Here is a 138,295-nt window from a genome sequence, read left to right on the forward strand (position 1 = left end):
CTAAGGATCTCCTCTTTTCCCAACCCTCTTCCTCTGGGATGAGAGATGGCAGGTGCAGGAGAGCAGCCCACATCCACAAGCACAGCTTGCCCTTGCATGGACACAGGGATGTCCTGCAGGTCCTGCCCTGGCCAGGGCTGCCTCTTTCCACCCCTGGGGCAAACCCAGCTCTTGACATGAGCCCCCGGGGAGCAGTTTGAGGCCCACAGGGCTTGCAAGGAGGAAAAACCCAACCGGGACCGTGCTTGGGGGCAAACAGGACCCTGGGGTGGCACATGGAGCCGGTGGCGGGTCTGGGGGAGAGGAGCTCCCAGCAGACATCAAAAGATCAGTTCTGAGCCCTGCAAACAATCCCGGCAGCTTTCAGGCTCTTCAGCGGCATTCCAGTCTAACCGGGGCTGCCTTGCATGATAATCAGGCTTAATTACTGCTTTATCGCTTGATTGCTGTGCTGGGCCCTTGAAGCTGCAGTGTTGCTTTCGCAGTTTACTTTTTGTATTTCCTCCCCCTCGCCTTCCCCGCCAGCACAATTAGCAAATAGGTGAAGATGGGGAGGGCCAGGGCAATACCCAGCGGGGAGAGAGGGGCGATTTGCCGCCCTGGAGCCCCCGGGGTGGAGGGTTTAAAATTCAGGTTTCCACAGATGTCCCGAAACAAAACAGCAAGGTCAACGCCAAGCCGGGAGCACAACCCCGTGTCAGCCCCACGAGCATCCCCCGGCGGAGGGGACCCGGCCGGAGGAGGGAGGGGACGATGCGGGGCCATTAACGCCGTGACACAGGAGGGCTGTGGTTTTCCACCGCGAGCTTTGAGTCACTGCGTGACCTTGGCTGAGTCCGCCCGTGGCTCCCTGGGCTCGGGCTCGGTCGCCCGCGGAACCGGCTGGCCCAGGGCGTGGGGCGAAGCAGGGAAAAGCCGGGAAAGCCTGAAACCGTCCTCACCTCTCCCTGATGCTCAGGCAGGCACCCGGCCCGCTCCACCTCCCCCTGCTTCCTGCCAGAGCCTGGAAAAAGGGATTTGAGGCATCCCAGCAATGCCCCACTCTCCCGTGAAGAGAGGGCTAAGCCCTTTGCCCACCCAGGGCATGTCCTAACCTGGCAGTGAGAACCCGGAGGAGGGAGGGGTGAGGACAGTCGGGAAGCACGGATGCTCCCACCTACACCCAGTGAGCAATCCCTGGCTGGCCCGGCCAGGAGGTGGGAGCTGTCCTCAGCCAGGCAGTGGGTGCCGTGGTTGGGACACCTCCAATGTGCCATCACCCTCTCAAAGTCACCTCTACGACCACAAAATGTGCCCCCTGGGGTCTCACCAGTGACTTTGGAAATGCAAGAAAATGTGTTCCCCGGCGTTCTGGAGGGGCAGGTGATGGGTATCCCTGCAGGATGTGGCCGGTCCTGGGGTGCATGGAAGCCCCAAGGGGGACTGAGGGCGTGCTGGGCTCTCCCTGCAGAGACAGGAGGGTTGGGATCTTGTGGCTGGGGTCATGGGTGCTGGGAGGCAGTGCAGCCACAGGGTGCTGGCTGGGTGCTGCTTGCTGGGTGCTGCTTCCCCTCCCCTCCTCGTCCTTGGGGTCCCTCCAGACCCAGCTGCGACCCCAACACTGCGGTGACAGCTTGGGAACCACATGCTCCGTCCTGGGGCTGGAATCACCCGAGGACAGGGAGGAGAAAGGTCCTGGCTGGAGTGCTGGAGCACCCCAAAACCTCTCCAAACTATCACCCAGTCCTGGCCCTTTGGGTGCCAATTCTCACCAGCTTGGGAGGGCGATGGGACCTGCGAGTGGGGCAAGAGATGCAGAGACCCATCCTGCTCCCCGGGAGGAGCCGCCGCGGGGATTTCTTCTTATTAATAGTTTTTTTTTTTTTTTTTGTATGGTGGCTTTTTCGCGGGCTTTTCAGGGCGAGGTGTGCGGGGAGGCGGCAGCATGGCTAATCTGCTTTGTGAATGGAGCCTCACGGGGGGCGGCGGAGGGGGCCGGGGAGGTGGAAGGAGCCACATATTTGGGATTCCATCATCTGGGTGGGCTCCTTCTCCCCAGACTCTCAGGATGTGGGAAATGGAAGATGAAAGGAGCTGCATTTCCAGCCTCTCGGGTTACAATGTCTAAAGCAGAAAAGGGTGGTTGGGGAAAAGAAAAAAAAAAAAAGAAGGGGAGGGGGGAACGGGATGCTACAGGGAAACCTGGGTTGGGAAATGGCCCGGGTAGGTTGGGGCAGGGAAGGGGGCGGCAGGGGCCGAGCCGCTCGTGTTTCACATCACGTCAGGGCTGAGGAATTTCCTCTGCTCTGGGGGTGCCTCGCAGAGAAAAAGGGGGAGGCTTTAAGGTTAGCTGGGGATGAATAATAGCCAAGAGGAGAGGGATTAGAAGTGTTACCCAGCGGCTGCTGTTTACAAGCAAACCCTCTTATCGAGCAAGAGGGGAAAGCGGGATGCTTGGGGGTGACAGAGGGGACCCCGGGACGTGTGTCACCACATCCCTTCCCTGGAGAGCACAGCGGGGAGATCACCCCCAGCCCCTGAGCTCCTTCCTCCCCGACATCAGCAAGGTCCCAGCAGCTGGTCCCCTGCACACGTGGCGTGTCCTGGGGTGCCCGGCCTGGCTTCCCTGCTGTGTCCTCCCGTGGCCCCAGGAGGTTTCCCATCCTGTCCCCGTGAGTTGCAGACACCCAGATCATCCCTGTGCACAGGCAGGAAAATCTGCCTGTCCCAGAGGGCTTGTGTCACCCACTGAGTGCTCCAGAGGAGGGCAGGGAGAGGGGGCACGAGGAGTGGGGAGGGGGCATGGAGACACAGGGCTCTGTGCAGGGGCACCATCTGGGTGTACGAGGCTTGTGCCCTGCTGGGTGATGGGAGCAGCCCCCAGACATGGGCATCACCTCCATTGTCCTGCCACCTCCTGCGGTGGGGCCCAGGTTTTGTCCCAAAACCACTTCATTTCTGTTTCCCCTTTACTGCTGCTTTGGGTGATGCAAGGTCAAGGTGGGGAGGAGCAAAGGGAAACACATTTCTTCTCTGTTATTCCATGTTATCCTCCATCTCTGTTGGGACAGCTGGGAAGGGACTGCTGCAGGGTGGAAGTGCAGTCCCCAGGCTGGGCCCAGGGAAGCTGCAGGATCCAACCTGGCTGCCCACCCTGGGTTGATGGCAGAGACACTGGCACGTGAGCTGTGGGCAACTGGGCTCCTCTTCCAGGGGAGTGTGCTAGGGACAAGCTGTTCTCCCTGATTTAGCCCAGGAAACTGAGGCACAGGGGGGCCACAGAGCCCCTGTGGAGCTGGAGGGGGAAAATGGGTTTATTTCACACCAAAATGGGGATTAAAGGGCAAAAAATGGTCTTTGAGTCAGGGAAGATGTGGCTGGAATCAGCTTGAGTGCTGTTTAGAGGAGGCTGAGCGGGTGCACCTGCACTGTTGGCTACTCTGGGGAGACCCCAGGCCCAGGGTAGACCCCTGACCATGCCTGGGGACTCGGAATCTGCCCTGGTGACCAGCACCATGGGCTGGTACCACTTGAGGGACACGGAAAAAAAAACTATGCCTGAGGCTCAGGCTGAGTCCAGACCCCCACCTGCCCTGGCTTAACAGGTTTCTTCCTGCAGAGCATTTGCACAAGAAAAACACCTTTTAAAGGTTATAAAAAGGATTTTGGTGGCTGACTGGGGACAAGAAGGTGCTCGGCTCTCCTATTTCCCCTTTGCCCTGCAAAACCCTGCCTATTCCCAGGTACATTCCTGGCATTGCTCCGTCCTGGAGTGCAGGAGGTGCTGACCCCCTGAGCATGGGAAAAATGCCTGTCTGCGTGCGGGAAAGGAGGTGCAAATAGTGCGGGGTGAGGAGGTCAGCCGGGAAATCCCTTTCATCTCTTCCCGGGGCTTTGCCGACCCGCGGCCGGGAGCGCGTGGGGCGAGCGGGGAAGGGTTTTGTCTGCGGCTGGAAAAGAGGAGGCTCCCGGGAGGCTCCCGCGGGGACGGATGCTGTTTCCAAGCTGGAGGAGGCTGAATTGCCACGTGGGGTGGACGGTGTGGAGATGTCACAGGACAGGTCACAGCCGTGAGCCCCGGGATGGGCGATGGGCAATTAGGTTTGTCCTTTGCCCCCTTGTGCAGCTCAGCGGGGCGCTGGGACCCCCCACACCTGAGGGCGGTGGGGCAGAGGGGCACCCCCACACCCCACAGTGTCCATGAGACACAGGTGTTGTTTCTTAGTGCTGGTGGCTCAGCCCAGTTGGGGACATAAAGGTTCCTGGGTACCACTCACTGTCCCAGCATCACCTCAGAGAGCTCTGGGTGCTGGACAGACCAGGGCTGGGTGGTGTCCCCAACCTGGAGAGATCCTGGTGCAAACCCATCCCCATCCCCATGAGACCTGCTCCTACTGCAACGGCTGGGCCTGCCCCAGGCTGCTGGGGCAGGAGAAAATCTCTTGGCAAGAGCATAATAAAAGGTAGATCTCACTCTCCCTGCTTGGCAAAAAACTCTCCAGTGGAAGAGATGGGGGAGCCCCTGAGGAGCCCAGGAGATGTGCCACAGACTCCCTGCATGCCCTCAGTCTTATCTCTCTATCTCTTTATCCCAGCTGGACTATAATAAACCTCTCCCTGTGGTTTGAACTGTCATTTCCCTCCCAGCAGCCCCCCGGGGCCATCGTCGTCACCGCTGTCGCTCGTCCTTGTTGGCCAAAGGAGGAGTCCCAGCTCAGCCCTGCCCCACGCTGAGCCGGATCCAGTCTGGCTTCCAGGATCCAGTCCGGCTTCCAAGGAATCGGGGCTGGGGCAGGTGGCTGTGGGTGACAGCTGGTGCCTTGGGTGACATCCACATGTTCTGATGTCATCAGGTCCCGATCCACCCATTTCCCAAAAGCACTCAGTGCCCCGTGGGACTCCAGGGGTTCCTGTCACCTTTCCCTGTCTGCGCTGCAGGGCGAGGGCTTCTCCTGCCTGCACAAAGCAGATGGTAACACAGGGACTAACAAGATCAGAGATTAATCTGCACTTTGCTTCCAAATCGCATAATCACGTAATTATTCCCGGTATCGGGGAGGAGCAGGCTCCAGACTCCTGTCCCTGCTCCTTCCTGGGCCACTTTGCACGGCAGGATGGTGTCAGGGGGTCAGATCCTGCCTCGGTGCTGCTCCAGGGTTGGTTTGGTGGGACTGCCCGGTGTCCTGCTGGTTTGCTGCCTCTGGGATGATGTCCAGTGGGAGGTGTTGGGACAGGACCGGGTGTGCAGGAGCAGCAGCTGCCCATTGCACCTTGCATCCCAGTTCAACCTTGCACTGGGGTTACCCTCCTCGTGCCAGGGCAGCCCAGCAGGAAACACATCCCTGAGCACCTTTCCACGCCCTTTGGCACAGCACAGGAGCAAACCCAGCCCAGTGACTCCCAGTTCCTACCAGTAAGAGTCACTGGGGTGGAACTGGGGCACTGCTGATGCTGCTCCGTACCCCACCCAAGAGCTGGGCAGCTTTGGCACCGCTTTTTTGGGAAACAGGGGAAAATCCCGCATTTCAGGCAGAGTGTGTGGCCAGAGGCCCTGAATTCCTGGGGGGCGGATGGCACGGCCCCATTATCAGCAGGCCTGGGCTGTTTGCTGGAAAAGGGCGGCAGCGGGGCTGGGTGACCCCACACTTCCTTCCTTTCCTGGAAGCCGCTCGCTCGGAGCGTGACGCCCGCTCTGATAACCAGCTGCTTTCACAACACGAGCGCGGGGCCGGGGCTGGGTTGGCTCCCTGCTCTGCCACCGGCCTTCCCGCCGAGGTTCTATCACCCCACGGGCACCTGGGTTTTCCTGCCCTGCCTCAGTTTCCCCCCATCTCTAGAGATGGCAACACATCCCTGAGCACCGCAAACCCTGGCTGCAAGAAGAGTGAGAGCGTGGCAGGGTGTAATGAAGTGTGTCGGGCCTCAGCCTCCCTCTCCATCCATCCATCCATCCATCCATCCATCCATCCATCCATCCATCCGAGTAGTGAGTGCTGTGCTGGAAACCCCCATTGCAAAAATTGGAGCAGGGGAGCGAGGAGAAGTGGAGGTTCCTTCACCTCCTTGGCAGCACCCAGGAAAGGGCTGGTGGGTGCAGCGGTGCTGAACTGTGGGGCTGCACTTGTGGCCGTGCACTCGCTGGTGCTCCTGTTCTCTGGGGTGGATGTAGGACCTCAGTGCAAGGTACAGGATGGGACAGGAGTGGGTTGGGGGCTTCTTGGTCCCCCTGTGCCTCGGCCAGAGCAGCTGGTGGCTCCCGTTTGCAGCGAGGGGCTGAGCAATCCCGGTGGATTTGAAGTGGGTGGCAGGGAATGGCAGGCAGGGTCCTGCCCGAGTCAGGTGTACCCAGCACGGTCCCCTCCCTGTGTGGTGGCAGGTCTCTGCACGCCACAGGAGCCACTGCCGCGGGTCAGGGAGGGACAGGAGAGCCTGGCTGAGGGGAAGCTGAGGCAGTGATGGGGATGCCATGACCTGCCTGACCCTCCTGGAAGGGGACCCAGCAGCCCTCTCTGCTCCCTGAGCTTGCAGCTCCAGGGTCTGCTCAGAGCCAGGCTAGTGCTAACAGGGTTTGGCCTTTGGCTCAGGGACCTGGCGGGGGCTGGGTGCTGGGAGCTCAAATCCCCCCAAACCCCACTGGGACCCACTCTGCACTGCCCTGTGTAGGGGCAAAGGCATCCCCGAGGGATCACCATCCCCTCAGGACACCCAGCTCAGGGTCTGTTGTTCCAGGGTCCTCCCTGCCAGGCCAGTGCATGGCCAAGCAGTGGCTCCAAGGAGCCTTGGCCAGCCAAGGAGGAAGTTTGCAGGGTGGATTCCAGCGGGCAGGTAAACAGCGGCCAGATGGGACCCAGATACCTGCCCGGAGTCGCCCGCCGAGCTGGGTTTGCACAGCCCGGATGCTTATTTGCTCTAGGGAGGGCTTTTCCCTCCGTCAGACGTCAGCAGTGGTGCCAGGACGTCACCCAGCAGCCCTGCCAGGCTCCTCCGTCACGCTCCTGGCCAGGTGCCTGCATCCGGGGCGCGGGCGCTGCTGTGGCACGGCGGGGCTGGGAGGCTGCTCTGTGCCACCCACCAGGTACTGCGGCCTCCTCCCCTCGTCAGCACATGCCCAGGTCTCCACCTCCGTGGCCAAAAGGGCTCACAGGGCCTTGGGTGCCCAGCAGTGCTGGGGTTGCGGGGCAGGATGCACCATCCTGTCCCTGCCAGACCTCTTTGCTGCGGGATGAGGGGTGAGGGGCTGCTGCTGACTGCCCTGTCTTGGGTGGCAGAGGTGGTTGGGCAGGAGCAGGCTGCTGGCAGCAGATGCCAGGCGTGCCCTGGCACACGTGTGGGTGCAGCCAGCCCTGGTCTGCAGGGCCACTGGGATGCTCCCGGCTCCAGTTGCGAGATCCTCTCTTGGCTCATCCAGCTTGCCCAGCTCACCCTTCTGCCACCACACCCAGAAAGCTGGCACCTTTCCCTGCTCCCAGGGGGAAACTGAGGCGTAGGGATGGCAGGATTGATGCAAGGACATGGAGGGGAGCTCTGGGGAAAGGCCACTGAGCATCACCCACCCATGGGACCACAGCACCTTCCATCCCAGGGTGCTGCTGCGTTACCCAGAGCCCTGGGGCTGCATCGCTCCCATCCAGTGGATGCTGCAGGGCTGTTTCTTTTCCCAGCTTTCCATCTCTGCCCCCATCACTTCCCCATCCCTGCAGCTCAGATCCCCGTGGTGGGACAGATTCAGGGCACAGTGCCCACCACAGCATCACCCACATTCCCCTGCCCTTTGTGTGGTGATGAATAATGCAGAGCCCAGGGGGTTCCTCGCTGCCACAGGGCCAGCACCCACGGGATGCTGCTCCCTTCGCCTGCCAGGGCACGGAGGGGAAATGCCAGGTCGGGACCCCATCGAGGGCGTGTTTACTGTGTCAGGAGAAGCCGTAAATTCGCTTGGTCTAATTGAAAGCCGGTGCTGTGGGTTTGGCTTAATCCACCCTCTTCCTCCTCCTCCATTAGATAACGTCTCGCTGAAACCACTTTGCAAACTCACGGCATTCCTGCGTGCTGAGCACGGGGCAGCCGGCGGGACACGGCCACGGCCACGGCCACGGTGGGGGCTCACGTGCTGCGGGGCCACCTCGCTGCCACCGGCTCTGCTCCTCCACACTCATCCTGCCCTGCTCCCCGTCCCATTCCCGCTCCTGGCTGGAAAGGGGTTCCGGCAGCAGCGAAGAGAACTGACCCACTCGTGACATGGAACATGGATGGCAACAGTGTTGGGATGCAGCGAGACACAGGGGTTTGCTGTGGGGAGCACCCCGAGGTGCCGCTCCCCGGGAGGGGATTCGAAGGGCTCAGGTTGAAAAGATAAAGGGAAATGCTTGGGGGAGAGGGGGAAAGCCAAGCAGTGAATGGGCTGGGATGTTCCCAAAAAGACCTGGGGGGAGAGGAGAAGCAATGGGAACCCTCTCTGTGCATCAGAGGGGTCAGCACCCCTTCTCCTCTCCCCAGTAATGGGAAACTGAGGCACAGAGCTGGGCAGAGCTTGGGGGGTGCTCGGAATTGGGGCTGCACTGGGGGGGTTTGTGGGAAGCCTGTTCCTCTTCGGGGTTCTGCAGAACTGGAAAAGGAAGAGGAAACACCCAGGCCACGGAGAGGTCAGTGTGCCAGTGTGAATAATCACACGAGCTCTCTGTCCCCTGTCCCCATCCTCACCCGGGGCCACCTGGTGGGACCCCTCTGCCTCCCCCTGCCCTGTGCAGCTGCGGGGCCGAGGACCCCCGGCATGTGGCGCGGGGGGAGTTGCTTTGCCAGCGAAGTTCAGGCAGAGGCCAGGGGCGGCGAGGGCTGTCGGGGTGTCCTCCGGCCGCCGCTGACCTGCGAGGAATGCTGTGAGTCACCGGGAAAGCATCCCCACGCCGCCAGCCCCTCGCCGAGCCTCCGTGCCGCTGGCGACCGGAGTCTGCGAGTCCTGCAGCCCGGGTTTCGGGGTGCGCAGCGCCCCGGGACACCCCGTTACATCCCCCAGAGGCCCCCAGGAGAGATGCAGTGCCCACCCAGGGCGTGGACCCAGCCGAGTTACTGGCACTGCGGCGGTGGCCATCACCCCGGTGTCTGGGCACGGGACGGGACAGGCAGGCCAGGAGCAGTCCCCAGCTCCGGGGAGGCCAGACATGAACTCAGCCTCTCCGAGAGGGAAGGGATGACGTGATGCTGGGAGGTCACCCGGGGCCGGGAAGCCGTCCCAGCCCAGCGCTCGGGGCTGTCCCGCTCGGCCACCTCCAGCCAGCAGGAGGGAAGGGGGAGAGATGCTCCCGGCGGCAGCTCCTGCTCCGGTCCTTCCCCTAGGGAAGCCGGTGTTTAGGCTTTATCAGCTCACCGCAGCTTCGTGCCCGGCATTGCAGAGGAAAGAAAGGCTTTTCCCAGTGGTGCCTTATCGGGGACGTTGCTTTGTTTTAGGTCATGTTGCAAAATTAAAGAGGGACATGGCATTTGGAGGAAGAATTGCAAATTCCTGGAAGATTATCTGAGCACAGCACCTGCCCCTGGTGTGGGGCAGTGGGAGGTGGCACTGGGCCTTCTGGGAATCCCAGGAGGGGACAAACCCCAGAGCATCCATCCCTCTGTAAATGAGCATCCAGAGCTTGCCCAGCTGTGCCCTCACAGCCTCCACAGCTGGATACATCCTGAACTGGGAGAAACTCAGCCCTGGGCTTCTCCTGGGCACTGGGAGGATACTGGGAGGACACTGGCAGGATACTGGGAGGACACTGGGAGGATACTGGGAGGACACTTGCTGTAGGAGGGAGCTGTGATGACGAGCGAGGCACCAGCACCAGCCGCTTCCCCAAGAGCAGCTGCTGCCTTTGCTTCTGCACAATAAAACACAGCAGGTTATTGAAGGGACAGTGTGGGACAGCAGAACCTGGTGCCACCTCCTGCCTGTGCCCAGTGGCCAGGGCAGGAGACTCAGGAGGTGACAGGGAAAGGGACAGCCAGGGCAGGAGGATGGTGACCTCCAGGGATGACAGTGGCATCGTGAGGGACATGAACTTCTGCTTCTGGAGGGGACTGCATCTTCCCTGCCTGGGGCTCCAAGGTGCCACCCAGCCCTAGGGCACTTCACCCTCCCACCCCTCCTGTCTCATGCCACTGCTCATCATCTTCTCAGGAAGAGCAAAGACCTGATGCTCTTGTGACACCTAATGGCAGTCACTGTTATCAGACCCAGCACTCTGCCAGGAAGGCTCAGCTTGCCATGCTTGAGGGATGCTCTGTTACCCCTGCCCAGGCTGGTACTGCTGGCCTGGACAGGGCTGCCAGAGGGGTTTGGGAGATGGAGATATGAACCCTTGGAAAGACCAGGAGCTGTTTTTTCCCCTCATTCCTTATGGAAATGCAGGCTGAGATGTTCTGGTTGTCCTCTTGCCTCCTCCCAGGGACTTTTGAACCTGCTGGCCACTTCCAACCCCAACCTGAGCTGGGTCTGCAGAGTCAGGAAGAACCAGGCAGGTGCACAGACAGGGGAAACTCCAACTGTTGCTCCTCAGTCCTTCCCCTACACGGAGGGAGAGGCAGGAGTGTGCCCACAACCACAGCACCAGACATCAGAGAAATCCACACCTAAACACCACAGAGCAGCCCTGACTCCCCAAATCCTGCTGCCAGGGGAACGCCCTGATAAATCCAGCCCTGTCCCTGGGGAGAGGACGTGTCCCCTCACACCACGACACCGAAACCTCGGCTCAGGGGTTGCCACAAGGTTGCATCACCTGGGGTGGAAAATTCCTGGAGCAGCCCTGAATCCAGCACTGGAGGGATCAAACCCTTTTAGTCACCCAGGACCACCAACCCCAGACCCTCCTGTGCCAAGTCACATCCCTCATGTTCCTGTGTGCTCAGATCCTGCAGTGCTCCAGCTGCTTTCCAAACCCTCATCCCAACACACACAGGGACTGGACCTGCAGCCCCTCAGACCCCACGAGGGCAATGGGGGCTCCAGGAACCCCTTCCTGCCGATGGCAGAGTAGGATCCTCCCTGCCAGGTCCTGTTATTTTTTGCTGGTTGCATCCAGCCCTGCCCAGGGATCAGCATCCCAAGGAGCTGCAAGGCCCTTTACCCCCCAAATGCTCCTCCTGCCAACCCGGGGCCATCCAGGGCCATGGGGGGGTGTGGGTGATGCAGGGGGAGGTGGTGGCAGATTCCTGGGAATTTAGCTACCAGACAACACACCAGGCTCACCACTACTTCTCTTCCTGGTAAGAGGTGATGGGGTCACGAGCAGCACCCATGGGTGGCCCAGGCAGTGCTGGGGCGGGATGGAGAAACTGAGGCATGGAGCAGGTACCTGGGCTGCCCATGGGGGACACCAGCCAGTGTCACCACAGCTCTCTGAAGCAAACATGGGCACTGAAGGAGGCAGCAATCCCAGGAGTTGCCCATGGAGCTGGGAAAGCATCTTCTGGACTGGACAGACTCCAGAGGATGCAGCCCTGGAGCCTCCTCACTGCCACCACCCCTCCCCCGGGTTTCCACCCACCTTCAGGCTATTTTTCCCTTCCTGAAGTGGCTCTTTGCAAGGCGGCTGGCAGAGGGGGCACTGGCTTTAAGTGTATTTGATGGATAATTCCTCATTACTCTAATGCATTTGCAAGCTGGGATAATTGATGGATGTTTAACAGGATGCGTTTCCGACAGTCGGCTGGAGAAATGGACTCCCATTACTCTGCAAACGTTTCTTTTACATTGAACTCCTTTGTTTCAATTGATCCTCGCCTTTCCCATCACTGGCTGCTCATTAATAATCCCCAAAGCAGCTGCTTCCCCCCCTCCAGCTCCTCCCGACCTGCGATGCCGGAGGCTTTCGCAGGGGTTTGCAGGCGGATCTGCCCATGGCTGCAGGTTTATATAAAATGAGAATTTTTCTCCCCCAAAAGTGTGGTCAGACACGAACAGGAGCAGGGAAGGGCACGCCTGGGGTATCACCCGGGTCAATCAGAGTGATACAAGCTGCTTATTGGGGGGAATTTGGGTAAAGAGGGGTAGTTGGCTGGTCTGCGGGGCTGAGCCAAGCCCGAGGGAGAGGTCGCCCTTCAGGGACAGTATCAGCCCAAGCCAGCCTGGAGCTGAGCCCTGCTCTGCCTGTGGAGCTTTTATCTGCAGCTCCCTCTGCTCAGGAAGGGCAGCCAGGGGTTATCAGCTCTGCCTGTGCCCTGGCCAGGCCCATTCTCACCCGGAGAGGAGTCCCTGTGTCCCCACCCTGCAGAGGCACCCAGGGGTCTGAGGGGTAGGGGACCTCCCACGGCTCTCCCACTTGTCAGGAGCAGCCTGACATTCAATTCTCCTGGGATTTCCTCAATAAAGCCCTTGGCATGACTGTACCAAGCGGGGTTCCTTCCTCAGCTGATGTCACCCCAGACACGGCACCCAAAGCTGGGGTGCACTGAAGCCCCCGTGTTTCAGCCTGCCAGGAGCCAGCAGTGCTGGGGGGGCTCCCAAGGGGCTTTCCCCATGATGCTGAGCTCTCCTCATTCCCCATCCAGGTGCATCCCAAACCAGGTGCTTCCTTGATGCTTCCCTGCACCCCCAGGCTCCCACCTGTGTCCTTGCTGCAGCCCCATCCTTGGCCACCCTCACCCCTAAGCCTGGGTTTGGAGCTCCCTCTTCCCCTCCATTCCCCAGCAGACCTCAGCCCTGCACAACCATCCCTCACACCCTCACTTCTCCTTTCAAGTTCCCCCCTCAGCTGCAGACAAACCTGCAGCCCCTTTTCTCTCCCACTCCCTGACATCACCCAACCAGGACATCACCAGGGCAGGAGATCCTGCTGCTGCTCACACCATTTATTTGCCATGGTCTGGCCCAACCATGCAGCATCCTTCATCCTTCCAGCCTGTTTCCATCCACATTCCCAGCCCAGGGTGAGCAGAAGAGCCTTGGCACTGCAGACAAGCATCCACAGGCCTGTTTTCAGACAGATGTAAAGAGAAAAAGGGGGAAAAAAAGAGAGAGTGGAGAAAAAAATAAAGGGGGGAAAAAAGAGAAAAAAGCCCAAAGCCCAGAGAGGAGAAAATCACCTGGGGCTGCTCAGGGCTTATATAGACCGTGGGGGAAGTGGAAGAGGGGATTGGGTTGGATCTAGCCAGCTGGAGAGATGTGATGGGACAGGGTTGTGGAACCTACAGGGATGGAGGTGGCTGAGATGGAGGGGGAGAACAGGGGATCCAGAGGAGGTGCTCCTGCCCTGGGGTGCACTTGGGGGTCCAGGTCCCGGGCATTGACCCACCCACCCACAGTGCTGGGCTGGGAGAACAGGAAAAACCTCAGTCCCAAATGTGCTGCTGCTGTGGCTGAAGCTTGAGATTGGGCCCAGTTGCTCCCCAAAACATGGGCCTGCACCCTGTGCTCTGGAGCAAATGGGTCAGAGGGATGTGGCTGATCCCCAGACTTCTGTGCCAGGGAGCAGTTGGCTGCAAACACCCCCTGCCCATCTGCACAGCCTGGGGGGGCAATAACCTGCTTTTGGGGGGCTCTGCCTCTTGAGGTCCTCAGCTCAGGAGGATCTGGGGGTGTGAGAGGACCCCCACAGGCCGTGTCCACCCTCTTCTATAGGATTAACCCTCTGACAGTAAATAACCCTCTGAGGAGGATAAGCTCCGTGGGCAGAGATGGATGAGACCCATCTGCTGCAGACGAGGTGCTGAGCAGGTAGGGGCAGGGGTGGACAGCAGGGACCAGAGCTCACCATTGCTCCCATAAAGCACATCCCAGGGCAGATACCTACACCAGGCTTGTGCCCTGGAGATGCCCCAAATGACTCTGTAGCTGCCCCACAACCCCCCCCAGCTGGTCCCTGCCCATATGGGGCGTTTCTGATCCAGGACAAGCAAACCCTGGGCACACCTGGGGGGGTCACACTGAGCTGCCAGACGTGGCTCGATCCCCTCCTGAACTGCAGAGCTTGTCTTAACTATCGCGGGAAGGCTGTGGTAAAAGCCTCAGTGCCTTCAAGCATGAAATACAAAGCACTCACCACCCCCTTTCAGCCTCTTCCCTGAGTGCCCGGCTCACCGCATGAAACCTTTTATATCCCCCCCTCCCCGTTTCCCCCCCGTCAGCCCGGAGAGCGCCGGCGCGCCGCCAGCAGCACAATCCCAAATCGCTCCCTTTATTAGTGAAACAAAAAAAAAAAAAAAGAAGAAAAACGGAGGAAAACCAAAGCTTCGATTTCCTTTCTCACCCCTGAAATGGCCTGGAGGGCTGAGGAGGAGAGTGGGAGGCCAAAGCCACCCCATCCCCAACGTTGACCCCAAACCCAAACGCGCCGAAGGGTTTGATTTTAGCGGGAAGGGATCGGGGAGGCGTTTTGCAATGAGGGAGGGAGCGACTGCAGAAAAGCCATGGGTATGTGGGAAAGATCCCGTCCCTGGATCCCTCCCTCTGGCAAAGCTGGCACCCACCAGGCAACACAGCGAGAGGGCCGGTGGACCTGGTGATGCAGGGATTGCACTGGGATGCACGGTCCCACCGCAGTCCCGTGGGGGTGGAGGCAGCCAAGGGCGCCTCAGGGTGCTGGGGAGCATCATCCCTACATCCTGGTGGTGGTGTGGTGGGAAGGGCTCCGTGGGGCGATGCCCTGGGGGCAGATGGGGCTGCGGGAGGGCGGGTGGCCGGGGGTGCGGGTGCAGATGGCGCGGGGTGTGAGGCTGTCGCGCTGCCATCAATCAGCGCCGGCTCCGCCGAGCGCGGCGGCGTCTCCGGGGTGTAAATCAGACCTGAACAAGGCTGAGGATTTCTCTGCAAGATCTGCCCTCGCTGCTGGCACTCGCTCCGGTGACAGCGGCGCGACGGGGAGACCTTGTGTCCCCGCCGGCTCGGCAAAGGGCGCCTGAGGACGTCTGCGAGAGGATGCTGAGCGGTGCCACCACTCTGCTGGGGGGGAAAAGGGCCCAGGGGAGCCCAAACAGCAGCTCCTGGCAGTGCTGAACCCCTTCTCAGTGTCTGCTCTCCCGTGTCCTGCTGATGGAGTCCCAGCCAAGCAGGCGTCTCCCCGCCCACCGTGGCCCTGCAGTGTTTGTAGGGAGCAATAAGGCACCTGTAGCTGTTGCACTTGCACCCACTCCCTCTCCAGACCAAAGTTTGTCTGTGCAATACCAGCACTGGCCCCCAAGCTACCCCAAAGAGAGACTGGGATGGGGACAGGGGCTCTCTGGAGAGCTCTTGGGTATCCAGAGGCAGTTTGGCCTCTGCAAGTGGCCCGTCCCTTTGTCCTCATCCCACCTGGGAGAGGACAGGGGATGTGTCTGGTGGGTTTTCATTCCCCCCTTCCCCTTTCCCAGAGCACCCCTCAGGTATGACATAGTTCCAGGTAGCACAGCATCCTTCCCATGTGCTCTGTTCCCCCTCCCGATGCTGTGGGTGCCCAGCGAGGCCGGTGCTGCTGAATTGCTTCACGTCTTTCCAAACTTCTCCCTCCTGGAAGCCAGCCCAGCCCTCGAACTGTGCCATGCAGGCATCCCCGTGCCATGCCATGCCTGGTCCAAGCATCACTGGCTTTGCTGCAGTTCACCCCAAGGCACCACTCTTTGCCATCAGGGTTTGCTTGGTGGGGTTTCACCTTCCTCCCCCTGCTGCTTCTCTGTTCTGTCCCAGGTTTCCCTCACCGCCCCCGCGCTCCCTCCTGTCCATCCAGAGCTGGGTCATGTTCCCTGCTCCCAACAAAAGGCGGCTGGATCCGTTCCTTCCCTTGGGCGGGGGGAGAGCGGGCGAGCTCCCTGCCTCTGCTCATGTGAGCATCTTTCATCCCTGCACGAACGTGCTCACATTTAAGGCGTAATTACTGCGTGACTCAGCCGTTTTGGCAAACGCACCGATGGCTCCGGCCCCGTGCACTCCCATTCCTCCTGCAGCTCCCCCCATTACCCCTCCAGCCCGGGGATGTGAGCTCAGGGTGTCCCCACCAGCGGGCCAGCTTTAGTGGGAAGCAGGGTGTGGGGGGTGCAGAGCACCGTGTCCCCCATGAGATGTTCAACCCCTGGGGACAGGGATGCTGGAGAAGGAGATGTGGTCCGCATCCGCCCGACGCATCCCGGGCTGGGGCTGCCAGCGAGCGCCCGGGAGCAGGGGAGGGCTGGGCGGCTGCGATTATTCAATCTGGAGCAACCCTGACCTGCTGACAAAGGCAAAGTTATTTTTAAAAAACAACCACTCAGCGAAATTCGCCTCTGCCGCCCGTCCTGCTGCTGCTGCTGCTGCCTGACACCAGGGAGAAATCCATCCCGGGAAACGCTGCCCTGGGATGCCTGAAATGGGGTAGGAGTGTGGGCCTTGCTCCTCACCCATCCAGGCCCCTCCCCAGGCCCCGCTGGCTTTTTGGGCTGTCAAATCCTCCATGGAGTTGCAACCTGCTCTCCATCACTATTTATAGCCCCACATGTGGTGAGCCAGGGCTCCTGGCACGGTGGAGGGGAGGGCACACCTCATGCATCCCGGTGGGGCTCCCCAAAGCACCCTGCTCCTCCACAAGCAGCAGGATGGATCCTGCATGGCCCAGGGACATTTTTTCATGGCAGGATGATGCTCACTGCAGTGATGGTTGTGGTGCAGGGACCGGAGCAGCACGGCAGCAGAATCACCTGGTCCGTGCCCTTGCACAGGGTGGGAGCACAGGGGTCCCCCCATCCTCACTCCCTCCAGGCTCTGCCCATGCTGGAGAGTTGCCCTCTCCATCCCAAGGCTGGTTGACATCAGAGAGGGATGCAGTGAGAGAGAGCTGGTGTTTGCAAGGGAAGAGCTGGACCTGCTCCAAATTTCCAGGGTGAGGAAAATCTCCCCAAGTCACGCTCCAGCTCCAAACAAATGCTCGGCTCCAGGGGCCCGGCGATGATTCACCCGGGTGAGACCTCAGTGCTCCCACCTTGCGCCGCCCCCTTTCCATCCAAAAACACCCAGGGGGGCTTAATTCCCAATTAATGGGGGGAGGAGAACTCCAAAGATTTCCTAGCTGTTGCCCAGGGTTGTGATCCCAGCCCCACTTGCCTTCACTCCCCCGAGGCTGGCCGCACTGCCCGGGAGCCCTCCTTCCCTTTATTGCCACGAGGGAATTAATAACCATTTCCTGAAGCTTTTATGGTTTCCTCCAAAATGGCTCTTACATCAGGGCATCTGGGTTACAGCAAATACCAGCAGTGAGGACTGAGCCCAGACTCTGCTGGTCCTAAATCCACTGGTGCATTTGGGGACCATCAGCCTCCGGTCCCGCTCCCCCAAAATCAATCCCTTCCCCCAGAGCCGGACGGATGCTCCCAACAACAAATGACCCTGTTGGGATGGTGGAAACAATGAGACCCTTTGTGAACCCTCTGCAAGGGGAGCACAGGGCTGGCTGAGCCCCTGGGGGGCGTGGGGGATTTGGGGGTGGCCCCTGGTTTCGGGCTGGTTTCGGGGTGCCTGATTTGGCTGCTGAGGCTCCTGTCCTCGTCTCGCTCGGAGCACATGCACACCTCTTGGGCTGGTTACTGGTAGAAACGAAATTAGCACGGGGAGGGAATGCAATCCCAGAGCTAATTAAGGTAATTACAGCTTCACACCAGCGCTCACGAGGTCCAAGGACCTTCTGTAACTTGTGGAGGGGATCAGCCGCTTGGGGGGACTTTGAACTCCAGCTCCCAGGACCACACGGCTTCCGTTGTGGCACACTTGGGATGGGCTGTGTCACTCGCCAGAGTGACACTGAGCTGGGGGGATGCTCAGCTCCAGATGTGCCTCCCAGATGTGCTGGTCTCATTGCAGCCGTGGGTTTCAGGCTTGTGTTTGGGTCTGGCACGGTTTTTGGTGTCCCTGGGGAGTGTTTGGAGGGGATTCAGTGCTTGGGGGCTGGCAGGAGGTGCTCCCAAGCCCAGGGCATCCTGCCAGGGGGTTGTGCTTTACAGATGTGTCACTTTGGCTCTTCAACTGGGGACACAATGACCTGGCAGGGAGGGAAACCACAGCTGGGTGGGGGTCCCCCTCCATCCGTGGGGACTTGCTGGCCGGGGACAAAGGGTGCAGGATGGTGCAGGCAGCAGGGAGGTGGCAGGACCCTGAGCTGGTGGGTGTGAGGTGTGTTTGTGTGTGGGGCCAGGGGTGCTGGAAAACGTGACATCTGCCCCAGAGTTGGCTGAGCCCACTGGAACCAGTTAGGAACACTGGGAACAATGCAGGGATGGAGTGATTGACCATGGGGTCTGGCACGGGGCCACCCCCAGCATCCAGAGGGCAGCAGCATCCCCATGGCTCCCACAGCCTCCCTTCAGATGGTGAAATGTTACTACCTAGCGGTGCCTTCCCCAAAAAAGATGGGTTTTGGAGCTTGATTCCCGGCACTGGCTGAGGTGGGAGCCAGGGGAATATGGCCAAATGTGTTCGTGCCATGGCCGAAAGTGCCCGGTGGCTTGGCTGTGGCGTGGAGGCGGGGACGGGGGGGCTTCACTGCCGCGGAGCCGGCAGGGGTGGCGGCGGGGGGCAGGGCTGGGGACAGAAACGCCGTGTGCCGCGGTGTGATGTGTCAGCGCCGGGAGCGGGCGGTGATTCACGCTTACCAGCAGCTGATATTTATTACTCAGCTTCGCTACGGGGCCGACATGAAATGTGGTACAGGGAGGGGGAAGTAAACACAGCGCTGGAGCGGGGGGGCGGCAGCACCGCCCGTGAAACGCGATGGGTTCCCCATCCTCCCCTCCCGCTGCTCTCTCCGGCTGGTGGATTTTGATGGAGGGAAATAAACGCTCACAAAAATCACTCTCTCTCTCTCTCTCTCTCTCTCATCCCCTCCCGGCTTGTCCCCGTTTGCCCTGTGCTTGGCAGCTCCGGCGGGGTGGGCTGGACGTGGCGGGAATGGGAGCGAGGAGGGGAGGGATGCGGGAAGGGGCTCCCCTGGGATGCTCAGCCCAACAGGGTGATGGGACTGAACTGGGACCCTGCTCCCTGCGTGGGCTCCCCCTCCTGTAACCTGTTTCTCCATGCCTCAGAGGAAGCCAGGCACAATGTGGAGCTGCCAGGTACACGGGCATGAGAACTGCTGCAGCTCAGTGCGTGGATGAGAGGCAGGAACGGGGCCCCCGTGGATGGAGGGGTGGAGGGAAGGAGGGACATTCCCTGAGCTGGATCCCAGAGCCCGTTCCCCACCCGAGAGGGTGTGTTGGAAAGAGTTTGGGTCCAGGGCTGGATCCAATGGAGAGGGATGGATCCACGGCAGGAGGATGGAGCCATGGCAGCAGGATGGATCCACGGCAGCAGGATGGATCCACGGCAGGAGGATGGAGCCATGGCAGCAGGATGATCCATGGCAGCAGGATTGGATCCACGGCAGGAGGATGGATCCATGGCAGAGGATGGATCCATGGCAGCAGGATGGATCCATGGCAGCAGGATGGATCTGGTGCAAAGCAAAGGAGCCAACGCAGAAGGATGAAGCTGGGGCAAAGGGACAGATCCAGTGCAGAGGGATGGATCAGATGTGGGCAGCTGGTTCTGCTGCAGGGGATGGAGCTGCTGCAAAGGGATGGGTCTGATGCAGAGGGATGTGACTCAGAGTGACACAAGCACAAGGGTTTGTGTGTCCCCCCCAGCCCTGCCATCAGCAGGGGCCGATCCCCTCTCCCCCCCCCCGAGCACTGCAGGCAACGGGTCCCTCTCCTCCCCTTCCCCCCCGGCAGAGCCCCACCTGTGCCTCAGTTTCCCCGGGCAGCCGAGGGGCAGAGGCTGCTCCGTCCCTGTTTCCCCTCATGTCTCCACGTGTCCATCCACCCCCTCCAGCGGCTCGGCGGGGACGAGGGCTCCGACCTCCTCCCTCAGCAGCCGGGAAGGGCCAGTGTGAGCTTCCCCCCGGGTTATTTATAACCAGCATCCAAGTGCCGGTGTGCGGCGGCAGCTCCCGGGGGATATTTTTAGCCCTCTGCAGGGATCGCGGCGGTGAGCACTCGGGAGCAGCAGAGGAAGGGAGGGAGGGAGAGGTGCCGCAGCACGAAGCCCTGCAGCATCCCTGCTCCAAAAACCCTTTCCCGGGAGGAACACCCCTCCAGGATGGCTGTGGGGTCACGCCTGGCCTTGGTGCTGTCGCGTCCCTTCGTGGCTTGTTGGGATCCAAGGGACCCACGTTCCTGTGACACCGTTGCCTCCGCACTCCAAAAAGCCAGATGAAGGCCTGTACCCCAGGATGGGGGCTGTAACCCTGGGACTGGGGCTGTACCCTGGGATGGGGGCTGAACCCCGGGATGGGGCTGCACCTTGGAATTGGGGCTGTACCCTGGGATTGGGGCTGAACCCCGGGATGGGGCTGCACCCTGGGATTGGGGCTGTACCCTGAGATGGGGGCTGCACCCTGGGATGGGGGCTGTACCCTGGTATGGGGGCTGTACCCCGGATTGGGGCTGTTACCCCGGGATGGGGGCTGTACCCTGGCATTGGGGCTGCACCCTGGGACTGGGGCTGCACCCTGGGATGGGGGCTGCACCCTGGACTGGGGCTGCACCCTGAGATGGGGGCTGTACCCTGGGACTGGGGCTGCACCCTGGGATGGGGGCTGCACCCTGGGACTGGGGCTGCACCCTGAGATTGGGGCTGCACCCTGGATTGGGTGGGCACTGAGGAGCGAGGTGCTGAGGGGTGGCTGCGGCGCGGGGGCTGTGCAGCGCTCTGCTGTCTGCTCGAGACAGGGAGACATTAGAGGCAGCGCTGTCTGCATCCCTATCGGCCTCGCTCTGCCACTGCCGCGCCCGCTCCCCCTCCCAGCGCCGCGCCGGGGGCTGCAGGAAATCCGGGCCAGGGCCCTCCCTGGACTCACGGCTCCAGCTCCATCCCCTGCCACGGGGGCTGCCACCGGCCCTGCTGAAGGATGGGTGGTGCTCTGCAGCCCCGTGTGGCGCTGCCACGTGCTCAACGTGCACACACGTGCACACACCACATGTGTGTGTCACTGGCACAGCAAGGAAGGGGCACCCACCATGACTTCTGGGCACAGAGGTGCCACGTAGGCCCTGCTGAGCAGTGAGAGACCCCCTTGTGCCAGCCCCCCACCAAGCACAGGGACACCAAATGTGACAGAGTTTCACCCAGTGCTGCAACACCACTCCCATTTCCCATACCCCAAAGCCCACTGCAGCCTGCAGAGCTGCAGAGCACCCAGTGTCTGCTTCCAGACATCCCAGGATATGGACATATGGGAATCTGGGCATCCAGGACCAGGGCTGGGGACCTAAGGGTGCAGAGCTGAGTGCCCAGGACCAGGGCTGAGCACCCCAGAGTGTAGGGGTGGGTACCCAGGGCCAGGGTTGGGCATCCATAACCAGAGCTGGGCACCTCAGGATGCAGAGCTGGATGCCCAGCATCAGAGACAGACACCCTGGGGACAAGGGACAGACAGACACACCCCCCAGCAGTGCCGGCGGGGCGTGGGGACGATGTGTGAAGCGCCGCCCTCCTGTACCAGGCGGTTTCCCAGTTTATTTTCCCCCCTATTAGATTCCAGCTGGCAGGATGGAGCCCATAAATATACATAAGGGCTCATTTACATGACGGTTTATTCGGGAGCAAATTCCACAGCTGCCTGGCAGACGGCTCAGTGCAGCAGGCGAGAGTGGTGCCCGAAACCAAGCCCTGCTCAGTTTCCCCATCTGCAGCCCGGGCGACAGGGAATGGCTTTCCCCACATTTTGACAATCCGTTCCTGGAAAACCCAGGGTGTTATTATCAAGGCTATTTATAGCCTGGTAAATGGGTTATTAATATGATTATTCGCAGTGTGGCAATGGATAATTGCCCTGGGTGGGGATGACACCCTGTGTGTGTGTGAGGTGCTGCACGGGGACAGTCTCAGCTCCAACCTGCCTCCAGCCCAGGGGGAAAACTCAGCCCAAAACCCCGGGGGGGCACTGGGATGTGCCTGGTGGGCAATGGGGTCCCACAGCAGAGCCAGGGGCTTGTGGCAGGTGAGGGGTTTGGTGTTCCGTGCTCCAGTGCTGGAGTCCAGCTCTTGTTTCGATCATGACTGATTAGCTGAGTCACAGCTGGGGTGCTGCTAATTAAATGTATTTCTTAATTAACAAGATCACAGAGAGGGCCTGCCAGCCCGGCTTGCTTTCAATCACGGCTGACAGAAGGCAGCTGTGGCCGTGGAGGCCTGAGGTGTCACAACCATCCCAGTGCTCAGCGCTGCCCCGTGGCTGCCTCCCCTGCTCTCCTGCTCCAGGAGCCCATTTCCACATGGAGCAGGAGCTATGAGGATGAGCAGAGCTCATGCCCCTGCTCATCCAGCCCCAGGTGAGATTGAGTGGGGCAGCCCCTGGCTGTCCCAGCCCTGGGGTTGCAGCGAGTGTTGGGGCTCAGGACAGGCCTGGGCCACCCCCTGCTCCTGCCCTGTGACTCAGGGCTGCTTCAGTCCCCCCATCCCTCCCACCACCTGAGCTATTAATTAATATTAATATAACCCCCTGCAGCTGCTATTCACTGACCTCAAAGCACACCTGCAGTAACCCTGTTCCACTCCCCGATGGGAAATCTCCACTCCCCACCGGCTGGGAAAACTGAGGCACAGGAACTGGGCAGGAACGGTGGCAGAGCTTTCCCTGCTCACCCATAGGGCCTGGAAGATGGGGAAGCAAAACCCCTGGGAGGTCTCCCAAGTCCACAGCGCCCCACAGATGAGTGAGCCAGAGTGGGTGGAGAGGATTTTCCTGGCTGGGGAAAAATAGAATAAAATAAAAATAATAAATAAATAAATAAAAAATTTAAAAAGGAGCCCATTCTGCCCCCCAGCCTGAGCTCTGCCCCACGGTGAGGGGCTCCCATCCTGTGGGAAGCGGGGGGCTGAGCTCTCGGGGGGGGGATTTCGCGCGTCCCTCGCCCACCGGCGCGGGCAGGCGTCGGATCTGGGGCTTCTCCCGGGTGTTGGCAGTCTGGTCATGTCCTGCGGGAGAGCAGCAGGGACTGAGTCACGTTCCAGCGGCAGCAGTGACTCACGGCCACCCCAACCTCCCCGCGAGCAGCCGGCACATTGCAGAGATTCCTGGATGGAGCAGGAAAATAAAATTAAATAATAACAACTGCCAGCTTCCCCTCCCCACCTCCGCCCCCCGCTTCCTTCCCCAACCTCCTGCAACACAGGCGCAAACAGCAAATTCCTGCGCCACCGGGAAACACCTCCCGCCTCTCCAGACGCCGGGAATGCACGACCTGCTCCTCAACTGCACGAAACCGCCCCTCGCCGGCAGCTGCGGGGGCTCCCCAAAAGGAGGTGGAAGCTGCCCCCCCCCAAGCTCCCCCAAAGAGTGGGGACACCCCGACAGCGAGGTCCTGCCGGTGCAATGCAAAAATGGGGTGCGGCTGGGGGGGATCCTGGGGTCCCCCTCCTGATTGGAATCTCTTCATGGGGGAGAATTGCTCCTAAAAGGGGGTGCAGAGCAGGATGGGCGTACCCCAGTCCTGAGGTTACACAATCCTGGCTGCGGGGGTTTTTTGGGTGGGATCACAGATATTTTGCATCAGTCAGCATCATCTCCCATCCTTAAATCCCCCCACCCAGGGGGTGGTCCCCACCCTCAGGGGACGCGGGAGTCCCACGTGCCCCCGCAGCCCCGGGCACGGGGCGTGATGCTCCGGGTCAGGGCTGTGTTGTGTCTGTCTCCGACCTCGGTATATTCATTATTTAAAGCGCTCGGCGGGAGCAGCGGAAGCCCCGGTGGGCTGCAGAGGCTGCGCGGTGGGGAGAGGACGAGCTGCTGCAGCCCCGGTGCCGCGGCGCTGCGGCGAGAGCTGTGCTGCCCTATGGTCCCCGGCAAGGGGTGTGCTGCCTAAAATCCCACAGCGAGGGCTGTGCTGCCCTACGGTCCCACGGCAAGGGGTTGTGCTGCCCAAAAATCCCACAGCAAGGATGTGCTGCCCTATGGTCCCATTGTGAGGGCTGTGCTGCCCTATGGTCCCATGGCAAGGGATGTTCTGCCCAAAATCCCACAACGAGGGCTGTGCTGCCCCAAGGCCCCACAGAGAGGGCTGTGGTGCCCAAAATCCCATGGCAAGGGATGTGCCACTCCATGGCCCCACAGTGAGGTCCATGTTTGCCCAAAATCCCATAGTAGGGGCCATCCTGCCCTACGGTCCCATGGCAAGAGATGTGCTGCCCCACATCCCCCAGCAAGGGCTGTGCTTCCCAAAATCCCACAGGGAGGGATGTACTGCCCAAAATCCCACAGCAAGTCTGTGTTGCCCAAAATCTCACACTGAGGGATGTGCTGCCTCGTGGCCCCAGGGGCTGCACATCCTGGAGCAGGGACCCTGTAGGTCACAGCCCCTACAGGTCAGGGCACAGGGGACACACTTGTGGAGCCCAACATCTCCAGAGCAAGAGCTCCTGTCATGGGGGGCTGGCCCCTATGGAGCCCAGATCCTGTACAACACAAATCAGGTGTTGTAGGGCAAAAGCTGCTGCCCCAGATATACAAACCCCTAAAGACCATAAAACCCCATCCCATAGAGAAGAGTGCAGAGAGAATTGCAATTAAGGAACAAGAGAATACGCCCAATGGAGCAGTCCCTATAGAAAAGGGATGCCTACCATGTAGAGAACCCCATATAGGGCCTGTCCCTATAGATCAAGAGCCCTCACCCCACAGAGCAGCTCCTAGAGCAGTCCTGAAGCTGGGAGTATGGGATTCTATAGGTCCATGTGGTTCTTGATCCCACCCCACACCTGGGGGGCACCAGCTCTAGGCCCTGTTGAGCCCCTTCCTGGGGGAGCAGGGAGTGACTGAACCCTACAGAGCCCTGCAGGGGGGTCCACAATGCACCCCCCTTGTCCCTGTCTCTGATGGCCACTTCCCTGCTCACTCACGCCCTTGAACATCTTTGCATCCCCCTTCCCACAGCGTGGATGGGTTTGGGATGAGCGTGGGACAATGAGCAGAGCAGGAGCTGCACAGGGCACCTGTTCCCTGTGTCCGGGTGCTGTCAGTGATGGGTGCCTGGGTGCTGTCAGTGATGGGTACCTGGGTGCTGTCAGTGATGGGTGTCCAGGTGCTGTCAGTGATGGGTGTCCCAGTGCTGTCAGTGATGGTGTCAGGGTGCTGTCAGTGATGGGTGTCCAGGTGCTGTCAGTGATGGGTGTCAGTGTGCTGTCAGTGATGGGTGTCCAGGTGCTGTCAGTGAGGGGTGTCCAGGTGCTGTCAGTGATGGGTGTCCGGGTGCTGTCAGTGATGGTGTCCAGGTGCTGTCAGTGATGGGGTGTCCAGGTGCTGTCAGTGATGGGTGTCCGGGTGCTGTCAGTGATGGGTGTCTGGGTGCTGTCAGTGATGGGTGTCTAGGTGCTGTCAGTGATGGGTGTCCAGGTGCTGTCGTGATGGGTGTCCTGGGTGCTGTCAGTGATGGGTGTCCTGGGTGCTGTCAGTGATGGGTGCCGGGTGCTGCCAGTGATGGGGTCTGGGTGCTGTCAGTGATGGGTGTCCAGGTGCTGTCAGTGATGGGTACCTGGGTGCTGTCAGTGATGGGTGTCCAGGTGCTGTCAGTGAGGGTGTCCAGGTGCTGTCAGTGATGGGTGTCCAGGTGCTGTCAGTGATGGGTGTCCAGTGCTGTCAGTGATGGGTACCTGGGTGCTGTCAGTGATGGGTGTCTGGGTGCTGTCAGTGATGGGTGTCCCGGCCCCAGCACAGCCTGTGTGGGTTTCACAGCGTATTTTGGTCAGTGCTTACGAGAAGAGGCGCTGGGGGGGCCGCGGGGGGGATTCCCGTAAGTGGCCTCCGAGCCTTCCCCATTCTCGAGAATAGGAAACTGTGACTTCTGCTCCGGGTTTCACTTTCTGCAGGGGGAGGGGAGAGGCCAAACTGCTCCGCTTGACCATCACTGCAGGGGACTGAGAAAGGATGGGGAGAGCAAATTCAAATTCATCAGTGTGTTTCTCTGCATTTCTTGGGTGCAAAAACCACCTTTTTTCCCCCCTCCTTTGTTTTGTTTTGGGTTTTTTTGTTTGGTTTTTTGTTTGTTTGTTCGGGTTTTTTTGTTTGTTTGGGTTTTTTTCTAGGAAAGCAGAATGAGGGCACCATGATACCCCCTGTAAATTTGGTCTTCCACCGAGAGATTATGGATACTCAGGGCAGCAAGTGATGCTGTCTCCCCATCTTTGAGTAAGGCACGATGCCAAAGCCATGGCAGTGACCTGCCCTGGTGCCCTGTCACCCCCTCTGCCCCCAGGCCACCTCTCTTCCCTGACAGCCCCTTTCCTGTGGCACACATGGGTCCCCCCAAGGGTGCTGGGGGTCAGGAAGGAGGAGGGCAGGAGCCTGTAAAAATAGCCCCCAGGTGCCCTCTGCCCCAGGAGCAATTCCTCCCTGGGTAAACAGGAAATCTATTCTTAGGCCCATTCAGGGCTGAGGGCAGGTCCCTGCTCTGGCTTGTTTTGTTCCTCACTGACACAGGGGTGACGCCACACCAAGGGCCACCACGCAGAGCCTGCCAGCCCTGTGGGCTTCCCCTTGCTCACTCTTCCCCCCCCAGCTGCTTTTCCAGGGCTTTTCCGGTGTTGTTGGGGTTTCCCCTTCCCACGAGGGCTGTTTTGGGGTGTCCCTGGATGGCTCTGCATTGTTTGCTTCTTCTGGGCTCAGCCTCATGCTGGGTGGCACCCTGAGGGGCATCTGCTTTGGCAGAGCTCTTGCCCTGACATCCAGCTCCTCTCCCTCTTCCTTGATGGGGTCTCTTGAGCTGGAGGAGATAAAACCACCATGGTTTGCCCTTTCCCAGGATGAGCTGAGCTGGGTAGACGGAGCTATGATGCTCATAGCTTTTTCCTGTCTCTCTGAGGCCCCCCATCCACCTTTATTCCACACGCTTTCCCCAAGAGACGTCCCCATTTGCAGTATCCTGCTCCAGCTCCCTTCCTTTCCCTGTCTCCATGGATCTGTTCAGCCTGTGGCACCCCTGGGCTCTGCCCAAAGTTGCTGCGCTGGAGCTGCTGTGTGGTCCAGGCTCAGGCAGCAACCCCTGCCTGCAAAGGACAGCCCTCCCTGCCTGCCAGGGATTGTGGGCTCCTCCAGCTCCATGGGTTCCTGCGTCCCATTTCAGCCCCTGGCAGGCTCAGAAGTGGACACTTCTGCCCAGGCAACATTCTTGGGGAGCTAAAGATGATGCAGAGAGAAAAATGTGGAGCTGCAGCCTAAAGTGCTGCGTGAAACAACCAGGGGTGCTCGTTATGATGACGACAGAGAGGGGGATCTCCCGTGTCTCCTCAGCATCACAGCAGCACCTGTGTGGACACAACCTTGCCCCAGAGTGCTTTCCCCCAGGAAACAAGTAACTGAGGGAGGTACAAGGGTGGAAAGTGCTTGTGGACAGGAGTGGGTGAAGGGAAAGTCTGGGATGGGCAGGAGTGTGGAGTGGCTCAGTGATGCAGGTGAGGGGTGTCTGTGGTAAAGAGGAACACCCACACCATGGGACTGCAGCAGTGTGAGGCCAGGACTGGTGACAAGCTGGGAGGGGACATCCTGAACCCAGCACTGGGGTCCCTGAGCTGTGTGGGTGAGCCACAAGCTGGGTCCCTGCAGGGCATCAGACCAGAGCTGGTGACAGATACGGCGATGTGGAGGCATGGGGACAATCCCATGGAAAATACACCCCCAAAGAAGGCTGCAGGGACCGCAGAGACGGGTCGCAGGCGGGATTTATCCCAGCAATCCCAGTTCCACAGATTTCACCACTCCGGGCATCCCCCGCGCCGCGATGGAGCAAGGACGGGGCGGGGCTGCCCTCGCGTGGCCACCGGCGGTACTGCACAGGCCGGGGCTGCAGGGGCGAGGCCTCCCCAAAACCCCCCATCCCTCCACCTCATTCCGTCCAGTGCGGAGAGCAAGGACGGAGGGCAAGGGGAATCCGGCTTGTCCGTGTGGCGGCAAATGTCCCCCCGGCTTGTCCTTGTCATGATGAAAACCCAAACGCGGAGATGTCGGGGGTCTGCATGAAGCCAGCAGCCAGGACAGGCTGGGGAGGCGACTCCCCAGGCAGCCCAGGGGTGGGAATGGCTCATTCTGCTTTGTCACAGGGGTCTGCATCCTCCTCCTCATCCTCTGGTGCGTGATCCCTGCGGCAGAGCGTGCCATGGCCCTCATCCAGCACCGCTTCAGCTCCTCGGTGTCGGCCAGGAAGGTGTGGACCTGCCCAGACTGTGCCAGCTGGAAGAGGTGGCGGGAGTCGCTCTGGGGCAGGTCCTTCACCTGGTAGCCCAGGAGGGGGATGGAGGTGTGGGCTCGCACGTCCTGCCAAGAACAGACAGTGGTGGGAGGCAGGGGGTGGGCACAGTGGGATGTCCCTTGAGGGTGGATCCGAGCCCGGCCTTACCTGGGGGGCTGCGTAGATGTACAACACGAGGGGATCGTCCTGTGGGATCACAAACCAGCCCCGCGTCCCCCCCTTGCCGTTCTTGTCCAGCAGCTGCAGGGAACTGCAGAGCAAACTCCTGCTTGATACCTCTGCAGCTCCTTTCTGCCAAAAAAACCCCCAACAAATCTCTCAATATACAGTGCAGGAGGCAGAAAGGGCACTGAGCAAAGGCTGTTTCCTAGGAAATTCCCCACCCATTCCACCAAACCCCCAAAAGCAGAGGGGGCTGTCCTGGCTGTGAGGGTGCTACTGAGATCCCGTGGTGAAGGGAGCTCTGGCTGTTGGGGGTCCCTGGGCTTGGAGCAGGAGGGAGCTCAGCACATGCTCCCTCTGACTGCTGTGGGAGTGACTCGCACCCCTCCTGCTGCAGGGCCAGGCTGGCACAGCGATGCTGGGGACCAGGGTGGGTGGCAGAGCTCAGAGGGACAGAGGGGGGCAGAGCTCACCTCCAGGATGCCTTTGTGCTTCCCCTCCCAATCCTCGAGCACCGCGTGGCCCGTCAGGAAGATGTAACACTCCTGGCAGACGCGGTTCAGGCGGTTCCCATCGTACTGCAGCTCAGCCTTGTAGTCAGAGCAGCGAGCACACACCACCTGCAGCCACACACAGGGACACCGCTGAGACTCGGGGATCCAGGGACAGCTCCGTGAGGAGCTGAGGGGCGGGAGCAGCCCTGAGCCTGGGGGGGAAAGGGATACACGGTGTAGGAGAGGTGTGGTCCTGCCCCAGCAGCCACCTGAGCAGGCCGGGAGGGAGGGGAAGGAGGGGAGGGGTGACTCACGTATCCGCAGGCTCGGCAGTGGTGTCTCCGGCGGGTGATGGCGTTGAAGGGCTCCCTGCAGCGCATGCACATCGTCACCAGGTTGTCCCGCACCCACTGCGGAGCTCGGCGGCCCAGCTCCTCTGTCTGAGGGTGGGGAGCTGCATCAGTGGGGCTGGCCAGCCATGCTCTGAGTGCTCCCAGCCCTCTGCTCTCACCCCTTCCTCTCCTCAGCCCTTCTCCCCGTCCGCAGCCTCCCCCCAGCTCGGTTTAGCGAGGAGAACTGAGGCACAGCAAGGTGGGCTCTGTGCAGGGGGCATGGGGAGAGCAGGAGGGTACCTTCAGTGCAGGGGTGTCTGTCTCCAGTCCAGGTACTGCTGTCTTAAAGGTCTCACTTCTCTTCTCCTTCCTGTCAATGGCATCTTGGAAGGCCTAGAGGGAAAGGCAGGGCTGGAGGGGCAGTTGGGGGCTGCCCTGACACAGAGCATCCCACTGGGATGAGGCAGATGTGCCACCACTCCCAGCACTCGGTGGTACCTTGATCCAGGTGTCCATCTCCTCCCCAGACCTGGATACAAAAGGGAGATAGATAAGTTGTTGTCCCTGCTCCCTGAGGGTCTGGGTGAGGTCCCCCTTCCCCTTACCTGGCCTGCAGCTGCAGCGTCCGCTGCTTTCCTGACACCAGGAAGGTGTGAGGGAACTCTGCGTCCTTCAGCTCCCACACCTGCCAGACACCAGAGAAGGGATGTGGAGCTGAAGCCACCTCCAGCACACAGAGACCTTCCTCCATGATGGAAGGGATGTCCCTTGGGCACAAGCCCTTTAGCCCCTCAGATCCCACATGCACAAGATTTCACTGGCATTTCGCAGGATCAGAGTGTACCAACCTCACCCACAAGCCACCCCTGGCTCCAGCTCCTCCCTCCTTCCTGAGGAAGTGAGGGGCAGCAGCCATGTTACACCCCAAATTGGGGTGCTTTTGGAGGAGTCAGGGTCTGGGGGAAGCACAAAGACAAGGTGCCTGTCTGACCTTCATGCCGTCCACGTTCATGCGGAGGCGAACCTGGAACTCGGCGCCCACCTGGATGACCTTGGGCACGCAGTACAGCAGCATGTTGTTGAACTGGGAGAGGGATGAGTTGGAGCTCAGCACCTGCCTGCTCCCAGCTGGGGGCTTCCCTGGGATCTGGGGATCTGGGGATCTGGGGGATCAGATCCCCCAAGCCTGAGCTGGTCCTTGAGAAGAATCCGCCTAAAGTGTGACTGTTTCTGTCCCAGCCCTCTCCCACCCTACAAAGGTGAGAGAGGCACCTCCCAGGGCTGCCTTGCCCATGGGATCAGCAGATTCCTGACCACATCCTTCACAGGATGCCCTGCATTGAGTAGGGTCAAATCTCCAACCTCTGAATTCATCCCTTCTGGGCCAAGATGACCCAGCAGCACCCAGGCCAGGCTGTGCCGCCTCTGCCCCCATTCCCATCTTATCTGCTCCCTCCCCTTCCCCTGGGCATCCCAGCTCCCACCAGGAACAGGTACTTCTCCGACGTGCTGTTGTTGCGGGTGGAGACTTTTTGGATGGGTCCCTCCTTGATCAGCTGGTTGGAGGGATCCACAATGTCGTCCTCGAGGCCCAGCCGCTGATAGACCACCCAGAGGTTCTGCAGCCGTTCCTGGGGGAGGCAGAGGGACCTGGTTTTGTGGGGTGATGAGCAGCCACAACCTTGCCACCCCTGGATTCCCCCCCTCCCCACCTCCCAAGCCAGCTGCTGATAACTGGGAGAGGTGGCACTTGCTCTGTCAGCCCAGATTCATCTTTGGGAGCAAATCCCAGCTGGTCACATCACTGATGTTACAGACATGACTCCCCAGGCTCAGGGTGATGGGGTCAGGCATCAAGAGCAGGGTCTCAGCTCCTGTGCTGAACCCACAGTGCTCCTGTCCCATTCAGGAGCTGCAAAGCACTTCCAGCTGGGACAGGCACTCACCATCTCGGCAATAGCTGCGTTGGAGTGCTTGGCCACCATAAAGATCATCTCCAGGGCCTCTGCAAAGAGAAGAGACAGGCTGGAGGTTAAACACCTGCTCTGGAGCTGTGGGAAGAAGCTCCTGGCTCTGTCCCTCATGGATGTATATGTGTGGTGGCTGCTGCCTTCCCCTGGACCCAACCCAAACGGCCCCAAAATGCTAAACAAGAGTCCAGGTATGGCCAGACTGTGTGTGGTGGGGTCCTGGGAGGACAGACAGACAGTTCCCATATCCCTCCATCCCAGCAGGACTGGGAACTGTGTTATCTCCAAGGGTCTGAGAGCTCTACAGGTCTCCCTAGGGGATGCTCTGGAGGGACCACCCTTATCCTGAAACACCACCCTTCCTCACTGACCTCCACAGCCCCTGGAAGGGCAGATTAATCCCTCTCCCTGCCAGAAAAGGATCAGACTGAGAGGTTTATCAGACCTCAGGGCAGTTGGTGAGTGAATCCAGGTATTCTGATGCCTGTGTACAACACTAGGGATTGGTATTTCCCCTACAAACCCACCCTGCCACTCCCCAGGGTGAGCCAGACCGAGCCCTTACTCTCGGCATCGCCCCGGTCGGGGGACTCCGGCGGCAGTTTCCGGACATAATCTTTCAGGAGGAGTTCGTAGCGTGGGATCCTCTGCACAGGCTCCAGCATGTGGTGCTGCAGCGTTAGATTAGCACAGACCTTCCTCTTCTGGGGAGAGACACCAGGCATGGAGAGAGGAACAGTGACCAAGGCAGCTCCCACCCTCTGCTGCTCCCCCCGTGCAAGGAGATTTTGGGGAGCACTGCCGTGGTCCCTCCCCCTGCCCTCACCTGGATGTCAGCAATGAGCTCCTGGAAGGGCGGGGATTTCTCTGACCAGGCAGTGATGAGCTCCACGGCCTTGTCGAAGTTCTTCACATATTCTCCATACATCTTGAGGAATGGTGCAAGTTTCTGGATCACATCCCCAATCCGGGGGTTGCGGTTCCTGCAGGAGGGAACCGCAGCTTCCTCAGTGCGTCGGGGCAGACAGACAGTGAGGGATCAAAGGAAGGGGTGTGGTGGTTTCATAGGATTCCAGAATGGTTTGGGCTGAAAGGGACCTTAAAGGTCACCCCATTCCACCCCCTGCCATGGGCAGGGACACCTTCCACTAAACCGGGTTGCTCCAAGCCCCATTCAAGCTGGCCTTGGATACTTCCAGGGATGGGGCACCCACAGCTTCTCTGGGCAACCTGTGCCAGTTCCTAACTCTTCTAGTAACATTTGTACTGCTGCAACCTGCTACATCCCCACACAGCTTCCTGCTCTCCAGAATGAGAATGTCCCCAGTCCAGAATGAGAATGCAGCCAGTCTGGGCTGTTCACACCTGGGCACATCCTAAAACCACCTGAGATGCCACCCCCACTTTTCAGAAACACTCTGAGCTGAGTGTTTTAAGGAAGTGCTTTCCAGCACAAAGACATTTGGAGCAAAGCAGGCCGAGCTCTGGTCCTGGTGGGAGCCCAAACTCAGCACTGCTCCAGGTGTCCTCCTGAGCTCACCAATCCTCCATGCGCTTCTGCAGCTCCGGCAGGAAGAACTCGGAGTGAAACTGGTGGATGGAGGAGATGTTGGAGAAGATCATTTTCACCACCTCCTCTGGGACTGTCTTTCCAGTTTTGGCTTCTTTCATCAGCTCTGTGTAGAACACCTGGAAGAAAGCAGGGGTGAATAAAAAGGGTCAGGAAGGGGCCTGAGGATCCCATTCCCTCTCTGGGACTGGCACATGGCTCAGTGAAAGGCCTGACTCTGTGCAGGGGGGAAATCCCAGGCCCCAAGAGAGAAGCAGCGGGAAGGCTTTGATGGGACAAGGGTGCTCCGTGGAAATGGGGGGTGTAGGAAAGGCAAAGGCCAGACCAAATCCCTGGCCAAGAAGACCAGCAGCCCCCTTGTGTCTCTGTTGTACACCTTCACCCTCTCCAAAATCTCCTTGCGTGGGCCCCTCCACTGCCCAGCTCACCTGGTCGAGGAGGTGGAGGCGGTTGACATAAGCCTGCTCTGTCTCCAGCAGCTCCAGAGCGATTTTCTTTTCCTCTGGTTCCTGCATGGAGTGGGAGGAGATGTGACCCCAAGCTCTGAGCCAGCTCAGGCAATTCCATGCCTGAGCATGGGCACCCACCAGGGTCCCCTGAGCCACCTCCAGAGTTCACCTCCTTTCCAGGCTCCAGCCCCGGGCCCTGGGGCCTCCTCCAGTCGTCCTCACGGATTTTGTGTCGCAAAGAACGGAGGCATTTGAAGCTGAGCCCATGCTGACCTTGCTGCTCCTCCTCCTGCTCTTGCTCCCCTTGGAGCCTGGCAGCCCTTGGGGAGAGGCTCCAGTGGGCAGGGGATGATGGAAGCTGCTGGGGCTGGCTGGCTGCAGCAGTGGTCTGGCTGTGAGGAGCCTGGTTATCCCTCCAGGCAAATTTGCTGTCCCTGCTACAAAGGAATCAGCGTGATCAGCTCACTCGTTCTCCCACTGAGCTCCCAGGCCCAGCTCAAAGCCACCATCCTCGAGCAAAGGTGACAAGAGCAGCAGCTCCCTGGCACTGCCACTGCTCTGCTCTGCTCCAGCCCTGCAGAACAAACATCCCCAAATCCCCCATGGGGCCAGGATCCAGCTTCTTTTTTCCCAGTGCCTCCTGCTGCTGTGGCTGGTTCCTGTCCTGCTCTAGAAAAGCAGGATTCTGCTATTTATCCCAGGCATATCCAATTATTTCCCAGGTACAGCTCTGGCACTGCAGATCCAAAGTGGGGAGAAGCCCAATAGCCAAGAGCAGGGCTTGTGTAGGTGGTTTTGCAGACAGGTTGTTTTTTGGTCGTGTTTTCTCTTTCCTTTTCTGGCAAAGGGAAAAGAGCAGGCACAGGAGAGAAGCCAGGCTGTGAAGGTGACAGTGAGCTGTCTGTCATCTGAGAGCTGGTCCCTGTAGGAAACTGCTCTGGGTATAAACTGGAAAGATCCACTGTGGGTCTGCAGACAGGAGTGGGATGAGGATGGAAAAACCCATGTGAAACTGGACACAGAACTGCAAAGTTGAGGATAGGAGGTGACTTGAGGGGTAAAGATTCATCTGAAGATGATGTTGGGTCCCTCCCAAGCACAGGTCTGTGATCTCAGGAGTGCATCCACAGCCATGCACACATCCCCTCCTGTCCAAGGGGACTGGCAGAACCCTTCAGAGACAGAGTCTTTATCCATCTTTCCCAGTGCCTCCCAGACCTGTGTCAGCCCAAACCCACTGTAGAGCTCCCACAGGGAACTTCTCTCTTTCTGTTTGTGCTGACTTGGGCCAAATCATTTTCTGTTCCAGAAAACTCGTTCCCAGGTTCCCCAGCTTCCTCTGAAAGTCCCAAGTTACTTTTATTTCCTCTAAATCAAACTCACACTCCATGATAAACAACAAACACTCTGCAGCAGTGATGTGGAGGCAGATCAAACCCTGCAGCAGTTCCAACACAACATCATGGGGGTTGATGGGGACAACCACAAATCCTGGGAAAAGCACCCAGTGGAGATGCAGGCAAAGTTCTTGGAGTAAAAGGAAATCCTGTGCCTGAGCAACTCTAGGAATTGATGTAAAACTCACCTGCCCAACCACGCAGCCCCATTAATGCTCACTGAGAGCACCTCAAGGAAAGGCAGGATTCTGTACCCTGATTCAACAGATGGAGAAACTGAGGCACAGACTTTAACAATAACTCACCTCAAGCCTCAGTATTCCTTTTACACCAGAATCAGGGCAGATCTCTTCACTCCAACCCCAGAACCACACTGTCTGAGGGTCCCAGGTCACACTCCAAGTAATGGTGCTGTTTTACAAAAGGCACTTGCTCTCCCCCTTAACACAATGCTTTACCTTCCCTTTCCTAGGAGCCACACCTCTGCAAACAATTGCACAGTCTGAGGCTGGGATCCTCCCAGACACCCAGGCAGTTAATTCCCAGAGGAAGAAGACCCCTGCCTACATATTTGCAAACCACAATTCTTTTCCCCAGCAGCAGCAGCAGCAGCAGCAAAAGGATTCACCAACCAATACTGAGTGTGGGGGGAACAGGTTGCCACAACCTGAGCCAGGCAGAGTCACTCACATGCCACTGAGGTTTTCAGGCTTCTGTTCATGACCCACAGCGGGAGGAAGACAGTGATAAAGAATAACAAATCACCTTGTCAACTTCTCCACAGCCTCCAAACCGCCTCCACGGTGGGTTTCTTCCTTCCAAAACCCACTCCACGTGGAGCCCACACACACCCTCAGCACCCAGAACCCTCCCTCCTTACCAGTGCTCTTCAAACACAGCCACCAGCTTCACCACACTCTGCTGATCATCCACCTCTCCCTCCATGGCACCACCTGGGAACAGGTCCTGGGTGTGCAGGAGCTGCAGGAGTGGGAACTGCTGGCTGCAGCTCCCTCCTTCTGTCCCCCTTTCTGCTTTGAGGGGACCCAGGCTGTGGTTTGGGGTAGAGGATTTGCACAAGGCAAAGCTCACCCACCGCCCTCTCTGTGGCAGGAGAGCCTGTCTCTGGCTTGGCCTCAAAAGGAAAAGGAAAGAGGAAGCACAGCAGGTTGTGAGTAGGAGAAACGCTGAGAAAACACTGGGGACTGGTTCAGTTTGGGAAGGTGGCACAAACCAGGCAACAGCAGGAACAGTGCAAGGGCACCAGCAGGGCAGGAGGTCGGACCTGCTGCACAACCTGGTGCTGGATCCCCCCCATGACGGGTGGGATGTGTCCCACCAGGGTGGAGTTCAGGGTGGGATCTGAACAGTCCTGATGCCCAGAGGGGCTGGGAATGGGCTGGCAGGACCCTGCTGGGAAGGAGGGAGGGAGTGGTGCAGGGGGGCATAAGGGGCTGATGTGTGTGTGGCTCTGAAGCCAACCAAGGATTGTTGGCAATAACAGACAAGGACTGTTGGCAATAACCAAGCACTGTTGGTAATAATGCACCGTGAAAAAGAACAAGATGTGGCTGGAGAAAGGTCCATGTGGAGGGAGGGCATTTTTCTGGGATAAATATCCTGCTTGTAATTCCTAGAGAAAAGCACAACATAGCACAGTGCAAATGCAGGTCTTTCTTTTTCTTTCCGTTTTCCTTTTTCCTTTTTCCTTTTTCCTTTCCCCTTTCCTTTCCTTTCCTTTTTCCTTTCCTTTCCTTTCCTTTCCTTTCCTTTCCTTTCCTTTCCTTTCCTTTCCTTTCCTTTCCTTTTCCTTTCCTTTCCTTTCCTTTCCTTTCCTTTCCTTTCCTTTCCTTTCCTTTCCCCTTTCCTTTCCTTTCCCCTTTTCTTTCCTCTTTCCTTTCCTTTCCTCTCCTTTCCTTTCCTCTTTCCTTTCTTCTCCTTTCCTTTCCCTTCCTCCTTTTCTTTCCTTTCTCTTTTCCTTTCTCCTTCCTTTCCTTTCTCCTTTTCTTTCCTTCTTTTTCCCTATCCTTCTCTCTTTCTTTTCCTCCTTTCCTTATTTCCTTGTTTGTTTCCTCCTTTCCTCCCTTGTTTGTTTCCTCCCTTCCCTCTTCTCTTCCTTGTTTCCTCCTTTCCTTCCTTGTTTGTTTCCTCCTTTCCTTTTTTCTTCCTTGTTTCCTCCTTTCCTTCCTTGTTTGTTTCCTCCTTTCCTTCCCTGTTTGTTTTCTCCTTTCCTTCTTTTCTTCCTTGTTTCCTCCTTTCCTTCCTTGTTTGTTTTCTCCTTTCCTTCTTTTTTTCCCTCCTTTCCCTCTTTTCTTCCTTCCTCTTTTCCTCCTTTCCTTTTTTCTTCCTTGTTTGTTTCCTCCTTTCCTTCCTTGTTTGTTTTCTCCTTTCCTTCTTTTCTTCCTTGTTTCTTCCTTGTTTGTTTCCTCCTTTCCTTCTTTTCTTCCTTGTTTCTTCCTTTCCTTCCTTGTTTGTCTCCTCCTTTCCTTCTTTGTTTTTTCCCTCCTTTCCCTCTTTTCTTCCTTGTTTCCTCCTTTCCCTTCTTCACTCCCCCTTCCTTTCCTCCCCTCTTCCTCCCCTTCGTTCTCTCTCCCCCTCTTCCAGCTCACCTCTCCCCTTTCCCCACCCCTCCACCCAAACCCCACCTCACGTCCCACACGCTCCTTCCCCCCGACTCTCCCGGTCCCTTTCCCCTCACGAGCCGCGCTCGCCGCCGCTCCCTCCCTCAGGGCCGCGCTCCCCCCGCGCGGCCCCGCAGTGGTTCGTGCCCCGCTCCCCCCGCGGCCGCGCGGTGGTGGCGGCGGGCGCGCGGGCGGTGACGCCCGGGCCATGGCGGCGGTGGCGGCGCTGCCCCCGGGGGCGCTGTCGCCGCCCGGCGCTGGCGGCCCCGCGGGGGACGCGGCGGCCGCTGAGGGCGCCGAGGGGCTCTTCGTGCTGCTGGGAGCGGGGGTGGCCGCCGCCAGCCACCCCCTGCTCTACGTCAAGCTGCTCGTGCAGGTCTGGCTTGGGGGTGGGGGGGGAGGGAGAAGGGAGGGGGGGGGGAAAGGGGAGGGGAGGAGAGAGGGGAAGCGGCGGGATGGGAAACAGATGGGTGAGGGGGGGTGAGACCCCCCCGGCGTGAGGGGGAGGTGGGCGGCTGTGGAGTGTGGCTGTGGAGAGCGCCGTGGGGTGGGGATCAGTGCGGAGAGTCCCCCCTGTTCTAACAGGACCCCTCTGTGGGGTGGGGATCAGTATATACAGCCCCCCCTCCCATTATAGCAGGACCTCTCTGTGGGGGGGGATCACTATATACAGCCCCCGTTGTTCTAACAGAACCCCTCTGTGGGGTGGGGATCACTATATACATCCCCCCTGTTCTAACAGGATCCCTCCGTGGGGTGGGGATCAATATATACAGCCCTTCTGTTCTAACAGGACCCGTCCGTGGGGTGGGGATCAATATATACAGCCCCCCGTGTTCTAATAGGACCCCTCTGTGGGGTGGGGATCACTATATACAGCCCCCCCTCCCGTTATAACAGAACCTCTCTGTGGGGTGGGGATCAATATATACAGCCCCCCCTGTTCTTACAGAACCCCTCTGTGGGGTGGGGATGACTATATACAGCCTCCTCTCCCATTATAACAGGAGCCCTCTGTGGGGTGGGGGCACCTAGGGAATGGGGGAGCACCTATAGAATGGTAATGGGATATAATGGGATATAATGGGATAGAACGGGGCATCAGGACCCCAGTGTAACGGGAGGAGGTGGGCTGGTGTAGAGTGCCCCTGTGGGGACCTCCATAGGATGGAGATCAGTATATACAGTGATAAAAGGACCCCGTGTGTGGTGGGGGCACCTAGGGAGCACCCACAGGATGGTAATGGGATATAATGGGATATAATGGGAGATCAGGGCCCCAGTATGATGTGGGGAGGTGGACTTCTGTATAGTGTGCCTATGGAGACCTCCATGAGGTGGGGATCATTATATTCAGCCCCAGTGTTATAACAGGACCCTCTGTGCAATGGGGGCACCTATGGAATGGGGAGCATCCATAGAATGGTAATGGGATGGGATCCCTGTGTATAACAGGGGATCAGGACCCCAGTGTAAAGGGGGGATGTGGGTTCCCAAAGAGTGTCCCTATGGAGACATCCATGTGATGGGGATCACTGTATATACAGCCCCCCTCTTATAACAGGACCCTCTGTGTGATGAGAACACCTATGGAATGGGGAGCATCCATAGAATGGTAATGGGATGGGATCCCTGTGTATAATGGGGGATCTGAACTGCAGTATAACAGGGGAGGTGGGCTCCTGTATATTATTCCTATGGAGACCTCCATGGGATGGAGATCACCATATACAGTGATAACAGGACCCCCTGTGTGGTGGGGGCACCTATAGCACTTACAGAATAGTAATGGGATGTAATGGGGGGTGTAATGGGATATAGTGGGGGATATAATGGTATATAACAGGGAATCAGGGCCCCAGTGTAATGGGGGAGGTGGGCTTCTGTATAGTGTGCCTATGGAGACTTTCTTGGGATAGGGATCACCATATACAGCCCCCCATGTTATAACAGGACCCCCTGTGCAATGGGGGCACCTGTAGAATGGGGGGCACCTGTAGAATGGAGGACCCCCATATGTAATGGGATGGGGTCCCTGTGTATAATGGGGATCTCTGTATAAAAATGAGGGGCCTGTGTAATAGGAGGATGAGGACTCCCTGTACAGTGGGGGCTCCTTGTAGGGGCATTGGGACCCCCTCCTGTGACAGGGGATGGGGATACCTCATACAGTGAGGACCCCTATAAAATGGGGAGGATGAGGATTCCCCTCTGCAGTGGGGGCTCCCATATAAGAAAGGATGGGAAACCCCTCTATAATGGGTATCCTGAGAACCTCTCTGTAACAGGGACCCCCTAAAATGGGGAAGCAGGGCCCTGTGTACCCTTGGGATCCCATATAATGGGAAGGGGAGTGCCCATGTCACTACATCCCCGTGCATCTGAGGGTGATAGGGGCAATGTGGCCCTTTGGCAGGTCATGGATGCTGGATCAAGGCTTTGGGAACACCAGGGCAGGGATGTGCTCACGGGGTTTCTCTCACAGGTTGGGCACGAGCCACTGCCTCCAACTGTCGGAAGAAATGTGCTGGGAAGGAAAGTCCTGTACCTGCCTGGCTTCTTCACCTACGGTGAGTGAAGGTCCCCTCCTGCCAACACTGCTCCAAACCAACCCTGCAATAACCTGTCCCCCCTGCCCTGCTCATTGCTGTTTTAGATGGAGCCCTAAGGGGACAGAAAGACCAAGAAAAGAGAAGGTAATATGTTCAGAAGGAACAAAAAGCTAGTATTTTGCTCTCTTTGGGAGAGGTGGGTGAATATTTTGTGACCTGCTGTCACAGCAGTTTTGCTGCAGGGAAGGGGAATGCACAGTCCTGAAAGCTGAGTTGGGCCAATCCCAAAATCTCTCAGCAGCACCCATGGGTTAGGAACCAGCACAGGAGCAAGGCAAGAGCACTGGAAACACATCCTGAGACACCCAGGGCTGGAAACACTGTGATAGTGCCCTTTGGAAGATGCATTTTCCAAACAGATGGACAGTGTTGGGTGATGGAGGGGGCAGAGCCCTCCTGGCTTCACTTGGACAGCACCAGTTGGGGAGCAGGAGCAGTCAGTACCCACCAGCACACAGTGGGTTGTCTCCCACCTTGTTCTATCAGGGAGAAATTGGATCTGTTGGCTTTTTTTTGTGACTAGAGACCTGAGGAAGTTTACCTGGGAGGAGGGGGTGGGGCAGGAACTAAACATGGGTTTGTGAGATCCACATTAACCCTGAACCTGACCCCTGGGGGTGGAGGGAGAAGGTGACACCACACAGCACGTGGGATGATCCCTGGTGACACCACGTGGGATGATCCCTCCCGACCCTGGTTCAGTCCAAACTTGCCTTGTAGCCCTTTCAGGTGAGCAAAACCATCAAAAGATGAGAAGGAGCCCAAAACACTGGAGCTTTCCTTCCAGGTTAGACAGATGGCAGGGTGTAAGAATTCTTGGCATCCTGTATGAAGCTTATTTAGAACTGTTACATTAATAAATCACTTACGGTGGGACTGGTGTGGTTTTGGCTGAGTGCTGGAGGTGTTTGGGGTGTCTCTCCATGAGCTGACCCCTCCCTGACTGACAGCAGCCTGGTGTTTACTCACCCAGCCAGACACATCGTGGAAGTGGATGGGAAAAGAGGCCTCTTCCGTGGTCTGACTCCTCGCCTCATCTCAAGCACTTTATCAACCATCACCAGGGGGAGTGTGAAGAAGGTAAAGGTCGGATTCTCTCTCCATTAATCACCTTGCTGGGTCAGTCAGTGCTACTGCAGCAGAGCTGGGAGCCTGCAAGTGCCTGCAGCCAGCCAGGACTGCACGTGGAGGACCAATGCACCCATCCCTCTCCATGTCCTAAGGGCTTGGAATAATCCTCCAGCAGCCATATCCCCAGAACTTTTTTCTTTTAAATTAATTTTAATTTAATATGAACATTCCCTTGCCTTTTAGCTTTTGTCAGCAGTTTCATGACCCCTCTCTTCTTCTGTTTTACTTTCCATCCTTCCTTCTCCTGTATTACTTCTTGCCTTTTTGTCTTCTCCTCACATCTAGAGTACAACTGTTCGTGGTTTCCCTCTGTCCTCAGACATTGAGGATTTGTGGGGCAGAATCTCCATCAGTTTTGACCATGTTTCTTCCTTCTGCACTCAGGCTTTTCCACTGGAAGACATGGAGCACGTGTCTAACAAGGATGATGTGAAAACTTCCCTTAGGAAAGTGGTGAGAGAGGTGAGAAGTGGATATTGCACGTTAATGAGTGAAGGGGAGATCCCACTGGGGATGTGGAGAGCAAAGGAAGCTTAAGCCATTGTCTGTGGGTGAGATTTCTTGGAGGGAAACTCAGGGTGAGAAGTCCGTGGTGTTCAGCAGCCATTCTGTGTCCAGCCATGAAATACTTCATAGCAATAGAGGTTTGCCACGAAGAACAGATTTCAAGAGGGACCCAAAATGGGTTTCCCCACATTAAGGGAAAGGGCCTGATCTGTGCAGGTGGAGCAGCACAGCTCTTCACACAGGTGTGTTTGTTCTCCCCAGACATCCCACGAGATGATGATGCAGTGTGTGTCCCGGGTTGTCTCACATCCGCTGCATGGTGAGTCCTGTCCCTCCTCCTGGCAGCCCCCTCCAGGCTGAGGATCACCCCAAAACCCTCTTTACTCACACTCCTCTGTCATACAAGGCTGATGCCTGGGTTGGCATCAGGGACTAAGCCAGCCCAGCGATGAGCTGCTCTCTTCCCATTCATCCAAGAGCTTGTCCCAGAGATCCCATTGGGGTTAGGGCCAGTAGCAGCCTTCTAGTACCTAAAGGGGCTCCAAGAGAGCTGGGGGGAGACTTTAACAAGGGCCCGGAGTGACAAAACAAGGGGGAATGGCTTCAAACTGCCAGAGGGCAGGACTAGATGGGTTATTGGAAAGAAATCCTTCCCTGTGAGGGTGGGGAGGCCCTGGCACAAGTTGCCCAGAGAAGCTGTGGCTGCCCCATCCCTGGAAGTGTCCAAGGCCGGGTTGGACGGAGCTTGGAGCAACCTGGGCTAGTGGAAGGTGTCCCTGCCCGTGGCAGGAGGTTTGGAAAAAGATCATCTGTGGGGTTCCTTCCAGCCCAAACCTCTCTGTGATTCTACAAAATCCTTCCCACCACTTACAGGCTCAGCAAAGGCACCTGTTTCTAATGAGTCTTGCAGTGATGAGGAGCACTGAGAGGAGCTGGACGTGCTGTGAGTTGAGGGAAGGGAGAGCAGGAGGGTCAGGCTGAATTTTCCTTCGCATCCATTGCAAGCCAAACTGGATTTGTTTCTTTACCAGCCCTGTGTTTCTTTCCTCCCAGTGATCTCCATGCGCTGCATGGTCCAGTTTGTGGGCCGGGAAGTCAAATACAGGTGAGTGGCTGCACCTCTGGAGGGTCTGGGGGTCAGGGGTGCCAGGTGCTCCCATGCCATGAGAAATACAGCAACCCAGGAGGTTTGGGAGAGCAGAAAATGAATCTGAGCTGTGGTTAGAGGGTGGGTGACTTGCAGGGTGAGGGGACATGGGAAGGCTGGGTCTGTCACACCTCTCACACAGCGATTCTCCTGCCTTTTTGCTTTATGTGTTAATGGAAAGGGAAGGCAGCAGGGAGGCAGAGGAGATAATACAAAGCATTGCAGGATTTTTCCAAGTCTTTTCCAGCAACACCTGGCCCTCTGCAGCCACTTGGAAGTGTGCTAGACAGGACTGCAGCTAACCCACGACAGCCAGTGTGAGTTCCCAAAGGCAGGACAGGGTCCTTGGGCTGAGAATCAGCCTGATCAAACCACGTCATGTGCTGTGGTTGTGGCACTTGTGTCCACTCACACAAAGCCACGCAGAGCTTTTGTACCTTCAGCATTAAACAGTTGTCTGCAGGGTGAGTGTTGTCCCAGTCATTGGAGACTGTGAGAGTGCAGACACGACCTTCCTTCCCTCAAGCCTTCCTGGTTTGAGGAGAACAAGCTGATTTCTGCTGGAATGATGGCTGGGGAGACACTGCTATGGCTGGGGGCTGCATGTGAAGCTGCACAGGGCAGGGATGGAACAACCCCTGCATGCTCACAGCTCTTTTCCTTTCTTGGCAGTGGTGTGTTCAGTGCCATTGGCAGGATATTTAAGGAAGAAGGGATCCTGGGATTCTTTGTGTACGTGAGTTGTTTAAATATTTTCTCCCACAGTCCAAAGACACCGATGGCTCTCCTGGCTGCTCTGCCAACCTCAGCCAGAGCCACACTGAGCTGAAACCTTGTCTGACCAAGGGACTCTCACATCACCCCCCTGAGCACAGATTAAATCTGTGCCTTTGACAGGGCTCCAGTTTGGCCATTAAGTTTGCCCCAGATCTTATCTTCAGTCAAGCCTTCAGAACCCAGAGGAAACTCTGTATTTTTTTTTTATCTTTCTTTTTCCCTTAACCCTTCTTTGTGTTTCAGTGAACCATTTAGAGCATTTGTTTGTGCAACAGGCACCAAGATCAAGTGCAACAATAAGATCCCTTGTTGAAATGAAAGCCAGGGCCTGGATAAGCAACACATTGCTCTGCAGGGCACAGTGGGTGCTTGTAATGAGCTGATGGCAGCAGGTTTACCTGTGTGGTGGGAGTGTGAGGCTCCCTTGGCTCAGCAGCGTTCCTGCCTGGACCAGGAGGAGCTGAAAGATGCTTCCAGCTGCTTCCAGGAAGGTGGCAAATTGGTGGCATCACTGAAATGGAAGTTTAGTGGACACCTTTTTGCTTGAAGCCTTAATTAATGCTTCCTACCTTTCTTTTTCACATCTACATAAAAGAAGAACCACCTGCTGTCTCTGCTTGTGGTGGGGAGATAACTCACTGTATTATGTCAATAATAGTAAAGGCAGCTCTGAAATTTCAGGAGGGGTTTTCAGGATGCCTTTGGCTCTGCAATGACAAAATGTGGGCCTCCAGCTGAAACCTGAATGCATCAGGAAGAGGGAAGCAATCACGGGGGTCTCATGAGGAAAGGGCCAGGGATCTGCAGAGCTCCCATCAACTGTGTCACTGCATCTTCTCAGCTAAGCTGTGCAGCTCCACATCTCCTCCATTAAATCCAGGTTCCTCTGGGATAGTCCCTGAGTGTGGGGTTTGGTTGGAGCAGGCTGCCCACAACCCTCCACCTCCCAAGGAAGTGATTTGAAAGCAGCCGCCACATTCCCTTCCATCCACATAAAATAAACACTCCTGGTCGCCTAATTAAACTTAATAGTTCACAGGAAAGGCTTTAACACAACCCAAATTGTCTCAGGAGGGCTCTGAAGTTCTACATGCTCTATAACTCTGTTAGGAAATCCCACTGCTGTGAGGGGAACACAAACTGCATCTGAAGGACCAAACTGCTGGGTTTCTCCTCTGAGCCCTCCTGGTGCAATCCCAGCACATCCACTCCCTTAAAATCATCACAGTGCACTTGTTTCTTGTGGTCTTACAACCCCTACACAGCAATAATGGCAGCACACACTCTCTGAACGAGTGCCTGGCTAGAGATAAGTCCACACCCTTCTCCTCCTATCTGCAGCAGGCTCCTGCCAGGCCAGAAGGATGTTCCCTGAGCTCTGAAACTGCAGTGCATGGTCAGCTCAAAGGTGGTTTGTCCTTTGCACTGGGGTTTCCTCTCCCTGGGTCACATCACTGTACATCATTCAGACTTCCTCATCTGCCTGTTGCTGTTCCAGCTTTTCATCATCTTCCAAAAATATTCCTACTCCAGATGTTGGACATCTCACCAGGTGTGAGAACTGTACTACTCACTTTATTATGGCAATAATAGTGAAGGCAGCTCTGAAGTTTCAGGAGGGGTTTTCAGGCCTGATGCCTTTGGCTTGTTGGGTTTGTTTAATCCCTTTCTGCAGCTCTTTCCCTGGTCTCCAGCATCCCATAAGCTCAGGGCCATCATCTGTCATTATTTTGGAGAGGAGAAAAAGATGAGATCCTTATTGCAAGTGGAACAAACAATCCAATTCTCTATCAACGTAGCGGTGAGGTTTTCCTTATGTGGCTCCCCTGGCCCAGCTTTCTGTTTCTGGACTTTATTAAACCCCCATCATATCTGCAGCAGCTCAGGGGCTTCAGACTTGAATTTTGAGTTAGAGAAAGGATGTTTTTTACAAAGGCTGAAAGCCAAACACAAAGCAGACCATCTCTTTGGGACCAGAGAGCTTTGATTTCTTTGTCCTGTCTGCTGCTCTCATGTCTCACATCTTTTAAGCCAGCGGATCTTCTGTTGAAGACTTCTGCTGTGCTCAGTCCCTGAGACCTCAGCTGCATCCCCAGAGCTGCCAGGGCCTTGAAAATACAGAGGTTGTCTACAAAAAGTGCCAGCACAGCACGCTGGATCAGAGTCCCAATTGCTGCTCTGCTGCTGCAGCAACCACAGCAGGAAACAAAACTGGTCCCCTGCTCCAAGAGGCAGCATCGTGTTTGGGAAGAAATGAATAAATCAGTGCTTGGAGTTGGCTCTTTCCAGCCCAGCAAATGCTCGTGTGGCTCTCAACAGGCTCATTTTCGGAAGAACTGACCACATCTGCTGGTGAAACACAAGTTTTAACGCACACCTGGATCCTTTTGTGGTGGAACAAGCCCTGCAAAAGCAGGAGATCCTGTGCTTGATGGCTGCACTGGTGCAACAGATGCTGCCAAAGCACCAACAAACTGGAGAAACCCTTTGGAATGTTTTGTTAATGTTTTTAGTGCCATTATCTGCAGAAGTTGGGGGTGCTGGCGCTGCTGGGAGCTCTGGTGTGTTGGTGGGAGGCATAAACCAAAGAACTGTTCTCCTGGGAGCAGCAGGGACTGGGAGAAATCAGAAGGACACAAGTGCTGCCCCCAGTTAATCCCACTTTTCAGTGGAGTGGGTTGTGCAGGAACAATCCCTGTCATTTTGACTTTTAAAAGAAGGGAGATTCCACAATGAGATGAACTTCTCATCCTGCATCCAAAAAAGCATCTGCAAAAATGGAAACCACTTCATCTGTGTCTTGCTTGGGTTTCTGAGCAGGAGTTGGGCCAAGAAGGGATTTTGGGATAGAACAAGGGGAGCTGAGTCATGCCCAAACAACAGATTGCAAACACTTCTCACTCTAGAGCTGAGTGAAGGCTGGGAGATCCCTGAAATCATCTTTGTTTAAGTTCCTCCCGAAGTAAAAATGCATTTTGAGGAGTGGGTGTCCTGTGTGCTGGTGGAGGGAAGGAGGGCTGGGCACCTCGGAAGGTGGCACTGGGACCCTCCTGCACCTCACACCCCTCCTTTTGCCGTTGCAGTGGTTTAGTCCCTCACATCCTGGGGGATGTCATCTTCCTCTGGTGCTGCAACCTCGTGGCTCACTTCATCAACACCTACGCAGTGGACGATAACGTGAGTGGAGGTGCCCAATGGAGGGTTTGGGGTCTGGACCGGGCACCTGCAGTTGGAAGCAGGTGCTTCCTGGGAAGCAGGGGCTGATTTAATACAGATACCTGGCTTTGGGTACATCCCTGTGAGAGGGCTGAAGGTGCTGTGTCTGCTCAGGGCTGTGCCTCACCTGCAGTTTGGGGGATCAGATTTGACAGCAAGTGCCTTCCCAGATTCTCAGCAGGGGTGCAGCATGGTCACTGTTGCTTTTTGCCTTGTTCCTCTGCCCCATGCCCTTCACCTCAGGCACAGGGGGGTGTCACACAGTGACTGTGACAGCCTGGTGTCATCCCCCTCCTCCACAATCCCTGTGGTTTCTCTTTGCAGTTCAGCCAGGCGTCAGTGATCCGGAGCTACACAAAGTTCGTGATGGGGGTACGTAGGCAACTGCCATGTCCTCTCCCCTCTTCCTGCCATCTGGGACCTGAGAGGTTGTGGTCTGAGGACAAAGGCTGGTCTGTACTTTACATCCAAATGAGGATAACATGCAAAAGCTGGAGATAGCTTTTTTGACATGGTGAGCATTAGAGAGGCCACTGTTTTCCTGTGCTTTCAGATCGCTGTGAGCATGCTGACGTACCCATTCCTTCTCGTGGGAGATCTCATGGCAGTGAACAACTGTGGGTATGTCCCTCACACTGAGATCTAAAGCTTTCCCTTCCTTTCTTGCAGCCCCTTGTTTGAACCCGCTGCTAACGACCGTAAAGCTTTCCTACAGAACCATAAACTCTGTGGCACCTCGCAGAGCTGGCTCGTTTCCTGTCCCAGGTTGCTTATAATTTTAGATCAGAGGGCACAGACACGAGCAGCAGAAAAGCTCAAGTGGAGAGAAATAGGGAGAGTCGTGGTGGTGTGGTCCAACCTGAGCTAGACTGGAGGCAGAGGGATCAAAGGGACCGTGCTGGCTCCAGGGAGGGGCACGAGGGAAGCAGAGCTCTTACTGCAGTGAGGGGTGCAGACAGGAGCAGGACCAGGCTTGCCTTCCCGATCCCACTGCTGCAGGAAATCTGCATTTGTGCTCATGGGAAAGGGATCCAAGCAGCTGGTGGAGTGTTTTCTCAATATCTTCTGGCCCTTGAAGGTGTAGATACAGTCCTGGACTCTTAACGTATCCAGGTAACGCTCCTTGTTTGTACACTCCAGGGGTAATTAAATTACATGATCTGGTGCATTGTAAATAACGAGCTGGTCATTTGGCCGCCAGCCCAGTGCAGACACTGTTTCTGTGTCCTCACTTACACTCACTGCTGCTCTTGTGTTACCTGTCTGGATAACGTGACATCCCTCAGCTGTTCCTTGTTGCCACGCAGGTTGCGCGCCGGCCTCCCTCCCTACGCTCCCGCTTTCACATCCTGGATCCACTGCTGGAGGTACCTCAGTGCTCAGGTGAGGGAGCGGGGCACACGCTGGGCTTTGGGCTCCCTCTGCTCCTTCCCAAGGTCTCCAGCATTCCCCAGAAGTGCTGCATCCTCACAGTGCTCTGTAACCTGCTTCTATCCCTCTGGTTTGGTGCTGGTACCAGCCGTGGCAGTGCTGGTCTGCCTGTTACATGCCCTGAGCTTGCAGCCTGCAAACTTTCAGCCAGTGCCTTGCAGCAAAGGGTCTCTGCCCCTCTCCATCCATCATCCCTGAGGGAAATGGCCCGACTCCAGCACCCACAGGGCTGAAACACCACTTACTCCTCCACAGCAGCCCAGGGTGCCCAGACCTTTCAGCCCTGCCCTGGGCACGAGTCAGTCCCTGCTAAACCAGCTGCAGTTCCCTCGGCACGGCTGCCCTGACCCCGTGCTCACTCTCCCCCACAGGGGCAGCTGTTCCGTGGCTCCAGCCTGCTCTTCCGCAGGGCTCCCATCCCAGCTGCCTCCTTCCCCATCGACTGATCCTGGGCAGGGACAGCTGATGGACGTGGACTCCTCCAGAAACCCCAAGCTTGTTTTGATATGTGTCATATTTCTATTCTCCGATCCGAAGTCCGCGGTGCCAGAACTGGCGCCTCCTCTCCAGCAAGGCCAGCGACAGACTGGCTTCTGGACATCTGGCTTCAGGCTCCAGCTGGACCAAAGCTCCATCCTCATGGCTGTCTCGACTGGGATGTGTAGCAGAGAGAGCAGAAGGGCGTTGTCTTGTCTGTTTGGTCCAGGCTGTAGCCCTGGAGTCACTGGGGAAGTCCAGGAATCCAGAAAATGCCCAGGTACTAAAGGAGCTGCAGGGACAAAAGACTGCTTCGTGCTGCCCAAGCTGAGAAGCAGCAGGAGATCCAAGGTCACCTCGCTGCAAAGGTTATGCCAGGTGACCACCCTCCTGCCTCATCCTTCTGGAGAGGGCACACCTTGGTGTGGCAGGGAGCTCATCCTGGGCAAGATCATCCTGGGATCCATATTTAAGGTTTGAGGGTACCTGAACACCTGGGAGCACCCCACCTCCTACAGGTGTGAGAGGGAAATTATAGGATCAAAACAGAGAAGGGAAACAATCCCACTACAAAGAACAGCAGAGTCCCAAAGAGACAGGTACAGCTCAGCTCAGGGCAGTGTTGGGACATGGGCATGGAGAGAGCACTTGGGGAGGGATATATGCTGCTGATGTCACGGCTTTGGGAAGGGTTTTTGTATTTAAGGTTCACCCAACAGAGCTGCTGGTGTGGGGTGGGCAGGCAGGGAGGGGAGCTGGGTTGGACTGGCCCGACTGCTTTGATGGGCATCTCCCAGGCAGCAGCACCAGGAGCCCTGCTGGGCTCCCAAACCCCAACATTCCCCCTTCACTGATGGACATGGAGGCACTGGATGCCAGTGCTGCACACAGAGGGCTCAGGGCAGCAGGGGCACACGGTCCAGGGCTACCTGGAATAAAGGAGTAAACCTGGAGCTGGCCAAAGACTCATGAGGCATCAGGTTCAGGGCTCACAGGAGCATGGCTGGCTCTGTGTGTAGCAGAGCTCACGGGTGGCATCAGGGCAGGATTTGTGCTCAGACAAGATTTTTTTTTTGCACCAGTCTGTGCTGTGATGGCAGCCAGGCAGATTTCCCCATTTTGGTTCCCCCACGAAGCAGTCTTTTGCACAGAGGTGATGCTGCACTCCCTGGAAAGAGGTTGTGGGGTCCATGAGCAGGTTCCTGTGTGCTGCAGCAGCACCAGCTGGGGTCACATCTCATCCTGGTCCTCGGGGGACCCCGGCCTGCCATCACACAGGGTTTTTCTCCATCAGACAGGGTCAATCCACACTTCCCAGGCAGGGTTTGCAGGACAGTGGTGGTACTTGCTGGGACTGGCAGTCCCCACCCAGCTCCCTTTGGTGTAGTGAAGTTGGTCCTGTCTGTCCTCCTTCCCTTCCTCCCTCCCCATTTGTGCTACAGTAACAGAAGTTAAATAATGCATGGACCTGTTCCCTAACACCAGAGATGATTTCAAAGAGGATTTAATTATGCTCCAAAATACAGCTATAAAACAATTCTTGGGTGTTCCTGGTTTTTTGGGGGTTTTTTAAGTGTGTTTTTTTTTTTCTGCATAACAGGCTCTCTCAGGGAAGGTTTCAGTTTAAGACAGGCACTTCCTTTGGTCTTTTCCCCAAAGCAGAGCTAAACCAACCGTTACAAACTCAGTTTCCCTCTGATTTTCCTCACCTCCATGGAAGATCAGGAGGTTTAGGCTGAGCAAACTGCATTGGGTGCATGTGGAGTGAGGGTGGAGGCAGCAGAGGGCTTGGCTGCATGAAACAATATACGTGGGATTGGGGTTTTGGAGTTAAAATTGACCCTGAGGTCTTCTGGAAGGGGTGTTGGAGACCCTTTGCTGCTGTCAGACCTGTCAGGTGGGCTCAGCTGCTCCATCTTCCCCCTCACAGCATCCTCACCCACCGGCCTTTGCCTGTTCCAACACTGGGCACTGCACCTCCCAGATCACACACCACCTGCTCTGGAATATGTACCTTTACCCTCCAAATTAAGGCCACTTTCTGCTGGTCACATGCCTGTGAAACCTCCTGCAGCCTGTGCACAACCTGGCTGCAGCCCCGGCAGTGAAAAGTGCTATTTCCTGTCCTTTGAGGAATTTACTTAAGGAATTTACCTAAGGAATTTTCCTAAACCTGCACCAGAGCAAGCTTCCTGCCAGCAATTTCTGCCCAGTTCTCCATGACCCACAAACTTAGCTGTAAACACAACACTTGAATATAGGTTTTGTTCACTCAATTTAAATGAAAACCAGGTTTCAAAGCCTTCAGTTCGCTGCCTTACCTTGAAGCAGGGGCTGCCGTTCTTAAGATGATTAAATATTTCCTCGCCTCTACCCATTTCTATCCCTGGTTCTTCTCGTCCCACACTCCATTTGAGGTGTCCCACCACAAGGACAGCGTCTGCACCAGGAGCAGGCAAGGACACAACCCAAACCCTGCCTGGGCATTCCTTAAATCGCTGCCCATTAGCAAGTGCTTGACCCTGCAGCTGGTGCTTAAGTAGCTCAGCCAATGGGGCCCCATCCCCACAGGAGAGGGAATCCAGGGTGAAACGTGGTCGGGAGAACAAATGAAGGGGTGGAAGGAGGAGGTTTGTGTCTGGCGCCCGGGAGGGAGCCGGGGATTTCTCCCACCAACGCTCCTCTATCCACCCAGGAAACAAACTTGCGTTTAAATATTGACTCTTCTGCACAAAACTGGGATGGGTGGGGATCGCTGCCGTTCCGTGCCTGTGCGGCTTATCAGCCTTCAGTGGAAAACAGAGATTGCCGGGACTTTGGCCTCGTCTGCTCCCGGCTGCCCGGGGGGAGAAGGGAGGCAGCGACCGCAGCCGGGAGAGGGAATCTCAGGTCAAGGCTGGTCCGTCTCTCCGCAGAGCTTGGATGCTTGGGTCTGGCAGGATTTAGGGAGCAGCGAGATGCTGGTGGAGCCTTTGTGCCCAGGGAAGTGCAGCTGACGACTGCACCGTCCTCTCCCTTCCCCTGAGAACCGTCCTGCTAAAGACCTTTCGGTTCAGTCCAAACCCCTCCTGGCCACGCTGCTCTCCCGCTGCAGAGCCAGGGGGGAAACATCGCAGAAAACCTCTCCTTTGGGATTGTATGGTGTCCGTCACCCTGGTGCCTGGTCAGCGGGAAGGCCAGGGGCTGCCAACCCCCCTGGCAGTGAGGGAGGGCCCCGTTCTGCAGCCGTGCACGAGGAAGTGCCCTGCGGCAGCACTGCCCTCGATAAGGCTGTTTGCGCTGTTCTGCCGCAGCGCTGAGCTCCACGTAGGCAAATAATTCCTTAAAAAAAACACATATATATGTAAGATAATAACCCTCACGGAGGAGATCCTGCCACCAGGGTGGTGGGAACGGCTGGTGCCAGGAAATGCTCAGGGTGGGGACTTGGGCCGGACCCAGGCACCAGCGGCATGGTGACCCTGTCCCTGTCCCCTTGTCTTCACTTGGCCCCGTCCTTGCTGTGAGCGGGGCAGCCTTGTCCTCTGGGATGGCCTTCATCCGAAGCAGGGGGTTTTGGAGGAGCTGGGTCCTATTGACTATTCCCCCCTAAACAAGGGAAATCCCATCTGGAAACAAGGAGAAGAGGCCATGAAGGGCACGACAGGAAAGCTCAGCACGGTGCCCTGACCTGCCACGATGGCAGTGGCAGCTCCATCCATTGCTGGTGGCTGGTAAGAGGATGGGAAGAATGTGGGGAAGCTGCTCCAATGCTCTCCCTTGCCTGCTTTGGGCCTTTTTGGGTGGGGAAACTCCCTCAAATCCCCCCAAGCTGAGCCGCCCTGTCCCCCCCTCGGATGGCAGTGCTCTCGTGGGGAGCCAGCGGTGTTTTATCCCACCCTGAGGAGACCTGGGCCTTTTGGGGATGGGCCGAGACTCCTTTCCCTGTGGCCACCGTGGCCCCCACGCACCTCCCTTGGCGCTTGAATGGCGCTGGGCCCTCCATCCCGGGGGAGAGGCAGGAGGGGGAAAAAGCCTCCCCAGCTTTAAACTCAGCTCCTCTCCCCCTGCTGTGACCCCACGGCCGGGCCGGCGGGGCGAGGGTCCGCATCGCCACCGCCGCTGCCGTTGTTGGAGGCGCGGGCCCTCGCTGGGAGCATGTGAATCCTCTAATCCCTCGGAATGGAGTTTCTCCCTTAAAAGCCGCCTGCGTTCTGCGGCCGGGCGGCTCTTGTCAAGCTGCCAGAGGAGGCCGGAGCAGCGTCACATGCCGCAAAGTTTTACAAGGCGAGAGCGAGCGTCTGGGGAGAGGGACGGGAGAGGGGACCGACGCACGCACGCACTCGGACGCGCACGCGGAGAAACCTCCTCTGGGCTCCCTCCGGCTCTCATCCCAACGTTTTTTATTTTTTTTTTTTCCCTTCCTTTTTTTTTTTTTCTTTTTTTTTTTTATTTGGAAGAACAAAGACTTTGGGGTGGGTTGGCGCGGTTATTTTTCCGGGGTTGGTGTCGGTGGACGGAGGTGGGGGGGGAGAGGCTGGAGGTGGAAGGGGGGGAGCCGGTGGCTTGAACGCGAGAAAGTCCCAAATTTCCCCGGCCGAGTTGCCGAGATCGTCTGCGCGAAACTTAAAGGAGGAAAGACGTGGGGGGAGGGAAGGGGGGGGGGGAAATAATTAAAAAATAAAATATGATGACGTCACTCGGAGCAGGGGTGCCTTCCCTGCTGCCTGTCAGATGCGCCTGAAAAGAACAGGGCAATAAAACAACAGCCGCCTCTGTCTCCCTCGTTAAACACGGCACTAATTGGATGTTAATTTCTCCTTGCTCTTCTCGCTGCTCGATTGTGAGGGCTCTGCCTGGCTCTCCCTCTCTCGCTTCCTTTCTTTCCTGTTGCAATGCTCTTGGCAGCTCTGAGGGACTCTGGACTGTGCGCTCTCCTCCCGCTCGTGGACTGGAATAATTCAGGAGCTGGGAGAATTAAAAAAGACGAGGCGCGGGGGCGAACGGTTCAGAAACGGGGCGGGCGTGATGGATTTCGAGAGCTACTCTAATCTCCCCGTTTCCCGTGCATTGTCCTGCCGACTTGGAGCTTTTCTCTTCCCATTTGATTTCTCTTCCCCCCCTTTCCTCTTGCGTTGGGTTTGGGCTGCCGGGCAAAAATATATGTTTCGGGAAAAAAAAAAAAAAACCAGAAAAAAAAGGCACCGAAAAAAAAAAAAGGAAAAAAAGGCAGGAAAAAATAGAAAAAAGGCTAAAAAAAGGCAAAAAAGGCTAAAAAAAAAGAAGAAAAAAGGGGGAAAAGAAGGGAAAGGAAAAAAAAGCCTGGTTCAATGACGACAAACCCCCAAACCTCCTCCCAGCTCCCCCCGTCTCGCCGCGCTGCCTAAACCCTGCGTGGAAACAGGCGTTTTAGGGAGCCAGAGCAGGAAGTTGTTGTTCTCTGTCTTGCCCAGGTCATCCTTCCAGGGTACGTGTGCAAGGGCGGTGGGCGCGAGGGGCTCGGTGGGCACCCAGCAGCCGTCGGCCGCCCCCCCACGTTACCCCCGGCCGACGAGGCGGGTGCACAGCGGAGGGGGAGCGGGGGCCGCGTGGTGTTTTGGGGGACGCAAGAGGGGCCCAAGGGACAGGATGGGTGGGGGAGCGGAGGGGAGGGAACGGGAGGCGGAGGTGGGGGGAGAGAGCGAGAGCCGGGGAGTAAAGTCCTACCTGGGATCGGTGCCAACTTCCTGCAAAGGGTTACAGACCCGCGGCTTTGAGAGCCCACCAGAGGCGAGTGCGCTCTTGTCACGGTTCCAAGGCGAGATGAAGGCAGCGGGAACAGGTACAGCAGATGCCGAGTGGCCTCGTTTGCCCGCCGAGCAGGGCTTCGGCTCGATTTAAACCTCGCCGACGAGGAGGCTTCGGTGCTCCCGCCGGCAGGGGCCTCGCCATCCCGGCACGAGGCCATCGGGGCCGTCGGGTGCCAAGGGTGGGGTGCGTGGGTCGGTGGAGGGGGGGGTGTGTGTGTGCATGGCAAGGGGGGGCCTCCGCTGCTCGTTCGCCTTCTTGCCGTTTGGATTAACATGCGGAAGATGCGCCTGTCACTTTGCTTACTGTCAGCGCCGGCTCGGGGATGGGTGACGGCTTTGTTCGGCGCAGCCGGGGGAGCTGTGCCAACTCGGACTTGGCAGGCGAAGCCGGGTGGGCAGGGAGAGGGGGACGAGGGAGCGGGAACGGCTGCTGGGGCGGCTGCGGAGGGACGTGGCCGCAGGCCCGCGTCTGAGCGCGGCGGGTTTCTGTTGGCGTGCGCCTCCCTCTCCCTCCCTCTCTCCCGCGCTCGCCTGCGCCCAGGCTGGTGCAGACAAAATGAAAACGTGTTTTGTTTTGGTTTTTTGGCATCTCCCCAGCAGCGCTACCAACCCCAGCTGCCCCCCCTCCGCTCCCTTCCCCAACCCGACGCGACTCCCTTTTACAATCGGCACAAACCAGGTGCTACAGCAGCAACAAAATAAGGCCAAAAATACCCCCTGGCACCCAAACCGCCCCCAATCCGCCGCCCTTGGCAGCGACTGCTCCCAACCGTCCTCCATGGTGGGTGGGTTGTTGTTTGTATGTGTATAAATTTTTTTTGTCCTCTTTTTTTTTCTCCCCCCATCGGGTCCCTCTCGCGTTGGGTGTGTGTGTTCCTATTCAAGGACCCGCCACCTCCTGTCGTGCTAAAACCAGGAAGGAGGGAGCCAAGGGCTCATTTCTGCCCGGACGCCGGGGCGGCGGGCGAGGGAGATGGCAATGGAGGACAAGAGGAGGGAGGAGAGGCATGGGCAGGCGGGAAAAGGAGCATGGGGAGGGCGGAAAAAAAATAATCCACCTCCCTAGGCCTTTTGTTTAACCTGCGTCGAGGCAAAGAAAGGTCTTGGATTTTTTTTTTCCTCCCCTTGTCCTTTTTTTTTGCCCTGTGCTTGAGCCTCATGGGGCGTTCTCGAGCCCAGTGGGGCAACTTTCCGGAGCGGGCGGTGTCGGAGGTTGATTTTTTGGGAGGTGGCGGGCTCGTCCCACGGGCGCGCGGCTCCGAGTGCAGGAATTCCTGCCAGCTTGCCTTTGTGCCAGCCTCCGTTGGCCTTGGGTGTCTCATTCGGATGGAGCCTGGCATCCAGGCACCGCCCATTTCTTGGCGTTGAGCTGCGAGGAGAAGGAAAGGGGAGAGAGCGAGCGAGAGAAGGGAAAAAAAAAGCTGTCTCACTCAAACTGGCCTTTCTCGGAAAAGGATCCTTCCCCGATGATTGTCCGGATAAGCGGAGCTAAATCCAGCCACTACTCCACAACAAAACCACTCTCTTCCACGGTGCGTCTCTCTTGCTGCCTTGGTACGAAATCGAACCTCACTCTTAATTTTGGGGTTTTTTTTGGTTTTTTTTTTTTGTTCGTTCGGTTGGGTTTTTTTTTTTTGCTTTTGATTTGAAATAACGTTTTGTTCCTCCAGTTGCTCCGTTGCTTTGTTGTTGCTGTAACCTGCCTTCTCCCCGAAATCCCTTCCCGCCGAATCCTCCGGCCCTTGGTGCTAAAACACCCGACTTTAATCGGTCTCCTATAGAGGGATGTATAGCAGACAGGCAGGTCCCTACGTGCAGTGTTTGGAGCAGCACTGGAGGGTGATTTCTCCTCCTGCCCTCGCCCCACCACCCGGGACGTCCCCGAGAGCCACCCGGGGCTGGGTGCGTGTCACCCGGGCGCTTCTTAACTCCCCACCGAGCACCACCGAGGGGGGAAAAATCTGTCGAATCATGTCGGATTTGCAATTCAACATGGCAGCCGCAGCAAACGTGGTGGGAGCTCCCAGCGCCGGGCACACGGCGGGCACGCTGCTCCCGGCCGGCCACGCCAGCGCAGGCTGGGGGCACGGGGAGGGCGGCCGGAGGGAGAGGGAGGACGGGAGGACAGCAGCGAGGACAACCCGGGTGAGGTCAGGGGAGGAGGATAATTTTATATCGTTTTAGGGGGGGGGTGAATTACACCAGGAGCGATCCGGGAAGGAGGGAACTCAAGCCGTCTGGTTTTGTCAGCGTTAACTGTTTAGAAGCTGGCTGGTTTTCCACGCCTGGCACGGTGTGCCAGGGCTGGGGAGATGCCCGGGAGCGGGGCGGGAGCCGGCCGAGGGAGCGCTCCGGAGGCAGCTTTTCCTGGAGCGATGGCGGCCTTCGGGCCGAGCCGGGCGCTGCTGGGAGGAAGCTGCTTTTTGAAGGCACCGGGATGATTAACGGGGCCCTCCTCGGCCGCGCGGCACCTCCTGCCTCGTGGAGGTTCACGCCTCACACCGGGGCGAGATTTGGCACCACCACACCGAAGCTCCTCGGGTCGGCCCGGCCCTGCCCGAGCCCAGGGGTTGCCCTGGTGCGGGTGAATCTGCCCTCTTTCTGTCAAACTTAATTTAGGCCTGTTTGGGACACAACAAAAGCAGCTTGTTTGCAGGGCAGGGTCCTCCTTCCCGGCCGCTGCGCGCTCCGCAGGCGCTCGGAGCCATGAAAGCCACCCCTCCTCCTTCACCAAATTTTTCCTCCTCGTCCCCCCTGCCCAGACTCCCCACTCCTCCTCCTTTCTCTGGAAAAAGCCTTTTTCAGTGAGTGACATGTGGCCCTACAGTAAAACCTCTGAACTGGCCACAAAGCACCCAAATGCCCCGGCCCTACTTTGGCTCCGTGACCCACCAGCCTGCACTGGCTCTATCAGCCATGCTCTGGGAACATCCCCAAAATTGCCTCACCCAGCAGGATGGTGAGAGCCTCCCAGAGATGTTGTCCTGGCTGTTGCACATCTTCCTGACCTCAAAGGAGCTCTGTGACCTCGTGCACCTTGGTTTAGTGTCTGGGACGCCAGGGTCCAGCCCTGAACCCCCCTAGGTAGGTTTTCACAACCAACCTTCCTTCAGTTTGGAAGCTGAAATTCCCCTGTTGCAGGAGCTGGGGGCAGTCAGGCATTTGTGGGGTCAGACCCCCAAAATGTGTTGGGATTCCCTCTTCAGCAGAGCTTGTGTACACACTAGGTTACATCTAGACCCTTAATTCCAGTGAGAAGGCAAGCACAAGTGTTTTACTCATCAGTCCAGCTTTTCCCTTGCAGATTATTTATACAAACAGGGGCTGGGGTGAAACCCGACCTTTCCCAATTTGCTCCCAATCCCTATTGCTTCCCTGGGAAAAGCTGGTGGAGGGCAGATATTAAAAAAAACCCCAAGCCACTGAAGCTCCTGTGAGCAGCCTGGGAGGAGAGAAAGTCTGAACTCAAGCAAGGCTCTTCTGACGTGTCCTAAGCAAAACATCTGGCACCCCTGGAAGCGCCGTCCAGCCAAGGGACACAGCTGTTTTATTCCACACAGCTCGCAGCAAAATAGGGCTTGTGCTTCCAGAACATGGCTCAGCAGAAAGGACGAATTCTTGAAATGGAGAGTTGGATCTTTCTGCTGTTTATTGCCTCGGAAAACCCAGTTTGCTTTTGGGCTGCTCTGCTCCATCTCCTGGCGGGAGACCAGGAGCTCTGCTCCAAGGCTCGAGCCTTGGTCGGCTGCTGTAACCCCTCAGCCAGCAGCAGAGCCACTCTGGACTTGCACAGACATTCCTGAGAGCAGGATCAGGCCCCCAGGTTTGTCGAGGGTGGCTCTGGGAAATTTCCTTTCCTTAAAAGGACCAAGTTTGGCCAAGGCAGAGTTTGGATTGTGATTTCCTCTTTTCTTTTTTTTTTTAAACCTGCCCCCCCCCACTCCCTTCAACTCAGAGCAAAACTTAAATTGGTGAGAACTGCCTGATTTATAGCTGCACAAAACGCTGAGCTCTGTGTTTCCACAGGCCAGACTCGAGGGAAAAACTTCCCCTATGCTGGACCATCCATGTGAGCAGCTTCACCACTCCAGGGACCACTTCTGGTAGGCAAAGAAGGGGTAAAAGGCAGTGAGACTGAATTTGGGCTTTGTAGGCCCCATCCTCAGGCTTTCCACAAATTGTTCCAATGGATCCGGGGACGAAAGTTTTGCAAGATCCTTGTAGGAACCCATCCAAGGGAGAGCTGATGCTGGAAGCTTCATGCACCATGGAGAACACGGTGTCCAGACACACCCTGATCTGATCTACCCTCTACCACCCCACATCTGGGCATCAGAAGAATGAACACCATTTATTTTCCTTCCTGCACCTCTCTCAGTCCCTAATTTCCCCCTGCATTTTTTCTGTAGTACCAGTTTGTTGTGGTGGAGTTGCTCGTAGCTACTGTTTAACTTCAATTATTGGCTGCTGCCAAAGGTGAGGCCTGGGAGGACAAAGCGAGGTGGCTGGTTTGTTATTGTAGGGTTGCTCATGGGCACTGAGCTGTGCTGTCTGGCTTTGCAGTTGGAAAGCCCAGGGTTTGGCATGCTAAGGTCACTCACAGGATAGTCCTGGCCACAGGAAATGTAAGAGAAGTAGCCCAGTGAAGGACACAACCAACACGTGTATGAAGTGAGGTCTGTGGGGTCTAAGAAGTGGTTGTTGTGTTGTTGAGGTGATGACAACCAAATATCACCCAGTTCTGGGGTTCTGGGAGGTCTGTGGGGTGGTGGCTTTGCAAGCACCTCTGCTGCTCATTCCCACAGCAGTGCTGTTCTGTCCTGTGGCTGCTGCCAGCACCTCAGTGTCACTGCCCTGCTGGGCCTGGGAACAGAGGAGCAGCCTAAGGGAGATGGCCCTTCATCCCAGATCAGTCCAGGCTCATGCAGGACTGGGCAGGAGATTTCCCCTCACCTGCAAGACCATGACAAGTGTTGTGCTGCTTCCTCCTCCTCCTTCCAGCTTGAGGTCTCTGCAGGGCAGCCACAGCCAACCTTTGGCTCAGTCTTCAGGGTCTGGTTTGAACTCATGGGATGGTCTGTGCTGATGCTTCAGTGCCAGGCGTGGGGACCTGAAGCAGCTTTACCTGGACAGGGAGGTTCTGGGAGTAAAACCAAGAATTCAGGGAGTGGTTCTCCTGCCCTTCAGTCGTGGCTTGTTTGGCGCTGGGCATCAGCTCTGGTGAGGGGAATGGAGGCTGCAGGGGCAGCACGTGGCATCCTGGCACATGGAGCCAGAGTGGCTTGGGAGCAGGCAGCAGGATGGGAGCAGGATGGGAGCAGGCAGCAGGATGGGAGCAGGATGGGAGCAGGCTCATTTTCTTGTGCCTGAGCTCAGGTTGGGAGTGAAGGCACCCTGGGCATGCAAGAGAGAAGGTCCCAAAAGCCCAACTCAGAGCAACAGCTTGGGTTTTACTGTTTACTGAGCAGTTCTCATGTGAAGACTCCACCAAAAGTCAGGTCAGAGGCTGATACCAATGTGATCAACAGCTTCAGTTTCTGGGAGAAGGATCAGGATAAGAACCTGGGAGCTGAGCAGGCCCAAAGGGAGTATATCTAGGATCATCCTTCCAGCCACTCTGCCTTGGAAGCACATTACTGCAGCTGAAGAGAGCTGGGATGGATGCAGAGGGACATGGATAAAGGGGCCTAGGAGGGCTTTGCTCCTTCTCCAAGCTGGCTGCACAAAATCCAAGCAGGTGATGAAACCCAACAACTCAGCAGCTCTCAGTCTCCCAGGAATGAGAATAGAGATGAGGTCACCAATAGCACTTTCGAGTTCAGTCTGGCCAGTTGTCCTACAGCCTGCTGGGGGTTGCCTCTGCTGTTTTCCATCCACGAAACCCCCTTCTCTCCCTGGCCCCATCAGCCGTGTGCTGTTAACACACATCACACTCCACCCCAGGAGCGGCTGCACCTCAGCAGAGATGTGAGAACACACAATGATGTGTTGAACCCCAACACAGTCTCTGTTGTTCAACTTGCTCTTGTTAGTCCTGAAATCTTCCAGACTCTTCAGAGAGGCAGCAGCAAAAGAAGAGTCTGGCAACGAGCTCCCAGAGTAGGGAAACCTGAGCTAGTGGAGCCTGTGCTGGATCTGACAGCCAGGATCGGCCCCTGACCTGAGGCTGGATCCAGCCATGCCTGAGCACTGTGGGAGTTCCCATCTGGATCTCAGTTTTGCAGTCCGGGCCCTGCCCTGCCCAGGGGATTAGCGAGATGCGGTTCCCCGGGCGGGGGAAGGGGCTAATGAACAGAGACAGGATAACGAAGCAGGTAAGGGCTTCCTGTACTTCGGGGCTCGGGAGGAAATCCTGCAGCTGGTGAATCTGGATACGATTAGTGTCCATTTCTCCCTGTGTAATCAACCCATCTGTTCATCCTTGCGCATCAGCCGCGCACGCCTCGTTGCAGGCAGATGCCTCCCGGGCACCGCTTTTATCCGTGTCTGCCACGGCCACTCCAGGCAGGCTGAGAACAAGGCTCGCTCTGAGCCGTGACGGCGTCTGCTCCCTGTCCCCGCTGGGATCGGCAGCGCAGGCCGGGCCAGAGGGAGTCCCGGGAGAGCTGCTCCAGCAAACCGGGATCGCTGCGAACAGCGGGACCGAGCCCAGGGAAAGCCTCTTCCCCGGGGGGAGGGCGGGCGCCTCCTCCGAAGGGCTTTGAACAGGCGTTCAGAGAGATCGCTGTAACACAGAGATAAGCTCAGCTCTCCGGGCACTGCCCGCTCCTCCGAGCTCAGCTTTACCACGAGCAGGTAAAGGTGGATTATGTTCGGCTGCCCGGCTCCAAAGCCTCGTTCATCCCATGGGATCCTGAGGACGGGCTGTGCGGTCCCCACGTGGTCGTGGAAGGGACTGGGCTCTCAGCCCTGCTCTGTAAGAAACGCTGTTAAAGTTGGAAAGTGCTGGTGCAGGATCCTGAGGATTCATTTCACCTTCTTTTCCTTGACAGTCTTGTCCAGCTATGCAAAAAACAGGTGGCAGCCCTGCACTGGCTTACAAATGTCAGGCCAATGTGTCAGCTTGGGCCGAAATGAAGTCAAAGGAGAAGCTAGTGTGTGGACCAATGTATTTTTTTGTAATGCAGTGGCTCAAGCTTGCGTGGTCCTTTATGGTCTTCTGAAAGGTCAAGCTTGGTGACAGAGCTGGGACAAAAATCTACAGGTTTTTCCTGTAGATTCCAGTCCCAGTATCCTGTGGGACCTGCACTTATATGGGCTCTTGCTTGTGGTCACTGGAGTGTCCTGGGGGATCCATCACACCAAATAAAGATGGTCCCTACCCCGGGCAGTTTCTGTGCTCAGCCCAGTTCTCTCCCTGTGTGGTGTTCAGGGACCTGATCCTGCCATTTGCTGAGTGCCAAAGTGTCATTACAGCCAGGAACAATTTGAGGAATGCAGCACAGGTTAAACATTTAATTTGCTTTCAAGGCCTACTTGTTGCTTCATTCCTAAATGCAACCTGTCCTCAGCCCCTATTATTTTGCTCTGGTCTGCTCTTTGGGTCCTAAATCTTCTGATTTTTGTTTGGTTTGGAATGCACTGATTTACCACTAAGGAATAAATGAAAAGCAAAAGAAAACAGCGGCAGTTGTTTGCACAGGCCCTATATTGTTCTGTGCTCTGCTGCTACTGAAATAGGAGTGATAAATCCTACTCCCTGGACAGAGAAAGGTTTTTGGGTGGTGGCTGTGTGCAAACAAGGCCAGGGAAGATAAACAAGAAGAAAAAAACGGGTTTAGGAAATGACAGTTGAAGATGGTCAATCAACAGATGCTTCAAAGCCAACAAAACACCATCAATTAGCAAAGCCATATTAATATTATTTCTCCAAGGCATTTTTGCATTCACAAAGAGGGCCAAGGGCTGGATCTGTGTAATGGTGTCTGTGGTCAAACTTGGCTGCAATTAGGAATCTGTGCCATTCCTATGTTATAGGGGGGAGTTTTATAAAGAACTTTGCATGTAGAAAATCTGTCCACAGTTCCAGAAAGGCTCAGCCAAAAGGGTGATGAAAATCTGTCTGTTGGTGTCCTTGTCAGAACTGCTGGAGGTGGGAACATTTGCTAATCTTGCTTATTTTAAGGGCCCTGCTTTCAGCAGCAGTTCAGTTCTGAAAATGCAGCTCTGAAAACTCAGCCCTTGAGAGTCTCATACAATACACGCCTCAGACTAGACTAAAGAGGGATGAACTTTTCAGACTGTAGGTTCTTGCCTGCCTAATTATGATTTTCAGCTTCTTAAGATTAGGTCTTTGCATTGTATAAATGTGACACAGAAGAAATAGCTGTGACATTGCCTTTGCTGTTCCAGCTGGGGAGGAACTGAGCTAAACCTGCAGAGTTTCAGAGCTTGCAGAGCTGATGTGGAAGGGGAATTTAGTTTCACGCTGGGAAATCAAACTCAGTTCCCTGAGCAATCTGAACTGTCACGATTTCTCTTCTGTCCAGGTCACCCAGGATGGCCTGGGAACAGTGTCACTCTTGAGGGGTACCTTTGGCACCCTGATGCAGTGCAAGGTCAAGAAAGGTTTCTGTATCAAGGCAGTCTCCATCAGCTCCAGTGGTTACATCTCTGTTGGAACCTTTCAGTAGGTTTAGACCTTCTCTATGGGTTTTGACTTCCCTGTTCAGCTGCCTCCACAGACACGTAAGATGCTTGAAGCTGCATAAAATGGCTTTTGAGTGAACTCAGGACTGGCCAAAGTCTAAAATGGTTTGGCTTGCAGGATTCAGGCAGCTCCAAATCCAGTCTGGGATGGGTCCCAGTGATGTGGAAAGTGAAGCCACCTCTCACTTTAGCAGGCAGAGTGCTCTCTGCCACCTCTGCCACCATCCATCTTCTGGAAGAGGGAGGAGAAACTGCCTTGTGTGCAAGCATCCTTTAGAGCAGGGTGGGATGTGGGTCACAAACAGACTGCTGGGCATGGAGCAAAAAGATCAGCAAAGTTGTCAAAAATCCAGTTTGGATTTCTGTGTTTTCTTGGTCTGGAGCCCCAGAGCTGTGTCTGTGAGAAGGCAGCTCCACCTTCATCCTTGGTGGGAGAAGCAGGCAGGAAAGAGCTTGGATGGACTCTGCCCGTTTTTACCTCAGAAATGCTGTGGCAATAGTATGAATAATGCATGTAAGTTCAATTCTTTTCTCTCTGGCTGAGGGCAAGGTGTCCCAGCTGATAAGAACTGGGAGCCCAATCTTGTTAAAGCCAGTATTAGACTTAGACCTTCACGAGATCTACTGCCTCAAGCAATTCCATTGTTCAAAGCACATTCGGTTAATTAGTACATTAACTAATTAACCTTCTCAGCATCCCAGGTAGGGAATATCTGTCTCCCAAAGGAGGAAACAGAAGCAAAGTGACTCACTAGGACTGGATGCAGGAGCTCAGCGATGCAGCTGTCAAGTCTGGGTTTTTTCCCTTCCCAAATGATTTTGTTGCTGCTGAGGGTGCCTTGTGCACACAGTTCCCTCAAGACAGAAATGAAGGAGTCCAAAAAACTCCCAAGATAGTGCTCAGGCCCAGCGAGGAAAAGTACCACTGGCAAACCATCCAAATACCCAGAGAAGGCAATTTGCTTCACCCACATGCCCCAACTAAGGAATAAAAAGCCAGTACCACTTCTCATTCACCAGGAAAGTTTTTCTCACCACCAAATGGCTAAACCCCGTTACCTTCTCACTCACATTTTCGTCCACGCTGAATTTCATGACCCAGAAGCAAAATGGCCAATGTGGGGAGGAGAGAGCATGTGAGAGATGACAGTGGGGCTGTGTTTGTAGAGGCTTGCTGGGATGTGATCAGACCAGAAGGGAAAGACCCAAAGAGACTCCAGCCAACAGCCAGAGGGGAACTTTGATGCTGAGGAAGTCCTCCGACTCAAACACATGATGGTGAGCAGCTGATTTCCACAGCCTTGCAGCGTGGTAGGAAAAAACCCAGGGCTAAAGCACAAGGGTAGAGTTCTCTGGCTTGCAAACCCATGACAGCGTCACAGACCCTTTCTCATGAGTCCTGGTCAAAAACAGAAAAGGGAGGCTTGTTCTCCCCACCCAGCTCTGACCTGAAGGCAGAGAGAGTTCTGTGCTCTGCCTACTATCAAAAGACAGTCCTTGGCAGCAAGGATGTGTGTGTAGAACAAGAACCAACTCCTGCATGCAATGATATGTCCCAGAAGAAGAGAGTCTCCCAGGGCTTAATTATGGGGCCATGTGCTTACCAGTCCTTTGCTCCTGGCTTCCAACCAGCCCAGGCAGTCACAGCCCTGCCCACTGGAAGCTCAAACAGGAATGTCAAGGGTGTGCCTTGAGTGGGAGCACAGCAACAGCACCTGAGAGCAGAAAGCACCAAAGCAAGAGGCCTGTCCTGTAGAAGGGACTCCTTTCATGACCATGTCTTAATCTACCACCAGTTTACTAAACCCACAGCAGCCCAGATTGGAGGCTGTAAAAATATCTCCCTTGCAAAATCCTCCCTTGCCCTTTGTGAAGCTCCAGCATTTTAATCATATTCACACCTCCCTCTCCTGACACAAACTGTCTCGGCTCCCTCAGTAACCCAGGTCCACAAAACCTGTGCATTCCTGATCTCATTCCCTTGCTTACACAGTCAACACTCTCCCCTCCATAAGCCTCCCAAACACCCCCCTTTGTTTATTCTCTGTATTCCCATTTTTCACCCTGTGCACTCTCCCATTTATATTGACTAAGCAACTAGTGCAGAGGGGCTATAGACAATTTTGGGTGTGCTATTGATATCTTCAGCAATCCCAGCCCTATGCATGTCCCTAATTCCATATTGCTTCATCTCAGGACCACCAGGAAAGTGCTGCCTAGTTGATCCAGGGACCCTGTTATTGGGACTTTCTTGTGAATGTATCTTGTTCTGTTGCATTCATATTTACTTAGAATAAGGGTCAAAATAAGAGTTCCTAAGTTTGTCAGGGGGTTTCTAGAAGAGAGTATTGGTGCCAGAGCAGCTGAAATTGGTTTTCATTCTTAGCTTCAACCTGAGATGCTGCATGTGGCCATTCTTATCTATTGCTATAATTATCCAGAGCCCTTTTGTCTTCATCCTGCAACTTGTCTTGCTGCTTCTCCTGGAAAAGTATTGCATGAGAAATGCACTGTTCTTTCTGTGCAAAGGCATTTTCAAGCAAGCCTTGCCTTCCCAAATCCTAGTAAAATTAACCAGACTTGAATCCTTAAATGCCTTCAAAGTTCCCAGACTTCAACATTAATCTGAAGTGCATAAACCTACCTCTGAGGTCACATGGCTCGAGACCAAGTCCATATGATTTCAGGATATCCTGGGCAGGCTCTCAATAGAGTTTTTTACAGGTGATGCTTATTTTCAGGGATATTTTAATAAGCCTAATCAATCATAGCAAGTTACTAAGCAATAAATCCATAACAATTTTCACCTGGACATCTTAGGTTACTCTGGAGGAAGTTGGTGGGGATCAGATAGTAAGGAATAGTGGTTATTAAAAACAGTCTTAAGATTTCAGTTTTCTTCACAGGATAACTCGAGATGTTGGCATTCTGCTTCTGCTCAGAATTACTCTGCAGAGAAATTTCCTTCCCCACTGACCAGCTAAAGCTGGGCAGGTCCAGCCTCCAGTGCTTAAATTTGTCCCATGTGAATATACCAAAAAGTGCCTTGTCCAATTAACAACCTTCCTTAAAGGATTTTCCTACAAGTCCTGTAACAGCTTCAAAGATGTGCTAGGTTTTGGCATTTCCAGCTCCCTGCATCCTTAGGGCACTGCGAACTCCTACCCATCCTAAATCCTGGGAATAGTCCTGATTTTCACTGCTTGTCCCACCTACAGAAGTGGAAAGCCCGCGGGGTGTTGGTTTGTGTCCTCCTAAGGGTTTTTCCATGCTGGGTATTCTCAAAAAAGGTCATGAGGTGTTTGCCTTGCTCTAAAGCCTCTCATTGTTGTTTTTTTTTTTGTCAGGATTTGAAGGGATTTAATGTTTGTGGTCAAGGGTGGGATTCACCTGTGCATCTTGTTGGATTCTAACTGAGAGCTCAGCCCTGTGCTTTGGGGAATGAGGGTGCAGTGAAATGCCTCTCTGGTTGCCCAAGACGATGGGCAGTTGTGGTGCTGGTCCGTGGAAGGGCAGAAAGATAAAAGTCATGGAGCTTATGTGAGGCTTTTTGCAGGCACAAGGCCCTTCTGGACAGAGCCTTTGTTTCTGGGGCAGGCTCATCCTGACGGGACTGAGCAAGGAGAGCTTGGGTTGCTCCTCCCGCCGGTGCCGTTCGGATCCGGGTTGCAGAGGCCGTGCTGTCCCCAAGGCCTCCTCGCCCGCGCCGGGTTCCTCTCCCCCTCCCTGTGGGTGTTATTTACACCATTTCCTGCCCAGGGAAGTTCAGGAGTTTGACGTTACTGGGTTGGTTTCCGCTCTCCTGCCTGGTTCCCATCGGGAGCTCTGGCAGAGCCCAAGCCCTGCGGTGCCGGCAGCGGCCGGGCAGGACCCTGCCCATGCCAGCGGGCGGGATGGAGGTGCCAGCCAGGCCCAGGGAAGGAAGTGTAACCCCTGTCAGGCCCGACAACTCAGGCTCGACCGGCCTGGGAGGGCTGGAAAAGCCGACTCCATGTCCATCCCTCCACCCCAGTCCTGCTGCAGGGCTGGACGGGAGGAAGGGAGGACGCGCCCGGGCATCGCTGCAGAGCTTTTGGGTTCCTGCCGAATTGACGCCCTCCCTTCTCCCTCCCTCTCCTCCCCATCCTTCCCTCCTGGCCTGCGTCTCCCCTCCCTTCCCTTCTCCCTCCCATCCCGCAGCAAACAAAATGGCTGCTCCATGGCCATTTTGTTTTCCGTCTGGAAGGGGGAAGCCGGGACGCTGGGACTTGGCTCTTTTTTGGAGGCTGCGGCCATATTCGAGCCCAACTCTCCCGTCTCTACGTGGCACCGGCTGTAGCGAGAGAGAGAGAGAGAGAGAGAGAGAGAGAGAGAGGGAAAAAAAAGCAAAAAAAAAAAAAAAGGACCTTTTGGAACGAGCCCAAAGTCAGAGAGTGGGTAGTTTTGGCGTATGTTGAGCACTGAAAATGCCTGGAATTGCCAAAGTGAGCTTTTGTGTTAGCAGCGTAAGGCTACTCGGTGCACGCAGAGTCGCAGGGGCTGCACGGAATAGCCGGACGGAAAGGTTTGTTCGCTATATTCAATAAAACAGCCCTCCTTTCTCCTGGATTTATAAAGTACCAGAGAGCACTGTTGTCTAATTTGTTTTTTTGGACAGGCGGATGGTTTTACACATCGGCTTGGTATGATCAGAGCCGGTCATTGCCGGACGGTAGCGTTTTAACCTGTTGTGTGTCCTCTTGTTTTTGGTGAATACGATATCTGACCTTTCCACTGAGCTGGCAGTGCCTGGATTTAGCTGATGTAATCCGGAGGATATTTTTTTTAGGTTGTTTTTTTTTTTTTTTGGTTTATTTTGTTTATTGCCTCCTTGCCTTGAAAGTTTTCATCTCAGGAATAAAAAAAAAAAAATCTCAATTTCAATATTAAAAGCAATAGCTGTTCTTGGCTTTTTAAGCCCTTGCTTTTCTCCCAAGGCTGGAGCTGAACTGTGATAACAACCTGTTTACTGCTCTCTCTGTGTATCCTGCACACGTTAAGGTGTGATACACAACAGAGACGCCATCAACAGTAACACGCCTTGAAAGTTTAAGGCAACTTGGTGGCGTTGCCATAAAATTTTGCACAGAAACGTGGCAAAAATACCAGAACTTGTGCCAAATAAAAGCAATTTTTTTTTTTTTCCCCCAAGTGATTCTGCATTTCCTTCAGTAGCCTGGATGTCTTGGATGTGGTAGTCACGTCGTTTCGTTCATGGACGCTCCGAGGAGCAGATCTCTGTCCGGTGGCATGGGGGGATCGGGCTCTGATAAGGCAGCATTGTTGGAGTGATCGTCCTACCTTTCCTTGAGTGGCTGTCCAGACATGTGGAGAGAAGCAGACACTTTCAGAGAGGAGCTGGGAAGGAGAGCAGAAAGAGGTGAAATCGCTTTTCTTGCACAGAAAGGTATTTGCCTCCATATCTCCTTGGCTTGTTTATGAACAGACAATACAGGGAATTGCACGGGTGATGGTGGTCCCGGAGCTGGGGCTGCTTGGGCGGGCACTGGGCGGATGGTTCGTGTTGAAAATTAAATATTTTGGTCCAAATCTACGTTAGAGATGGACGTTACCTACGCACCTTTCATGAGCAGCTTTTCCAAGGAGGAAAACAGTATTAATTAGAAGAGTTTTACAAAATATTACAGAAAAGGTTCTTCTTTCTTTAGATGTTTGAGTTAACCTATAGAATTGAGTACAGAACAGGTAAAAATAAGCCTGAAAGATATTTTTTTGTCTTATTTTTAGTATTTGGAGAAATCATTCTGTGGAATATAAGTAGCGCCTGTCTTTTGTAACAAAAATTCTTGGATTTTTTTTTTTTTTCCTTCAGGAGAGGATGAATTATATGCAGATTTACAAGGAAAATACACAAACGTTTAGAAAAACCATTACCTTTGTGGCCACCTCTAATAAGAAGGTTTAATAAAAGATAAGTCACGTAACAAGCAAGTTACAGATGCCTGCATTGTAGATAAAAATATCGGATTCATTAATGATAATCCAGATGTTTAGAAACATCTGATGGGACTCGAGACAGACTTGAGACAACCCCTAAGAGATGAGCAGCTATTTATTGAGATACCTGTTAATTGTTTAATAATAAATGCCACGACGGAGTTGATGTGAAATACTCCCCATGTCATTAAAGTGTGTGGAGGAAAAGCATTGCTAAGAGGTAGGGGCTGTTGCAGGATCGAACTTGAAATATTTTTGCTTCCATTTCCCCTTCCCTATTCACGGTACCCTTGATTAACTGTTTCGAAGCGCGATGTTTAATACTGACTTTAGGATCGGGTGCCTGGGAGGGCGGTCAGCCTTGCTTTGCCGAGAGGTTCACCCGGCCTGGGAGAAGTTAAAAGCAACTTGTCCCTGTGGCTAGTTTGGCAAATGTCACTTTTTTGCTTTCCCGTGGCAAAGGGTTGGCCCAAGGTGGTTTTTTGGGCTGTTTTCTGCTTTTTGTGCGAGCGGGTTCCTCACTGCCTCATGCGCGGCTCCGAGCGGCGCTGGACGTGGCTGCACATCCCGGCAACGTCGGGGAGTTACCTAAACCTTCCACGCTCCTTTTTCGCTTATTTTAGGTTTGAGTTTCAATTTTTTTTTTTTTCCCTTCTGGTCTGTTTGCTTTGTGTTTTTCCATCCCGGCGAGGTGTCGAGGTGAGGACGTGGAGCCGCTGCCGGGTCCCCTCCAGGCAAAGCCAAGGGGACAAAATGGCCACTTCAGCCATTTTGTGCCGGCGCCGCCGGGCGGCTCCATGGACACCAGGGCCGCTCCTGCCCCAGCCCAGCCCATGCTCCGGGAGGCTGAAAATCCTCTTGGAGACTCAGGGCCCTGAATTCCCCCTGAGAATTCCTGCCTGTCCCCCGCACGTTTTGGCACCGGCGCGCGGGACTGCGGCTACACAAAGGCTGAAAGCAGTGTCAGCTTTTAAAGCAGCGACTTTGTTGTTTTATGGTTTCCTCCTCCCCCCCTCCTCCATTTCATTCAGTGCTCCTTAATAAACCAGATCAGCTCCTCAAAGCTTCGGAGCCTTTCCAGCTACTCTCCAAGGTGGGCTCCCTCCTTCTCTGTTTTAAAGGCAGAGACTTGGCTGTGCTCGGGCATCTTTGGTCTGTAGATGCTCTGAAATTTGGGGGGCATCACATTGGGTTGTTTGCTGGGCTCATCATGAGCCACCCTGAGCCTTGCTAAATGAGGAACAGTTTAGGTCACCTCTTGATCCTAAAATGGAGTCTGAAAGCTGGACTGGAAATACCATTTTTATGTCGGCCTGGAGGATCTTGCTGTGAGGAAACATATTAATTCTTTACCTGCTAATTTTCCTCACCCCTACAAGCACCTCTAGACAGTGAGACCATGCGGTGACACACTTTGAGCACAGGGAACTTCCTGCAGTCTCAAACAGCCCGACTAAATGTTTTCACAAAAATCAAATTTTGGCATTTTGAAGGATTCCTATGAATCTGGAAGGGGAAAATTACAGAGCTGCTACCTTAAAGCCTGCACAGAAAAAGGTGTTTTTCAAAGAGGTCCAGTTCTTGACAATCAAGTATCTGAAAATCTTCAAAAAATGGGCTTAAAAACCCACGAGGCTCATTTCAGTGATTGTCGTGGGATTTTTGCTGAGAATCTTGGTAGATATGGAGTTTGCACAAATCTGGTGGCTGAGTGGATATATGACTAATTCATAATGCCTCGTTGTGAAACCCCAGCAGGGTTTTACCACTGAGCTGTCAAAGACAGTCAGGAGAGGTGGATATGCTCCTGTTCTAACCTGGTTAGGCTGGCCCAGGTAAACTTTTGCCTGGCAGTGTGACCAGAAATTGGAGCCAGACTTCTCAAGGCTTCACCATGGACTCTCTGTGTGATCTTTGGGAAATTTTCACATCTCTCTGCTTCCCCTTCTTTCCCCATCTTTTGTCTTGATGGTTTAGACCATGAGCCATCAGGAGAGGGTGTTGCTGTCTCTCCAATTTGTATGGGACAAACAAGAGTGACAAGTGATACTAAGGGCAGGATGCTCTTAGTGATCCTTACTGGGCACAGTATTTCTAAAATCCTCCTGTTTGACTCCTTTCTTCACAGATCCTGGCAAGATCAGGATTGCAGAGTCAGCAGCTGGGTATTCCCAAAACCTATATTCATTAAGACAATTATTATAATTAAATCTTCTGTTTTCAGGATTACTTATAGAAGTCAGAAGGGATTTTTTTTTTCTCTCTCCATGTATAATTACATCTGTGTGATCTCAGAGTTATTTAATGTAATTTCCCACCCACGGTTTGAGATTGGCCCAAATGCCTGTACTCTGCAATGGTATCAAGAGTGACCTTTTAAATGCCTGGCCTAGACATCTGGCTTATATGCTTAAAATATAAGCCACCAGACTGGGAATCAGGAAAAACTGTTCCTCTAGGTCAGTTGCCAAAAGTCTCAGCACCAAGAAGGAGGAGCATCCTCTGCTTCTGTGTATCACCCAGGAATCATCTGGGCCACCCATCTCCTCTACCAGTCCTCTACCAGTGCAGCACCCACTGGTTTTCTTGCCACCATGGCTGGTGTTGCACGTGCTGAGAACGATGAGCAACCTCTGTGCACCACTTTCTATGCTGATAAAACAGGAAAAATAGTATTTCCTGTCAGCAGGTTGTTTGGGATGGAAGGCACCTGGCCCTGTGGATGGGCTGGGTATTAAATGCTGCAGGAATCAGCCCTGCCACCTTGGTTTTTTGACATTGTTTGTACCCTGTCACACCAGGAGAGGCCTGGGCCAGATGGCCTGGCACAGTGGGTCATTCCTCATGAAGGATCAGTTTGTCAAAGGAAATTAAGAGAATTACCTGGGCTGTGTTGGATGCCAGTGAGGAGGACTCGTGGAAAGCTCTGCAAAGGAATGGGGTACTTCCCAAACCTGCTGCAAAGATTCCCTCGTACCCCAGGCCACCCTAAACTCTCACAAGGATTCCAGCTACAGTAGTTCACCAAACCTTTGGGAATCTTACTTATTAAGGCTGTTGGCTGTTATCTGTGGAAGCACAAAGCATTAGGCAGCTTTTGTCCCTTTGGGGACTTCTGCCTTAGCCCCCTCCTCTCTCACTGCAGCACATTTGAGGAGGTTGGGGACATCTCCTGTTGAGCTCCTATGGGAAGTTGTCTTTGGGTCTCTGCTGTGATGCACATGCTTGGCGTGCTACTGGTGGCTCCCTCATCATTATGGCTTCCTTTAATCTCCAAGGGGAATTCTTTCTCGTTGCAAAAGAACCTCACACGTTTCTTTTCAACTACCAGCTTAATACCTTGCATCTGTATTTGGGTGTACAGAGAATGAGAAAGTCTCAGAAGGTGAGCCAAGGGCTTGGGGGGAAGCCAGTCTGTCTGGATCCATGCTAATACCTCCTGGCTGGGCTGCAGCATTAGAGGGACAGCACGGCTGCATGTTGCACTCATTTGTTTAGGAAATAAGATCTGCCTTGATGTACTCGATACCATTACATTTGCAGCCTAAAAGCTTCCTTGTACTCAGTTATTTCTAATCTGCTCAATTCCCTGGAGTGCACAGCAGCTAAATTGATGGATTCTCTTATCTGGCCTGGCAGGTTTGTTCTAGATACGCTGTGTGTTCAGGAGGTGAGGTCAGCCTGGCTGGCTGTGCTTGGCGTTGCTGCAGTTTCTCGAGAGCTCTGCTATCTCCATGTGTGGCCCCGGGCTCCAAGGGCAGGGCTGCTGCTCCCGTACGCCCTTGGGTGCATAAAGTTTGCAGCCAGTGAGATTGCAAGGTAAGGGCTAGTCCAAGTGGACTGCAGGAGGTTTAAAGAAGGAAGGAGCGCTCCAGGACGAGGTTGGATATGACTCTCCTTTCCCCTGGCGTGATGAATTCTGATGATTTTTCATGTGTTTCTCCTCACAGGAGCCGCAGAGGAGCAGGTGCCTGGATAAGGATCATCTCAGTGCCTCAGGCTGCCACAGTCCCAAGCTGTCCTTGAGGCTGAGGTAGTAGATTGAATAGTTGTGGAGTCTGGTCCTCCCTTTGAGCTAACTATACAATCTACTGTCTTTCCTAAGGAGACAGTCAGGTCTTCAGGTCTCATCATCTACTTCTACACCAAGTTCTCATCATCTACTTCTACACCCAGCGTGGAGGCAGGTGGAGCAAGGAAAGCAAATCTGTGAATCTGCAGCGTCCCTGAGTCGGGCGAGTCCTCCGTTCTGCTCTGTGGAGGTGAGGTAGTAGGTTGTATAGTTTGGTGGGAGGGATTTGATCCCATTTCAGGTGATAACTATACAGTCTATTGCCTTCCTTAAAGAGCAGCAAAAGCGCTGGAGGAGCTCCTGAGGCATCGCTTCTTTCTGTTGAGGATCCTAAAACACAGCGTGGCACTGTTGAACAGCTCAGTGGGTCTTCTCTTACAGCAGCCAGGATTGCATTCTTCCAGGAACTGCTCCGTGCCTCAGGCACCTGAGCATGGAGGCACCTGCTTGCAGACCCACCTCTGTTTAATGGGTGCAGGAGAAACTGTGAAATGGGTCTGTGCATCAGCTCCTGGTGTTCAATTCTACTCCCTTTTTGCAGGAGATGAGCTCCAGTTGTGAAGTGTTTAAATCTGTTGTTCTTTTCTGGTCTGTCAGGGCTGGAGGGGAGCAGATATTTTGGTACAAATGGGACAGATTTGAGCTCACGACTTAAGTTGGTTTCACCCAATTCTGAAGTTGGGGTTAAGAACTAGACCCAAGGGCAAGCTTAGCCTGTGGACTCAGAGCCCTGGGAGCTGAGCAGATCTGGCTGCTTGGCCCCTGCTCAGGAAGTGCATTTTGTTTTGGACAAGTTCCCAGCTGTCCCATGGTATGGAGTTACAGGGTGGTTCTTTGTGATCTGATAATTCCTATCAACATAACTCACTGACATGCAAACCCTGGCAAGGAGGTTTGGGCTCCTGAGTATTTACACAGGATAAGCCAACGATTCAGACTAAAAACTTGTCTTAAAGTGAGACAAATAAGGAAGAGACATGAGCCAAAGGGAGCAAGTCCTAATCTTTCTGGGTTCTCCCAGGCAGGTAGCACGTCCGACAACAGACATGTGAGAAGAGGTCACGCTTCAGAGCTCTGGCCCTTGGCAAGGAACAGGGAATTGTTAATTCCTCTCTTTCTTAGGAGCAGATGGGACTATCCCTCTGCCGTTTTCCAAAGTAAGCAGGATCAAGACCGTGAGTGGAGCTGTAACACGATCAGGGCTGCACCAGTTCTACAAGACCAAGGATATTTCAGGCCATTATCGGGACCATCTCCCTGCCAGGGAGACACGTGAGACCCGAGACACCCGGGAGCGAGGGCGAGCAGAGGACACCTTCTCAGATGAAGTGGGAGGGAGGGAGCTGCTAAGAGAAATGGGAGCCCTCAAATTTCACCCTGAGCAAACACACAGGGACAAGCCAGACCTGACTGCTTGGGCTGTGGGACTCCCCAGAATGAAGCAGCTCATTTAAGGCTCCTCTGCTGGGATGGGGTGTAGCTGCAGCGAGGCTGGGACACAGCTGGTGGGTGGGGATGCTGCAGTGTGTAGCAGGGAAGGAATGCAGCCCTCTCTCCATAAATCTGGCTTTTCAGCACTCCTGGAGACTTGCTGTGCAAAACTACAGCTTGGTCCTCTTAGCTACATTACTATCCTCTAGCTGCATGCTAAGGCAGAGCTCCTGCCCACAAATTGCTTGGAAGGTGCCAAAATAGCACCACAAGCATGGGAACAGAGCAGCATATCCACTTCATATTTAAGAAATAAATCCCTCAAAAAGAACTAATCCCGTGTGTCCCAGGTGGAATCAGCTCAGTCCCCCTCCACGGCATCGATGTTAATGCAGAGAATCTCAAGCAGTGAAACTGTGTGAGCTGGAAGCCATGAATAAAATATTATTGGAGATACTCTCTTGTGAAAATAAACCTGGTTTGACTTGTTTAAAACAGTGTCTTTATTGCCTTGAAGTCAGCTTGGCTGGTGAATTGGGACCTCCAGAAGGGTGGCTGCTGTTCCTGTCTGACCAAAACCCTGAGCATGAAAGGGAAGCCACAGCCAGGACACAATGAGGATGTGGGGCAGACTGGGTTGGCCAAGCAGCTGAGACCATGTGTTTTAACTGGCAGGAGGGGCTTTCTTGAGGCAACACAAATTCTACATGAAGCCTCAACCTACTCCTTCACCCTCAATCAGCTCAAGGGCTGCAGGTTGGGGTTCTCTCTGCCCTGGACAGTCCTTGCTATAAGCATGTATACAGCACCAGGAGAACACAGGGACTTCCAGGGTCCACTAACCCCAACTTGGGCTCAGAAAGCAGCCCAGGCAATATTTAGTTTCTCCAGTGCTTCCTGGCACAAGGAGAAGGGCAGCCTCTGCCCAGGAGGGCGGTGAACAGGCTGGCCAAGCTTATATTCAGTGGATATCTGGGACTCCCACCTGACTGACTGGCCAGGATCCCACAGCACATCTTGGTGGGGCAGCAACATCATCCCTGACCATTGGCACAGAGCTACAGACACTTTATTTTAGGAGAAAGCGGCCAGGAAGCAACATGAAGAAAGGTGAGTTCCCTCTGGGACACTGTGGGAAGAGAGCACTTTCAGCACAAATACTCCAAGGGAATATTTGGCAGCTCGATGGATCTACCAGCATCATGACCCCAGATGCAAATCCCCCAGGACACTGTATGTGTTCACCCCAACCCTTCCAACCCACCATGTTCAGGGGAGGCTTCAGGAGCTGAAGCCAAGAAACCTCCTGTCGCTCAACCAGCAGCAGAGATGTCCCTGTCCCTGCTGGGAACAGGCCCCAGGGGTGGAAAGAACCAAGCAGGTGGGGCTCACACAGCAGCCAGGCCATATAAATCGCACCAAAAAATCGCATGATTTTAACCCAACTCCCCCTAACTGCTGGTTAATGCCTTCTCCCCCTCCCCCTCCCACCACACATGGCTGTGGGGCTGTAAGGACCTGGCAGCATCTTCACCAGGGTCACCTCAATACCAGGGGTGCCAATGCCAGAAATGGAGTGGAAATGCTGTTAAAGCCTCCCTTGAACATTCTGTGTCCTCCCCTGTGCTCCACCCCAAACCCTGCCCCTGCCTGGGCCCCCTAATTTAGGATTAAACCAAACCCCCCCAAGTGCCTGTGTGAGAAGGGCTCAGCCCCGCTGTCCTGGGGTGCAGGGGGAAGAGGAAAGCGGATTTCCTCCTGGTTTGGAGTTTTCTGCTGCAAGGAACTCTATAAATAGGCCCTTGCACAACAGCATGTCTCCAGAAGTCAAAACCTTAAGGAAAACAAAACTCAACAGTTTTCACAAGCTTCACTAGCCCAAAAATAATGATAAAATACTCAAATCCTAAAATTATTTTGGAGGCTGTTAATTAGCAGCACCTCAGTGGGGAAGGGAGGGGGGGTGGGAGGCGGTTCCAGCACTGCAAAAAATCAGCTATTGCCCAAGTGCCTTGATTTTGCTGGGAGGAGAAATGCTTTTCTGCTCTTTGGATTCTTTGTAGGGAATTCACCCTACGTTCTCCTTCACCCAGATGCAAAACCAGACGTGGTTCTGAAATGCACTCCCAGCTCCAGCCTCTCAGCCCAGGGGAACAGCAGCTGCTCTGGCTGCACTTTTATCCTGTGTCTACACCCCCCGGATGGATTTTTCCCCCCAGAGCAGCTGGGCAGCAGGAGCTCAGCCTGCCCCGAGAACGTGCAGCACCCGCGGCACCTGGGCAGGAGGTTATTTTTAATCTGATTCTTAACTCCATGTGAGGCTGGCGATTAAATAAAGCTCCGCGCTGCCGGCAGGGATCTGTGCCGCGAATTGCGAGCTGCCCAGTTCTCAGTGGTGTCTCTCCCAGTGCCATCTGCCGGTCACTGCCTGGCTGGGCCGGCCGCGACCGTGACCTCAAAACACCCCTCGGGCAGCTGCTTCCCTGCAGGAGAGCTGGTGCTGCTGGGCTCCTGCAGCAGGGATCTGGGAGAAGGGAAAGGTGGAGCTGCAGGGCAGCTTTGCTGGGGAAAGCAGGGGCAGGACGATGGGGGAAAGCAAAAAGCCGAGGTCGGATACCAGCGCTGCGAGTTCCTGCCCCACAAAGCCCTTTCCCCGCATGCTGCTCCCAGATGGGTGTCCTGAAGTGGAAATGCTGCAGAAACACCGGGTCTGGGGACACACATTTGTATTTAACTTCTTTCTGTGCTGCGAGGATGAAATTGTGTGTGTTTAGGGCATGAGAGGCTGGCGCTGGGCTTCCTAAAACAGGGAGCCAGAAGCGATCCAGCTGAAGTTTTGATTGTTTTGGGTTTTTTTCTCTGAGCTCTCTTTCTCTTGCTTTCCTTGCCCAGAAATTCCTGGTAGGAACATATTTTTGCTTTGCACTCAGCTGGGTGCCCAGGGAAAATTCCCTACATCATCCTCAACCCCCATGTCACTCTCAAACCCTTCCTCCTGCTGCTTTTAAAAACACTAATTTACACCCTTACAAAAGCAGCACCTGGATGCTTTTGGAAAGCCATAAAAATCCTTCAGCACTCCCAGAAATCACATTGGATTTTAGGAATTCTCCCTGAGCACACAGTCAGGAGCATTTTACAGGTAAAATAAGTGGCTCCCAGGCCTTCAGATCCCGCAGCAAGACACTGCACACCCCACACAGACTTTAACAAAAGGATTTATTCAGTGCACAGGACAGAGCAGCAGGTGGGAGGATATGAACAATGGCCTTCAGGTCATCCTCCACCTCACCTGTGTAAGAAATCAAAGGATGCAATCACCAGAGAAGGGACTGTATCTTCCAGTTATCTTCCTCCCACCAGTCTGGAAAGCTTGTCACATATTTAACACACCTGACTGGGAATCCTCAGGTGAAGGGAGATGTGGGGTAACAAAACACAGTGTCTCAGATAATGACAGTGGTTCTGCAACAAGTCCTGGAGCCGCTAATGACCTGTAACATCATCACTTGGCTCTCTTGAGCTCACATTGTACCGACTCGTGTGGTGACTTTTTTCTCCTGGACCAGGTTCCACCACACACAGATTATATGTCAAGGGGAATCTGTACCTAAATTCAAATACACAGAAATTATGTAAAGAAAGAAGCCATGCAAGGGAAAGCTGTATGAAGGAGATGGTGGCTCCTCTCAGGGCTCAAGGTTTCTCTTCTGTGCGTGCACAAAGGTGAAGGCACAGGCGTAAAATAAAGCTGTGGCAACGGATAATGGCAATAACTGAGGAATGGAACATGGGGCAGAGACAGGAGAGAGGGAGGAGGCAAGGGCTGCAGGGATGTGAGGAGCAGCAGGGAGAATATCTGGCCAAAACTACACCAGAACCAGGAGGGAAACGGGAAAATAAAAAATCCTCTCTTTGGACAACAGGGGAAAGAGATGAAACTTGCCCAAATCTGAGACAAACAGACACATCAGGAAGAGAAAAGAGCATTTTTGCTGGAGGCTCATCCTGACAAACAGCAGAAAACACCAAACCCAACCACCATGTTTCATCTACAAACACCAAAGCCAACCACCACGTCTCTTTTTGCCGCTTGGGTCCTGCTGTCCCTGGGACACGGTGCGGCGGGGCCTGCCGGCCACACGGCTGGGGGACAGCTCACCTCTCCCACCTTGCAAATGGAACAGAAGCCCAGGCTGGCCAGGAAGAAAGGAGAAGTGTCCAAGGTCACCAGTCTTATGGCAGACACCCTCCTGCCCTTGGCTTTCCTCAGGAAGGGGACCAAGTTCCCACGGGGCTGCCACTGCCTGTGGCAGCATAAGAAGGGAGGTGTCAGCCTGAACTGTCTGAGGGGTCTCCTGAGCCCAGCAGGGTTGTGGAACAACCAGTGCTGAAGAAAGCCTTGGTGACTGGAGCAGGGAGAGCTGAGAAAGACCATTCAAAGCAGAAGGCCCACCAGGATGGCACTGGGGAGGAGGAAGAGTGAAAGCCCTGAGCAGGTACTGGGGGTTCCAGACATGGGCTGATCCACGTTCGTCTGTTCCGAGTTTGTCTCCACTTCTTCAGTGTCTGTCTCCATTTCATCAGTGTCCAGGGCACCTGCTGAAAGAAGAGAAGAAAACATGGAGTTAGAGGGAAAGACATGGACAGAAGAGGAACTCCCACTCATGCAGGTCTGTCAGTGATGTGCCCCGAGGCACTGCGGGGCAGCAGAGCTCCGGTCCAGGGAAGGCGTGACAGCCCGTGGGTTAGTGGGAGCAGGCTGCAAACAAGACCATGCTTCAGGGGCCAGACATCCAACCAGCCCCTCAGTGTTAGAGAAAAGAGTGAGGAAAAGGCCACGTATGAGAGGGGGATCCGAAGGACCAGTCTGACACTGTTCCTCCCAAGCCCTCTCCATGCTGCTTGGGGATCTCTGCATGTCCGAGTGTCTGTGCCAGCACAGACTCCACGGATACCTTACCTGACAGGGAGGTCTGGAAATGGGGGCTCTGCCCTTTTCTTTCTTTGGAGGATGATGTTAAGCGCAAGAAGGTGGGCTCTTCAGGGCTGAGGACCACTGACTTTGAGGGGGTTATGAGCTCAGCTCTATTGAAACCTAACTTGATCCCTGGAACAACTTGGCTGAGGGACGGAGGTGGACTGGAAAAGGCTGATTTCTCTTTCCCATCCTCTTTGACACCTTTCTTTGTTTCTGGGACTGATCTGGGGCTGAAGGCTGTGCCCCTGCTTTCTAATAAGGCTGGATTCTCTGTAGTGAAGGAGCTAACAGGCTCTCCAGTGTCTGCCTCTGGAGATACTTTATAATCCGGGTCTAACGTGGGCTCAGAGGAAAGAGTGAGCCCGGTTGCCTCAGAAGGATCAGGTCTTTCTGGTTCTGGATTTGTGGTAGTGGCAGCTTTTGGTTGTGGCTTTGCTGTTGTGGCAGGTGTTGGTGTTGTAGCAGCAGGTGTTGGCTTGGCTGTAGCGGTGGTAGATTTTGGTGTAGCAGCAGGTGTTGGTTTGGTTTGTGTGGTGGGTGTTGGCCTGGCTGCGGTTGTACCGGGTTTTGACGTAGCCAAAGCTGGAGTGGGTTTTGATGTGGTGGGTGTTGGTTTGGTCATAGCTATGGTCATTTTTGGTTTGGCTGTAGTGGTGGTTGTGGTGGATTTTGATGTGGTGGGTGTTGATTTGGCCATTGTGGTTGTTGTAGTGGGTGATGGCTTGGCTGTAGTGGTGGTTGTGGTGGGTTTTGGTGTGGTTGGTGTTGACCTGCTGGTAGTGTTGGTTGTGGTGGGTTTTGGCATTGTTTTTGTGGGTATAGTGATGGTTGTGGTGAGTTTTGGTGTGGTGGGTGTTGGTCTGGCCATCGTGGTGGTTGTAGTGGGTGATGGCTTGGTGGTAGTGGTGGTTATGGTGGGTTCTGGCTTGGCTGTAGTGGTGGTTGTGGTGGGTTTTGGTGTGGTTGGTGTTGACCTGCTGGTAGTGTTGGTTGTTGTGGGTGTTGGCATTGTTTTTGTGGGCATAGTGGTTGTTGTGGTAGGTTTTGGTGTGGTGGGTGTTGGTTTGGCCATCATGGTGGCTGTAGTGGGTGATGGCTTGGCTGTAGTGGTGGTTGTAGTGGGTTTTGGTGTGGTTGGTGTTGACCTGCTGGTAGTGTTGGTTGTGGTGTGTTTTGGCATTGTTTTTGTGGGCATAGTGGTTGTTGTGGTGGGTTTTGGCGTGGTGGTTGTTAGCAAAGTGGGCTTTGGCTTGGCTGCAGTGGGGGCTGCTGGCATGGAGGGTTTTGGCTTGGCTGGGATTGTTGTTGGGAGTGTGGTGGCAGGTTTTGGCTTGCCAGTTGTAATGGGTGCTGCTGTTGGGGGTTTGGGCTTGGCTGTGGTTGGGAGTGTGGGTGTGGGTGGTGGCTTGGCTGTGGTTGTGGTTGGAACTGTGGTTTTGGGTGATGGCTTGGCTGTGGTGTGTGCTGGTGCTGTGGGTTCTGGTTTGGCTGTGGTGGACACTGGTGTGAGTTCTGTTTTGGCTGTGGCTGTGATGGACTCTGCTGCTGTAGGTTCTGGTTTGGCTGTGGTGTGTACTGGTTTGGCTGTGGGTTCTGATTTGGCTGTAGGTTCTGGTTTGGCTGTGGTGTGTACTGGTTTGGCTGTGGGTTCTGATTTGGCTGTAGGTTCTGGTTTGGCTGTGGTGTGTACTGGTTTGGCTGTGGGTTCTGATTTGGCTGTAGGTTCTGGTTTGGCTGTGGCGTGTACTGGTTTGGCTGTGGGTTCTGATTTGGCTGTGGGTTCTGGTTTGGCTGTGGTGTGTACTGGTTTGGCTGTGGGTTCTGATTTGGCTGTGGGTTCTGGTTTGGCTGTGGTGTGTACTGGTTTGGCTGTGGTGTGTGCTGGTTTGGCTGTGGGTTCTGATTTGGCTGTGGGTTCTGGTTTGGCTGTGGTGTGTACTGGTTTGGCTGTGGGTTCTGATTTGGCTGTGGGTTCTGGTTTGGCTGTGGTGTGTACTGGTTTGGCTGTGGGTTCTGATTTGGCTGTGGGTTCTGGTTTGGCTGTGGTGTGTACTGGTTTGGCTGTGGGTTCTGATTTGGCTGTGGGTTCTGGTTTGGCTGTGGTGTGTGCTGGTTTGGCTGTGGTGTGTGCTGGTGCTGTGGGTTCTGGTTTGGCTGTGGTGTGTGCTGGTGCTGTGGGTTCTGGTTTGGCTGTGGTGTGTGCTGGTGCTGTGGGTTCTGGTTTGGCTGTGGTGCGTGCTGGTGCTGTGGGTTCTGGTTTGGCTGTGGCTGTGGGTTTTGGCAGGGCTGTGGTTGGGGTGGATGGCCTTGCCTTTGTTGTCACAGAGGCCGGAGTGGTCTCTTCTACAACGAGTTCTGGTAAGAGATGAAAAGTGCCGTGGGTTAGACTGGCTCAGCTGACTCAGCGGGTCCCCTGCACTGAGCAGGACCAGCAGAAACCAGTGAGGGGATGAAGAAGCAGCAGCCAACCCCTCTCTGGTCACTCTGGGCCATCCCCCACTCTGGTGTTGCCAACCTGGAGACACCTCATCTCCCTCACACGATGCCCTGCCCTGCAAGGGGCAAAACGCGCTGCCTAAGGGGATACAAGGCCCTTGTCCAATTCTCCTCATCCTGAGGCAGCTGACCTGTCTTAGGAGCAACCATTGCTCCTGAACTCTCATGGTCCAGCCTTGGACCTGCTGGCTCAGGGCTTCCTGAAACCTCCAGGAGGGTTCAGAGCTTGGACCCCAACCCAGGGGGTTCAGTCCCAACAGCCCCTCAAGGGACACGCGCGGCTTCGCTCACTCACCACACAGGTTGTTCACACAGACTGTGCCCTCGGGACACACTGAGCACGGGGGTCCTTCCCAGTAGGGCTTTTTCCCTTTCACATTACCCCTGGAAGCAGAAGATGCCAAGAAAAAGAAGGCGTGAGGAAAAGGGAAACGCCCACCCTGAAGAGGGGTCTGATTCAGCTGGGATATCCCAGCCAAGGCAAAACTCAGGATTAATGTAAAAAGCAGGTCATGGTCTCCTGCCACGGACTGTCAGTGCCATTTACTCAACAGCCTGAGCCCAAGGCTGCTAAAGCCAGGGGACACAGCTCCATGGACCAGATCCTTCACCCCCCTTAGAACAAAGGCCTTCTTTGGAACCACTTTGCTTCTACTTCTGACCAAGGCCAACCCTGCTCTGATATCAGGACAGGAGGAAGGACATTTCCAGCACAGAAACCCCACAGAGATGTACCAAGCCATGCCAGGCCTGGGACTTACGCAGGATAATAGTTGCAAACCAGCAGGTGCATGTTCTCTGTTTCGATTCCTTCGATCTTCTCACAGAACTTTGCCCCGCAGCCGATCTGTTTTGTGTCTGACCAGACCACCTAAGGCAAAGACCAGGGTGAAGGTGAGGGGATTGGGTGAAGGCAACCTGTCCCCTGGCTTTGAAGGCTGCTCTGTGACTACAGCAATCTTAGTGTGTGCCCCAGATCCCACATCCCCACCTTGCTTTGGCATTCAGGATCCGCCACCATCTCTGTTCCTCCTTGCACCCACCCAAGCTGTGAAGAAACCTCATCTCTCTGCCCAAGACAAGCTGGCACCCAGCTCTGCTGAGCAGCCATCCCTCCTCCCCAGCAGCTGGTACCTGGGTGTAGTGGCCACACATCTGCCCAGGGACACACGTGGATGTTGTCAAGTTGTAGAATTTCTCCTCCCCGTTCCAGTCTTCCACAGCAAATTCTAGTTCCAGCATTGGGGCCATGGCAAAGAGGTTTTCCCCCCGTCGGCCCCTCTCCTTGTTGTGGTCCCAGATGCACTTCTCTGCGTAGGATTGAGCAAGGCTCTCCAGCTCCTTGTCCCAGGTCTGAAAGCAGCTTGGCATCAGCACAGAGAAATGGACACCAGGCTCCCAGTGCTACCCAACACAGCCCTCAGGGGAGGGGAGCTCCATGGTCAGACCCAGCACAAACCAAACCTTGGCTGACAGGTCAAACAGGAGAGGGTCAGTGCATCAGCATGACCCTCACAGCCTCTCCTGAAGCACATCCAACATCATCACAGAGCATCCTCAGCTCAGCGAGGAGAAACCGTGAAGTCGGGTGGAGGAAGGAAGGAAACCCACCCCAGGTCATGCCAGAGGGGGCCTGGGGACGTCCCTCCCTGCCCAGGGTGGGGTGAGAGGAGAGCAGGACACATCTCCCCTACCAGCTGTACCAAACCCAGGCACACACGCTCCTGGGAAACATCATGTGTTTGCCTGGATCTGAGACGTTCCCGGCTGGGTGCCTGCCAGGAGCCCCCTCCGGAGAGGCAGCGGCCCCACCACCAGCTGAGCCCCCTTGGCCACATTGATATGCAGGAGGAGGAGGAGGAGGAGGAGGAGGAGAGGTCTCCCTGCAGGGATGCACACGAGGAATCCTACACCGCAGCTGTTTGGACCATCCCTGAGCCATTTGATGGAGGAGCAGCTTTGTGCTGGAAGGCAGCCCAGCAAACAGGGGGTCCTAAGGGGGGACCTTCCCAGCCGGAGCCAGAGCTGGATCCAAACGGGGACAGAGCGTGGCCCTGATGCAGGGCATGTCACCATCGGGGTGTTGAGGGCACTGGGAGGGAAGGAAGCACCTGGATGGGGGTGTTGGATCACCTCCCACCATGGCTCCAGCCAGGCTGAGAGTGGCGGCTGGAGACCCAGTCTGGGCAGCGCACACCCCCCTCCCCCTGGCACCGAGCTGGGCTCCATAAACTGGCGACTTGCACCTGCAGATCTGCCTCATTAAAAACGAAATTGGCTTTAGGCTGCATATCCTCCCCAGTGCCTAAACATTTCCACGGCAACCAGCCCGTGTCCCAGAAGGAAGCGCGGGGTGACCTCAGCCAGGCGCGGTGCCACGGCAGCAGGTGAGCCCGGGGGCAAAGGCAGCCCCGGGAGGGAGGCAGGGATGGCTCTCGTGGAAAACCTCTACCAAGGAATTGTCAGGGCTGCTGTAAGCTAAATATTTTTTGTGCTTCAAAGAAAACCAACCCCCAAGCGTTTGGCTCCAGACCACGAGCGGGTCCTGGGTGTTTAAGCAGCGCTGCCAAGGGAGCATCTCAAAGCACAGGGTCTGCAATCAAAGCCTCAGCAGGAGCAGCAGTCACAGGTTTGGAATTGCACTGACTTAAAGACTCTGAGAGATCCTTTTCCTCAGGCTTTCTCTAAGACTTTGGCTCCAAAGCCCCGATACTCCCAAGTTTTCTGTGCCTGGTCTGGTGGGTTCCACAGGATTATGGTCCTTAATATTCTGGCTCTGTCCCCGTTGAGTCTGAAGCCATAGTCAGACCTCCTCCCCCTGAATTTAGCTTTTTGCTACAATTTACCAGCCCACAAAGGTTTTACTCCACCTGGGCAACCTTTGGGCCAGACAGGGAGGTCTCCTCCAAGCGCAGGGGGACCCAAAGAGGAAAGGACTCCAACTATCCATGGTAAACAGTTGTCCTTCTCCACGTGATTAGCAGAGAGTGAGGAAAAATCACCTAGTGCAGGAGTTAATCAAATCAGGAGCCCAAAGAAGACAAAAAGTAGCACCAGCTCCAGAGCTCATTTTCCCTTCCACTGCAGCCACAAGTGCTGTGGGACATGATTTGGTTTTCTGGAGCAAAACAGGAGATCCCTCACCTTCAAGACACCAGGTCATGGTGAGGATTAGAATGTGACGGACAGCCCAAATCCCTGAAAAACCTGACTGACATGTTTGAAGTTGACGGTCCCTCCTTTGAAGCTTCTTCAAATGCAAAGGCAAATACAAAGCACCAGATGATGCCCCACACAGGAGGATTCCCCCTCCAGCTACTGCAAATGGCCATGGCAATGTCTCCAGCTCATGGCACCTGTTCATGGCAAGGTCTCACCTGCCCTTCCTCCTCATCACGAGGAGTTCCAGCACATCCAGATGAGCAAAAGCTGCACCACTCATGCAGAGCATCGGGGGACTCAGATCACACTTAAAAACTTCCAGAAATTATCAAAGACAATTCTGTAGTTCAAGGAAACTCATCTCTTCAGAGCCAATTTAGGGAACCTCCCCACTGATACCTACTTGTAACCATACATGACCATTGCTCTGCCTCCCCTAAGGAACCCCCTGATCCCTCCCAGCATTGAGATCAAGGCTTGCACCACACAAACACCCTGAGATTCCTCTGCAACAAGAGCCACTTACCAACTTCATCATAGCCCTGGCAGGAGGAGAGACCTGGGAGCGGTATCTGTTATGCTCATCCAGGATTATCTTCTTTTCTTCCTCACTCAGGGACCAGCTCAGCTCCAGCACTGTGAGCACCAGGAAAACAGGGGGAAGACCCGAGCTCAGCATCGTGCAGTCGGCTTCTGCTCTAAGCAGCCCACGGCTCTGGCAGTCACATTTAAAGCACCTCCCAAAAGCAAGGAACACCCAACAGCTTCAAGATTGGGGAGGAAATGTATTTATTAGAGTTTTGGAGCCATGCAGAACACACCCATCTCACATATCGGCCTGGATGGAGAGGCAGCACCGTGGCCGGTGCCAGCGAACGCACGGGGTCCACTCCCTGGGACAGACCCTGTGCCTGAATCCTAATCCCTGGATCAGCATTCTTCATCCAAGCCTCTGCTGCTCCAAACCCCAGCCATTCCCTGAGCCCTCAGTTACGGGTCCTCTCCTCTGCCTCCTGTCCCTTTTCTCCCAGTCTATAACAACAAGCCCACAGCAGCCAGGAAACCCCTGTTTTCACCCGGGTCCTCCCCCATCCCTGGAATGCAGCTGTGTTAGAAATGAAGGCAACAAGATGCAACTGCTGAGAGCAGTTTGCAGCACAGGAACTCCCCAGGCAGGGTCAGAGCCCACCTTGTCCCCAAGTCTGTGCTGGGGGGACAGCAATGGGCAGCTGAGGAACAGGAACTCCCCAGGGCTGGGAATGAGGGGTAAGCTGAGGGTTGATGCCCCTTTCCTGAGCCGGGCTCGGGGCTGGAATAATAAAAATCCGGGCTGGCTGGAATAACCAGACCCTTGGCTGCGCAGGGACAGGCTCCGCTCCCTCCCACAGACACCTGGAGGGCCCAACATCGGGGGTCCCAGAGCCCCCAGCACAGAGCCTGTCTGGCAGAGCCCCCCCGGCTGCTGCAGCCTCGGCTCCCCATCTGTGATTGTGCAACCGCCCGGCTCGGCTCCAGGGGCTCCTCTGGGATCACAGGCTGTTAGACAGGATCAGCGGGTGGGCAGCTCTGGTCAGCACAGCCAAGTTAATCACACGCTGCCGGCTCTGCCTCCCCCTCTCCCCTCCCGGCTCCCCAGACAATGCTTTGCCATTTTTCCTCTTGTTTTGGGCCACAGTGATCACCTCTCTCACCACCACAGCTCTCCTACTGCCCCTCAAATCTCTGACCTCTCTGTATTACCTTCTCCTCCCTTAGGTCTGGGGTCTGCCATATCCTCAATACCCCAACAATTCCTGCAAGCGGAGTTTGAGGCCAACATCTCACCAGGCTTCAACTCAGCTGGTCAAAACAGAGGTTCCCATTTCTTGCTAAGGCAAATCTGTCTCACGATGGAGACTCCTCAACAGCCTTGCTGTTGTAACTCCATAGACCTGGAGAAACATCCAGAAGGGATCAACACAAGCCCCAGCTCCTGCTGGCCAGCTCACCGTGGCCTGGCTGACGAGGAGCAAGGCAGTGCTGAGAATCCCAGAATCCCAGAATTGTTTGGATTGGAAGAGTGACCTTAAAGCTCATCTCATTCCAACCCCCTGCCATAAACACCTTCCACTAGACCAGTGCAGGTGCTGGTCTCTGCAAACGTGATGTGGAGATGCAGGGCCAGGCTCCACGTAACCCCTGGCCCTACAACATCCTGGCTAAGTCTTGCAGGAGAGAGTGTGGCAACAAGGATAAAAGAAAATGGGATGCCCAGAGCTTGTGGGGAAGAGCAAACAGCCCTGGAGGAGTCACCACCAGGGCATGTGGCTCGTGGGGAAACGTGAGTAACAGCTGATGCATCAGCAAGGGCAGGGCAGCTGCTGCTAAAAGGGTGCAGGGACATCTCTCAACTCCAAACCTGCTCTGACAGCTCCTTCTGGAGCCAATGTCTGAAGCATCAAGATTAGCAGTGCAAGGCCCAAGCCCCACCCTGGAGCTGACACACTCCTGTCCAGCCGGCATTAGGTAAGTGTGTGTGGAATGCAGGAACAGCCCGTCCACCACACCCCGGGGACCCTCTGCACAGGGACAGGAGCCACACACCGACACCTGACAGGGGCTGCTCATGGCTGGTGGCTCCAGAGAGGCCCCACTCTGTAGTAACCAAGCCTGGTTTTCTACTGACTCACATCCTGAGGGTCTTGAACATGGCTGGTTGGTGTCTAACAAGGCTCATGCACTGGCTTGGTAGTAACAGGATGTTTCTCTTCCCTACTGACCCACTTTTATGAGCTCTGGAGGAGTTTATCATCTTCCACACGATTCATTCATCCATTCTATGATTCTGTGACTTTAAAACACTGGGACACACATGTTGACTGGGAACCCCTCTGAGCTGGGCAGGGTGGGAGTGAGGGATTGTCTGAACCAGCACAGCGAGTGCCAAAGGGCAGCTGAGGAGAGGGAGACCATGGTGGGAGCAGGAGGGAGGTTCCAGCACTGCAAAAAATCAGCTATTGCCCAAATGCCCTGATTTTGCTGGGAGGAGAAATGCTTTTCTGCTCTTTGGATTCTCTGTAGGGAATTCACCCTACGTTCTCCTTCACCCAGATGCAAAACCAGACGTGGTTCTGAAATGAACTCCCAACTCCAACCTCTCAGCCCTTAGCCCAGGGGAACAGCAGCTGCTCTGGCTGCACTTTTATCCTGTGTCCATAACCCCCGGATGGATTTTTCCCCCCAGAGCAGCTGGGCAGCAGGAGCTCAGCCTGCCCCGAGAACGTGCAGCACCCGCGGCACCTGGGCAGGAGGTTATTTTTAATCTGATTCTTAACTCCATGTGAGGCTGGCGATTAAATAAAGCTCCGCGCTGCCGGCAGGGATCTGTGCCGTGAATTGCGAGCTGCCCAGTTCTCAGTGGTGTCTCTCCCAGTGCCATCTGCCGGTCACTGCCTGGCTGGGCCGGCCGCGACCGTGACCTCAAAACACCCCTCGGGCAGCTGCTTCCCTGCAGGAGAGCTGGTGCTGCTGGGCCAGCAGAGCCACCAATGACCTGTAACATCATCACTTGGCTCTCTTGAGCTCGGATTGTACCGACTCACATGGTGGCTTGTTTCTCCTGGACCAGGTTCCACCACACACAGATTATTTGTCAAGCGGGATCTGTATTTAAGCTGAATTACACTTCAGTTATACAAAGAAGAAAGAAGAAAGGAAGCCTTGCAAGGGAAGGCTGCGTGAAGGAGATGGTGGCTTCTCTCAGGGCTCAAGATTTCTCTTCTGTGCATGCACAAAGGTGAAGGCAAAGGTGTAAAATAAAGCTGTGGCAACGGATAATGGCAATAACTGAGGAATGGGACATGGGGCACATGGGGCAGAGACAGGAGAGAGGGAGGAGGCAAGGGCTGCAAGGGTGTGAGGAGCAGCAGGGAGAACATCTGGGTAGTACTGGCCAAAGTTACACCAGAATCAGGAGGGAAATAGAAATCCTCATATTGGACAAGAGGGGAAAGAGATGAAACGTGCCCAAATTTGAGACAAACAGACACACTGGGAGGGGAAAGAGCATTTTTGCTGGAGGCTTGTCCTGAAAAAACACTAAAGCCAACTACCATGTCTTGTTGCCACTTGGGTTTCCAAGCCACCCTGCTGTCCCTGGGGACACGGTGCCTTGCCGGCCACACGGCTGGGGGACAGCTCACCTCTCCCACCTTGCAAATGGAACAGAAGCCCAGGCTGGCCAGGAAGAAAGGAGAAGTGTCCAAGGTCACCTGTGTTATGGCAGACACCCTCCTAACCTTGGGTCTCCTCAGGAAGGGGACCAAGTTCCCACGGGGCTGCCACTGCCCATGGCTGGAGCAGATAAGGCAGCATAAGAAGGGAGGTGTCAGCCTGAACTGTCTGAGGGGTCTCCTGAGCCCAGCAGGGTTGTGGAACAACCAGTGCTGAAGAAAGCCTTGGTGACTGGAGCAGGGAGAGCTGAGAAAGACCATTCAAAGCAGAAGGCCCACCAGGATGGCACTGGGGAGGAGGAAGAGTGAAAGCCCTGAGCAGGTGCTGGCAGCTCCAGTCGTGGGCTGATCTGTCTCCCGTTCTTCAGTGTCCAGGGCAGATGGTGAAGGAAGAGGAGAAAACATGAAGTTAGAAGAGAAGATCCTCTGTACTGAAGGAGCTAACAGGCTCTCCAGTGTCTGCCTGTGGAGATTATAATCCAGGTCTAACATGGGCTCAAAGGAAAGAGTTACCCCAGCTGCCTCAGAAGGATCAGGTCTTTCTGGTTCTGGCTTTGTGGTTGTGGCAGTTTTCAGTTTTGTCTTTGCTGTTGTGGCAGGTGTTGGTGGTGTAGCAACAGGTTTTGGCTTAGCCATAGTTTTGATGTATTTTGGTGTGGTGGGTGTTGGCTTGGCTGTAGCTGTGGTGGATTTTGGCTTGGCCATGGCTGTTGTGGCTGCCAGCGTGGTGGTTTCTGGCCTGGCTGGGGTTGCTGTTGGGACTGTGGTGGCAGGTTTTGGCTTGGCTGTTTTGATGGGTACTGGTGTTGGGGGTTTGGTCTTGGCTGTGGTTGGGAGTGTGGCTGTGGGTGGTGTCTTGGCTGTGGTTATGGTGAGCTCTGATGCTGTGTGTACTGGTCTAGCTGTGGTGGACACTGGTGTTGTGCTGTTTAAGGGGATACAAGGCCCTTGTCCAATTCTCCTCTTCCTGAGGCAGCTGACCTGTCTTAGGAGCAGCCATTGCTCCTGAGCTCTCATGGTCCAGCCTTGGACCTGCTGGCTCAGGGCTTCCTGAAACCTCCAGGAGGGTTCAGAGCTTGGACCCCAACCCAGGGGGTTCAGTCCCAACAGCCCCTCAAGGGACACGCGCGGCTTCGCTCACTCACCACACAGGTTGTTCACACAGACTGTGCCCTCGGGACACACTGAGCACGGGGGTCCTTTCCAGTAGGGCTTTTTCCCTTTCACATTACCCCTGGAAGCAGAAGATGCCAAGAAAAAGAGGGGTCTGATTCAGCTGGGATATCCCAGCCAAAGCACAACTCAGGATTAATGTAAAAAGCAGGTCATGGTCTCCTGCCACGGACTGTCAGTGCCATTTACTCAACAGCCTGAGCCCAAGGCTGCTAAAGCCAGGGGACACAGCTCCATGGACCAGATCCTTCACATCCCTTAGAACAAAACACTGGGTGGGCACTGGGACAAGTGATTCTGTCTCCCTTCTGCTCAAGACCCCTAAGAAGGTCAGTAGCCAGCAGCTGCTCTAAGTTGGTCTCAGCAGCCCCAAGCAAGTGGTCCAAAAACTGGTCCCAGGGCTGTGAAGGGGGTACCAACTTCTCCTTCCACATCCAACCCTTCCTGCTGCTGCCAGCAGGGAAGAACCAGGCCCAGAGCAGGGAGCTGTTTGTACCCTCAGCTACTGCGACTTCACCTTCAGGCAGCTCTCAGGGCAGAAGGTCCCTCCCTGGGTCTGTGCCAGAAGCTGAACTAGACCTCAGCAATCACGGGCAAGGATCGCCAGACAACCCTTCCTTCCTCTGTGACCAACCCAAGATAAGGAAGGCCTTTCTTTGGAACCGCTTTGCTTCTATTTCTGACCAAGGCCAAACTCTGCTCTGATGAAAGGACTGAAGGAAGGACATTTCCAGCACAAAAACCCCCATCAAGATGCAACAATCCATGCAGGATCTGGGACTTCCAGGGGAAAATACTTGCAAACCAGCAGGTGCATGTTCTCTGTTTCCTTTCCTTCGATCTTCTCACAAAGCTTTGCCCCGCAGCCGATGTGTTCCGTGTCTGCCCAGACCATCTAAGGCAAAGATCAGGGGTGAAGGTGAGGGGATTGAGTGAAGGCAACCTATCCCCTGGCCTTGAAGGCTGCTTCATACATCCATTCACATAATTACCACAACCATCTCTGCTCCTCCTTGTTCCCACCCAAGCTGTGAAGAAAATCCAGACTTTGTCTCTCTGCCTGAGACAAGCTGGCACCCAGCTTTGCTGAGCAGCCAAAAGAGGGCTGCAGAGCTTGTTTCAGAGAAAAGGTCTTCTCCCAAAGGCTGGTCATTGCTGGTACCATGCCCAGGTCCCCCTGTATCATTGTGATTCCCACCTGGTTCCCCATCCCTTTGCAAAGACTTTGGGAGGAGCTGGGGCTCTGGTACAGTGCCTTTCCCACCAGCCCCATCCCTCCAGCTCAGCAGCTTGTACCTGTTTGTAGTTGCCACAAGTCTTCCCAGGCTGACATGTCGATGTTAACAAGCTGTAGAATTTCCTCTCCCCGTTCCATTCTGCCACAGCATGTTTGAGGTCCAGGGTTGGGTTTTCCTTGTGTCTGCCACTCTCCTCGTGCTCCCAGATGCACTTCTCTGCATGGGATTGAGCATCAGCCTCCAGCTCCATGTCCCAGGTCTGAAAGGAGCTCAGCATCAGCACAGAGATGAGCTGATGACTCTCCAACATGAACAAGGCACTTACCAAGGACCTCTGGGCTCTCTGGCCACACAGTTTGCCCATTCAGGAGTAAAATTCAAATCCCCACCCAACACAGTCATCAGGAGAGGTCAGGATGGTCAGATCCAGAACAAACCAAACTTTGGCTTATAGGTCAAACAGGAGAAGGTCAGTGCATCAGCACAACTCTCACAACCTCACCTGGAGCACATCCAACATCATCACAGACCGTCCTCAGCTCAGCGAGGAGAAACTGTCACAGTGCTCAGGGTTCTGGCTCTGGCCCCTTTGAGTCTGCAGTCACCAGTCAGACCTCTCCCCGAATTTAGATTTTTGGTTCTTTTGGTCGTTAAGCTCCTGTTTACCAGCCCACAAAGGTTTTGCTTCACCTGGGCAACTTTGAGTCAGGCAGGGAGGTCTCCTCCAAGCACAGGGTGACCCAAAGAGGAAAGGACTCCAACTATCCATGACAAACACTTGTCTTTCTCCACATGAGTTGCAAACAGTGAGGACAAATCATGTGGTGGAAGATAAAACATGATATCCAAATTTTAGTCAGGAGTCTGTAGAAGACAAAAGGTAGCACCAGTTCTAGAGCTTGTTTGTTCTCCCACTGCAGCCACACATGATGTGGGATATGATTTGGTTTCCCTGAGCAAAACAGGGGATCCCTCACCTCCAAGGCAGCCCTGCACAAGGCATGGTGAGGATTAGGAGTGGGACGGACAGCCCAAAAAACTGAAAGACTTGGGGGTCATGTTTGAAGTTGATGCAAATACAAAGCATCAGCAGGATTCCTCCTCCAGCTCCAGCAAACGGCCATGGCAACGTCTCCAGCTCATGGCACCTGCTCTTGGCAAGGTCTCACCTGCCCTTCCTCCTCATCACAAGAAGCTCCAGGAGGCACCCGTGAGTGAGAACTGCATCACTCTCAGACAGAGCATCAGGGGACTCAGATCATACTTAAAAACTTCCAGAAATTATCAAAGACAACTCTACAGGTTAAGGAAACTCATCTCTTTAGAGCCAGTTTAGGGAACCTCCCCACTGACACCTACTTGTAACCCTACATGACCATTGCTCTGCCTCCCCTAAGGAACCCCCTGATCCCTCCCAGCACTGAGATCAAGGCTTGCACCACACAAACACCCTGAGATTCCTCTGCAACAAGAGCCACTTACCAACTTCATCATAGCCCTGGCAGGAGGAGAGACCTGGGAGCGGTATCTGTTATGCTCATCCAGGATTATCTTCTTTTCTTCCTCACTCAGGGACCAGCTCAGCTCCAGCACTGTGAGCACCAGGAAAACAGGGGGAAGACCCGAGCTCAGCATCGTGCAGTCAGCTTCTGCTCTTGGCAGCCCAAGGCTCTGGCAGTGAGATTTACAGCAAGGAACACCCAACAGCTTTTCAAGATGGGGGAGGAAATGTATTTATTAGAGTTCTGGACCCACGTGGGGCACACCCCTGTCACGTATCGTCCTTGATGAAGAGGCACCACTGCAGCTGGTGCCAACAAATGCACAGGACAACTCCTGTCTCCAGAGACTCCAGAGACCAGAAACACCCTTCCTGGGCAGCTGTTCCAGTGCTCTGCCACCCTCCATGGAAAGAACTTCTTCCTCACGTTGAGGTGAAACTTGTGTTTTAGTTTATGGCCATTGCTCCTTGTCCTGTCCCTGGGCACCACTGAAAAGAGTCTGAAACCATCCTCTTGGCACCTGCCTTTAAGATATTTACAGGCATTAATGAGACCCCCTCTCAGCCTTCTCCAGACTAACCAGGCCCAGCTCCTGCAGTGTCTCCTCACAGGAGAGATGCTCCACTTCCTCAATCATTTGGGCCTCTGCTGGGCTCTCTCCAGTAGCTCCTTGTCCTTCTTGAACTGTGAAGACCAGAACTGAACACAACACTCCAAATGTGCCTCACCAGGGCTGGATTCACCTCCCTTGACCTGCTGGCCACACTCTTCCCACTGCCCCCCAGGATCTCCTTGTCCCTCCTGACCCCCAGGTCACACTGCTGGCTCATGATCAACTTGTCACCCACCAGGACCCACCAGGACCCTGCTCCTTCTCCACAGAGCTGCTCTCCAGTAGGTCACCTCCAACCTGTGCTGGTACCTGGGGTTATCCCTCCCCAGGGATAACAGGACTTAGCTCTTGTTGACCCTCATTAGGTTTCTCTCCTCCCAACTCTCCAGCCTGTCAAGGTCCCACTAAATGGCAGCACAGTTTCTTTTTCCCAAAGTGTTTCTTATGACATTTCCCAAACAATGTTGGGAAATGTTCTGACTTTCGGTTTAAAATTACACTTCCACTTGGAAAAAATGCCCTAAAAAGGGTTAAATAACCTCTCAATGGCTGACATGCAACACAAAAATAAAAAAATCAGGAAAAGGGAAAAGGTGCATTAACACTTGTATTTAATTGCAAAAAGTAAAAACTTTTTTATTCTTCTTACATACAAATCTCATTTATTTACACACTTTACAGGCTTTTCCCAAGTATTTACAAAGTTTGCAATATATTAAATTATGACCATCCATAAAATTCTGCATTAAGTGCATATTTACATTCTTTCTTTTGAATCCACCACTGAATTTAGTGTTCAGCATTGAAAGTCTTTATGCATATATAGCTTTACTTCCCAGCACCCCTGAGCCTTTAGAACGTGGCTCCCCTCCCCAAGACAAAGAGATAATGCTAAAAATAAATCACCTGCCATTTGTTTGAATGTCCACAGCAAAGGGGAAGTCCAGCATCTCCCTTGTCTAACTCAGCAGGACACTAAATCTGCCCTTTAAAAGGAGGAGGTTCCTGAAGAGGAGAATATCGAGCTCTACCTATAAAATTTACCAAGAGGGGAAAAGTCTGGTCTACAGGAAGCAAAAGCTCTTTGTGCACCCACTGAAATGGCCTCACCCCAGGAAGTGTTTGGTTCTCTTAGAAACCATGGGGTTGAACATGGACCACCAAGCCTGGAACTGGGTGGATGTGGGAAATTCCCTCCTGGAGCAGCATTACCGAGGAGAACCAGGGGGTTTCAGGCAGGAGGATCCCTTTTCTGAGACACTGGTGTTTACAGAGCTCACATCTCTACCATGAGATGTCCTGCTCCCAACTCCTCTTGCTTGGGATGCTGCTGCTGTTGGAGCCCAGGAGGCCACAAGGGAAGGGAGGTGCTTTGATCCAGCCCAGTCTGAGCAGCTTCTCCACCAGAACGTTGCAAAAACAGGACTAGAGGGAGAAGCTGAAGTCCAGAGACTCACGGGAAATCTAGAAAGCTCTCCAGGGCATTGCAAAGGGAGCCTGAGGCTGGGAGCCCTGGGGGAATCAGTGTGTGCAGTGCCAGCGGGGAGGAAAAAACCAGAAAAGAAACAAAGAAAGCAAAAAAAAAAAAAAAAAAAAAGAGAATCAATAGAAACCGTCAGCCTGGCTCCCGTGGGGGCTGCTGATTTCCTGGTACTGAAGTAAATCATAATAGTCCTTTCTCCTCCTTTCAATTACCCTGAGTTCAGGACTGAGAGCAACGGTCAGTGACCCCTGCTTTGGGAAGCAGCTTTAAACCAGGATCCTCCTGCCCAGCTGATGGGGCACAGCCCATCTTTCCAGCCTGGCAAGGAGAGAGGTGACCCCTCCCCATCTCTGCCTGTGGGTAGTACCGATTTCTGGTGTGATTTCAGAGCAGCTCTGCAGCCCCTGGGATTGTTGGGTGAGCAGGAATCCATCTCCCAGCTCAGAGAACACGAGCTCTGAAGCACAAAGGGATTTTAAAACACTGGGATGCACACATTGACTGGGAACCCCTCTGAGCTGGGCAGGGTGGGAGTGGGGGATTGTCCAAACCAGCACAGCGAGAGCCAAAGGGCAGCTGAGGCAAGGGAGACCATGGTGGGACACCCCCTCTGTGACTCATCTGGTCGTGTCTGTCACCAAGATGCTTCAGTGGCTGCAGAAACAGCCCCATCCCCCCAGTTCAGCCTCAACAGGCTCTCTAGGGAAGTCCCAGCCTCCTGCAGCCTTTCCAAGGGCTCTGTAAAGCTGGAGCTCTGGATGAGAAACACAACCAGGGCTCACCTGCAGCTAAAGGTATCAAAACCTCCTTTTGGCCATCCTAGTTTTTGCCACTTTGGCCTCACCTCTGGGTTTCCCACCTGGCTCCTCGCCCGCGGCCGAAGGTGTGAGCACCACTCCTCTGGCAGCTGGAGACAGGAGCTGCTCTGGAAGCTGTGCTGCAGACTGGGGCTTGGCAGCTTCAGCCAAAATCGGCTCTTTATCAGCAGGAGAACTGCCCTCCTGTTTTAGTTTAGCAGCTAATTCCTTACAGCTTTTGGAAGAGGAAGAGAAAATATACTGGAAAGCTTAAAAACAAATGATGTAAACTCCGAAGGGAGCAAGGCTGGGACATATGCAATGTATCGCCCAGACACCGAGCTGGAAACTTATGCAGAGCCCATAAAGTGCACTTGGAGAGCTGCTCTGCACACAGGCCACACTCACCAGCTCCTGTCCAACCAGCTGCAACTGTTTGAGGAGGGGAGAAGATGTACGTGAGAACACTTCTGCTAAACAGGCACAAACCTGCCCTTTTCCTCCCCTTCCCCCCCCAATCTAAACAGCAACCGTAAATAGATCCATTTTCTCTGCCTCTTCCCGAGAGAGCCAGACAGCCACAATGGCTTAAGTGCGACTCTCAAAACCCAGGCATTTCACAGACACTTGGGAATTGTCTCCACAGCTCTTTTACAAGTTACAGTCAAGGACACTTAGCAGTGACAGCGTCACCGAACCCCCGCAATCTCAGCAAGAAAGGCTCCAGCAGCATCTCTGAGCAAGTGCTTTACAAAAACAGGTCAGGTACAAAACCAGTGAGAGGTGAAGTAACCTTTCAGCCTTTAAATTTGATTTGAGCAGCTGCCAAAGTGTAAATAGCAACAGTCACTAACGAGGCCCTGATTCTGCCATCACCAAACTCCCAAATTTCCATTAACTAAGACCCAGGTTTTAAGAGGAGGGAGGGGGTGGGGTGTGTGTGTGTGTGTCTTGGCATATACAAGATTGCATGTAGTGTCATGAGTGTAAAATACACCCCAAGCAATGAGAATACTAATGGAAGTCTTATTAATCCAATTCTCTTTAATATTTTGCTACAAATTAGGTCAGTCCTTTTCTATCCCGAGAGAGTCAGACTCTCCCCCTTTGGTTCTACTACATCTGGTGTGTGTGTTGGTCCAGCACTGAGGGTTATTAACACAGACTGACACAGGTGCTGGGGTTGTTCTCAGTGTTTTGACAGGAAAAAAACAACGGTTATGCATAGAAATGTTTGTAGTGTCAAGGCCTCAGACTAAATTCTTTGGAGCAGGAACTGTCCTTTGCCTTATCCTTGTACAGGAGCCAGACATGGTCATCCCACTTGGCGGCTTTTGTCAGCCCCTAATAAGATTAGTACGATGTTTGCTCCCATTTTTCTCAAAAACAAAGGCTGGACAGACATTTTCCCAATCTGTCATTTCACACGTACCTAAAATATTTACAGAGAGAAAGGCTCCTGCTCCTGAGAACAGAGTTAACTCACTTGCAACCAAAACCCCTCCCAGTTCCATATTAACAAGTGTGAGAGCATGTCCTGAACCCCAGCCCTGGCCTATGAGTTCAGCCTGACACATCTGCAAATGATCTTCAGCAGCGGGATCAGACCCAGAGGATCAGACTTGGAAGGGACGGCAGCATCCGCAGCCTGCAAACCCTGAACCCGAGCCTCTCTCAGGGCACTGGAGACAGCAGTGCTCCAGCAGCAGGAAACATGCAAAGGCAGCTTGGAAAGGACCCAGGAAAAACCAACCTTCACTCTGAAGACAGAGCTCCAGGTCTGGAAGGAGTTGGTATAAAAATGATGAGGGATGAGGGAGCTTCCAGGTGCTCCCGTAGGTCCCCTGGGCTGGGAACGCAGGCAGTGCCTCCAAAAACAAGGAGCTGAAACTGGCTGTGCAGCCCTTGGTGTCTCAGGTGAAACCTGAACAGAGCTGCTCTGCTCCCAGCCCCATCTCCATCCAGAACTCCTGCACTCCCAGCACCAGCACCACTGACACGTGTGTCGGTGCTTTTTGCAGGAAAGGAGGTGGAAGAGAAAAAAAAGCACAGTTCCTATTTGACTCACAACCTGCAGATAGAGAACCACAAGAGTGATCACAACAGAGAGGCCTGAAGAGATTCTTTTGGTACAAGAATGATACAGTGGGCAAGGGGCAGAGACCCTCAGGCTCAAGGCTCCCCCCAGGCTGGGAGTACAGAGCTGGGATCAGCTTTGGGGGAGACACAGCCATAGATGTGAGGGAGAGGTGGGGTGAGGCTGGGACACATCACCAATTCATTCCCTTTATAGAACTGGCCTGACAAGACAGGCTCAAAGCTTCCTCCTCAGGAGGAATGTACACAGAAATGTCACACACCCCCTCCACTCCCAAACCCCCTCAGGAAGTTTCAGAAGTGCCATAATCCACAAAGGACACAAGGTGAATCTCATCCTGAGAAATCCTTCTGCTGTTCCTGGAAAAAAAACCTTTGCTGCAAACTCAGGGCTTACCTGAGGGGACAGGGAAGGTCATAAATAGCTTGAGCTTCTCCCAAAACACATTTGAGGAAAGGCAAAGAATTACCTCGAGGGTCAGGAAAACAGTCATTTTTAAACACTGTAAACATGCAGGGTGGCAAAGCTGCCTGCCCCAGTTGCCCCAGCTCGCTCTCAAAATGTTGCCTCAGCTTCAAAGCTGAAAGTCTTCTTGTCCTGGGAACAGCTCTATTTTCCCTCCCCTCTGTCCTTAGCTGGCAGCTCCGTCACAAACCACTGCTGGCTCTGTCCCTTTGGCCACGAAGCTCATTGTCCAGTAATCTGTGCTGGCATAACCTTTGGGAGAGGCAATGGAGAGGCCATATTAGACGAGTCCATCCTTAAATGACTGCTCCCATTTCCCACAGAGGGATGTGTGCACGCTGGACCTCTTTGGTGTTTGTGATACCCATCATGTCTTGTGTAGCCTACACAGCTCATTTTGACACTGAGCACCTCATGGGATCCCACTGTTGGTGTTCCAGGCCACAAACTCCCCATCCAGAAGGATCATCCTCTGTACTGCAACAAGCAGGCACACACCAATTTGGGAGTGGCAACAGCACTGACCAGTCTGGAGGTGGTAAAGGCACACACCAATTTGGGAGTGACAATGGCACACACCAATTTGGGAGTGGCAATGGCACACACCAATTTGGGAGTGGCAATGGCACACACCAATTTGGGAGTGGCAATGGCACACACCAATTTGGGAGTGGCAATGGCACACACCAATTTGGGAGTGACAATGGCACACACCAATTTGGGAGTGGCAATGGCACACACCAATTTGGGAGTGGCAATGGCACACACCAATTTGGGAGTGGCAATGGCACACACCAGTTTGGAGGTGGCAGTGGCACACACCAATTTGGGAGTGGCAATGGCACACACCAGTTTGGGATTGGCAATGGCACACACCAGTTTGGGATTGGCAATGGCACACACCAGTTTGGAGTGGCAATGGCACACACCAGTTTGGAGGTGGCAGTGGCACACACCAGTCTGGGATTGGCAATGGCACACACCAGTTTGGAGGTGGCAGTGGCACACACCAGTTTGGAGGTGGCAGTGGCACACACCAGTTTGGAGGTGGCAGTGGCACACACCAGTTTGGAGTGGCAATGGCATACACCAGTTTGGGATTGGCAATGGCACACACCAGTTTGGAGGTGGCAGTGGCACACACCAGTTTGGAGGTGGCAGTGGCACACACCAGTTTGGAGGTGGCAATGGCACACACCACTCTGGAGGTGGCAGTGGCAAAAACCACTGTCCCAGGTCTCAGAAAAGACCCAGCTGGAAGCAGCCTCCTGACTCCAAGGGATCCAGCAGTCCCTGCACACACAGCTCCAGTACTCACCCAAATCCCCAGCTTCCAGCTCCACCTTGAACATCTCACAGTGTCCTCTGCATGTGTCCAGAGGTGCAACAGTCAGGGTGAGCTGCCCACTTCCAACAGCAAAGAGGCTGTGCAGGCTGTAGCTCTAGGATGAGACAACAGGATTTCAAAAGCCTGGCCAGCTTTCCTTGGATCTGTCTGACCAAATGAGGGGTCAGACAGATGAGGCAGGCAGCTGAGACTGCAAACAACAGGTTTGCTGCTCCCCCCAGGTACTGGCAGTTCACAGAATCACAGAATCATGGCTGAGGTAGCTGCAGGCAGGGGTTCCCCACCTCTTCAAGGCAATGTAGGCCCTGCATAACCACAAAAAACACCATAAAACAGAGGAGGAGATCAGGCCAGAAGCCTGAAGTGTCACTGTCCTCAGTGAAATGTCTCCATGGGCAAATATCTCAGAATGAATGGGACTTACTGCCAGGAACAGCTCCTAAAATGCAGCTCTTAAATGAATTTGGCCAAACTGTTCACAAAAAGATCATCCCCTCACCCAGCTACAGAGCAAGGCCAGGATATAAATGTGAATGGAGCTGGGATCCCACATGGGCATCCCTGCCCATGGGAAGGGGGGGTTGAAATGAGATGATCCTTGATGTCTCTTCCAATCCAAACCATTCTGGGATTCATTCTCTGATTCTGTGACATCTCCAACTGCTGAGATGGGCACGGGGTATCTCCTGCCCACAACTGGACACAACTGCTGGGAGGAACAGCCACCTTGAGGTGCCACTTCACACAGGGATGGACAGAACTGATACAGCCCTAAAATGCTTCTTTTCAGGATTGTATCAGCTGAAAATGCCCTGCAAATCCCACAAAGACTTGGAGCTGCTGGAGGACAACTGACAGCCAGGGAGATAATGTCTCTGGGATAAATTTCTCACCTTATTCCCCAAATCTGGATGGCGGATGAGGAAGCAGCTCTCCAGGGACACTGTCTTAGGGAAGGACAGCAAAGAGGATGCACGGAAAAATTCCTGCAGAATCTGAGATTTATTCACAGATTTGTTCCTAAACAGAAGAAAACAACCCATATTAAAGAAATATCACACAACGATAACATCTGCATTTAAAAGATGCTTTCCTGACAAAATTCTTCACAAACATTCATGCCTGATAAAAGGATGACAGACTAGCCCTGGGAGCTGGGAGCAAAATTCCACCTCTCAGCCTCTAAACCTGTGCTCTTTCCTATCTTCCTCTTTGTTCCTGCAGCAGGACCACGTGAACAGGGAACAGACAGATCATGCTGGATGGCTAAACCTAATTTTCCTCTCTTCTTGCCTTGAAATGATCCGAGTCATCGACCGGATCCATTGGTTACAAAAGATGCAGAGAGGTGGCATTGTACACAACCATAACTGAAACCACATGGTGAGGCCAGGGGGGATCCAGGCTTATCCTCTAGACAAGGAAATGTAACTGGAAAAGGCAGGGTGGGGCTTGTTATTTTTGACATGATTAATACTTCTGTACCCTGACCATCCCTCTACCAGGGCTTGCTCTGCAGCCTCAGAGAGCTCGGAGTTTTCCACGTCTTGTGGCCACACTAAAGGCTTTGGCAAAAAGCTTTTGGTTAAGAGGGGGCAGGATCAGGGTTGGCCATTTTTTCTGCATGAGACTAAACACAATTTGCAGGATGCCCTGGACTTCTGTTACTCCTCAGTGTTTGCAGAAGTCATGGAATCTCTCCTCAGTCAGCACCAGTGGTGGTGGATTCCCACTGAGCAGACAGGGGTGATCAGAAATGTGAACCAGTTGCCTCAGGTAATCAAACCACAGCCCAGATAATTAATGTACAGCCTGAAGAACAGGACTGAGTAGTCACTGGGATATTTTTGTCTTGTAAGAGGAGCAATACCTGAAGTCTGAGCCACAACACTCCATTTTTAGTGCAGAAGTCTTGGAACAAATCAGCACCAGCAAGCAGAGAGAAGCTTGTAACCCACTCCTGTTCTCCTTTCTTTCAGCTAAAGTGTAATCTGCAAGCACTGGTGGCTCACACAGGCAGAGCCTGTGTCCATCTCTCACATGTTTTTTCTTTGGCTCACCAGGGAAAGAAAAATGGGCAGCTCCACAACTCAGGTGAATTTTCTTCTATTATAACCTCTGCCAGTTCTGGATCCTGGGACTGGAAATGCTTCAGTTCTTCATAGGAGAGATGCTGCCCTGTCTTAAAGGACATAAAACAAAGATCAAAGCTGTGCACCCAGAGTTCCTCCCTGCTCCCATTTCCCTCCTGCCAAGGAGCATCCAAGATTCCTAAGTTTCCAAATACAATGATCATCAGTCAAAGGAGTGAACTCTCACCCCCCACACCTTTAAATTGGGGTGAAATGTCTTCTTGGACATATGTTCTACATCAAGCAGCACTTTTGAGTTTGTGGATGAAAATACTGGGCAGGGGTCTTCAACAGCAGGGCTGCTGCTGTTGAAGAGTTTGGACTCATCACCCAGCCTCACAAATCCATGCATTACCTTGATTAGAAAAGGCTGGTGCCTCTGGAGCTTTTCTGATAGTTCTCTGAAGTCTGTCACTATCTGAAGGCTTTTCACAGCAGAACAGACTGTGCAGTTTGCAGGAAGTGCAGAAGTGTTCTGTCTGCAACCTGCTGCCCACCAGTCCTGGCATTCTTGGGAAGAAACAAGAGAAATGTGTTTAATTAGGACCAAAAATGAAATGGAAAGGAGACAAACTCGATGATAAACTCATTATCTCCAACATGAAACACTGAGATTTCTTACAGTTTCTGATGGCTGTAACTCAGAAAGAACAAGCTTCAGTGGGCAGGGAACTTGAGAGAATGTTCCCAGCACATTCTGGAGATACAGCTGAAATGGGAGAGCTCTGTGGAAATTCCACTTCTCTGTTCACAAGGCATATCCTTTCATTATCAACAGAAGGATGACAACCATCATATGTAGTGCAATAAACTGAAACAAGTCTATAAGCAAAAGAGCAACCCAAATGTGTTATCAAGGAAATAACACCCAGGAGACAAAAAAAAAAAAAAAAAAAAAAAAAATCCAGGTTGGAAAGAGCAGCTGGCACCAGGAACCCTGCTAGGAAATATCTGACATCACCATCCTCCCCTTTACCTCTGCATTAATTAAGAACTATTCTGTCCCAGGCAATGTTTGCCCAGTTTGCAGAAGGTGCCAGGGAATGTGGGATTTCACCAAGATTGCTGCTGCTGGTTTTATTCATTCCATGCATTGACTTGGAGATGAAACAGGGAGAAAAGTCCCAGCATGAGGAAGCCCTGGACCACAGCTACATCCATTTTAAATTCCAGAAATCGCTGTTACACCACAATCAGCTGAATTGGCCTACAGTGAACTGGCCTACAATGTAAAAATTCAATTTTTACATGAAAGCACAACTTCATGTCTATATCCTGCCTCCCTCCTCCAACTTAACAGCCCTCCCAGCACAAAAAAATAAGCAAACATTAAGAGAAGGGAAATGCTGCAGCACGGAATGAGCAGGACAATGGTGAATATCCCATGTATTTCTATGCTAAAGGATGTGCAGGAGCAGCCACCACACTGAAACTAAACTCAGAGAACCACAGAATATCCTGAGCTGGACCCACAAGGTCATTCAGTCCAACTCCTGGCCCTGCACAGGACACCCCAAAATCCCCCCCTGTTGTCCAAACCCTCCCGGAGCTCTGGCAGCCTTGGTGCTGTGCCCACTGCCCTGGGGAGCCTGTTCAGTGCCAACCACCCTGTGGGGGAAGAACCTTTTCCTGAGATCCAACCTAAACCTCTGACACAAATTTCATTCCTGGAGATACAGCAGAAGGTTGTGAGAAATAGGAGAGCTTCATGGAAATTCCACTTCAAACACCAGTTTTGTGGCAGCAATAGCCCTGGTTCTGCCACCTTAATCCCACGGGAGATGTTTAACTTGGGAAGTGGCAGCAAGCCCATCCCAGCTCCTGACCTGTCAGGGTGGGTTAGGAAAAACCCAGGGCCTGGGACACATCTCACATGAAACATCCAGAGATCTGTTCTCACAACAGGCCCACCCGTCCCAGCACGTGTCAAAACAGCTCATTGCTGCAAATTCAGGAAACTAAGGGGATGGAAAAGGGGAGAAAAAAAGAGTGAAGTCTGTCTGAAAACAAGAGTTGGGAAATGAGGATGCACAGCAGCTTTTGGGGGGAAAAAAGACCACGCACAACCTGCCTGTTACTGCCATCACCATTTCCAGCCATGCTCACACTCCTGCACGTGGGAAATAGCAGATGAACAGCACTTAATGGGAAAGCTCTTGTTTTATTTTCCCCTCTGACATCTGCAACAGGCGACAAGGAATGTTACAGAGGATTTAGGTTCATTGGGACATGACAACAAGGAGCAGACTGGGGATTCATTTTGTTTCTTTCCTGCTGAATATTTCCAGCCGACTCCCAAACGCTGCATTTCCCACCCTACTGCTGGGATATGGACTGAAAGGGATCAGGATATAATTCCTAGTCTTTCTGGAAGACACATCTACACTGCTTTCAGGGAAAGGGGTAAAAAGGCAAAACAAAGTGTAAAATCCTTCTTGCAAGCAGAAGTCCCACTCCCATGAGAAACTGCTCCGACGTACTTTCCCTCCCTGCTCACAAGAGAAAAAAGCAAATCTTTGTTCCACTGCCTGTAGAAAGCTTCAATTTTACAACAACAAAAAAACTCAACTCACAAAAAACAGCTGGTCAGTGACAGGAAACAAAAGGCTGAAAGATCTCACCAGAGAAAGGGCAGTCGCCCCGAAGAGAACAAGAAAACACATCTTATGCTCTGTCATCAGATGGGGAGTACCAGGACTATAATTTCTCTCCGGGCAAAACTCAGAAACTTCATCCCAGAGCATTAAGCACAGCTGTCCCCAAATTTTCTCTCTGGGCTCAGGGCAGTACCCCATGCAATGGGATGCTAATCAGCTTGACAGTACAGAGCTTGATTCCTCTTTTGAGGCAGGCTGGGATATTTGCATTCTCAATTGCTCGATTCAGGAGGTGATTTCTTTTCCCCATGAATAACGGAGCATGGCTGAGACGCATTTCAAATGCTGCAAGTGGGGGTGTGGGATTTTTTTTTTTTTTTTGGGGGGTAATTAATCTTTTAGATTTATTGTGGAGGGTGTTAGTCTGTGCAACAGCATGTGTGTGACTGGCATGACAAGTACGGGCAGCGCCTGCCCTTCCCAGGGAGGGAGGGAGGAGAGACAGAGGAGCCAACATGAGCTGCACACTGGGGACCAAGGCAGGATTTTACCCAGGATGATTATTTTCTCTTCTTACCCTCCCTGCATTCCTTTTACATTATCACCCTGCCCAGACAGCCCGGGGGATTGTTTTGGTGGAAGTGGAGCTCACTGTCTGTGAGCACTGTCTGTGAGCACACACGCTCTGCGTGGGGATGGAATGGAAGATGGACTCTTCATCCCAGCACAACCATCACACCATGGGCCCAGCCACTCACATCCACAGTGCTGGGCGTGGGCAATCATCCCTATGGAGCTGGAGTGCAGGAGAGCAGCTGTTACACTCAACTGTCCATTATGTGACACAAGCATCAGCCAGTCCCAACAAGCCTTCCCTCGGTGCTTTCTCACTCCTTTCTGAGGGGCAGCCTTCACTCTGCCGAGCAGAACCTCAGTTCCCCAATGGCCATGCCCACCTAAGATTTGCTTTTATCTGTTATTATTTCTCCAGAACAAGAGCTGTCTTCTCCCCTGTGTCAGGAGAGCTCCTGACAGCACAGCCAGGGCTGGGATTTCCAGTTGCTAACGCAGCACAGACCAAGAGATAACAACTTTCCCTTGAAACACATCTATGATTAATGCTACAAGGAGTTTATGACTCTGCTTTCCACTATGTAGAAAAATAATTTTCAACTCAACATCAATTTAAAATGAGTACCCCGCCCTTCTTGGCCTTTATCACAGAGGATCTCCCAAATTTCTGGCTGTCCCCAGCACTACAGAGGGGTGTGTGTGCACAGCCCCAGAGATGCTGGGTGTGGACTATCAGATTGGAAGCTCAGAGGTTTCTGAGAAGACCTGGCCCTGCTTCTGCCTGTTGCAGCAAAGCAAATTAACTTATGGAAACTTGCCCACATGGATCTGGGAGCAGGATCTCAGCAAGCCCTGCTCTCTTTAGGGACCATATGGAGGGCGCAGGATCAGTCTGTCTGTGCAGCAGGTTCAAAGGGAACCTTTTGTTCCTGCAGGATACGGAGCCAAGGGCTGCTCCTGACCCTAACAAAGTACTGAAAACACAAAACCTCCTGTGTGTAGAACTGCAGGTGCTGAGGCAGCTCGCTGGCTCCTCACCAAGCTGCTTTGCTCCCCAGCACTCAGGACTGCAAGGCAGGAACAATGTCCAGCAGGCACGTGACAGCCAGGTCTGCACAGGGAATTCTGATCCCAGGGAAGGGAGATTCCCCCAGGACTTCACAGTGCCCCCAGGTGTTGTTGCTGCCATCACCCATGACAACTCCAAGGAAGCTCCCCAGAGGGCTGGTTAATGCACTAAGCAGCACCTCCAGAACCTGCAAAGGTTGGTTCCAAATCCCAGATTCCTCTTTCTGAGGATGAGATTATTCCCCACTCCCACCAAATACCTCACCAGGGACCAATCCTAGGAGTATTCAAGCAACTTCAGCAAGCCTTGGATGAAGTCAGGGCTCCCAAGAATGGCTGGGCACTGAATATTCCCAGGCATTGCTTTGTCCTTTCTTGGAGGTCCATTGTACAAACCCGGCTGCTGCATTAAAAGGTGATTCTGCCCCTCTGCCCTCTCAGGTGAGACCTCACCTTCAGAGCTGCCTCTCTCCCAGCTCTGGGGTTCAACATCACAAGGATGTGGAGCTGTTGGAGGAAGTCCAGAGGAGGCTGTGAAAATGCTCCAAGGGCTGGAGCCCCTCTGCTCTGGAACCAGGCTGGGAGAGCTGGGAGTGTTCAGCCTGGAGAAGAAAAGATTCTAGAAAGACCTTGGAGACCCTTCCAGTGCCTACTCAAGGGGCTCCAGGAGAGCTGGAGAGGGACTTTGGACAATGGCCTGGAGTGACAGGACAAGGGGGAATGGCTTCCCACTGCCAGAGGGCAGGATCAGATGGGATATTGGGAAGAAATTGTTCCCTGTGAGGGTGGGGAGGCCCTGGCACAGGCTGCCCAGAGAAGCTGTGGCTGCCCCATCCCTGGAATTGTTCGTGGCCAGGTTGGACAGGGCTTGGAGCAACCTGGAATAGTAGAAGGTGTCCCTGCCCGTGGCAGGGGGTGGAATGAGATGAGCTTTGAGGTCCCTCCCAACCCAAACCATTCCATGATTCTGTGATGAAGGACCCATGAGATCCCTCAGTGCTCTGACATTCAGTTCCTACCAGCACAGAGGGGCTGCAGCTCTGCCTGCAGTTGAACATATCTTGCTTCCAGGTGCTGGATTTTCCAGTGCTGCTTTCCATTATTTCAAGGGCAGGGATTTGCAAGGCTTTTAACCTTAGAGTGAAGTTGCAGCTCATAACCTACTGTTATTGCTTTGACAGCCCAAGAATGTACAGGGTAGGTTGCTCTTGCTCCTGAGCTCTGACCAGCCACTTGCTGCCTTGGGACCACTGCAGACTCAGATACTCCTTGAGTAAATAGCTTGTAACTTGTTCTATACCATTGCAGCTGGATATACTGTGTGCCTACCACCCCCTGTCCCACATTTTATAGAAAGATAAAACAGTATTTAAAAAACTCAAAGCAATTCAGACATCAATCTATGATCACAATCTATGACACAGGTAAACCCATCATTCTTACTTTACAGCTGCAGAAATTCCCAGCTCTGTAGTAACCATGTGGCACAGTTTGGAAGAGGCATTCACAGCATTTTGTTGCCCAAGCACTGTTTCCCAAACTCCACCTTGCTGAAATTCTTCACTAGGCTAAAAATTAATTTGATCATTTATAATGTCAAGTCAAAGTCAGGCTAAACTGATGGGTTCTTAAGTAAGTCAGGCAGGAAACATAAGGATTATTAATTACAGCCTGGGAGTGCTCATTAAGGGCTGCATCACAGTGGGGGTTTAAATATATACAAAGAGTGTCCCTGTTCAGCACAAGATCCTCACCCCTTCCTCATATTGAACTTCTATTGTCTCCCTGAGCATATTGAATATATTTATGCCAGGAGAAGAAAGTACCTCCCAGTTTGGCTCGTAGCATTTTTAGGAACAGCCAGGAACAAAATAACAGCTACAAATGAACCCATCAAGGAACCTTTATTGTTGTTCTGGGTAAGAAAGTCAACAGCTCGAAGAACTACTCATTCATCTCACTAATGGGTACCGGCTGCTCCAACAGCCCAAGGATGATTAGTCAGTCTCTAGCAAAGCACGAAAATGATTTTGATCCAACGAGACATTGTGAAATCAAGTCTGCTGAGCTGAGCCCAAGAGGAATTCACAGTCCACTGGGGCAAAAGAGCATTATTTCCAGGAGAAATCTGCACCTACCAATTGAGAAAACAGAAGGCAGGGGCCAAGCTGTCAGGAAAGCATCCAAAGTCCACCCCAGCTGCACCTCTGGTTACCTGCCCCAGACAGCCTGTGCTGCTCTGGCAGTGGCTGCATCAACAATCTGCCTTGGAGGAACAGCTTGTGAAACAAATCCCTCCCAGCTGCTGTCACCTGCCTGCTGGTGGCTTCGGCCCGTACAAGGTTTGACGTGTGTGTGTCACAAAAGGGCTCTGCCAGGCCATTAAATGCCTCTGCAACAGGCCACCTATGGCAAATGCTCTTTCCAGGGACGCAAATCCAAAGTGAGAATTCACTTGCTCTGCAACTGAGGAAGCAAGAAATCCTGGAGGCATCACAACAGCGAAGCAAAAGGAAGTGTTTTTCATGTTTCAGGGTACCACAGTGGAGTTAGTTTACCGCCAGCAAACCCAAATAAACAGTGCACTGGCTGAACAGGGGCCAAAGTAACACGGTGTATGAACAGCCTGGCACCGCCCTGCACTGCAGAGTCAGCCCTTTTATTCCCCTTTGAACGAGCCAACACATGTCTGTTGGTCTCTCAGGTTATATCATAAAAGGGTTGTTTATACACACACACACAAGATCAGCTCCACTGGCAGCTGTGCAGAGATGGGAGGGAGCCCTGCACAGTTGCTGTGACCCACAATCACCTCCAAACGCTCCAGCATGAGAACAGGCACAAAAACAAGAGCAAAAACCAGCTTGACTTCGCTTAGGAAAAAACAAAGTAACATCCTTTGTGAGCAAGAGGAGAGAGCCACGCTGAAAGCAACCAGTTAGAAATCAGATCCTGCCTTACCTCCCAAGCAGATTGTTGTGCAACCCTGCCTTTAGAGCAGGCCCCTGTTCCTCGGGCTCAGACATCCCTGAACCCCAGGGGTCAGACACAGCGTGGGCTGCAAAGCCCACAGGGAAAGGCTGGCTGGATACCTGGATGCTCATCCCACACTGCACTCAAGGAGCAGAAAGTCCATCCCTGTGCAAGGCAGGAGTGCTGGATGCTCCCTTCCTGCACAGAGCTGTGCCAAGGATAAACACACTGCAAGGCCACAGTCAGAGGAGTGACAGGAAATGTGTTTGGCCCCTCGCAGGCTGCCTGCAAAGGGTTAAGATCAGAGAGAAGACAGGAGCTGGCCAGGAGCCAAGGCAAGCCTCCAGCTAAACCCAAGGTGGCCAGCCAAGAGGCAAAGGCTGCTGCCCTCTCCCAGTAACCAGCTGCTGTCCTCCCCCAGTAACCCAGCCTGCTGTGACCCGTCCCACAAATAGCTCTGGCACCCGGCAGGCCTTGGGATGTGACAGTGCCAGGCCATTTACAAGGTGCTGCTAAACACTGCTCCTCCAGCTGGGTTCCATGCTCTGAAATAATTATGTATGAACCCCATAAACAGGATTTTAGCCCTACTGGTCTAAGCAAAAAGGAGTGTTTAACACAAGGAGTGTTCTCCAAGCTGGGGGTAACTTGCACATCATCCCTTTTCCAGGTGTGCTGAGCAGCTTCTGACCCAGCTGATTCTGAGCTGTGCAGGATCAGTGTGGCCAGGCCCAGGTCTCGTTAAGAGAAGCAAAGCTGGATTTTCCTCGAGGTCATTAGAGCCCCCTGCTATCAGCAAGTTGTCCCATTGCTGGACCACAGCCTGCACCCCACTGACAGACCTGCTCTCCTGAGGTTTTTGAGCTGCAAGGACCGAACTTCCCATGGGCAGACACACAAGTTCATCTGGGAGCAGCTTAATGCTCTGCCCATCACATCATTGTGTGGCTGGCAGGGAGCAGTCACCAACCAGCTGACATCAAAATTCATATTTAGACATTAAAAAAGCTATAAAGATGACACACAGTTGCAAAGGGAAGAACCACTGGAAATCAAGTAGAGTGACCACCACTGTGGTTTTAAAACTTCTGTTTAAAAGAAGAGAAAACCCCTTTTCGTTTGGCTTTGATTACTACAGACTTTGACAACTCATATATTACTTCCTAATGCTTGTAAGGGAGAGGGAAGTACTCATACCCCTACTTTGCACCAGAGAACTGAAACACAGAGGGAATAACTTGCCATCCCAGCCTATGTCAGAGCAGAGAAATGAATCCAGGTTACACAGACCCTACTTTCTCCTTGGAATAGCATTAGACAGCCTTGAGTTAACCCACATGCCCATCAAAATCCACTGTGTTCTGTACAGCAGGCAGACCCAGAGGTCTGACAACCCATCACCTCCCTGGGGCTATGTGAAGCACTGATGTGCCTGGACAAGAGCTGCAGGCCTGGAACAGCCAGTGTGACCCAGCACTGAGCCTTTCACGAGCTCTGCATAAACACCAGCTCAGGAAGAGCAAATGCAAACCACATTTCCACAGATCTTTTCCCCAGCTGAAGGGATCTTGCCCTGGGAAAACAGCTGAAAGAGAGGCACGGAGGCTAAACCCAAGGGTCTGAGAGTCAGCTTTGAAGAAAAAAAGGGTGGGAACACTAGGTTTAATATGGGATTGATCCGGGGGAGAAAGCCAGGGAGCAACAGAGCACAGAGACAGGCAAAAAGGAAATTTACTTTGGACCCAATCCTACAAACTTAACGCAAGAGAGCTTTGTGGATGCTGCTCCTCACCTCGGCTGCTCAAAGGTCCACCCACAGCCACCGAGAGACAGGCAGCCCTTGTCAACCACAGCACAGCTCTTAGGTGGAAGGAACAAGGATGGAGGTCAGGTCACCATTGGCAGGAGGGAGAAGGGAGCAAATCCTGCACCCCTGCTCCTCCCAAAGCCTCATCACCGCTCTGACGTGGGGCTCTTGGGGGAAACCAAGCAACTGAGCTCCCCTTGTTCTGCAACACAAACCCGGCTGCTCGGCCAACACCTACCAGGGGACCGGGCTCCAACCTCAATCCCGGACACAGGAAAGCTGCCCCACAGCTCAGGAGGGGCAGCACATCCCAGGCTGCAGCCCCACAAGGAAGGAACCAGACCACCCGTGCGCCCACGCTCGCCTCGGCCGGGCCGTGTCCGCGCCGCGGGGAACGGTGCCAGCACTGCCGGTGGGCCCAGGCAGCCTCCACACTGACCACAGGTGGCTTTCAACAAGAACAGCCCCAGCTGGATTTGAACTGGTGCCCGAGCACAGAAAGCTCCAAGTTTCATCCTCAGCCCCCTCAAAATTTTCATCCACCAGGATCTACGCGAGGAAAGGAAGAGGAGTCTGTACACGGAGTCCCTTCGTGAGTGGTTTTCTCTGCTCAGTGCAAACGTGCATTTTAGGGAAGAGAAGACTGAGAGGGGATCTCATCAATTCATATAAATATCTCCAAAGGGTGCCAAGAGGATGGTGCCAGACTCTATCCAGTGGTGCCCAGCGACAGGATGAGGAGCAATGGCCATAAACTAAAACACAAGTTTCACCTCAACACGAGGAAGAAGTTCATTACACTGAGGGTGGCAGAGCACTGGAACAGCTGCCCAGGGAGGGTGTGGAGTCTCCCTGTCTGGAGACATTCCAAAGGCACCTGGACACATTCCTGTGTCTCCTGCTCCAGGTGGCCCTGCCTTGGCAGGGGGGTTGGACTGGGCATCTCCAGAGGTCCTTTCCAACCCCAACAATTCTGGGATTCTGTGATCAGAGAAGACCAGACCTGCCTGCAAGACCTCCCAGCCTTATGCTCCCAGTAATGAACAGGATGAGAAGATGCAGCTTTACCCCTTCCCTTCAATAGACCACAAGGCCAAAATTAGGGGCAAAATAATAGAAAACATGCACAAGGCAGGGCTGAAAGAGTTTATTAGACCACTCAGCCCCACGCCATGAAACTCCCCCTTCCAGATCCCTGCTGGATGGCTTTACCAGTGTCCTCTAAGCAGCAAACTGTGAAGGTGACACCAGTGTCACTGGGACAGCCCTGGTGGCTGCAGCTGCCTGCTGGGAAGCCAGGACACGAGGGATTCCCACAGGAACCCAGCCAAGGTTCAGGCTGGGTGCTGCACCCTCCCATTCAAAGAGCCAGGGTCTCCTCCAGTCCCTTTTGCTGAGGCAGGATCAAAGTCTGCCCAGCCATCCCTAGTCAGTGTGTTAATTGGGACATGCTGTGGCTTCCACCACAACCTAATGCTGTGGAAAAACAAGAGTGGCAACTGCCTCATCCCCTTGTCCCCTCTCCTCCTTTCCCCAGAACTGGCTTGCTGCCCACCCTGTTGCTCACCACTTCTGCAGATTTCCAGGACTCACAGAAGCATGAGGGATTTTATGTGCATTTAAACATCACATCCTTCCTCTGCATCCACCCTTCCCTTTTCCCCTGTTCCTTTCCATGTTTCCCAGTCTCCTCACCATTCAGCTTGTTTTCCCAAAAGCAGCCTAGAATTGCTCCTGCTCTTATTTATCTTCACAACAAGATGCTCATGATTTCAGGCAGCCCTTGTCCTACAAACTTTTTGCTGTCCCAAGGAACCTCCCTGGGCTCTCCTCATCCCAGCCCTGTGGTATCTGAAGGAAGAACCTGTCAACTTTCTGGACAAAATCTGACTGACAAATATCATGAAATCACAAAATGGTGGGAAGGGACCTTAAAGCTCATCCAGTCCCACCCCCTGCCATGGGCAGGGACACCTTCCACTAGCCCAGATTGCTCCAAGCCCCGTCCAACCTGGCCTTGGACACTTCCAGGGATGGGGCAGCCACAGCTGCTCTGGGCAATCTGTGCCAGGGCCTCCCCACCCTCACAGGGAACGATTTCTTCCCAATATCCCATCTGATCCTGCCCTCTGGCAGTGGGAAGCCATTCCCCCTTGTCCTGTCACTCTGTGCCCTTGTGAAAAGTGAAATGTGCATTAAAGTTCCCATCTCCATACAGGAGCAGAGGGGTGTTCACTCGTGGCAAAGCTGAAATGCAGTAGATAAGCAGGCTCCTAACGTCAGGTGCTTATCAGAGCCATCTCCTCCCCTTTGTTTTTTCACTCCCAGAGAGATCCCGGGGTATAAGGAAGGAGAGGAACAATGGGGGATACCCTGTCCCACCCATACAAACCCAAATCAACAGAAATGCCACCTCAGGGGAAGAGAGGGAGACACACAGAGAATGCAGAATGGTGCTGGCATTTCAGGGAGCCCTTTTTAGCTCTGCCAGGAAGGTCAGAGCCAGCACAGACAACTCCAACACAGTGAGGTGCCCAAGCTAAATATAAACCCATCGAGGGCACGGGCACAGGAGTTTGTTTTTACAGTGAGCTGACAGACCATCAATATTGTGCCACATCCCTGCTCCAAATAATTCCCAGCTTTATCATTCCTGACAGTCTTTGTGTTTTAGCAGAGAGGCAGAGCCCAGGCTCGCACCCATCTGCCAGGCAAAGTCAGTGGAAATAATTAACTGAGAATGAGAAATACCCAAACTTTTCCATTTCTGTTTTGCCATTCTAGGAAAATCTATGATGTTCCTCTGCTGTGATGGGATCACCTCATTAGGGAGCCCTTATCTGACTTCCTCACACACACACACAGAGCCCTTAATGTTATATTAACTGCTATAAACACCACAGCACTCAAGCCCCCAGTCCTTTCCCAATATACCACTTGGCAAAAACTGCTTTTCCTTAAACCTAGGTCACACGTTGAGGTTTCTACACTTTGCTCACAGATACCAAGGTTTGGTTGAGAAACTGTTTTTGCATTACTCAGAAGAAGTAAGAAAAGGTGACATTTACCCAGCAGAGCTGTCTCAGTTCTGCTTCTCAGAACTGCAGAGATTTCTAGAGGAAAGGGAGCTCTTGAGGAAGAAAAAACCCGAGGTGTTAAAAGCAAGGAAAAGAGAATGTGCAAGAACGAAATTATCAAGTTAGACATAAAATATGCTCCAGCCCCAATGAAGACAGAACTCAGGATGCTATTTTTAAATAGGAAAAGAGAAAACCACGATGCCAAGCCACTAACACATTTGTTATTTGGTGCCCTGGGAGACACTTCTGTGGCTGGTATTTAAGTTGGTGTTTCTTGCTAGGCTTATGTTACAGCAGAGAAATCATTTCCTTACTCTCCAGCATGTACTTCTTGGCAATGGGCAGAGGGAGCAGCCGGATGTGGCCGATGAGGGAGCCCCAGGCCTGGGCTCTGGAGAGCGGAGCTTCGGGAGGCAGCGGGTTGTAGGGCTGGATCACGAAGTAAACAGTCAGCAAGACCAACCCCAGAGTGAGCAGGCCCTGTGAGGGAAAACAGGCACAGAGTTAACTATCCTGCAGGGAGCTGAGCTGCCCTCAGCCCAGGACACACCTTCTGGCTGGTACCAGAGGGCTGTGGTTGTGCACTGCGAGGTGAACACTCATTTTTGCTGTGGCTCCTCGTTCAGCTGCACTGCTATTTATGTACAGAGCTGTCACTCAGCTTTATTATTAGGGCTGCCCAAGGATGAAATTAAGCAGCCTTCAAACCCAAACCACACAACCCTGCTCCTATATTTCAGCACTGCAAATAATCCAGCAGGAGATCAATGAGGATTATCTACAGATAGTTCCGATTCCTCCCACCTAATCAAATAAAAACTTGCACTCCTGCCATCCCTCTTACACAAGGAAAACCCTGTGGCTTTTGCAAACATCCGTCAAGCCTCGAAACACTCTGGCAGAGTTGGCACCAGCTCCCTCCTCCATACCAGAATCCCAAATAAGCCTCCCAGAGATGACATGACGCATTTCTCCCCACCCCCCCACCGGCCAAAGTCAAACTGAATCAACAGCAAAAACAAGAACAGAAGCTGAAAGTTCAACTTTGCAGCTTCCTGTTCTCCTGCCTCATTTTACAGCTTTTTATAGGACATGAGGAAGAAAGCTTGGATTTTTTTTTTTCCAAATAGAAACCCTTGTGATGGTTTTGTAAAGATGACACTAAAGTTATTACTGAATATTATGTCAGTGGGAAGGTTTTCATCCTTGTAGCAAGCACCTGCTCTAGTGAAAGGTGTCTCTGCTCATGGCAGGGGCTTGGAACTAGATGATCTTTAAGGTCCCTTCCAACCCAAACCAGCCTGGGATTCTATGATCTCAAACCTAACTAACAATAGCATCCTTTCACCCACTTTGCAAAACTTGTTACAGCATCTTTTAGTTAAGGCTTTCAAAACGCTTTTTCTAGCATCAAGCATGATGGTAACAGGTTTATTTTATAGACCAGAAGGAGAATAAAGACAGGTAGAAGCTTGTGGCAGGGTCAGAGTTGGGTTCATTATTCAACCCTGAACTTCAAGAATTTCCTTCCTCATATTTCCACTCAGACTGCCAACACAGGGAATCCTTATCTGAAAAACTAATCAAAATCTCATTATTTAATAATTTAAGGGAGAGGAAGGTGTTGATGTGGTAATTTTTCAGCACACATGAGCAATTTCAAATCTGTCAGCTGTCTCCTGTTCTCAAGCCAGCTCATGGCACAAAGGAAGGAAGCTGCACTTCCCAGCTTTTAAACAAAGATCTTGGAAAGTTCATCAAGAAAATGCAGTGGGAAATAAAAGGCTCAGGTGTGAAAGGAGGGCTCTGACCCTCAAATGATGTAATGCACAGCAGCCACCTTACCTTGTAGAGAGCCACTAAGAGAGGGTACCGTGGAGGGCCCCTTTGGGGTTCGTTCCTTTCCAAGAGCTGCTTGATGAACTTCTCAATGGCTTTTTCTGACATGCCACACTGGTGGCCAGTCTGCCTGACCAGGTCAATCGTCTCTGAGAGCTTGTCATAGATGCTGAGCTCGTTGGCAGAAAGCTCCATGGCCTCCGATGAGAAATCCCTGCGGAGAGATTGGGTGCATTAACAGAAATCCCACAGCTCAGCACCAGCGCGTGCACAGGGATCCCTGGAACGTGGCAATGCCCAGGAGAGCAGGAAGGCTGCCTCTGGAGCAAACCTGCTCCCAGCCAGCAGCACAACGTTCAGCTGCAGCCCTCACAGTCTCTGCTGGCTCGGGATCTCCCGCCGACTCAAAGAAGCCGTGAAATCCCCTGACAAGAGCAGAACCGGCTGAGATCCACAGCTTATGTAAATGAACAAAGCCTCCCAGAAATCAATGAAACTCCATTTATTCATCTCTTCCAAATGAATCCGTCCCATAAAGCGATTGCTCACCCAGTACAAAAGCCAACAGCACAAAGCTGATCGTCACACGCAGCAGCCAAGTTAAGCTCTCCCGCGCTGTAATTTCAGTCACTTATTTTAACCTGGATTTGTTTTTGTGAAATTCCCCACGTCAGCAGTAGGAACAGGACAGGGAAACAAGCAGGATGTGTGGGGCAAAGTTCAGCAGTTTACAATTTGTTTAAATTTTCGCAACCTAATGTCCAGGCCAACTGATTATTGAGTAACAGCAACGTGCGATAGCAGCTGCTCTTGCAGGCAACAAAGCTCCCACCTTCCTCTCTCCCAAATTTGCCTGCAGGTCGTCACAGGCAGAAATGCCACAGAACTAAATATCTCAGCAAGAACATAAGCTTGTAAGAACACATCTGTGAGCAAGAAACACTAAATGGCAAAAAAAAAAAAAAAAAAAAGAAATATGTTCCTCTCCCACTCGCCCTCTGCCACAAAGGCCTCGCAGATGGGCTGAAGAAAAGATGGAAATAAATTGCTGGACAAGGTAAAAGCTGCCAGTGTGAGAATCCCATTGGTAAAGAGACATTTTGCCTTGGAAAAACACTGCTGGGGGAATGGCAGAATCTGCCAAGTTTTGCTTTGCCTCTTGTTTCTGAGCTGGGTAACTCCAGTCTGGTCTAAACTGGGACAACTGGGGAGAGGGAGTTTAGCAATGCTTTGCCCTGGAAGCACAGATTGAGGACCATCACGAAAAACACAAGAAGGACAATCAATACTCACAGCTGGAAATCAGGCCACTGCCTCCTTTTTGCTCTAAAACTGCCTGCCCTCAGGAACCAGCTCATGCTGATCAGCCCAGTGTAAACTGCCACCTAAACTTAGATTTGCTCGGCTGTAACTCGCTCTGGCTGCCCCCACAGCACAGATCAGCCACACATCTATGGATGGATATATAAAAAAATAAGATATGCTTGTGAGGCAACCAAATTTGAACTCTGATTTGCCTTTACAGCACTGGCCAACAGCTCTCCCCCTAAACCATGTGCTCCTAAAAGTCAGAATGTGAGCAATGGCAATTTTAATACATGTTTTTCTGCAGTGCTAGGGCACTTTTCACAGGACTACCAGCTTCAGCCATTGCTCCTCTCCTCCCAAGATCAGCTCCCTGTCCTGCTCTTGCACACTTGTTTATGTGGTCACATGGTGAATCAGATCAGGAAAATTATCTGGCTGGAAAATAACCCTGATTTGTTTGGTCAGCAGCTGCCTAAGCATCCAACTCCAGCAGTTAGTGTCACATGTTCTGTTAACATTAGTGTCAAATTTCCAGCCACAGCCTTACAAACACCAAAAGGGTAAAATGCCAAATTAAAACCTAACCCCAAGTGCACAGTGAGAACACACTGCACTACTTTGCCAGGTTAATTAGCTCCTGGCCCTCTTCTACCGACATTCCTTGTGTTCCATGCAAATATTTGTCCCAGATCTTACCACCTGAGCAGCCCCATGGGCAAGCAAAGCTGCCCCAAAGCAGGCTGGATCAATAATATCTCATTATAGATTAAGTTCTCCAAGGCAGGGACCTTTTCTTCTCGTCTGTAAAGCACCTGCCACGCACATGATGATAAAAACAAGCCATTGTTTTACTTTCATTCATGCAATACTCTGATTCATGTAACAAGCAAGAGCCAGCACATCTGCAGGATATTAAATGCCCTTTTCCTCTGATTACTCCAGTTGCCTTGACACAGTACCTGCTGTGCTAAATGGTCTGAAAGGTTATCTAGTGTCCTCTGGCTCCCGAGTGCCAAAGCTTTCACATGTGAAGCTGTCCCGTGCCGAATTCCAGCAGGCTCACCGAGCTTCCCCTGCCTGCAGGATCTGCCTGGAAGCACTTACAACAATTATCCCCACGGAAATGCTGTCAAACACGGTGGTTTCCCCCTTTCCAAACAGCACAAGAATCCTACTGTGATACAACACCGAGATACATCCCAGTTCCCACCCCTCTACATTTACATCCCACACCTTTGTGGACAAGAGTAACTCAATCCTCAGCTAGGAAATAAGGCATTGTGCTCCCACATTGTTGGGAGAACAGATGAGGCCTCAAAAATCAAATAACAACCCATTATTTCCCTTCCTATCCCCACAATAAAACAGACAAAACAGTAACAACAGGCTACTGTACCATCACACACACTGAGCTGGGCTTATCCCTTGAAAACCCCTCAGAGAAAGGCCTTTAAACGAGGAACCCATATGTTATTCTGTTTTTTTATGAACTCCACCACCCTGGGAGGAATAAGCAGCCTCTCTCCACAAACAGAAACAGCAATGGCCCTTGGCTTGAAGGGTTTGCACCCAAGAGCCCAGTCCTGAGGTGGGTGTTTAGTCCAAGGACTTAGAAGGTAAATATTTTGATAGAAACGCTGCTGGAGGAGTCTTTCCTTTTTAAAAGGAAAGACTTGTTGGTGAACCTACAATGAAATATATATATATACACATATACATATATATATATATATGCATATATATATATGCATCTATATTTATACACACACATGTAGAAATATGTAACTATATATACACATATAGAAATATGTATCTATATATACATACAAATATAGAATATATATACACACATATATGCACACATAGAAATATGTATCTATATATGCACACATAGAAATATGTATCTATATATGCACACATAGAAATATGTATCTATATATGCACACATAGAAATATGTATATATATGCACACATAGAAATATGTATATATATGCACACATAGAAATATGTATCTATATATGCACATATAGAAATATGTATCTATATATGCATAGAAATATATACATACAAATATAGAAAATATATATACACACACATATAGAAACATATCTATGTAAATAGATACAGACAATAAATATATATATAAAAATACACTCCCATCTTCTTTAACACCCTTGATGCCGCCCCCCTCGCCCTGCCCCAGGGTCAGGTCCCAGCCCTGGGCTGAAACCCCTCCGGAGGGACCCTCACCCAGCCACAGCCCCACAGCCTCGCCCCTCTTTCTCTCCGAGGCAGAGGAGCCCCAGCCAGGGGGTTATTTTTAAAAATAAATCCATAAATCGCAGCAGAACACACCCCCCACCCCACCCCCGCCGCCGGGCTCGGGCCTCCACAAGCCCGGCAGCCCCCCCCAGGCCCGAGCCCACGGTGCGGGGCCGCGGTTCAGCGCTCCGGGACCCCCGAGGACCCCCCTCCCCGGCCAGCCCCGAAGCGCCCCCGGCCTCACCCGGTGCCCGCCCGGGGCCGCCCCGCTCCGCCGCCGGCTCCGGCTCCTCCCGCCCCGCCCGCGATGGAGGCGGGACCCGCGGCCGCCGCTTCCTCTTCCGCCACGGCCGCGGGACCTCCCGGTGCCCCCGATACCTCCGGGGGGCCATCAACAGCTCCGGGGGGCCATCAACAGCTCCCGGTGCCCCCGACACCGCCGGGGGGCCATCAACAGCTCCGGGGGGCCATCAACAGCTCCCGGTGCCCCCGACACCGCCGGGGGGCCATCAACACCTCCGGGGGGCCATCAACAGCTCCCGGTGCCCCCGGGACCTCCGGGGGGCCATCAACAGCTCCCGGTGCCCCCGACACCTCCAGAGGTCCGTCAACAGGTCATGGTGCCCCCGGCAGCTCGGGGGGTCCATCAACAGCTCCCGGTGCCCCCGGCACACCCCGGTGCCCTCAACAGGCCCTGGCCCCGGGCCCCCCCCCCCCCCCCAGTTCCCCCTACACCCCCCGGTATCCGTGTCCCTCCACGCCCGTGGCCATGAGACCCCCCCCTCAACACCCACCGGAGCCCAGAGTCCCCCTGAGACATCCCCCTGGACGTTTCACCCCAGAACACGGAGACACCTTCCCCCCAGGAACCACCTGAATTCGTGATTACCCTCAACCCCCCTCCAGCAGCAGCCTGAGCCTCCCCCCGGAACATCAGACCTCCCCAGAACCCCTGAGACGCTCCCCAGCACCCACCTGAGCCCATGAACACCCTGAGACCTCCACCTGCACCTGCCTGACTCCCCTATGACCCTCAACCCCCCCAAGAACCACCTGAGCACCCCCAGACCCCCATCATCACCTTAAGACACCCCACACAGCACCCACATGAACCCCGAGCATATTCAAATACCCCCCAGTAACCAAGACCCCCTGAGCCCACAGCACCCCTGAGACCCGCCCCAGCACCCCCAAAGCCTTCCACAGCCAGATCCCGCAGCATCCATAACACCTCCCTCCACCCTCAAGCACCCCTAAAGTTCCCGGTATCGCCCCACAGCACCCACCCATCACCCTTCCAGCCCCACCAGAAGCTCCTTCGGGCCCATTTATCTCCTCCAGCCCCCCAGGGAGACCCATCCAGTGCCCCCCTGAACCCCAGTTACATCCAACCCCAAGGGGGACATGGATGCCCATTCCCACAGCTCAAGAGACAAGCAATAAACATGCAGTTAACACTCCCTAAAAAACATGGGAAAGCCCTAAAAAATTGTGGGAAAGACTTCTAGGAGTAAAGGGCTGGGAGATGGAGCAAGAGGAGGTCCCTGGAGCCACCCCTAGCATGAAAAGCTCAGGAGAAAGCAGGAGCAGGAGGTCTCAGTCTCACCCCATTCTCAGGCCTGGACTTTAGTTCTTAATTGCAATTAATTGCAGTTTCAGAGGCAGCTGTTGGTGGTGAGACAGGTGTTTTTGGTATCTCTCTGCTCCCTTTTCACAGAATCCTGGAATGGTTTGGGTTGGAAGAGACCTTAAAGATCATCTCATTCCACCGCCCTTGTTCCACTGGACAGGGTTGCTCAGAGCAGCCTTGTTTAAAAGTTCTTGGCCTCAACAACTTCCTGCAGCGCTGAATTCTGCAGCTGAATTAAACATTGCGAGAAAAAGGACTTCCCAGGTTTGGAGTTCCTGCCCTGTCAATCCCAGTGTGGGGAGTGGGATGGTCTCCTCATCCTGATTTTACTGCCTTTCAGGGGGAATGGGGTGAAATTCTGGGAGATGCTGCTGGGCAAGCCCCCAAACCCCTGGCTGGGACACTGAAAGCTTTGGCTGAAGATTTGTTCCGACTTGTCAGAAGCTCCTCTGGATTCTCCAAGGTGGATTCATCCACGGGAGTAAACGCCTGCTGGCTGTGGGCTGGTATCCGAGATCTTCCCAATCTTGGCTTGGCTGAGGCAGCTCCTCTAATTCTTGTGGAGCGCCTTGAGGAATTACAGTTTAAAAGGAAACAACCTGGTTTAAAAAAAAAAATTCCTGTGGTCCAAATATGCATTTCCCGTTTGCTATTAATATCTCAGGCCTTGATCCTCCTCCAAATGCTCATGCAGGCATTTAAGGGCTTGCAAAGGAGTGGTGCCTTTGATTCCAGAGTGGGAATGTTTGCCGGGATCGTGAATTATTAAAGATAAAAGATGCTTTCAAGTGCAGCGTGCTGCCCATGTTTTCCAACGTGATTTATTTGCTTTCCTGGTGCTTCTCCCAGCCTGGCAATGAAAAATTCATTTCCAAGTTTCGTGTGGAGGTTTGGAGTAACTCATGCTTTGGGCACAAACTCCAGCCTTTTTTTCTAGAGGTGGTTTCCAGTGGAACAAGACAGACTTTTCTTTCTGCCTGCTGTTCTGGGAAGCCTTTTATTTTTCAGCTCCCACTTTGGGCCCTGTTGGTGGTCCTTCCCTGCAGCAGCAATGTTGCATTTGGGAGGAATGGCTGCAGCTGCTGCCATCTAATGGGAGATTTCAGCCTCCACAGATAATTAAAAAAAATAAATATATATATACGTAAAAAATAAATAAAATAAAAAATAGAATAAAACAAAATAAAATATTTTCCTGCACAATCCTGCTGCCACTCAGTGAACCAGCATCTTCCACACTTAATCCCAGCACATTTAGGCAAAGGGAAAAGCTGATCTGATGGGTGGCTGGGTGGCTTTGCACAGGAAGTGTTGCAGCCCCAGTAAAAAGAACCTTTTCGGGTTGCTCCATCATTGCAGCTTCTCTTGTTGTGGATCAAACTTTACAGATCTTGTTATGATGCATCTCTTATTATGGGTCAAACTTGCAAAATACTCTTGGATTTATATTATTTTAAGATAAAAGCAGGAATAGTGAAGATGAGCCTAAACAAAAACAAGAAGCCCTTCCAGATATCCCAAATACCAAACCCAGGCACAGCTCTGAGCTGAGCCACACAAACCCTTCCCAAGGAGATGCTCCAGCAGTAAAAATGTCGTATAAAGAAACATGGTAAAGAGGGATAGACATGGAATGGGAGCATAAATATATTGCATCAAGAAAAGAAAGCATTTAAATGATAGGGCCAAGGGAAGATGAGTTGGGACAGGCTTGGGGAAGACACGTAGGGGATGGAGAATTTAGAGTACAGAGGGCTGGGGGGACAAACTGGGGTGTGCAGGGGAGATAAAATGGGGTGTGCAGGGGAGATAACCCATCCCAAAAGACTCAGAAATTCCTGTGTCGCTGCAAAGTTATACCTGGCTGGTGAAGATGAGATATATAAAACATATATAATTATATATAAAAATATATGGTGTTACTAGAAACCCAACTCTTGTTGTCACTTTATTTTTCCAAAGCAGAAGCTGGCTACTATTATGCTTTGCCATTATATTCATATAAATAACAAAAAGCAAACCCAATTAGGCAGAATTATTTCCCCAAAACCTGCATATAAACACAGTCTTTAAATACTCCTGTTGAACTGCTGGGAACGTACACAGAATTGATAAAAATACTAAAATATAAGCACTGGTATTCTTATTTATTTAGTCTGTTTGTGTTGTTGGGGGTTTTTTTCCCCTGCAAAAAATACAGTTGTATCAAGCTGTAAAAAGAAAACAAAAGAAAACAACCCTTGACATTGTGACATGTGCTTATTTAGACTTTTCAAGCTGGGTTTAAAACCAATAAAGAGTTGGCTCAGTTGCAGAAGGACAGGATGCAGCAGCTCCCTCTTCCCTGCCCAGCCTGGGATTTGCTACAATAGTGCAAAAATCTGCTCTGGGGGCAACATGATGAAAAAAAGCTCTCACAAGCATTTATCTTTTTGTTAGCCTGGATGTGCTCTTGGGGCTTTTGAACTTATTTTGAGCAAAATATTCAGTAGATTTCTGTCAGGACCCATCACTGCTCACTGGCAGGATGAACCAGGAGAGGGAGAAAATTAGCTTTACCTTGCCTAATTGGAGAGATTTAAGTGCAGTTAGGATAAATTGAATATCCCATTGTTCCAGGTAAATCCAATCCAAAAAGTCCCCACTGCCCAGAACACCAACAGCCTTAAACCCCCTTTTTTTATATACTTGGGTGACTCCAGGTATTCATTTCTTCTATCCCAAGGCTTGGTTTTGCTCCCTGCTGCTTCCAGTGTCATTCCAGCATCTCAGATCCAGCCAAGTTCCTTTTCTACCTCTTTCCTTGTTTTTTTTATCTCCAAAAGAAAGTGATAAAGTTTCCCAACAAGCGTTTTGGAGGGCTCGTGTGCCCTGGGGCATGGCAGGAGCTTCTCCACAGTACCTTTTGCTCTCAGTATCCAAGGAAAATCAGGCAAGAAAAACACACAGGGAGCAGAGAAGGTGTCCAAGGGCTATTTTTATGCTTTTCTGGCTGTCCCTGCAGTTCCAAATCACAGTGGGGGGATCTGTCCATCACCAGCAGCAGTTCTTTTTCTTCTGGGGTGCCTTTGGTACCTCTTCTGCCTTTTTTTTTAATTCATCTTCACGAACTTTGAGCAACCTGGGAGAAAAGGAAGCAAATTAGGTGGGTATTTTCCCTATATTTTATATTGCTGTGGTCTTTCTCTTGACAAGCCTTGGAAAAGGAGGCTCAGCAAGGCTGAAAGGAGTCAGGAGCCTTCCAGCTCTGCGTGATCTGAGAACTGGGGACTCTGCTAAAAACACCAACCTAAATCAAATCACAGACAGAATTTGTTTCAGTCAACGCAGAGGGAAATCAGCAGCATCCCCAAAAGGGTTTTATTAATCTCCTTGCAATTCTGAGTGTTCAGGAGACAACTTACAGCACTTCTCTGGCTCACCCCAGCCATGCACGTGCTGCCCTGAGTTTTCCCTGATGTTCGGACACATGGAGTCTCTGGTGGCAGTGACACACCAGCATTTGGAGTTAAAAAAGCTGGGAGGGAGCCCATTAAACAGAGGAGGGCTGGCAGAACCCAAGCACACTCCCCTCACCTGATGAAGCTGACCATGGACTCCAAGACGTTGTGGCCCGAGGCAGCGCTGCACTCGTAGAACATGAGCTGATGCTCCTGGAAGACACAGATCCCAAAGAGAAATGTAATATCCTTGCCCTGGAATAGCTTAATATGGGAATAAACAGCCATAGGACAGTGACTGTCAAGGGGAAACAGGAAGGAATCAAGGAAACAAATAACTCAGTAACTTATTTACTGGAACGTGAGGGTGAAATCCAGTTTTTCTGGTTGCTATGACTCCAACTTTTAATACCAAGGAAAAGGCTGATACTGCAAAGCAGTATGAGATGTGATGTCCTTTGGTTAGCAGAGACATAACTAGATGTTACCAGCTCATTTGTGCTTGACAGTGACCAATTTGGGAAAATAAGCATCTATTCCCTTGCCCTGCTGTCTCCTTTGTAAAACCATTCGATGGATACTGGCCCAACTCCCATAAACTTTAAAATTAACTCAGTAAAGATTAGATTCTTCTCATTCTTCTCACCTGATTTTTATTAACCATCTAGAGATTAACTGTACTTTAAGTATTTCAGTATCTTTAAAACAGGATAGGGCTTGGTGGGTTTATTGTTTTTATGGTGCTAAGAAGTTATGTGACACTTCACAGCAAAGATAAGCAGAGCTGAAAATGTTTTAATTCACAGATCCAGTTCCATAAACTGATTTACTGGGGTGGTGCTGAGCTGAAGCTAAAACAGCAAAGGGAAAGCAAGGCAGGGAAGGGCGAGAGATGGGTCCAGAGAGCACTTTGCCAACCACTGGTGCATGAGGGGTAAATTAGGGGATTCCACCTTTCTCCAGGTCCTCAGGCTGGTGGAATCCATCCATAGCTGTCCCTGCCAAGCTTGGGTGGACACACCTCACCACCTACCTTGGCCAGGCATTCCCCCTCCTTCACAGGGACCTGTCTCTCGGCAGCACAGTCGGTTTTGTTCCCAAGAAGCAGAACAGCAACTCCATCCTCTGCTGCTTCCTGAGTAATCAAAGAGGGGAGAATGAGGAGAGCATCTGAATCTCCCTTGAATCCCAGCTGGCCACACTGTCTACACACTTCTTGGAACACCGTGAAAGGATGCCCATGGATTTGGGCTGATAACAAAACTGTAAATTCTTAAACAAGTTTAACAGCATTTAAGAAATTATTTTTTCCCCTTAAATCATGTGTCCTGGTCTACTAACAGGGCATGAAATGAATTTATTTTGTGTTCAGCTTCAGGAACCCTCCTCAAGGTGTTCTGGCTGGGATTTACATGCACTGAGCAAGGCAACATCCTATTTTGCTCCAGAGATCTTAAACAGTGGCTTTGTACTCAAATGGAAATCTCTGTCTTTTTAGTAAGACATGAGTCACCTCCCCTTTTCCAGGACTTGAAGTGGACGATTTTTGATTTAAAAGCATTATCAAAGTCGGCTTCAACATTTTCCATCCCTCTAAAATCAGTTTTTCAACATTTTCCACTCCTGTGCACTGGTTTTTAATTTTTCAAGAGTTGCTCATTATCCTAACAGTGCTATCAACAAATTACTCCAGGAAACGCTGGAAAAATATGAAAATTGTCTGTATTTGATTTAAATCCTCCAAGAAAAATTATTTTATAACCAAAGCCAAGCAGAGCCCCCCTGTCAAAGCGCTTGGCCACCCCTAGATGTCCATCCCTAACCAGTGGCAGAGGTGAGGTGGGGAAATGCTGGTTTCAGAGTCACCACCAGCTCCAAGAACTCTTGGACTTCACCCACCTGGATGCAGCTGAGCCAGTAGGTCACGTCAGAGAAGGAGTATTGGGATGTGATGTCGTACATGAGCACGACCCCGTCCGCCTTCCGGAAGAACTGCTTGGTCATGCTGTGGTACCTGTGTGCAATTCAAAGGGTCACCAGCACAGCTTAAGGAGGTTTAGCCTCAGAGTGACGTGAAATCCTAGAGGGAAAACTGGGAATGTCTACAAAAAAAGGCCACCCCCAGGTTTGGCTCTTATCCTGATGGCAGAGGCCAGCCCAAGTGCCAGTTTTATCTTAATTACTTCCCTTATTGTGCTTTATCAGATCACGTACTGTACAGAGTCCCTCCTTAACCCTTCCTTTGCTTAGCAAAGCCAAGAACATTCATTTCCACCAAACCACCAGGAGAAGGAAAGCCACAGGTTGTGTCCTTCAGCAACAGCACAGCACCTCACCTCTCCTGCCCAGCTGAGTCCCACAGGCGGAGGGCAAAGCGCTTGTTGTCCACAATGAGGTTTTTGATCCGATAATCCAGGCCTAGAAGACACAAAAGGGGATATTTGGATCCTGTAGCATTCCTCCCTGTGACAGAGCATGGATGGAGAAGGAACATGGTGCAGAGTGGACTGAGGCTGCAGCTCCAGGGGTTGGTTTAAGAGAAGTGAATACCCTTGTATTTTTATACCCTTGTATTCAAGAGAAAAATATATAAGAATGCAAATATAAAGAGCTTAGCCAAGCCATAACAGATAGATACAACATTTGCCTTTATGTATTTAAAAAACTACATGTTAAATAGGGTTATTTTTGCACTTAAATGGTACAAAATGATTGAAAAATTACAGTGCTCATGGCTTAATGTATGTTTACTTTCAAGTTGAGACTAACATACCCCTGGAAAGAGATCTGCAAATATCATCACTAAATACTATTCACCACTCTCTTCATTTCAGAATATGGGCTCTGGGAGAAGTGGGGTGAAGAGAAGAGAATAGATCTGAAAGGCAAAGGGGGAAGCACTGGTATTGGTGCCCTGGGGAGGGCAAGGAAGATCAGCATTGCCTGCTCATGAGCATCCAGGCGTGGGAAGTTGGTGGTTCTGGTTGGTCCCTGGGGGTGGGTTGTACCACACGCTTGGTGTGAGCTGTAACAGGCATGTAAAGATCACCAGCAGCTCGTGGGGTGGAGGAAAGGGAGTTGCAGTGGTGATCCAAGAGAGAAGAGCTGGAGGAGACCTACCCACAGTGGCGGTGAGGTTGGGGTTGAAGCTGTCGGCGTGTAACCGGTACAGGAACGATGTTTTGCCCACGTGGGAGTCCCCGACAAACAGCACGTTGTAGAGGTGGTCTGGGTCCAGGGGAGCTTTAGGACAACCCTTTGGGGCAGCTCCTGCTCCCTCTGCAGTCACAGTTTCAGGCTCTCCTGGGCTGGGCTCGCCTTCCTGGCTTGTTTTCTGACCAAACTCTTGCGGCTTCTCCCGTTGACCAACTCTGAGGTCTTCGCTCTGTTCTCCCAAGAGCTGCCTTGGAGGCTGCACACAGCTGTTGGCTGCATCCCCCAGGGAGCTGTCTGCGAGGACCATCCCCAACTGATCATTCCCAGCATCTTCCTGTGGTTGGACCCTCAGCTGAGGGGTTGGCACTGGTGGCACCTCTTGCTTTGGAGGCTCAGCAGGTCCGGCAGCCACCTGCTCTGGTTCCACCACACGCGGTGTCTTCCCCTCCGGCCGCTGGGCAGGAGCCTGAATCCTCACCGGGTGTCCCTGTGCTGAGACCTGCTCCTGGAGCTCGCTTTGGGCTGCCTGTCCTGAAGCACAGAGCCGCCACACATCTGGAATGAGAACATCCTCCTGCATCATTGTTTCCAGTTCTACTGTGCCAGTTTGTGACGGCACCTCGGAGACCGGGGAGGCCGGAGCAGACACACCGTCATCGTGGCCCTGACTTCGTCCTAGACCCTGGGATTTGACTACACTCCTCACCCCTTCCTCCAGCCTCTCTCCCTGCACCACTTCCAGGCCTTGAGCTCCATCCAGAGGCCTCCCCTCTGCAGCAGCCCTCTCTCCCTCTGGTAATTCCACTGCCTGGGTATCCCCCAGGATGTGCCCATCAGGACCAGTGGGTGCTCCCAGCTTTGCTTCCAGACCAAGACCCTCTGCAGCAGTGACAGGCTCAGGATACCAATCAGCCTCAGCTGGAGGGAGCACACGTGCAGCAGCAGCTCCCTGCCATGTGTCTGTGATGTGAGCTGCACACAGACCTGCCCCAACACCTGGAGTCAGGCTCTGCTCCCCTTCCCACATCCCAGTTGCACCCAGGGGTGCCACATCTGTCTCTGTGCTCTCCCCTGGGACCAATTTGAGCTCATCCTCCTCTGTAAGCAGCTGCATATTGGCACCAGTGCTCTGGCCCTCCAGTGTGTCTGGGCTTTCAGCCTCCTCTCGTGGTTGTGCTCCTGCACCAACCCCCTCTCCCTGCCTGGCTCTTGCTCCCTGTGGATCAAGCACGAGTTCACCATGTCCTTGTCCCCCATCCTCAGCCTCATCCCTGAGCTGCACAGCTGCATTGTCCCCCTTTCCCTGGGGAGTTTCTGGGCTGGCACCCCCACACAGCTGCATGTCTGTCCAGGAGTCCTGTGTCTCCATTTCCACTAACTCTGCTTTATCCACCTGGTCCAGGGGTTGCTTTCCTAGATCCACACTCCCTCCCTGCTCTGACCCCAGGGAGTCAGTCTTACTCAGGGGCTGCTGATCTGACTCTGTGCTTCTTCCTGGGGCTGATTTGAGCTTATCCACCTCTCTGAGCAGCTGCACATTGCCATCAGTGCTCTGGTTCTCTGATGTGTCCAGGCTTGCAGCCCCTTCCCACAGCTGCACACCAGCACCAGCCTCCTCTCCCAGCCCAACTGCTGCTCCATGTGGATCAAGCACAGGCTCCTGTGGCAGCTCACACTCACCCTGTCCTTGTGCCCCACCCTCCTCCTCGAGCTGAATGGCTGTTCCACCCTCCCCTCCCCACGGGGTTCCTGGGCTGAGACCCCCACGCAGCTGCACATCTTCCTGGGCATTCTCTGCCTCCATTTCCAGAAACCCTTGTACATCTACCTGATCCAGTGGCTGCATACCTGGGTCTGTGCTTCCTCCCTGCTCTGTCCCTGTGGATCCAGCCTCACCCAAGAGCTGCAGATCTGCCTCTGTGCTCCCTCCTGGAGTCACTTTGAGCTCATGCTCCTGTGCGAGTGACTGAACAGTGGCATCAGTGCTCTGGTCTTTCAGTGTGTCCAGGCTTTCAGCCTCCTCCTGTGATTGCATGTCTTCACCAGCCCCTTCTCCCTGCCTGACTGCTGCTCCTTGCACATCAAGCACAGGTTCCAATGGCAGCTCACACTCACCCTGTCCTTGTGCCCCACCCTCCTCCTCCTGCTCCAGCTGAACAGCTTTTTCACCCTCCCCTCCCCATGGAGCTCCTGGGCTGAGACCCCCACCCAGTTGTGTATCTGTCTGGGCACCCTCTGCCTCCATTTCCACTAACTCTTGTTCATCCACCTGATCCAGGGACTGCACATCTGGATCCAATCTCCCTCCCTGCTCTGTCTCTGGGGATCCAGCCTCACCCAAGAGCTGCAGATCTGCCTCTGTGCTCCCTCCTGGGGTCAGTCTGAGCTCATCCTCCTCTGCAAGCAGCTGCACGTTGGCACCAGTGCTCTGGTCCTCCAGTGTGTCCAGCACAGGCTCCTGTGGCAGTTCACGTTCACCCTGTCCTTGTCCCCAGTCCTCAGCCTCGTCCCCGAGCTCCATGGCTGCATGGTGCCCTTCTTGCTGGGAGCTTTCTGGGCTGGCATCTCCACTCAGCTGTTTATCACTCCAGGAGTCTTCTGTCTCCACCATTTCCACTAATTCTACTGTATTCACCTGGTCCAGGGGTTGCACTCCTGGATCCACACTCCCTCCCTGCTCTGACCCCAGGGAGTCAGTCTTACTCAGGGGCTGCAGATCTGACTCTGTGCTTCTTCCTGGGGCTGATTTGAGCTTATCCACCTCTGTAAGCAGCTGCACATTGCCATCAGTGCTCTGGTTCTCTGATGTGTCCAGGCTTGCAGCCCCTTCCCACAGCTGCACACCATCACCAGCCTCCTCTCCCAGCCCAACTGCTGCTCCATGTGGATCAAGCACAGGCTCCTGTGGCAGCTCACACTCACCCTGTCCTTGTGCCCCACCCTCCTCCTCGAGCTGAATGGCTGTTCCACCCTCCCCTCCCCACGGGGCTCCTGGGCTGAGACCCCCACGCAGCTGCACATCTACCTGGGCATCCTCTGCCTCCATTTCCAGAAACTCTGCCTTATTGACCTGATCCAGGGGCTGCACATCTGGATCTAATCTCCCTCCCTGCTCTGTCCCCGTGGATCCAGCCTCACCCAAGAGCTGCAGATCTGCCTCTGTGCTCCCTCCTGGGGTCAGTTTGAGCTCATCCACCTCTGTAAGCAGATGCACGTTGCCAGCAGTGCTCTGGGCTTTCAGTGTGTCCAGGCTTTCATCCTCCTCCTGTGGTTGCACACCAGCACCAACCCCCTCTCCCAGCCCAACTGCTGCTCCATGTGGTTCAAGCACAGGCTCCTGTGGCAGCTCACACTCACCCTGTCCTTGTGCCCCATCCTCCTCCTCAGTCTGAGTGTCTGTTCCACCCTTCACTCCCCACAAGGTTTCTGGGCTGAGACCCCCACGCAGCTGCACATCTACCTGGGCATCCTCTGCCTCCACCAGTTCCCACGCCTGAGACCTAACTGGGAACAGCCCACACAGGCCTGGGCTCCCTGCAGGTGTTTCTGCAAGGGAAGGACCCTCACTGTGCACCTCAGCAGCCCCTCTTTCTTCCCCCAGCCCTAACTGTGGCTCGTCCTCCTCCTCCAGCGCCTGCACACCTGGATCCATGCTCCCTCCCTGCTCTGTCCCTGGGGATCCAGCCTCGCTGGAGACCTGTGGATCTGCCTCCACCTCTGCCAGCACCTGCGTGTTGGTATCGCTGTTCTGGGCTTCCAGCGGTTCCACATCTGCTCCCGTCCCCCCTTCCCGCAGGTCGGGGGGTGGCACAGCCGCTGCCGGCGGCACCTCGGCCCCCGCGCTGCCTCCCTGCCCCGCGTCCCCCCTCACAGGCTCGCCCTGCAGCTGCAGCTCTGCCTCCCTGGGCTGTGTTCCCTCCACCTCCTCTTCCTCGCCCCCGGCTCTGCGGCTCATTCCGTGCTCAGCTGGGGCTGGCAGCACTTCGGCACCCGAGGGCTCTCCCTGGGGCTGCAGCTCGGCCCTGACACGCTGCTCCTCCCCCTCCTCCAGCACCCCGGGGCCAGGAGCCACGGTCACCTCCGAGGTGACACCATCCCCCTGGGCTGCTCCCACTTGTGCCTCACCCCGGGACGGTGGCTCTGGCTCCAGGTGCTCTCCCAGCTCTGTTTCCAGTTTCTCAGAGAGCCCCGGTGATGGATGAGCCCGTTCCTGCAGTGCCATGCCCAGGGTCTGTGCACGTTCACCTGGAGCTGCCCCTGGCTGAACCTCTTCCAAGGCAAGGCACTGTCCCACAGCTAGACCTGCCTGCCCAGCCTCAGGTGGCCCCAGACCTGCCTCCAAACCTTCTCCCTGTCTTATCCCTGCTTCCTCAGCTTCTCCCAGGAGCTGTGCCTTTTCCCAACCTGTGTTTTCCTGCATCCACCCTGCTCCCTCCACCTCCATCACTGCCTGCTCTCCTGCTTCGTTGCTCTCTCCCAGCTGCTCTGTCACCTTTAGCACCATCTCCTTCACACCAGCACCCTTTCCTTGCAGGAATATCATCCTCTGTGCCTCCTCTGGGCTCTCTCCCTGCTCTGCCCCTGGCTCCTGAGCCATGTGGTGCCCGGCTCCCACGGACGCACCAGCCTGTGTCACATCCAGAGCACGAAACTCAGCTGTGGCTGGTCCTTCTTTCAGGTCTCCTTCAAACAGCTCATGGCTGACGTGGCCAGGGAGGGTGTCCTGCAGACCCCCAGGGGTTGTTCCATGGGCTGTGGCTGCCTCCTGCTCTGCTTGGGGCTCAGCATCATCCTGGGGGTGACTGGCAGTGTCTGCCAGAGCAGGGGGTGCACCCGGTGCCTGTGCCTTCAGATGTTTGCTCAGAGCTGCTATTGCATCATTCATTTCTCTTAGCAAAGAGCTTTGGTCAGAGAAGTGTTCCTCTTTCAGATGTTCTGAGAAGGGCTCCTCTTCTGCAGAGCTCGCTCTTGGAGGGGCTCCTGAAATGCTTATTTCTGCTGGCAGCATTTCCCAAACCCTGGAAAGGGCAGAAAATGGGAGGGGGGATGAGCCCAGTTCCCACATCAGGGCCCAGCTCCCTCCCATCCTTGGCCAGTCCCAGGGGGCCTCTGATCTACCACCTCACCCCATCCCTCTCCAAACCTGATTTTATTTACCCTCTGGGTGCACTTGGGGTTCACACGGGAAGCAGTGGGGACAAGTATCTATGTCAACATTCTCAGACATGAAAAGACTCCTCTCAGCCAGGTACAGCAAGTTCCTGAGCCAAGGGAGTGATGAGCTGGGATAAGAGATGTGATCTCCAGGATGAGAGATGAGTGGGTGGGAGGGGAGCATTAAAAGGACTAAATATCATGGTTTGCCTGGGTGGAGGGAGAACTTGGGGGCTCAGCACTGGCTCACAGACCCCAGGGGCACATGTGGGAGCAGCAGCTGCTGCCCAGGACCCCTTACACTTGGTGGGTGTTCTTGGCTTTGCATTCCTCACTCTGGGATCCCAGCCTGATCCGCATCTCCGAGCGGAACTTCTCGCTCTTCCCCGGACTCATCTGCAGGAAACAAGGTGAGAAGGGGAGAGGAAAGAGAAAAACTCTTGGTGAGGGAATGTATCCACCTGAAACAATGCTGGGCTCTTCAGCAGGTATCCAGATGTACCCACCCAAAGTCTTGGGGGTACCAGAACTAAGGTGCTGCTATCCCCTCCCTTCCCAAACATCTCCATGGCATCCTGACAACCCCATGTGAGGAAGCTTTCAGGGGAGGCAGTGCCTCAGCTGCAGGAGCACCCTGTGCTCTTGGGCTCCCCAGCAGTCCCAGATTGAGCAGCACAAGGCTCTGGAGCATGGACACCTCATCCTGTGCCCACACATCCAGCTCAAGTACCTGTGGGGACATTGGCATCTCGTCGGGTAACTCTGCCACGGCTCTGTCCCTGCAAACACAGAGCACAGGGGTCAAAATGGCAATTGCATCCTCTTCACCACGTCCACCCCTGCCCCAGGGCTCTCCTCAGCCCCCAGGGCAGTGATAGAGCAGGACATCAAACCCCACCACCCTTGGAGCAGTCCTAGCTGGGTCCTTCTGGGTGAAGGGCATCCCCATGTCTGCTGGCACTGTCCTCAAGGGACGGGTGCAGTGCATGCTGCTGATAGTCCTGCCTTTTTTCCCTGCTGCTTTTCACACCAAGCCGTGGTTAATCTGTACCATGGAGACCTCTGAAGCGCCACGATGACTGAGACCCATCCAGGAGGAAATCACATATGTGCAGACACATCACTCAGCTACTCACCCTGGCTCCTCCGTGTGCTCCCAAGCCACTGTAGCCCTCATTGTCCTCAGATGCCCCTGGGTCTGCTTGAGCTGCTGGTGGAGGTGCTGCAGGTGATCCTCCAGCATCCTGTTGCTCGCCTCCAGCTCCCAGTTTTCCATGCTGGTGACTTGCTGGGTGCTGCGGAGGCTGCGGCACCGCCGCTCCAGCTGTGGGATGGCAACCAGGACACTCACAGCCCACCAAAATCCCCAGGTAAAATAATTCATGGATAACCACCTCCTCTAGACCCTGGGCTGAATTTCCCCCCTCCCCCCAGTGAGGATGGCGGGTGGGAAACTCAACTTGTGTCCTCTGGGGGTGCAGGGGAGTGTGGGGATGGGGGTGGAAAAGGTGGAGATGAGGATCCTGTGTGACAACCTGCTACAGGGGCTGGTGGGACAGACTGGGATCAGCTGTACAACACCGTGTTGTTGTTACAGCACAGCCCAGAGACCCCATAACACATAAAGGGGCCGGGGTTTGGGGCCAGCCCACCTCCATCTGTGCCGTGACCAAGCGCTGCACCTCCCTCTCGCTGGCGTCCAGCACCCGCTGCAGCTCCACGCCCTGCTGGTGGCTCTGGGCCATGCTCTGGGATGGCAACAAGGACACTGGCACCCACTCACCCGTCTGGGAGCTGCCAAGGGGGTTTGGGGGTGCTGGGTCTCCCCTGGGGTGGGCAGCAAAGGGAGAGGAGCAGCTGGTGACCCACTTTCTGCTCCAGCCGCTGCTGCTCCTGCTGGATCTGCTGCTCCAGGACCTCGCAGAGCTGCTGCACCTCCTTGTCGTGCTCAGCCACGCGCCTGTGGGGACAGCGAGGTGGAGGGGTGGGTGGTCAGACCCTGCTGCAGGGGGTGCAGGCCCCTGGGACCCCACATTGCCCACAGGACCCTCTGGCTGCAGCCAGGTTTCCCCGGGGGGGTTCACCCAGCATGGATATGTCCAACACAGTCCAGCCCTTTTGCCATCCCATCCCTGACTGTAGAGGGAGCCCAACTCCAAGGACCAGCGAAACCTCTGCTCTGGCCACTGATGGAGATGTTGAGAACACTCAGGTTTCTTCCCACAGCTGGGATGAGCCATCTTTCCCATCCCTGTCCCCATCCTTCACGTCCCATCCCTCTCCACTGCCCTGTGGTGACTCACTTGTTCAGGGTCACCTCCAAAGCCTCCTTCTTGCTCTTGGCTTCTTGGATGCGGTGCCTCATCTTGGCCAGGAAGTCCTCCAGGTTGCCCAGGAGCTGGGGCTCGTCCTGCCGGAGCTTCACCCAGAGCTGCCAGATCTCCTGTCTGCAGGGACAGGGGTGTTTTGGGGTGAGAACCCCCAGGGCCCCCCAAAACCGGGCCAGCTGTGGGGTCCTGGGTTGTTTAGCTCACGCCATTCGGGATGTGTGGGGACAGATGAGCATTGGGGTCACCGGGATCCTGTCCCCTGCTCCTGTGCTTGAGCCAAAGGCACCTCCAACACATTTCTGGGCTCCTGGTCTGCACAGGGATCTCCTGCCCCAGGCCTTTCCCCCTCTACCCTCCCTGCAGGACACCCATGGGTGCTAAGCAGGGCACTTACTCTTCAGAGACGTTGTTGGTGCCCAGCTGGTCCATAAAGGCAGCAAAGTGTCTCCTCTCCTCGCTGTCCACCTCTTCCAAGGCCGGGCTGGGGAGGACCAAGCGGACCCTCCTGGACGCCGTTTTCCGCCGCCGGTGCTCCCTGGCAGCTTTTTGGGAGCTCAGGAACTGCCCTGCCAACAGATATCCCAAATGCTCAGTGCCCAGCCGGGGTGCCAGCAAAGCCCAAACCTCTGGCACTTCGCACCCCACGGCTTCAACAAGCTGCTGCTACAGCACAATGGGGACCCTTCACCGAGTGAGCCATGGGCTGAGACCTGGGCATGGGGACAATTCGGGGGCATCATGTGCCACATAGCAAGGGGAGCGCTTCCCACCCCTCTAGCTGAGCACTGGGGCTGTGCCCAGGATCAGCCTGGGCTGTTTGGAGGCAGCATGTGGCACTCACGGAGCCCGGCAGTGAACTCCTCGGTGCTCAACCTCCCGGTGCCAGTGGCATCCAGCCCATCAAAGACGAGCTCCAGCTCCTCTGTGCTGCATGGGAAACCTTCTTCCTGGAATTTCTAAAAACAGAGCAAATCAGGGGGATAACCCAACCCATCACCCAGCCTCCAGCCACCTGCAGAAGACAACCCCATCCCTTACAACCCCATCCCTTACCTGTATGTCTGAGCGGGTGATGAACCCCGCCTGCTCCTTGTCCTGCTCCCTGAGGAAGTCCTGCATCCTCTGCACTACTTCGGATGGCTGTTCCTCACCTGGGCCAGGTGCTGGTGCCTCCCTGGAGCCCTCCTGGATCTGTTTGCGCCGGCTGGAGCCCAGACGCCGGCCCTTGGTGCCCGCCCGGCGCTCGGACATGGCTCCAGCTCCGTCCTGCCTGAGAAACCAGTGGGTGCTGAGCCTTGGCCGGCTCTGTCCTTGCTGGAAAGCTTTGCTCCAGCGTGGTGGGAGGTGGCAGAGAGAGACCAAGCTGGAAGTTCATTTTGCTGGTGCAAGAAGGGTTTGGCAATAGGAAGAGAAGGTCTTATCTCCGATTGCACAGCACAAACAGAGCCTGGAGCCACAGCAAACAGTGGCCATTCCCCCCAGCCATCCCCCTGGATTCCAGCCCAGCACACACTGGGTGAGCAGCTTCTCCTGCCACCAGCCAAGCACCCATCCCAAACCTCCCTGTGCCCTGGCTGTGGAGGTTGCACAGGGCACTCCTCAAAGGCCACCTGGGAGGTGACACAGCCAGGAGGTGACGCCAGCAAAGGACCAGCCAAGGCGATGCTGGAGGTCTGAGTGGGACGTGGTGGTTCCACCTGCTTCCTCAGAGCTCAGCAGCAGCTTTAAAATTCCTCCCCCAGTTTTCACAGCTGTGAGTCACCTCCGGGGAGAGCGGCGAGGCCTCGGGAGGTTTCCATCACAGGAGGTTTCCACCACGCCGTGTGCTTGCCCTGGCCTGTGGGATCTGGGCTGGGGACCCCCCCCACTCCCTTCTCCCCAGCCCTGGGGGGTGGCCAACACCAACAGCCACTGTGCCATCCCTGTGAGGGGTTGTTCTCTGTGCAGCAAAGCTGGAACACCGAGGGAAGGAACCCACAGCCATGGAGAGCTGTGACGCAGAGCCGGGGCCGTGTTTGAGCCCAGCTTTCCTCTCCCAGCCCGAGGAGACCCCCGGCTTCCCCAGCCCTCTTTCCTTTTGCAATGAGAAACAGCGATTCTCCTCGATCCCAGTGTGCTCCAGAAACGTGGGAACAGGCCCCAAAACCAGCCCCAACCCCTTAAATGTGGAGTTACAGGAGTCCCACAGGACATTGCGGGAGGGCAGAAACCAAGTGCCTTGGTGGTGGTCCCAGCCCCATAAAGCAGAAGTGGGAGCCCCCAGGCAGCAAAAGTGGGAGCTTTGGGGGGGCAGGGGGGTTGTTTAAGGAATGAGGAAGCCCCCAGTTACCTGCCCCAGCCCCAGGGGGTGGGCTGAGCCCAGTGCACCACAGAGGCACTGAACAAACAGGGGGATGGGGTGGAAATTGTGCCCCCCATGGCATCACCAGCAACCTGCCTCCCCTCCAAAACCTCCCATGCTGCTCCCAGCCATCAGAAAAGGGCCCCCAGTCCTCCACAAGCAGCAAGAAAAACCTCCCACAGCTCACCAACAGCAAGAAAAAAACCCTTATTTCCCCTCTTTTCTATTCCTTAAGGTGATGCACGGACCACCCCCGGGGCAGCAGAACTCAGAACTTACCCTTCCCACGTGCCGAGAGGGACCCTCAGTTTTGGGGCACACGAGGCAGGGGGGCCCCCCGGGCCAGGGGAGGTGCTGGTCCCACAGCACCCCGTGCCTGAGCTCTCATTTTCTCTTACTCAAGGCGCTTTCCGTTCTGGGGTGACACTCAACTGCCGGCGCTCACACGTTTCCTGTTTGCTGCACTGCAAGTGGGGTGTGGGAAGGACCCATCCAGAGGGTCCCCTCAAACCCCTCAGAGCCCAGAGCAGCTCTGCAAAGGCATTGGGAACTGCAGCAGAAATCCCCATCATTTGCTCGTCCACAATGGTCCAGGGCGGGGGAAAAACAGCAGGGAAAGAGCAAATGTTATTTTAAGGCTCCAAATAACCCAAAGTACAGGACTATCTATAACCCACAGGCC

General features: G+C 53.9%; 5 protein-coding genes and 1 long non-coding RNA gene across 11 annotated transcripts; 2 read left to right on the forward strand and 4 right to left on the reverse strand.

Moving 5' to 3' along the window:
- Positions 1–27,886: 27,886 nt before the first annotated feature.
- Positions 27,887–36,280, reverse strand: FGD2 (FYVE, RhoGEF and PH domain containing 2). The gene is given in 17 exon segments (XM_032710449.1): positions 27,887–28,046; positions 28,049–28,232; positions 28,315–28,458; positions 28,803–28,949; positions 29,138–29,263; positions 29,456–29,548; positions 29,654–29,684; positions 29,761–29,840; positions 30,147–30,239; positions 30,640–30,786; positions 31,102–31,160; positions 31,691–31,829; positions 31,952–32,108; positions 32,666–32,814; positions 33,124–33,204; positions 33,314–33,581; positions 35,422–36,280. Coding segments are annotated over 17 exon segments (2,010 nt in total). The 5' UTR covers positions 35,487–36,280; the 3' UTR covers positions 27,887–27,999.
- A 1,090-nt stretch (positions 36,281–37,370) lies between these two features.
- MTCH1 (mitochondrial carrier 1) lies at positions 37,371–48,958 on the forward strand. The gene is made up of 12 exons (XM_032710450.1): positions 37,371–37,538; positions 39,648–39,732; positions 40,748–40,854; positions 41,290–41,367; positions 41,674–41,731; positions 42,466–42,517; positions 43,232–43,291; positions 46,420–46,513; positions 46,877–46,924; positions 47,106–47,173; positions 47,860–47,935; positions 48,355–48,958. The coding sequence occupies exons 1-12, from the start codon at positions 37,371–37,373 to the stop codon at positions 48,427–48,429; spliced, it is 969 nt and encodes a 322-aa protein (XP_032566341.1). The 3' UTR covers positions 48,430–48,958.
- An 18,104-nt stretch (positions 48,959–67,062) lies between these two features.
- On the forward strand, positions 67,063–74,851 carry LOC116798239. 2 transcript variants are annotated; one of them, XR_004360857.1, is made up of 4 exons: positions 67,063–67,420; positions 68,048–68,302; positions 72,804–73,115; positions 73,201–74,851. It is a non-coding gene; the product is annotated as an uncharacterized LOC116798239 (long non-coding RNA). The 2 variants fall into 2 exon arrangements; XR_004360858.1 differs by having other exon boundaries at positions 68,071–68,302.
- A 2,705-nt stretch (positions 74,852–77,556) lies between these two features.
- PI16 (peptidase inhibitor 16) lies at positions 77,557–93,822 on the reverse strand. Of its 3 annotated transcripts, none has more exons than XR_004360899.1 (6): positions 93,100–93,822; positions 91,676–91,876; positions 91,166–91,274; positions 90,352–90,441; positions 89,186–89,568; positions 77,557–78,527 (listed from the first exon to the last, which is right to left on the reverse strand). XR_004360899.1 is itself a non-coding variant. In XM_032710938.1 (6 exons), exons 1-6 carry the CDS (start codon positions 93,250–93,252, stop codon positions 78,795–78,797), a joined length of 732 nt encoding a protein of 243 aa, XP_032566829.1. In that variant the 5' UTR covers positions 93,253–93,822; the 3' UTR covers positions 77,557–78,794. The 3 variants fall into 3 exon arrangements, 2 of the variants coding, with proteins under 2 accessions (XP_032566829.1, XP_032566828.1); XM_032710938.1 differs by lacking the exons at positions 89,186–89,568; positions 90,352–90,441; positions 91,166–91,274 and adding exons at positions 82,129–82,217; positions 82,595–82,704; positions 82,968–83,100 and having other exon boundaries at positions 77,557–78,958; positions 91,794–91,876; XM_032710937.1 differs by lacking the exons at positions 89,186–89,568; positions 90,352–90,441; positions 91,166–91,274; positions 91,676–91,876; positions 93,100–93,822 and adding exons at positions 82,129–82,217; positions 82,595–82,704; positions 82,968–83,186; positions 85,522–85,754 and having other exon boundaries at positions 77,557–78,958.
- Positions 93,823–94,326: 504 nt separating this feature from the next.
- C25H6orf89 (chromosome 25 C6orf89 homolog) lies at positions 94,327–119,856 on the reverse strand. Of its 3 annotated transcripts, none has more exons than XM_032710671.1 (8): positions 119,807–119,856; positions 115,999–116,206; positions 114,468–114,633; positions 102,411–102,565; positions 101,984–102,105; positions 100,817–100,943; positions 99,894–100,017; positions 94,327–98,827 (listed from the first exon to the last, which is right to left on the reverse strand). In XM_032710671.1, the coding sequence occupies exons 2-8, from the start codon at positions 116,185–116,187 to the stop codon at positions 98,742–98,744; spliced, it is 969 nt and encodes a 322-aa protein (XP_032566562.1). In that variant the 5' UTR covers positions 116,188–116,206; positions 119,807–119,856; the 3' UTR covers positions 94,327–98,741. The 3 variants fall into 3 exon arrangements, with proteins under 3 accessions (XP_032566562.1, XP_032566563.1, XP_032566561.1); XM_032710672.1 differs by lacking the exon at positions 119,807–119,856 and adding an exon at positions 118,260–118,518; XM_032710670.1 differs by lacking the exon at positions 119,807–119,856 and adding an exon at positions 116,542–116,775.
- A 3,525-nt stretch (positions 119,857–123,381) lies between these two features.
- On the reverse strand, positions 123,382–136,523 carry RAB44 (RAB44, member RAS oncogene family). The gene is made up of 16 exons (XM_032710630.1): positions 136,326–136,523; positions 136,114–136,228; positions 135,667–135,838; positions 135,246–135,389; positions 134,812–134,902; positions 134,595–134,690; positions 134,079–134,266; positions 133,673–133,721; positions 133,244–133,338; positions 132,412–132,806; positions 127,753–128,343; positions 126,969–127,050; positions 126,532–126,646; positions 125,666–125,767; positions 124,769–124,845; positions 123,382–124,313 (listed from the first exon to the last, which is right to left on the reverse strand). Exons 1-16 carry the CDS (start codon positions 136,521–136,523, stop codon positions 124,226–124,228), a joined length of 2,598 nt encoding a protein of 865 aa, XP_032566521.1. The 3' UTR covers positions 123,382–124,225.
- Positions 136,524–138,295: the final 1,772 nt, after the last annotated feature.

Source organism: Chiroxiphia lanceolata, chromosome 25 (assembly GCF_009829145.1).
Source record: "Chiroxiphia lanceolata isolate bChiLan1 chromosome 25, bChiLan1.pri, whole genome shotgun sequence".
In the NCBI taxonomy this organism is placed as follows: domain Eukaryota; kingdom Metazoa; phylum Chordata; class Aves; order Passeriformes; family Pipridae; genus Chiroxiphia; species Chiroxiphia lanceolata.

What these genes read in the sequence shown, in the direction of transcription:
- MTCH1 (XM_032710450.1), top strand. Translation starts at nt 37,371, where the DNA reads ATGGCGGCGGTGGCGGCGCTGCCCCCGGGGGCGCTGTCGCCGCCCGGC. An exon ending in ACACAAAGTTCGTGATGGGG is followed by an intron (nt 46,925 to 47,105) that starts GTACGTAGGCAA and finishes CTGTGCTTTCAG; the next exon opens with ATCGCTGTGAGCATGCTGAC. An exon ending in GGAGGTACCTCAGTGCTCAG is followed by an intron (nt 47,936 to 48,354) that starts GTGAGGGAGCGG and finishes TCTCCCCCACAG; the next exon opens with GGGCAGCTGTTCCGTGGCTC.
- PI16 (XM_032710937.1), bottom strand. Translation starts at nt 85,674, where the DNA reads ATGCTGAGCTCGGGTCTTCCCCCTGTTTTCCTGGTGCTCACAGTGCTG. An exon ending in CCAGGGCTATGATGAAGTTG is followed by an intron (nt 83,187 to 85,521) that starts GTAAGTGGCTCT and finishes AGCTGCTTTCAG; the next exon opens with ACCTGGGACAAGGAGCTGGA. An exon ending in TGTGTGGCCACTACACCCAG is followed by an intron (nt 82,705 to 82,967) that starts GTACCAGCTGCT and finishes TCTTTGCCTTAG; the next exon opens with GTGGTCTGGTCAGACACAAA.
- C25H6orf89 (XM_032710671.1), bottom strand. Translation starts at nt 116,187, where the DNA reads ATGGAGCTTTCTGCCAACGAGCTCAGCATCTATGACAAGCTCTCAGAG. An exon ending in CAAGAAGTACATGCTGGAGA is followed by an intron (nt 102,566 to 114,467) that starts GTAAGGAAATGA and finishes TTTCTTCCCAAG; the next exon opens with AATGCCAGGACTGGTGGGCA. An exon ending in ATCCAGATTTGGGGAATAAG is followed by an intron (nt 100,018 to 100,816) that starts GTGAGAAATTTA and finishes GTCTCATCCTAG; the next exon opens with AGCTACAGCCTGCACAGCCT.
- RAB44 (XM_032710630.1), bottom strand. Translation starts at nt 136,523, where the DNA reads ATGTCCGAGCGCCGGGCGGGCACCAAGGGCCGGCGTCTGGGCTCCAGC. An exon ending in TCTGGATGTGACACAGGCTG is followed by an intron (nt 128,344 to 132,411) that starts GTGCGTCCGTGG and finishes TTCTCATTCCAG; the next exon opens with ATGTGTGGCGGCTCTGTGCT. An exon ending in GACTCAGCTGGGCAGGAGAG is followed by an intron (nt 126,647 to 126,968) that starts GTGAGGTGCTGT and finishes AATTGCACACAG; the next exon opens with GTACCACAGCATGACCAAGC.